Genomic DNA, 121616 nt, shown 5'->3' on the forward strand with positions numbered 1-121616 from the left:
TCCCGCCTCGTAAATAAAAATACTGTAAGATGAGGGCGTATCAATTTGATCTCTGATGCGCGTGCGTACAACTGAGGACTAGTGCTGTTCCGCCGGCGTACCACGCCGAGAATGTTAAAGAGTCGCTATCCAATCGAGTTCGAACAATACCATGAAAGCCCCAGTGGTCTAATGGTTAGGACATCTGCATATCAAGCAGGCAGTCCGAGTTCGAGCCTCGGTTGGGGCGACTTTTTCTCATTCTCACAGATTTCCTCATCTTTATCGTTTCAAATTAATTTATTAAATTTCAGTATATCACCGGGCGGTTTAGAATTAATGTTCTGTGCCTGATTTGTTTATATATATATATATATATATATATATATATATATATATATATATATATATATATATATATATATATATATAATCAATGATGTTGCGTAGCACTGTGTAAATTATATATAAATCATACTGTAAATTATAGAAACAGTGCTCATATTCGGAACATGATCTCATAATCGCGTCGAGCATAGCTCATTGGCGAAAGTTCCATATTTTTTAGTTGTATGAAAAAATGTCTCTGGCTGGATTCGAACCTGCAACCTCTCGCTTACAGGGCGAGTATCATACCACTAGACTATGATACTCGCCCTGTAAGCGAGAGGTTGCAGGTTCGAATCCAGCCAGAGACATTTTTTCATACAACTAAAAAATATGGAACTTTCGCCAATGAGCTATGCTCGACGCGATTATGAGATCATGTTCCGAATATGAGCACTGTTTCTATAATTTACAGTATGATTTATATATATATATATATATATATGTATATATATATATATATATATATATATATATATATATATATATCTGTATATATATATATATATGTATATATATGTATATATATATATATATGTATATATATATATATATATATAAAAAAATCAAGATCAAATAAGTTAAAACTGCCTCAATATAGATTTATTTTAACGACATGTTTCGGGCATAGCCCATCATCAGGTGAAAAGAATTGTAACAAAGGATAACATATATAAGTCACAAAATTACATAATAAAACAAATCAACCAATCAAAAATGTTAACAAACAAAAGGCATAGTTATAAAGGCACGCCTCCAAAAGCTATGGTGTACAAAGCAGGAATGGTTGCTTATAAAGCAGGAAATTTAAAACAAAGACAAAAGCTTCAAGTGTAAATAATAGTTAATATGTGAATGTCTCTGGCAAAATTAATGTTTAAAGGATCTAAATTGTACATTTATGCCGGTAGGGGCAAGAGTGCCAAGCTTTACAATTATTCTATATATATATATATATAGGTTGCAGGTTCGAATCCAGCCAGAGACATTTTTTCATATAACTAAAAAATACGGAACTTTCGCCAATGAGCTATGCTCGACGCGATTATGAGATCATGTTCCGAATATGAGCACTGTTTCTATAATTTACAGTATGATTTATATATATATATATATATATATATATATATATATATATATATATATATATATATATATATATATATATATATATATATATATATATATATATATATATATATATATATACACGTTGAGTCTGGAAAAGAAGTAAAAACTACAGTTTGGTCTCTACAGGCTTGTTTCGTGAGTCGTGCAACTCACTCATCAGGAGACTATAATGAGAAGAATCAATTACAACGCTGCTTATAAGCACATTTACTTGTAGAATTAGCATTTACAGGTGATATGTTTTGGAATATATATATATATAAATCCAAAGGCAAATTACTGAAAAAAATGACAATGCTGTGGGTATCAGTGGCTGGATCTCAATGGAGATACAAAAATAAAAAGCGAAAAGCTAAATCAAAACGATAAAGTAAACAGCCAGAAAAGTTAGCAGAGTTTTCGGGCAACACTAGCCTTTCATCAGTGCAAGTGACTGATATATATATATATATATATATATAGGTGCTGATCAATTAGACGATTATGGATTGTTAAATGTAAAATATCGATTTAATATAAAGTTTTGCAAATTATCCAAGTTCATAAGATATTTATGGGCAGAAGTGCTTCATACCTAAACGAAAACTTTCGTAGAGTTAATAACTTACATGGTCACTTCACTCGTGGTAGTAAACTCAATTTGGTTGTACCTAAAGTCCAAGGCATAGAATGTAATACATTCTATTTTAATGCAATCAGAGAATGGAATAACCTTCCTGACTATATTAAACAAATTTCCAACACATCTAAATTTAAAACTGAATTGAAACAATATTACAAAATTAAACATAGATAAATTATTATTGTGCCATTATATCCGATGTTTTGCTTATATGCTTATATATTTATGAACCCCGTCTTATAATGTTTTTTTTGTTAAAATTATAATTACTATCTTTTTAGGGACCACATTGGAATTAAGTTGTTTTACTTTAAACGACTTTATGTGTTTTCCCGTGCATCGTCAGACTTCATTAATCCCGCCATTTTTATTTGCTTTTTTGATGTATTTTAATATTTGAGGTGATTATATATATTATTGATGTATTTTGAATGTTATGTATTGAGATGCCAAATAAATGAAAGAAAAAGAAAAACAACGACAATGTTAAAGTAAAATCACGGAACTACAGAGTATTTGACGAAATTGTGTTCTGTTGGGAAAAGGGTAGATTGAAGACCTTTGATTAGGTATTCATAACTATATAAATTAAGTTTGTCAATTATCATTATATAATTATAATCTTAATATGATTCCTAGTACTCTAATCTAATGGAATTACGACTTATAAAACGTCTACCTACATAAAGACCATATGAAATATGAAGTTGTAGTATTAGTAGTAGCAGCAGCAGTAGCAGTAGTAGCAGCAGCAGCAGTAGCAGTAGTAGCAGTTGCAGTAGTAGTAGCAGTAGCAGCACAGCAGTAGCAGTAGTAGCAGTTGCAGTAGTAACAGCAGTAGCAGTAGTAGCAGTTGCAGTAGTAGTAGCAGTAGCAGCAGCAGTAGCAGTAGTAGCAGTTGCAGTAGTAGCACAGCAGTAGCAGCACAGCAGTAGCAGTAGCAGCAGCAGCAGCACAGCTGCAGCAGCAGTAGTACGTTTTTCATCTTAAGAATGATGTTAAAGATAATGGAATGTGTGTGTACTTACAGTCTAGTTTGAGTGAAGCAGTGTTTCTAAGTTTCCCTTGCATTCCACTATAAGCAGCATTCTCTGCTCTACACTGGTAATCTCCTTCATCTGATACATTTACTTTATTAATAATTAATGCTGAATCAGAATATGAATATTTGTCTGTATCAGCCGTATTAAGTATGACGTCACCTTTACACCATATGACGGTAATGGGGGTTGGTACACCATCAAGTGAAGAACACGTAAACATTGCTGTTTCATTTACCATCACAGACAGTTCTTGAGGCTCCAAAACTGTAGAACTATTTTCTGTTTCATGTATAAAAAAGTTATGCAAGATGGAATATCCTATCTAATTTGTAGTTGTAAGTGTGTATACTCGAACTAATGTGACAGTGAGTCCTGCTACATTCAATGTTGGTGAAGATGCAACAATGACGTGTACATATACACTTGAACCAGGAGATGTGTTAGCTGGGTTAGCATGGTTCAAAGCAAATGGAATTGGAAATCAAGATGGGTCAGTACTTGTATCTACGGGAAGTACAGTCAGTGGTCGATACAGTTTATCCAGTAATAACCGTGATCTTATCATTACTAATGTTGAAGTCAGTGATGCTGGGAACTACTTGTGTAGAATTACATTGGATGTTACCTTTGCTAATGTTGAAGATTTTGAAATGATGTCAGTTGATTGTAAATAAACATTCCAACCAAATTACTTAATTATCTCAATATTTATTTTTTAAATAATTTTGATATTGAAAATGTGTGTAGTTGGTCGCTTTCTTGTAGACGCTTTTATTGTAGAACGTAATTTATTTATTTTTTCTCTGTTCTGGGTTGACCAACTAGCATAGGTGTTTAGCACCTGTTTGGTCTTTCCGTGCCTCCTTTTCTAATTGATTTGTCTTCTTTGTTTATGTATATGGCAAATTGAATAAATAAATTCATTAAATATTATTTACTACATACTCTTACTTAATGAATGTATTAATAAATGTTACCCTATTAATTTAATTTATTATTTATTATAACATTTATTTTATTTTTATGTTTTTTTATATCAAAGGTTAAATTATATGATTTCTATTTATTCAAACAATAACCAGCTTGTGCTACTCAACAAAGTTTCTGATGTACATATACTTCAATACTTCAATATATAATTCAATAATTTCCCTCATCAAGTTGTTTTTACCAAAAAAAAGAAGAAAAGGTAGATGAAAAAGACCGAATAAATTGGAAGATCAGTAAAACATTTTATAGTATGATACAGTACGGTACATTATATCTTATTACAGATATTAATGGTAGTCTTGCAATTGCTGTAAACTCTAATACCACAGCAGAGGATGTTATCATCACATGTACTGGTATTGTAGATGGAGACCCAGTTCCTGAACTAAACCTGTATAGAGATAACAATATAATTAAAACACAGAGTACATTACCTCTAACATACACAATAGCTACTGTGGCAGAGAATGATGGAGGAATCTATAGATGTGAAGCAAACAATACTGCTGGAACTGTGACAAGTAATACAATACAGTTTCATTACTGTAAGTGTGTTCAGTTTTGGTAAAGTTAGTTTCCTTTCATGTTGCGTTATTATCTATAAGAATGAGTTATCATGATTTAATTTGAAAAAAAAAACCCTGTCTTAATGTCATTTAAACAAAATTGTTCTGCAAATGACAACTTCCCCCGGGGAAGACATGACGTGTCTTTGCCCATATTTTCTCATCTTTTTCTAGTTAAATAGATTCAATTATTTTATTTTGAACTAATAGCGTTTCACTTCATAGCAGTATAATCAACATATGTTGTTTTAAGGTGTTGATTATACATTGTTTAATGGTCGCTCCCGAGTATCAATGTTCTTCAGAACGTTAATTCCAAGAGTGCTAGACTAGTACAGTACTAGTATATTAAATATGTCTGTTGCATATTTTATTTGAACAAAAATGCAACAATGTTTACATAATTCCTCGTATACGTATGATCATGAATTTATGTCAATTTTTATCTCTTATTCATCTTTGTTAGCAAACTAATTGTATTGGTAGGATGTTTAATTACATGAATTAATTCATTTAAAGTGGCTTAGGTTCTATCCTGGCCTAACTTATTTTTATTATTTTATGTTTTTCTGTACGTAGCTGTTGTGAAAACCACAGTGTTGTTTTTAGTAATTAGTAAAGGATAATTATATCCTTTATTTATTTTGTAGATTTAAACGATATTGTTACAATTAGTTATACTTCTAACAATACTACTATCGTAGTCACGTGTTCATGTTCAATTTATGGTAATCCATCTCCTGGTATAAACCTTCACAAAGATGATGATATCATTCTGCAACAATCTACATTACCTTTAATATACCCAATAAGCAGTCCAACAGAGAATGATGGAGGATATTACACATGTGAAGCTCATAACACAGCTTTCTCTACAAGAGTATTAGAATTGTGTAAGTATAAAATACAAACTTTACTTGATAAAGAACGTATCTAAACAGCAAATTCACAATTGATTTAAAATCTCTATCTTTAAAGAGTCTTGAAAAATTGAAATTCTGAAATAGGCCGATGAAAAAATGGATTTAAAGTTTCACAAATACAAAATTAGTTGACAGAATGAATTAAACAACTGTTTCAAAGTAAATTTTTGATATAAATGATATATTTTCAGATAAACCAAGATATGAGACAACAGAACCAGGTACTCTTAAACCTGGAGAACAGGGTACGATTACAATGGAAATTGTTGAAGCCAACCCTCAAGAGGTGAATTATGTTTGGAGCATCGACGGTGTTGTGGATCCAGATGCAAATTCTGCACCATTCCAGGGGCGCAGCCAGCAAAGGATTAAAGAGGGGGTCAACCAATATGTGAGTATTTTGCGAGCGAAGCGAGCAACCATGGGCTGGGGGCCAGGGGGCCGCCAAGGGCCCTTGGTTGGGGTCCAGGGGGCGAAGCCCCCTGGAAGCTTTGGCGGTCTAGGGCAATCTAGATCATTTGAATCGGTTTACGCACACACAAATATGACAATGTTAACACTAAAAAACTGTAACAAAGAAAACAAAAAACAACTCTCATTTTCATTACAGAACATTTTTATATTCCAGGCTGCCACAGACAAACACTTTTTTTCTTGCTTGTTTGTTGATTTGTGTAGAGAGGCTGTAAACTCAGAGGAGGAATTATTTGAATTCCTCCCTTTTCACCAATACAAAAGTTGCATGAAATGAACGTAGAGATGCAAAAGTTTGAAAAAAGAAATTAGAATGATAGCATGGAGGGAGTGATATTATTAAATGAGAACCGTAAGGTTAGAGTTCATACACTGTGCAAGTCCAAGAAGCTATCTTAGCTCCGTGTTTATGTGAGACGCTTATCATACCCAGTACATACAATATTTTGTTTAAAAATATACCTATTTTGTTCGAATGTATAGTATAGGTGATAGCTTATACATAATTGTAATAACTAACTTCTAAATTATTATCATACATTTTACGTTAGTTACTATAACGGCGCTCTTGACATCGCGTGATGCATCTTTAAACATAAGTTTGGAACATACATTCTTCTTGGCTTGGAGACAGAATTCGCGAATGACATTCTCTGTATTAATGTTCATGTTAAAGTGTATGTTCATGAGGCACAATCCCAAAAGCTGCTCATAAGACATGTGATTTCCCAAACAGGTTTTTTTCTCCATAAAGTCGAAAAACTCAGACGTTACGGGCATAGGCCTACGCGATTAGAAGAAGTGCACGCACATTCGGGAACACATCTGGATCCGCTAATTTTACACAGTCGCTTCCATCACTGAAGCTCGGAATGAAGATGTTCGTGTCTTGGCAGATCATCGTACCAAATTCAAGTTCCTTGAAGACTTCTTCAACATTACACTTCACTATAGACTCGGGTGCTACGCCAAATATTTTAAAGCATGGCCTGTTATCGGCAGAAAAACGGGTTTTTAACTCGGTTTGTAATCAAGAAGTTGATTTGGTAATACTGCTCGGTAGTAATCTTCCACAGTATCTCCAGGATGATTTGATCTGTATTGTTGTCTCATGTTTTTATTTATTTTTTCTAAAAAAAAGGGGGGGTCAGGACCCCCGTGACCCCCCCACTGGCTGCGCCCCTGCATTCACATTCACTGCATCAATGGAAGTTGGCACAGTTCATGAAATAACACTAATTGCTACTAATCTCATTGGATCAACTGCAGAGACAATACGGATCACTGTCTCAGGTGTTGATTCATTTGTTTTTTTATTTTAAGAGCATATTATCATGCACCGAACAAAAACAAAAAGTCATTTAATATATCTATTTTACTCTAATTTATCAAATCTCTGTGTGTCTGTCCGACTTTATTCAGAGACTAGAGGTCGCTAGGTCAATGTAAAATCTCAACATTCTCAAATTAGGAGCGGTATAAAGTCAAATTCTTTATTCATCCCACCTGGGGCAATTTCAAAAACAGGACTGAACAATATATAAAAAAGTACTGTATATAGTAAATCATTATAACACAATCATCAATCATTTAAACACAACACCTTAAATCTATAACATCTCTTATTCAAAAGGCCCTAGATCAAATAATTTTATTTTTTCGTGACACATAGGACTCCGGTACCGATATGCATACAGAGATAACAACCAATTCCATCTATCATGCATTGCTCAATTAAAAATATGTATTATAACTTTGACATTTTAGTTGTATTAAAGATGTATTGTTCCCTTGAAAAATTAATTGAAAAAAAACATGTTTTGGTTGAAAATGCCATTTAAATGTCACATAATAGTTATTCACTTTCATAAAAAATTGGATCGAAAACAATATTTACCTGAAAAAACTGTAAAGAAATAGTCAAATTGGATGTCAGTCAATTGGTTTTTGGTTGAATTTAACCATTTATTTTGTCATTTTATAAGCGACAACATAATTTTGTTCGTTTTTTTCTATGAAAGTGATTAACTATAATAAATGGCCTATACTTTATTAATCTTCATTTTGCATGTTTTCTGGAGGACAATATAAATATATATAAATCGTCATTCACATTAAAATTCGGTATAATTTTAGTTTCGTACATTGTAAATAAAGTGTACATTAATTTCCAGTAGAAAGAAAACGTAGGGCTTAGAAATATCGTAGGTTTGGTCATTGGAATGCTCTTTCTTGGTACCATCATTGGCTCCTTTGGACTTTATATTGGACAAATTATTTACAACAAGATAAGGAAAGTTTGTTAGATTATTTATTAATACTTTACTTTATTGTTTTTATAATGCTAAAACATGCATGTTATACAAAGTAATAATAAGGGCCATATTGATTTTTAACTACCAGCAGTATATCAAAAGATTTTGAATTACTTTACAACATGTTAGGATGTTGGTTATTTTAGTTTTCATGAACGCAATCCGTTTTCGAGAAAAGATGAGGTTATTGGAAAAGGGTATTTTATAAATAGTCTACATTGAATAAAACGAATTCACCTCATTTTCCATTGAAATATTATTGAAATACATACAATATTGAAAGTCTTATGGGATGACAATAGAGTAATGAAATATTAATTAATCTATTTAGAAGTCACTGTCAGAGAAACAAGACAAAGACAAAGGGAAACAAGATGTAAGTATTGAATACAATCTATAAAGACGATCAACAAAACGGTTTAATTGGTAGAACCATTGAAGAGAAAATATTTCTTTTTTCATTAACGGCAAAATGGACAATTAAAACTTAAATAGACTTAATGTCTAATTTGATTCTGATTAAACGTAAGTCTACGTTTACAATTCCAAATTATTGTATTAAGAGTTTAGTACAATTCCTTTATTTACCACAAGAAATAATGGTTTCTGATTTAAGTTAACAATTATTTTCTTTTTTTAACAGACTTAGGCCTACATGGATTATGTAGTAGACACTAGCCAGCAAAATCAAACCTATCAAGATTTACAATGCAGGCCTAACGAACAAGAATCAGCTTATGTTAATGTTAAGGCTGGAAATAAGAAGAACAAAGGGAAAATATGAACAAGAAACAGCTTATACTTGCTTGATACTTGCTTGATGTTATGGGTCGGTTAGAAAGCATAACATTATGTTAATGTTATGGCTGGAAATAAGAAAAAGAAAGCGAAAATATGAACAACGCTAAGAGGATCGTTCTACTGTACATCTATATAAGTACATTATGCGCACACACACGTTTATAGAAATTAAATTATTTAATTAATATTATTTAACTACCATTGGTGGAAGTCAAAATAATTTGTTTTCAATTAATATATGCAGACTAACGTTCATTGTGATATTATGTTATATCAGCTAATGATAGACCTTTGAACTCTTTATTGAGTCAATTATATTCTGTAATAACACATCGGTAATTATATTAACTAGATGGCACGCTCGCTTCGCTCGCGTACCATCTAGGTCGTGCCCACAGATGGTTCTCGAATACACAGTATTTCCAGCGAGAAAAAAATGGAGATTTCAAATGTACGTACCGCAGGACTATGAATACATTGTCGTTTACAGAAACGAATAAATATACACAATGATTTATGTAGTCAACCAAAATTAGCACCCTGGGGATTACTTCCGAGAGAGAAACAAATTGAGTCAAATTTTTTTATTTGGACTCATTTAAACAAACCCAATTTGTGTTTTGTATGTAACATTAAGGGTTGAGGGATGGGGGAAGAAGATGGGTACAAAGAGGAAACATTTTAAAATATATTCTTATCCACTCAGTAACGAAATATTGTTTTTAATGTTTTATAGGCCTATAAATAATATACCACTAAATACAGTAAAACATTTACGATTTAATACGGTACTTTGTTAAAACTCTCACTGTCATAGTCGATTGAAATAGTAAAGTACATGTAACGATACACCACTACGACGTTTATATATTTTTAAATTATTAATTAATACAAACGTTGAGAAGCAACTGTCAGTAATAACGTTTATTTATTTGTATATTATATGTTTATAATCTAACAGTAGGGCCTACCCACACTCACAGTAATAAAGTTTATTTGTATATATTTTTGTGGTTAATACCTTAACAGTATTGTACAGCATTGCAATACTATTTATGTTTATTCTCCAAGGGGGCCCATAAATCTAAATCTAAATCTATACCTCTATGGTTAAACCAAATAATTTGGAATGTTTATTTGTATATTATATGTTTATAATCTAACAGTAGGGCCTACCTATACTCACAGTAATAAAGTTTATTTGTATATATTTTTATATTACATCTAACAGTACCAACACTCACAGTAAGAAATTTGCGATTCAAATTGCGATCAAAAGTGGTTAATACCTCAACAGTATTGTACAGTATTGCAATACTATTTATGTTTATTCTCCAAGGGGGCCCATAAATCTAAATCTATACCTGTATGGTTAAACCAAATAATTTGGAATGTTCCATTCATCACAAATCAATACATTTGTAAAAACGTATATTAAATGTATCAAAATAGTATTTTTTAAAGAAAATCGGCCTGTCTTCAACATTATGATGCTGTACTCGAACTGTTCAACCGGTTTTCAGCTATTAAAAACAATTATCGTAGGAGGAGATAGGAAAATGCGAAGCCTCCTCGCATTTTTGTGGCGGGTATTTTTCAAGATGGACATCCATTAGACAGTGTATACCACGATCGGAAAACACCCCTATTTGGGGCAAATCGTTGAACCTAAATTCGCTTTAATCGTCAATAACTAATTATCTAACTTAATTTAATTAGTAAACAGGGTTACATCAGGTGGTTAAAATCAGTACCGAAAGTACGAACCAACTTTATATACCATCGAGTAAAAATTCTAGAAGTAAGGCGCGATTTACCGAATTTTGCCCTTACGTAAATTTATATAGATTGTCTTGTTTCATACTATTACAATTCTACATCGAAGCAAGTGTGTCACTCACGTTTTGTAAATACTACAAAGGATCATTCATGCAGTAGGTTTTATATATAATATATTTGGTAAGCTGAAAACCTCTATTATACCAATATTGTTAGGCCTATTTATATAGAAAACTAAACGGAAACGTATCGACTTAGGTATACTAAGGACGATACTGTCCCTGTAAGGGACAATTATCTACATATTCTGTTTATGTGAATAATAATCTATGTTAGTTTTTAGTCAACTTGAGTAAATTCTGTAGTACTTCTGAAATGTTTGTTAATTTTGGTGTTTCTAGTTTTCGTAAATTTATGCGTAAGTCTATTTATAGTTTTTTGTTACGTATTAATATATCTAATAATAATAATAATATGATTGTGAAAGTTGTGAGTGATAAACTGCTTGCGGAAACTCATTTATATATTTAAATATGCCATAAAAAGCAGAATGGTTTATACATCGAGAAAATAGTGTTAATGTTAATATAAAGATTTATAATAAATAAATATTTATATATAGTTATAATATAAATAAATGTAATCTGGTATTACATATAGGCCTGCATACAAATAGCCTACTGTATTTGTTTATGCACCCAGGACAACGTATCTGACTACGAGTTTGACGACTAATGTCAAATTACCATGACTAAAGATTGGTTTGCCATTCTAAACAAAGATGTGACGGGTAGTAACACATTCTGTGCTCATAAACTGTTCTATAAAGCCACATAATAGAAAGTTAACAAGGCCAATATACATGGCTCAATTTAGTGTTTACCTACCGGCCGACCAACCGACCGACATAGTGAGCTGTAGAGTCGCGTTGCACGCGACTAAAAACGAAACAGAAATGGGAAATAATTATGCGAACAGTAGAAGCGGTTTAACCTTATCATAAATCAATGAAGATCTACGTTCCACCATAAACGAAATGATCATCAGTAAATGACCATATCCTGTATAATACATTAATATAATAAATGATTATTTACCTCAACCATCAATGTTAGTACTGCATGTCACTTTTCTATTGAGTAAAGGCCTATACGTGTGCCTTAAGTAAACGATTGCATGTGATTAGAACCACAGATAGCAACAAACACAATACCACCAATAGTCCGTGCTCACCTGTATGCAAATTACAACATAAAATGAAAAAGATAATACTACTCATGGATTAATGAATTGCCTATTTATTAATCCCTGCACTACTGCAACCATGGGGATTGTTTCAACTTTCTGAAAAGTTATCATCTTTTAATAATAAAAAAAATGAACAGACGGTTAAACAATATAAAAAAAAATATACGGAATGAACGTATGACGGACACAGGATTAAAAAAAAACGGAGACATAATACCCAACAAAGAAAAACAAGGCCAACAGCCAATAAGTCGCGTGCTACAATGCATAGTGATACCGGACCGACAGACAGACCGATATACCGACAGACAGACCGATGACAGACCGACAGACAGACCGACCGACCGACCAACATAGTGAACTATAGAGTCGCGTCCACGCGACTAAAAATGATGGTACAGGCATTGATGAACAAAGGCAGAAAAATTACAGAAAACGAAAAAAAAAATACACAAAATGAACAAACGAACACAAAAATGAACCAGTGAGAGAACGAAAATATTAATCATTATTTAAATAATACTATTTTCGCATTTAATATCCGTTTTGGTTAAAACGCAGGGTTTCTCTGAATTTATCCATCATTCAGAGCAAAGCTAAACAAAAAATATAAGGCCTATCCAAAGTTCATATTATAACAGTTATAATGATCTTTTTTTTGTAAATTTGCACTTACAGAAAAGGTGTAATAGGAACGTGTCGAAGTGGACAAGTGACGATTTTATTAAAGGCGAAAAAGACTTAAAAAATGTACATTGTCTTCGTGTTGTCCTGTATAATCTCAGCTGTTGGTAAGTACCACAGTAATAACAACAACTAACGTATTCCATTATTCTTAGTATTCTTAAATTTTAAAGCAATGTGTTTATTATGATTAAGAATTTCAGTCTAGAATTTATACTGACATTAAATAAACAAATAAGGATAAATTTAACCTAATCAATTAAACAAATAATATCATCAGGATATCCAATCATTATCGTTTGCTAGTTGCCGTACAACAGCTTACTTTTAAGCTTGGTTCCCATCAGAAAACGCAAGGACGTGGCACAATGTATCGACAGAATTTTTAGTGGGAACCAAGCTTCATGACCAAGTGCATGATTCCGATGTCATCCTTAAGCTTGGTTCCTAATAGAAGCGCAACGCAAGGACGTAAGCACAACGTAAGTAATTTGACCAATCATACTTTTGCTATAATATAATATAAAGAAAGAATTCATAAAGTAATAAACTGAATATCTTCTTTTTAAGAAAAATAAATGTATAAATAATCATATTAGAAAAACACTATCGCTTTTTGATGATGAACAACTCTAAAATGTATATAGGAAATGTTTTTTTTATTTTGTATCTATTATGCTTATTGTATTATGTTTTTTATGTAAAAGGGTCCTGCGAAAACAGAAGTGTAAATTTCTCTATGCAGGATCCTTGCCATCATTTATGCTATGAAACTATATTTATAAAGGATGAGTAAATAAATGAATTGAATTGAATGGATTATGTGAACTTTCGCTTGTGATTGGTCAACTTGCTTGCGTTGCGTCTACGTCCTTGCGTTGCGTCTCTAGTGGGAACCAAGCTTTATGGTTCACCATTTACACTGCCTTCGCTGTTGTTGTCACAATCATTATTTTCATTTTAAAATTGATATTGTTATGAATACCAATATTTTACCTTGTCATTGACCATAGTACCCTTGACTGTTGCGCTAGAGGTTACAATAAGTGATGTGCAAGAATTTACCGAGAATTTAGACGCGTTACTGGCTTGCGACTACACACCAACCAGTGCAACGGGCGTTGATATATCGTGGACACGAGTTAATGCACAGAGCGACATTATTAATTTAGTAGTACGAAGTGAAGTGGTTGATGAATTCAAACCACGTATGGAACTCCAGGCTTCTGATAATTTCCAGGGTAACGGTGGTTTAACAATTCATAATGTCACTAGAGAGGATGCTATGTATTATGTGTGTGCAGTATTCTCCACTAGTGATGGTCAAGAACAAGGAATAACTAGTTTACAGGTACAATGTAAGTATTATCAATGACCAATGAATACTAAACTGGTATTTTACAAACCGTGAAAACACAGTAGTACTGTAAAGAATCTTTAACCTAATATTTGATAATACTTGGATTATAACATTTATAAGTGTGTAAACGGAAGAAACGGAACCATTTTATTATATCATGCGTCACGACTTATCAGACCACTATAATCCTCTATTATTATAACATGCGTCACGACTTATCAGACCACTATAATCATCTATTATATCATGCGTCACGACTTATCAGACCACTATAATCATCTATTATATCATGCGTCACGACTTATCAGACCACTATAATCATCTATTTTTATTATCAGGAATGCTGATTCTATCTTTTTTGTCTACATCATTGAAACTATTTTTGATAACTGATAATGTAGTTTAATTGTTTTGAAAATACTTAATAACTTTTATTTGTTGCCTTAACGCAATTGTGCTTGTTTAAAAGTTGCATATTCACACAGTCGTCAATTGTTTTTTTTTTTCAGGGAATTACAAGCCACAAATTACAAGTGATCCAGCTCCATATTCTTTGCAAGTTGGTGACAACGTAACATTTACGTGTTTATCTGAAGCCAATCCTACATCAAAAATAGCATGGTTGAAGAACAACGTTACCATCGACATGGATGACAGATTCACAAAGAACGAGAATGCATCTACTCTGCACATAGATGGTTTAACTCGAGATGATCACGCCCTCTTTAGTTGTAGTTCAAGAAACATTCGAAAGGAAATCTTGAGTGATCAGATTGAACTAAATATAGAATGTAAGTGCAGTATACAAAGTAAAACATAATTTATTGTAACCATGTAAATCCTGCAGACACTGAAGACATTTACATGGCACTAAAAAATCTTTAAAAAAACAAACCAATCATTGTCATTGAAGAACAAGATATTGCATGTTCTATTAATCTATGAGATTAAGCTCTAATCCATTCTATTTGGTATTCAATCTATAAATCAAAAACTAAATAAAGAAATTAGTAAATACGATAAAAACTACTCATTCTAAACATTAAAATATCACTATCCGTCCCATAGCTATAAATGAATAGTTTGTATTTTTGTTATCTCCGGAAGATCAATAATATTGGCTGTTTAACTATGCTAATGCATGCTTGCTTTATACCAGATGATCCGCCGTTGAATAATTCCAGATATAATAAAGCGAAGGTAATTTCCAAAAAGACAGATGCTTCAATTACAATTATTATTTCATTTGATTTCATTTATTGTTTTCGACAAAACGTTCGGGACTTTGAAAGGGAAGTTCCAGCATACAAATTACAAATATTTATTAACATGATGAAGATACATGTTTTAATAGATGAGCCAGAGATGTATTTGAACCAGACAGGCAACACAGTTGAATGCACCAGTGACGCGAATCCAGCAGTGTATCAGTACGAGTTTGAAGTAGACGGTAAAGTAGTGAGGACAGCCGACGCAGTGTACGAATTGAAGGGAACTGAATGTGTTAATATCACGTGCTTTGGTACTAACAAAATAGGAACAGGCAACGCATCGGATATCGTGTGTCCTCTGTGTAAGTTTATACTGCCTTGGTTCTAAGTATCATTTAGTATCTACATTCTATTGGCCTAGATTCCAATTCTAATCGACGGCTACTCGATATTGATTAATTAAATTTAATCTTCTTATTTATAAGCAAATACTAAATACATAGATAAAACATTATTCAGAGTGTAAACGGAACAATGTTATTATTGCACTTGCACCACCTGATTGATCAGACTGTTATAATCATTTATTATTGTACTGAATGCCAATTCTATCCTTTTTATCTTCATTATTTTAAGTAGCTGTTAATGCTTTTGTTTGTTTGTTGCTTGTCAGTTGCTTCAAAACACAATTATGCTAGTTTAAAAGTTGCGTTCACACAGTCTTCAATTGCATTTTTAGGGAATTACAAGCCACAAATTACAAGTGATCCAGCTCCAGATTCTTTGCAAGTTGGTGACAACGTAACATTTACGTGTTTATCTGATGCCAATCCTACATCAGAAATAGCATGGTTGAGGAACAACGTTACCATCATAGAGATGGATGACAGATTCACAAGGAACGACAATACATCTATTCTTCACATAGATGGTTTGACTCGAGATGATCACGCCCTCTATGGTTGTAGTTCAAGAAACATTCTAAAGGAAATCTTGAGTGATCAGATTGAACTAAATATAGAATGTAAGTGCAGTGTAGTAAAACATATTGTAACCAAGATAAGGTATATGAATTGAAAGGAGCTCATGAATGCGTTAATATCACGTGTTTTGGTACTAACAAAATAGGAACGAATAACGCATCGGGTATCCGTGTCCTAAATGTAAGTTGATAGGCCTCTATTGGTTCACATTTAGAATTTAAAGATTCTATAGATTCCAAATCCAATCAACGGTTAATATTAATTAACTAGCCTTAAAGCCCTTTTGGCTTATTTATGTTTCTCCGGCATAAGTGCATTCTACATAAAAAATTAACTGTCATGTTATTTCACAATGATGTATCTTATGAAAATAAAATTGAATTGATTTGAATTATTTCGTTATTATTATATAATAAATAATTTATTATGTTTTATTATTTATTATTATTATATTATATTTATTAAATTTTTATTTACTTTTTGGAAGAAGTGGGAGAGGGGTTAGTTAGAAAGTATATCGAAATCAAAAATTCTGAAAATATAAATATTGTTATTATTATTAACTGGCAATTTGTTTTTATACTTCCATGTAGGAAATATTTTTACCGTTTGTCAGATAAATTAAAAAAAAGGTGTATATGTATGTATGTTAGCTTAGGTCTACTTATAAAAAAAGTAGTATAGTATAAACACTGGCCTAACAATATTTTTTTTTCGGCAGGTGAATGTCTAACTGTTGAATGGCCGACAGTTTATCCAGAGCAAACAGTAGAAACATTGAGTTGGAAGACAAGACTGGTCATCGTGAATGTTTGTGTTGGAATGCTAATTGGTGCCATTGTAATGTGTATTGGAATGTTTGTCTATAACAGATGTTATATAAGAGGTTTGTCGCTTTATATTTAGACGTATTTTGGTAACACGTCAATGTTTATTTTAAAACATTCATGTCTCATGTGAAAGGTAGATACATAATTCACTCCCATGTTTACACAAATGTTTACTAAATAATTGTGTTTGTTACTATTCTGTTGGTATTTGATATATTTTATTACCTAGATACATTTTGTCTTTATTTTTAGAAAACACGAAAACGAAAAAACAAGACGTAAGTGTTAAAATATTGACTATTGATTTTTTTTATAAATAATTGCCAACAAAGAAAAAAAATAATCATGTTGATTTTAATTGGAGAAGGTTAGAAACGTATACCTTTGAATATTGACAAAACAAAACAACAAGGAAGTTTCCGTGAATATTATTTATGGCTCAGCCTGCTAGCCTATTATTATTTATAATAATGACATTTGAACTTTCGTATTTATCTTGCAGATGTATATGAATTCCATAGTAAACGACTCCGACAAAGACCATTATGACGACTTACAAAACAAATTAGAAATGCCGGCTTATCACAGTGTTTATTAGTATGATACAAAGTTCTGTCTACAAAAATGTGTGATGTGCCCAAATATGGTAGTAATATACTTAAATAATATGGTAGTGATATGACATCATCATGTCCATATGGGCACATCACATACAGTTTTATATGTAGACAGAGCATTAGAAAATACGGTAATACAATACAAAGCTTTAAAAAATAAAAATAAAATGAAGGAAGGTATCACTACATAATCTAGATATCCTCAAGTTGATACACTTAAATTGTATATATTACTATAAGTGGCATGTTTAAGTATATCTGTACCAGTAAGAATGAGTCACGTCGTCGGTATTCAGTTGAAGAATACGACTTTTAAAAGCCCATTGTTGGTTTTATAATTATATTACAAAGTTTGTTACAGATTGCACAATACTTTGCAAAATATTTAACTTCCTTGTAGGGATGTACTAAACATTTTGTACACACCAGCGAAATTGAATGAACAAGGAGTGAAATATTTCAGTTTTATTTCTTCTTTGATGAAGAAGTTTCATATTTTGCATATTCAATCAACTTTTTCTTAAATGATTTTTCTGATATGTTCACATCTGCTTACAAAATAATTATGAATAACGACTATATTGAAGCAAGAACGAACGTAAACCATGGAGGTATAAAAATATGCGTAAACCGAACCCAGTACCATTTTGATTTAATTCATGAAACTACCTCGTGCCATTATTCAGATATATTGACAGTTTTGATTGATATTCACATGAAAATAATATTGAATTAGCAAAAAAAAACATAACATAAACATGTGGAGGTAGTCATGTTTACTGCAGTAAAATAGGCCTTTTTGCAGTAAGTATGTATCATCATTTGTTGCTGCTACTTAGGGATGTATACCGCAACATGATTGATCATATTTCAATATTGATTTAATGTACACAGCAACACGGTAGACATTGTAACGATTGTTAATCTCATTTATTTATACAAGTAAAAAAAAACACATACATGGTTTAGATTTGAGGGGTTAGTTAAAACACAATCAGATCACGACAAGAAAACCAAACTTCTAGGTTTCAGTTAGTAAAATTAGTTTACATTAATTAAAGTTTGGTTTAAAAAAAATACAAGTAAACACTGAAAATTGTTAGTAACCTTATTACATAATTCAATTATGTAAAAAAATAATGATGAGTTAAAAATTGAAGCTTAATATTCTTCTAATATTTCATTATACTTACTTACATGTCAGACCATGAAGATAACAGCATTTATGTCTTATGTGAGTTTTAAACAAAATTATAAGCATGCACTAGATAAAAAAACAAAGCAAAGGAGATATAGTTATAAAACAAAGAACATTATGTTATTGATACAAAACATAGGCTAAGATATAAAATGTAACATTGTAAATTCTAATCATTAATTCGTATTGTATAATTTTTAATTTCTATATAATATATTTTGTTGATAATATCTACCAAATGTATTAACTATAATGTCAGTCATTATACCATAGTGTAAAAATTAAATTTGTATGTACAAATTTAATCGAAATACCGAAAACTAACCTACTAAAATTACGCTAACATTAATGTTACATTGTCATTATTGTTTAATGACCGTATATTTATATATGACTTTACTAATTATGATCATTTGTACATCAAAACATTATACTTTGTGACAACTCTATTACAATAATTATGAATTCCTGTCCATTTTGTATACTCATAAAATGTCATGTGTTGGAATTTACTTTAATTTTACATTTTAATTTCAAACTGAGTAAATGAAATTGAAATCCAATCTAAAAAATAGAAATAATAAATTCCATCTAGAGAAGGGAGCCCTCATTCAGAATGATAAATTCTTGTGATCTTTCAGGGGTCTGCTAAATATTCTACGAACCCTAGAATCAAATGTCACTCTGGACGCTTGAATACTGTGTCTCTGGTTTTGTGCGAATATTTTCATCCTGTTTACCAGGATTGTTAAGATCCAGCTCAGCATATGCCAGTTGCTCTACGTTCTACATCAAGCAAATAGTACAATTTAAATATTATTATGATCCTAATTATAAATATTTTCAGTATTGTTTAGGTCGAATGTTTGATGGGCGGCGTTATTGGAAAAACCGTTGTTGATGCCAAGAATTTGTTAAAATTACACGTCTTTACTTACAGCCCCAGATTTCTTTGAATCACTTGGTTTCGGCTTTTGGACGTATGCAGTACCATAACCACCAGTTAAACCTATTAATTCAGAGGTGTCTTTTGTGGTTATTACATTTCCAGCGGAGGTCCTAACCAAGTAAATGAAATTACATGAAATGGAATTATGTGATAATAATGTATGTGCAATTACTAGTAAATTATAGAATGAGTGCATAATAATTAATAAAAATACAGTACAGTATTTACATTTTGTTACCTGTGTTTTTTTTTTATAATAATACTTACACCCTCTCACTGAAACAATATTTTTTTCCTGTAAGAAGAAATAGCAAAAAAAAAAAAAAAGTTTTGGCGAGAGGAAAAACTATATTTGACAATTCTGCTTTTATTTTCTATGGAATGGAGAGATTGTTTTCTTATATTCAGTAATTCATTAATTATAATTTCCTGTTATTCGTTTCACGGGAACGTCTCTTCTCAGTTAGGGGTGTACACTGAATAGGGGTGTCCTACATAGTTTAATGGTACTGAGGTATAAGAAGCCCACTCATAATTATTTAGAATACATTTTACGAAAGGAACTACTTCACTACTACTAGGTTAGGTTCACACCCAAAACATTACTTATCATTTTTATTAAAGGTGTTTGTGGAAAGCCGATTTATGATTGGTTTTTTGAATGGGATACATTTTAACTGAATTACTTTTTCTTATTATATTCTATGAGATAATTATTCTAAAAAAAATATTGAAAAGGATAGTTTTCAATTGGGTAAATCTTCAATTACAGTATCTCATGTATGTAGATAAAATTGCCAGAATATTTTTAAAGGGAATGTTTAAAGTTTTACGTTAATAGCCTACCAAAATTAGATATCCTGTAACACAGGCCTAAAAGGCTACAATAAAAGAATGCTACAGTATTCTTCATTTGAATTTTTGAACCTCCTAAATGCTTTTAAACCTAATAGAAAACGTCATATTCAATTTAGTAATTTTTTGTTATTAATATTCACACATTCTTATCAATAACTTTATTCACAAACATGATTTTTTTAAATATAAAAACTATATATATATCAAATATTTTTTTTATTAATAATGTATGTTTTTGTTGTTTAGTAATGTATTTTTGTTGTTTAATAATGTATTTTTGTTACATTAAAATTGTTTCACTACTGATATAACTTATAACTCTTGTTAGAGGACGTTTTTCTCGTTATAATTACCGGTACGATTTTGTAGACAATATTCTTTGTAATTTGCAGATACACACTATTTAAAGGGAAATGTTATTATTGCTTTATGTTAATTGAACTTAACATTTTCGCAGTATGTAATACGTGAATAATTGATTATTATCCTATTTATATTATTGTTTCTTAGATTAGTAGTAGGCCTACTTTATTGGTATACATGACACCTGTTTTAAGGTCAACTATTCATTTTTCCAATTGTATAAGTTAAAACTATTAACTTACTACCAAAGATAAAGCCAAAATATAGGCCTATAGCAAGCACTATCAATACAATCGTTACTGGTATAACAATTCCAACTGTAAAAAATAATATAAATTATTAAGTAAAAACAACACGACATTATGTGTATAAAATTAACTCTCTTAACTTTTGCTTAACATAACATATATATTTTATGGAAAGGCAAAAAATGTGATGAAACAACCGACCATACTCTGTGCATTGTATCTTTAATATTTTACACATTACGTCTTATGTATATAATTCATCAATTCTTACGATACATATTTATGTTCAATGTTTATTCTCCATAACCAGTATTGCTAAACTAGTTGTTTGAAATAGATGCTCAGCTGAGTAGTTGGTAAACGTTTTATCATAAATTAGTTTTTAACCAATTTATATTTTCTGAATAAGACTCACCTATAAGATCAGCACTTTGCCCATCACTGGGATTATAGACATCACTAGCTGTAATATAAAGTTAAAATATTCTTGTGAAAACTTTATGCGGTACTAATCAAACGGAAAAAAAACCCCACAAAAGTTGTTTTATAATAATTATTTTACATTCTGTGTTATAAATGATGATAACGATGACAATGTTGAAGTGAATGGAAACTTCAGACATATGGCCATCGTGCATTTTCTTGTGCAGCACCCATTTTGTGGAATAAACTGCCAATCGACATAAAGACATCTGAAAACATCTTTCAAAACACGACTAAAACCCATTTTTACACAGAGGCATTTCCTGCTTAACTTTGTCAAGCGCCTTTGAACATTATTTCTATGGATACTGGCGCTATATAAATCTGATTGATTGATTGATATTTGACAAAATTGTGCAGCATTAGCAGCAGCATTAGAATTAGCAGTAGCATTAGCATTAGAAGCAGCAATAGCATTAGCATTAGCAGTAGCATTAGCAACAGCATTAGCATTAGCAGCAGCATTATCAGTAGCAGCATTAGCAGCAGCATTAGCATTAGCAGCAGCATTATCAGTAGCATTAGCATTAGCAGCAGCATTATCAGTAGCATTAGCAGCAGCATTAGCAGCAGCATTAGCAGCAGCATTAGCATTAGCAGTAGCATTAGCAACAGCATTAGCATTAGCAGCAGCATTATCAGTAGCAGCATTAGCAGCAGCATTAGCATTAGCAGCAGCATTATCAGTAGCATTAGCATTAGCAGCAGCATTATCAGTAGCATTAGCAGCAGCATTAGCATTAGCAGCAGCATTATCAGTAGCATTAGCATTAGCAGCAGCAGCATTAGCAGCAGCATTAGCATTAGCAGCAGCATTATCAGTAGCATTAGCATTAGCAGCAGCATTAGCAGCAGCATTAGCAGCAGCATTAGCATTAGCAGTAGCATTAGCAACAGCATTAGCATTAGAAGCAGCATTATCAGTAGCATTAGCAGCAGAATTAGTATTAGCAGCAGCAGCATTAGCAGCAGCAGCATTAGCATTAGCAGCAGCATTAGCAGCAGCATTAGCATTAGCAGTAGCATTAGCAACATCATTAGCAGCAGCATTAGCAGCATTATCATTAGCAGCAGCATTAGAGCATTAGCAGAAGCATTAGCAGTAGCATTAGCAGCAGCATTATCATTAGCAGCAGCATTAGAGCATTAGCAGCAGCATTAGCATTAGCAGCAGCATTATCATTAGCAGCAGTAGCAGTAGCATTAGCAGTTTCATTAGCATTAGCAGCAGCATTAGCAGCAGCATTAGCATTAGCATTAGCAGCAGTAGCACAGCAGCAGCAGCAGCGGTGGCAGCAGTAGCACAGCAGCAGCAGCAGTAGTAGTACGTTTTTCATCTAAGAATGATGTTAAAGATAATGGAATGTGTGTGTACTTACAGTCTAGTTTGAGTGAAGCAGTGTTGCTAAGTTTCCCTTGCATTCCACGATAAGCAGCATTCTCTGCTCTACACTGGTAATCTCCTTCATCTGATACATTTACTTTATTAATAATTAATGCTGAATCAGAATATGAATATTTGTCTGTATCAGCCGTATTAAGTATGACGTCACCTTTACACCATGTGACGGTAATGGGGGTTGGTACACCATCAAGTGAAGAACACGTAAACATTGCTGTTTCATTTACCATCACAGACAGTTCTTGAGGCTCCAAAACAGGGTTGTTTAGATCTGCAATGCACAGAACACATTACATAGCATGTTTTAATATTAATGTTCTTACTGTAGACCTACATTTGTTTCATCCACGAGTGAGATGATTACTAAAATTTAGCAAGCCAATCAATGTTTTTCTTTAGAGACATTCATTCATTCAGGCGCGCTTTACCTGACTACAGGTATAGTCCAAACTGTTCATGGTTTTTTAATAACTTGTACTTTCAACAATTTTATAAAATTAAGCAATAATGGTCAACAAAAAAATGTAATAATCTGAAAGTAGAGTAAATCTGAAATTTTAAGCATGATAAATAAATTTAAAAATTATTATATAGACGATCCGATAGAATTTAAAAGTGTTAGGATTTTCTATGAATAATTGTGATATAAACTTATTTCTAACTCACATTGTACCGTAAGTGAGGCATGGTCATTAGCGGAATTCTCTTTAGTCGTAGTGATTTTACAGAGATAGTTGCTAGTATCATTTACTTTAACATTGGTAATGATAAGATCGTTATCATTAGATAACCTATAACGACCATTAGTTGTCTGTCCTGTAGCCAATAGAGTGTCCCCTACTTGTTGACCATCTTGGTCAGCTTTTGTCCAAACCAGTTGTAACAATGAATCTGCTGTAACAAGTGTATAAATACACGATATTATTGCATCTTCAGCAACCTTTACTGTATCAGGAACCATGACCGTCACCGATGTAGGTTGTGCATTAACTAAAACATAAAAACGCCTTGAATGTTTACTTTTATGATTATGTAAAGTCAGACGTTGAATCTGTACATCAAATAAACAAAAGTTGTACGCTAAATGGAAATATAAGTTATATAAATATATAAAAAATAAAATCCTTGTAATTCAAATAATTCGAATTAACGGTAAACATTTTTGAAGATTTTGAAAACCAAACTAAAAAAAGTACCGACCGAGTTATTTATTTGAAACACAGCCCTCATAAATTATATGTATGTATGTATTACTCATCTGACTCATCAGATAGAAGTTTAGGCATTTTTCTTCACCTCAAATCTTTCGGAAAACCTATCTGTCAGATAAAGCTTTCGAGATATTTAAAGTAATAAATACTTTCTTACACAGTACTTTATTGTAAATACTTACGATTGACATCAAGTTTTCCATAATCTTCACCAGTTTCGCCAGATGAATCCACAATTCTACACTGATAATACCCGTCATCAGGTAGGTCTATGTTTATAATGGTGAGAGTAGCCACACCAGTTTGAGGAGTTTCTATTGTGATATCAACTTGATATCTACTATTTGGATTAGATATCAGAGTATTAACGAGGATATTCAACTCATCTCCTGCTGAAGTGCTATTCAACCATTGAACACTATAAAGTGTTCTTGTTGTATCACTGAGTGTGTAGTAACACTTGATATTAGCATCTTCACCTAATGTTACATTGCTATTCTGTACACTGACTTTTGGAAGGGTATTTATTTGACTGTTTGTAACTGAAAAATAGAAACAAGTGGTCATGGTAAGAGAGTAAGTTAACAGATGGGGTGGGACCCTTTTCCCTAAATTCGTCACTTCCCATTATGTAGAATCCACTGATTATTTTTCAAACCACAATATCAGAACACATAGATACAATTATATGAAATAATTACACCAAAGCCTATCGTTTATTTCATGTTTCTTTGTTTTTTTTACAGAATTTCGTAATTGGGTGGGAGCTATTTCACTAGGACCAGAACAATTGCAATTTATATATTGATATCTATAAAATGTTGAAAATCAAAAACACCCCAGATTTACCGTGCACTGCTGTAGCAACCAAAGCGATGAACATGAGATGTTGTGTGGTCATCTTGAATCAACCTAAAATAACAAGTATATTTACTAGTTACATGAAAACAAATCACAAATAGAGGAAATACAAGTTTACTTCTTTACATGACGCTGGATGCAAGGAGGCAGGATTATATTTTTATTGTTTCTCCTTAAACACCAACCAACAAAACCCTTGAAAGTGATTATGCTCCTCGGTGGCTTAAATCTCATTATTCATCACTTTGACAACCACCACCCAGGATATCATGTGTCGCCTATCACATTAATGCCTGTATATTGGAAGGTTCTACGATACAGGCGTCACACTCACATGTGAAAGACATACTGTGTACTATATCAAAGAATTCGCTATGAAACTGGACAAGTTTAGATACAGTACCGGGATAATCGGCTAAAATATGATGCAATAGAAAAGGTTTATAGTGCCGACGTATATGTTGAAGCAAGTCACTCAGAAAAAAAAGTATAATTGGCAGATGTGTTCATAAAAGTGTGTTTACTTTATGTATTTTGTGATGAAAGTGGGCTTAATCATTTCATAAGTAAAACTAATAATTACAACCATGATTTGACCAATCGCTAGCATTAACATCGGTTCAGTTTCTGTTGGCAAGTCTCGTCCACGAATTTTTGTCGCCCTCTGCGTTCATTTTAACACACACACACAAAGTAATGTACTAGAACTGGAGTTCACTACGTGATATTTTCCCGACACTTAACAAAGTAAGTTGCTTCTTTTCGTAATATTAACATAAGTATTACATAATAATATTATATATAATATAGCCAATGTAATAAAGGAGTGTATAGTAGGTTTCGATACTTCAGCTTTACTTAATGCAATATGAGTCCTACTTTCAAAATTCGATTATTAAGGAATGTTCTGCTTAAAATGCACACATACTACTGCTTGCATATGTACACTATTCAACGATCATTACCAATAGCAACGAACATTCTTTATTATTTAGGTATTGTATATATAATCATTTACGACCACCAATAAGCTATTTTTTCTAGCCAGAATAGATTTGCTATACGAGGTGGCTCTCATGCTGACTTTAAAGAAGATAATCCAACATGAAGTGCTGTCGTCTCTTGAGAAAAGGTTTACCATTAGGCCTATAATAAAATGTACAATGTAAACTTACCATCCCCCAAATGTCACCACATTTATTTAATTCTAATTAACTAAAGCATGTTACTTCACTTTTTTTTTGCAGAGATTAAAAATGACGATATATAAATGGGAGTTAATTATCCTAATGTTTCAGATATGTGATGGTAAGTATAACATTTATATTGATAGAAATATAGATATATAAGCTGCAATACCAATTCTTAATTCTTGGTTCTCACTAGGACGTAACGCAAGGACGTGCAACGCAAGCGATTTAACCAATGACTAGCAATGGATTATTCTGTTGCTTGTCATTGATCAACTCACTTGCGTTGTGCTTAGGTCATTGTGATGAATCAAAGTGGGAACTGATGTGACAAATTCGGTTAAAATTTGATATATTTTTTTTTCAGTTATAAATAGCCAAACTCTTCCAATAGTGAATGTACAAGACGTTGATGTTACATTAGGTGAAAATGCTCTTATCATCTGTAATTATACATTCATTGACGCAAGAACACTTCTCGGTGTTCAATGGTACAATAGCACATCAACAGGAGATGAGTTAAACCAACTCCTCAACTCCCAGATATCTTATTCAAATGGCAGATATACAGTTGTCGCCTCCAGACAATCTGCTCAAACTGGAACAGCTACTCTCACCATTGCAAACACAGTGTTGTCTGATGATGGATACTATCAATGTAGAGTTGTTGATTCATTTGCCGAGACTGGTGAACATTTTGGAAAACTGAATGTTCAATGTAAGTATCAGTAATGCTATTGTGAATGCTTTTTCTTTGGTATAACATAGGCCTACACTATGCGACGGTTGTGGTTTATGTAAAGTAGTTACCTAGCCTAACATACCGATCGATAGTGTAGCTTGCGAGATTCACCATGGTAACCTAATATTTATTGAAGCACATAATTGTGGTACGTTTATTACAATTTAAAAAAACTTAATTCCTAAACAACATTATAATAAAAATGTTTCCCATTTTTCTTAGATGTTTTATATTCTATAACATTCGTACGTGAAGTCGTCACCACCACAGGCGGTTGATCATTCACACAATATAACACATGTTAATTGTTTCAATTCAATTCAATTCAAATTCAAAATTCATCCCACACGGAGCAATTCAAATAAAAAGGTCTGGATTAAAATGATCTTACAAAATATACAAAATATCACAATACACTAGTAGGTTACAATATAACAAGAGTCAAAGTTCAAGAATTTAGAAGTCGGATGGCCACTGGCAAAAACGAATTTCTTTTCCGGTTTGTTTTACATGCCGGGCATCGAAAGCGACGCCCATGAGGCATAAGCTCGAAATCACTGAACAAGGCATGGTTAACATTGTTAGAATAGTTCTACTTTTTTATAGTTTTTCATTGGCATAATATGTAGAAACAATAATTATAATAATCCATCCATCATCCGGAAACCGTATAATCGGACTAACTAGTAACATTATAAACACTCCCATATCCGGTAAATTTTTAAAATAAAACAAAGCAATCTCTATTATGTCAATGGTGATGATTAATTAAAAAATAATAATATAAAACAGTATAAAAAGAGGCCTATATAATAATAGGCGTACATTCGAGTTTTAAAAACACATTTCTAATCTGTACAAGATTGGAAAGCCCTCATCGCGATCAAGCAAAGAGCGGGTTGACTCTCAAAGCAGCGCGTACGTTAAAAAATGTTATAATATTTGTTTTTCTATTATCTGAAAAATGTCTACGTGCGTCCATGCTTTTTGATTGAAGATACATATACATCAGTATTTCATATTAAATAAAAATATACCAATAACAATAACATAAAAACAATAACATCGAACAAATAACGCGTTGATATCACAGTAAAAACAAATAATATGTTACTATCTTTATGCCTCAATATCCATCAATCAATAATTGTATTTAATCCATGAAAGAGTGCGATAAGTTCTACAAACTATGTTCACATGCAAATGGAAATGTCTTATAATACATCTTACAGATATCGATGACGTCATAATTGATATCAGTTCATCTACTGATAGATATTTTGATTTGACGTGTTCTGGAAATGGTAACCCGGTTCCTCAAATGGAACTCTACCATAACGGGGTCATCATAGAAAAGGATACTTCAACAATGATAAGACACTCAAGAATGCAAGTAACAACAGATGACAGTGGAAACTATAGATGTATTGCTAGTAATAGTGTTGGACAAAAGGAAAGTGACGTCATAGAACTAAATTACTGTAAGTATAAACATGAGAATGGTCAGTCTCTTCCCAAGTTAGTCTCATTTACTATTTTTATGTTATTCATTTATTTCACCACCAACAAACAAACACCAACAACACCACTACCACTACAACAGCTTAATATCCAGATGCAGTATGCAGATGACATTTCATTTATTAGCGACTCAAAAGAACACATAACTAAAATAAAGAAAAAAGTAACAGAGAAATTAGCAGAATTCAATCTAAAGATAAACGAAAGTAAAACAGAAGAATACCTAATAGGAAGAAACACCGATAGTAAATGGGAAGAATGCAAATACCTCGGTAGTAACTTGGACACAGAAAAAGACATTAAAAGAAGAAAATCACTAGCAGCTATGGCATATAACAAGCTGAAGCCGTCGCTAGAACACAAAACGATGTCTATAGACGTGAAATCCCGTTTGTTTGACGCATACATAGCAAGTATTTTCTTATATAACAGTGAACTCTGGGTACTAAACAAAAAATTACAAGAGAGTATAGATATATATCACAGGAAAATGTTGCGAAAGATGATAGATATTAAATTAACTGATAGAGTGTGTAACACGAAAATATACGAGATAACAAAACAAGAAGAATGGAGTAAAAGAATTAAACGAAGGAGACTAAAATGGTATGGACACATAATTAGATTACCGGATGATACCTCAATCAAACAAACAATGAAGGAAACTAACAGGAAAGTAAAACGACCCGTAGAAAGACCAAGAAATAACTGGATGAATCAAATAAAGAAAGACTTACAAGGACTAGTAGACACTAACACAATAACAAACCATCCTGCCATAAACAGAAACAAATGGAAACAAATTGTGGAAAGCGTAATGTCGGAAGACGGAAAACGTTAGCAACAAACAACAAGCAACAACAAACAAAAAAGTAACAACAATACAATTATAACATTCATTTAGTTTGCACCATTATATAAATGACGATAGATGATAATTAAAAAAAAAATGATTTATATATAAATTTCAAAATGTATTGTTCCCCAAAAACATGAAAAAGTAAAGATTTTATCCCACTTTGTAGTTTAAACACAGTAAACACGAACCGTAAAAACCCAAATGGAAACTAATTCATTTTTTAGGATTTATTGAGTTGTCCTGAATTCATCATCAAATGTTTCTCCTGATGTTTTATCATTTGACTGTTTTTGTGTATGATATATATGTATGTATTCGAAATAAAAACAAATAAAAACAATGATTTCACATAACAAAATAAACCCAAAACCCCATTGTCTAAGAGACAATTGGATTCCTATATTTTTCTTTAAAATACAGTTTTTCAGGTAAATAAATTTAATTCAATATTAGTTCAATATTGTTTTTGTCTTGTGTTGGTTCGTCCCACTTTTATTATTTCAATATTATTTGATTAAAATGGCATATTCGACATTCAACGACGTCATAAAATAATATAAAAAAAACAAATAATCTTTAAGTAACAATACAAACTTATTAAAGTGAAATAAAAAGTGTTAAAGAACTTATGCTTGGAATCTCTGGTTTTATAGAAATTAAAATTACATTAAAATCTTAATTTTTGTCCTATACTCTCTCCCTCGCATGCTTACAAATAACATCTTTTGGTTCTTCAGATAAACCCAGATTGTGTTCACTAAATTATTATAAACGTGCTGTTACTGGTGAAACTGTTACAATAGACATCATCAAGTTATCGTATAATCCTACTGACGTCACTTATAAATGGACTATTAATGATCTTAATATTGATTACGATGATGATAAACCGACATTAACATTCATCGCCGCACCACAATCGACAGAATATAATATCACAGTGAATATTACCAATAGCATTGGATCTACAACTGATTATGCAACCGTAAACGTCTCCGGTAAGACTTTCATTTTATTGAGTCACGTGCATCGTATGGTAATAATATCTACACAAAAAATTATGTATTTCCCTTTACAGATGATAGGTTCATATTTCCCTTTACAAATAGCTTCATGTATTCCCCTTAGTGAACTACGGTTTTCTATGAAACATGTTTTGTAATAGTCTGGGCTCCAGACGGAGTTTTTTCTTAATATTAGTAAAAATATAAACATTTTTGCACATATGACGTTTCATACGTGTATTACTTGAGTTTGGATATTTTCAGACAAAAATCGCGGTCGAAATAAAAACAAATAAATTATAAAAAAAACAATACAGACTTGGGGCAAGTCTAGTTTTGTAATAGCATTGCGGGAACACGGAAATGTTGAATTTTATTAACGTTCATTAACCGTGTTCAATTAACGTCTTTGAGACGTAATTTCTAACGTTCACAATAGCCCTTCACAACGTACAGTATTTATAAATTCTGTTTCCTGTATTTTTCTGTTAGAGATACCATGGAGTTCCTCCATGGAGATACCAGAAGTATGCAACAACAGCACAGGTATAATCATAGGAATGTTCTTTGTTGGCTTGACAATTGGTATCTTTGGCTTAAGTACTGGGATTGTCATTTACAAAAAGACTACGCAGGTTAGTTAGGTATCATATCAAGTTCTAAATCAAATCAAAATACTTAAATTAATTCCTCATTTAAATTTAAATCACATGAATTCATTACACTAATCATCTTTATTGGAAAAACGACACCTCGATGGCACACGTGTCAACCAAGAAGAACAAAACAAACCTTAAAAACAACTTTCGCTAACAATGAAACTTCTTACGAGAATGAATCACTAATTTTTTTTAAAAATCGATAAATTTGTTTATGACAGAGATCATCAAAAGGCAAGCCAAACAAGGACAAGCTAAATCATGAGGTAAGCATGGTCTATCTATGGCAAATAAATAGTTGGCGCAACGTTGTTTTACTTCATCGTTTTGGTTTAGCCTTTTGCTTATTTTATTTAAAAAAAAAATGTCTATTGCGATCCAGCCACTGATACCCACAACATTGTTATTTTATCAGTGCTTATTTTATTTATGTATCTCCACTGATACCCACATCATTGTCATTTTTTCAGTGCTTATTTTATTTGTATCTCCATTGATATCCAACCACTGATACCCACATCATTGTCATTTTTTCAGTGATTATTTTATTTGTATCTCCATTGATATCCAGCCACTGATACCCACATCATTGTCATTTTGTCAGTGATTATTTTATTTGTATCTCCATTGATATCCAGCCACTGATACCCTCATCATTGTCATTTTGTCAGTGCTTATTTTATTTTGTATCTCCATTGATATCCAGCCACTGATACCCTCATCATTGTCATTTTGTCAGTGCTTATTTTATTTTGTATCTCCATTGATATCCAGCCACTGATACCCACATCATTGTCATTTTGTCAGTGATTATTTTATTTGTATCTCCATTGATATCCAGCCACTGATACCCACATCATTGTCATTTTGTCAGTGCTTATTTTATTTTGTATCTCCATTGATATCCAGCCACTGATACCCTCATCATTGTCATTTTGTCAGTGCTTATTTTATTTTGTATCTCCATTGATATCCAGCCACTGATACCCACATCATTGTCATTTTGTCAGTGATTATTTTATTTGTATCTCCATTGATATCCAGCCACTGATACCCACATCATTGTCATTTTGTCAGTGCTTATTTTATTTTGTATCTCCATTGATATCCAGCCACTGATACCCTCATCATTGTCATTTTGTCAGTGCTTATTTTATTTTGTATCTCCATTGATATCCAGCCACTGATACCCACATCATTGTCATTTTGTCAGTGATTATTTTATTTGTATCTCCATTGAGATCCAGCCACTGATACCCACATCATTGTCATTTTTTCAGTGCTTATTTTATTTGTATCTCCATTGAGATCCAGCCACTGATACCCACAACATTGTCATTTTTTCAGTGCTTATTTTATTTTGTATCTCCATTGATATCCAGCCACTGATACCCACAACATTGTCATTTTTTCAGTGCTTATTTTATTCTATATCTCCATTGATATCCAGCCACTGATACCCACAACATTGTCATTTTTTCAGTGCTTATTTTATTCTATATCTCCATTGATATCCAGCCACTGATACCCACAACATTGTCATTTTTCAGTGCTTATTTTATTCTATATCTCCATTGATATCCAGCCACTGATACCCACAACATGGTTATTTTTTCAGTGCTTATTCTATATGTATCTCCACTGATGATATCACATCATTTTAATTCTTTCATACATTTTACTTTTGTTGATTAATATTATATTATTATTTTTTCCTTTACAGCCATACATGGAATATAGGCCTAATGATAATACTGAAGGGGACAATAAAACCTACCAAGAACTACAACATAAAGCAGAGGAACCAGCTTATGTTAATGTTAAGGCTGGTGGTAAGAGAAGGAAGTGAATATTACAACAGACAAATTAAATAACACAGCCGAATACAGAATACATGCTTGTTCATTTACACAACAACAATTTAAAGATGCTAAAGATGAAATGGATCAAATACATGCCATGACTGTGCGATGTTGTTTCAGAAATTCGTTTTTGTTAAATTCTATTCATACTAACTCAATTTTAATGCAAATGTAATTTGTAACATTTTCCGATTTCAAATCTCTTTTTTTCAAAGATCTTTTTTAAATGTTATTGTATATTACATTAAAACACCTATAATTGTTTTGCAATTAATTAAGTACGCAGTGTAGTTAACATCAGCATTTACGGATTTTTTCGAGAGGTTTTCCAACTTTCGTAAGTCCTTGATTGACACCGAAGTGTTTAAAGTGATGTCATGAATAAAGTCACCGAACTTTCGACAGCAAATTGAAGATAAACTGGAGTTTTATGACACAATTTTATTGTATATACGTTTACACTTTTTTCGCGCCGCGGCTCTAGCCAGCTATGTCCAAGAAGTACATATTCATTAATAAGCTGTTTCATAGCGGTAGCTTTAGTATCTAACACTGACAGATTTGCGAATTTGTAAATTCGACTATAATTTATAGGTCCCAGCTGCTGGACCCAAAACAAGTCTGGGAAAAGAGAGTCTATGAGGGCTCACGGTTGCACGATTTTGGATTCTCGCCCTTCGATTGGTTGACGTGAATCAACAGACTGCCGTGAAGTCACCTTGTCTCTAGAGGGTATTCAGTTATTGCATGCCTACAGTACAGGTTGAGGTCACACACAAACAGGCTACAGCACATTGAAGTTCAAAATTGACCATTTTTTGATTGTTGGAAAGGTACACATGTCTTCTTTCAAATGCTGTGTATACAATTAACTAGTGAAAAAATGGGCATGTGATTTATAATTAAAGAACTATTTGTGATTTGTATGTATTTTTGCGATTAAAGGACATCTTTTTAATAATTAATCATAAGTTGCAAAAGAACAATGATTAATGTTAAAATGTCGAGCGGCGTTTTTTGTAAGAAATATTTCTTGTTCACTTTTGTTTTTAATCTGAAACTACATAAACTTTCCTGTATCTTGCATTCTTATTGACATAAATAAAATAATAATAATAATAATAATAATAAATAGAATAAATAGACTTTATAATAACACTAGGACTGAAATAATTCTAAAAAATAAAAAAAATAAAAACGAAAGGTTCCTAGGTTTATCCTATTGTTTGGTTTCTATTGAACTACCGGTAACAATCATTCTTAGATGGTATCAATATTGTTTCCCCTGTTTCTTTTTACTACACTATGTTGTACTTCCCGGTAGGGATGAACTGAACATTGTCTGCCTGCTGCAAGTGTATTATACAACAAAATAATTTGGTATAATTTGGTGGCGCTGTTTCAAAATTAAATGTACAGTATTAGAAAGATAGATAGATCATTAGTGATTACCTCCCTAATAATGATGACGTTCAGCGAGTGACTCATTTTTGTACAATATTTTATTTATTATAAATGTATTTATTGAAGACCAGTTCATGTAGAAATTAAAATGTTTTATAAATTCATATTTGAATTTGTAAGAAAGAAAAGGAAGATAAAGAAAAACCAAAACCAAACTCTATTACAACAAGGCCAACAGCCATTAAGTCGCGTGCTACAATGCATAGTGATACCGGACCGACAGACAGACCGACAGATCGACAGACAGACCGACCGACCGACATAGTGAACTATACTGACCAAAATTACTGAACATGTTTAAAAATGTTGAAATGTTTAAAAACATTTATATTTTTTTAATTTACACGTATGTAGCCTGTCACTTTTGACGTGCTCGTATAACGTAATTTCGAGTTGAAAAGTAAGTAAAGAAAACAGAAATCGGGCAAAAAGAGTGCGCAATAACATTTAACGCGCAGTGCGCGCGCAAAAATATGCGCACTCATGGCAATTTTGTAAACGCTTAAAATTGCCTGAAACGTACTCTTATTTCATCGAAAATAAATTTTGAAAATTTTAAGCGCGCGTACGCATGCGTTACATGCGCTACGCACGTAATTGTATTGCCATATGATGATTTATGCCCTGAAATTTATGAGTACCAAATTTTATTTAATTGTGATTCATGGTTGTGAAGATATGATTACAAACGTGATTTCGTTAAATCGTGCGTAGACCACGTAATTTTTTATTGCGCACCGTGAAAACTTAACCACATTGATTCCTGGCCATAAGTAATATACTGTGAAAAATTGACCTAGCTAGATTAAACTGATATCAAGATAAGGTCAGAAAGCGATAAAACGCATAGCGATACCGGACCGACAGACAGACAGACCGACAGACAGACAGACCAACCAACAGACCGACATAGTGAACTATATAGTCGCTTCCACGCGACTAAAAACAAAATATTAACCTCAAAATTACTCTTCCATGTCGACAAATCATCATTAATGAGAGGACAGATGATATAATTTGTATTTTTTACAATTTCAATTGCATAATGTTTGGAATATGATCTCAAGATAATGAATTATTGTTCTCCTACCTTCTTCTTTTTGTAGGCCGCCGACTATGCTTTATGTTTTTACTGAAATGAAATACAACATAACAATGTTTGTCATAATAAAAAAAACATAAAACAAACTAAGGGAGAGAGGAGAGGAAAAGGAAAGTGAGAGGAAATTAAGAGAATAGAAAACAAGTGAAAGAGAAAGAAGAAAAAAAAAGGAGAAATAAGGAGAAAAAGAAAATAAAATAGAAATAACGAAATGGAAAATAACCGAAACAAATGGTAGAGAAAAGAAAAATGAAAGCAAGAAAAAATAGGCTAAACATTTTTTTTAACAAAACTGGGGAACCAACCAATTTTTAAAATAAATTCTCAACATAATATGTTTCATCACCTGAGAGAGTTTCTTTTTTCGTATGAACAATTAATTCGGAAATTAATCAAATTATAGGCCATATGGCCGAAATCTTGCACGCAAAAAAAAAAATATATATATAAAAAGCGTACGGAACTTGCCATATTCTGTCAAACACACTAAATCCTAGCCGTTTCTATTCATACATTCATTATCATTTGGGGTTTAAAAAAAACGTGCATATCATTATGTTTCGATTTCAGACAGGAGACGAATCATCGTGCGGATAAATTAACATACCATTTGTTTTTAATTTTAAGATGCGCGCCGCTGGATAATTAAAAACCAAATAATTATGCATACAATACTCACCTGTTTTCTTTACTTTATTAGATGAGCAATAGGCTGATTTCAAATTTCATAACCGATTTAAAAGCAACGACCGCCGTATTTCAGAAGACAGCCACTCCCAAGTCGCTGTCTTGGAAAATTGTACGAATGAAATATTGGAGTTCCGCCCTCACATGGCACACGACGACACTCGATGTCAAAATCATCATAATTATTTAAAATAATACGCCCTAAACTTGCCATACATTCTCGATAGTTAAAATAACATTATTAAAATGCGCCGATCGACTAGTAACTATTATTCTATCTATTTGTATTTATTGAGAGTGGCCTATCCAGCTGCTTCAAGATAGAAACTGATAATGTAGAACATATAAAAAAATATTCAATATTCAATAAAAAAAAAGGGTATAAATTAAAAATTATTTATTAGGCTTAATTGTTAAAAGTAAATTAAAAAAATAATTTTAATTTATTTAATATCTAAAACTTTTTTTTCGATACACTGCAGTATTTCTCAAATTTCAATATTATACTGCAGTACTGTATTCGCATTCGCAGTTTTAACAATACAATTCAGGACTAACTGTTGATTTTTGCATAAAATGCATTCCATAGCTGCTTTTACCGGAACTTTTGTAATTCTATTTTTATACGCATTACGTCATCCGGTATTCAATGGGGTTTTCCATACTGGTATGGTTGTTATGTACACAACACTACTGTTGATAACGCTTCTATAAATGAATATAAACAGTATTCCGTGTCGTCATAGTGTACAGAGTTCTACAATAGGGTTCAATATTCCAATATATTATTCATGTATTTCATTATCTGCTTGCATACACTACTACAAAATTGTATACTTCCGTGTTAGGGATCGACTCAACAATAAAATTGTATGCAAACATTTCCAAATAATAACCCTTTTAGGTAAAAAGGACACTCAAGTGGTATTAGTGGCTTCAATATATCATAACAAAATTAATCATAAATATATATAAGCTGTTATTTATTTCATATTAATATTATTTAATATAGAATTATGTTTGGATATCAATTTTATTCTGCCCATCACCATGGAGAAAATTCCATCAATTACTTGCTACTTTACTAATTAGTAAAAAAATATTTATAGGCCCACTAATCAAATTAATTAATGCAAATGTTACTGGTAACTGTGGATGGGATTTCAAAATATAAAATTAAAAACTCATCTTGAAGGAAATGTTATTAAAGCAGATAGTAAGGAGGTGCACTGAATGGACAGCACTGACTAAACACTTGATGAACATTTCAAGTTGTATACAATTGTGATATCACAAGGAAAAATCTCAACAAACTCAAGTACAATTTTATTTATTACAAAAAACACTCAAATAGCTTAATTGCTCTAGCAGCATTGACTAATGTCCATAATAGCAGTAAACATAACTAGTATAATAATCATATTCATTTTTTGCAATTAGTATGGCCCTAACCAATTTTCTAATCAGTTTTTTTTCTCGATTTTCCATGTTTATTAGAGAATTAAATAGATAGAATTGTTTGACAATGCATTTACAGTACTGCAGAAACTATGTTTGCTGCAGTAAAATGTTCTTATTGTAGCCTCATTCTGTATTTCTATTTAGGCAATATAGCCTTCGTTGTTTTCATCCAGATTGCAATATTTGTTCAGACATTTATATCTATGTACGGTACACATCAATTGAGTATACAGCACAAAGGTATCAACGTCATTTTACTGCAGTATTTTACTTGCTGCAGTAAATTTACTAAATCATGTACCAATGTAAAGTAACTCCTGTACTTTATTATTACTTTGGCACAACATAAAGAGCTGCATATTTTTTGGCACATTGTGGACATTAAAGCAAAATATTACTACTGTATAAGACATAGCAAGCTAGCTATATTTCACAATGTAAAACATGATATTGCACAGCCTCAGTGAAGTTGATCTGGGCCTAGCATAACGTTGAACATGTCTGTATTGATTTACGAAAATGTGCTAATAAAATGTTTGATTTCGAAAATAAATTGTACAAACTGTTTTTTTCCATTAACTTACTAGATAATACAATTTAGTTTTTTTATAATTTAAACTGTAACATAACAATTTTCCCTATAATTTATATTGATTATATATATCAATTAACAATTGCTAATTAACTAATTAAAGGTTAGGAATATATCAAAATAAATATTTTTTTCTTGTCTTGTTTTAGTCTAAACATAAGAACTTTTACATACTTTTTTATTTGACTGTCAGTAAATAAAATATAGCAAACTTGCATACTAAAAATGTTTAATGTCATTGATGACAGCTTAAATAAAACAACACATACTACTATTATACCACCAAATACCTATAACCATTATTTAACGGTATATTAATGTTCAATTACCATATTTAAAATTAGTGACAGATTTAGTTTAAAAATATAAAAACAAAGAGGATAATATGTAAATAATATAAACTTTTTAACGCTGAATAACAACATTGCTATAGTACGAAAAAGAAACCGATATAAACTTGTGTACCATACGTTTTTAAAAGGGAAAATCTGGTTACAAATACAAAGAGTAGGTCATGTGTCAATCGATCGTCAAACCCATCAATGAGACAAATCATCACATAAATTGGTTCCTACTTAAAAAAAACATTTTCTGAAACAGCGAGAGCTACAATTTTAAATGATTAAAATTTGATGATTCTTGAACTAAGCCCTTATATTTTAACAATTATTTCATTTAAGAATTACCACATTATTTAAAATCCACTAACGGTTCATTATACTTTTTATATTCCTCTCAAATTAAAACATCTAGCCTAATTGAGCAGTTGGTATGACTTAAATCGTATCAGCAACTTTACTTCCAATTGTTTGTTAAATTATATATTTTTGGATTGGTGGTTATGGAATCAGTTTATTTACAAAAATAACAAGAATCATATTTACATACATTAACAATTCTAACATTCAACAATTTCAATATTTCATTGATTGCTATACGTTACTTTCTAAAATAATGCTACATTCTGTCATGAAGTATATAAACATCTTGGCATCAAAACACCTAATTGGCAATGCATACTACAAGAAATTTACAATTATACATGTCAAATTTCATAATACATGATATTGATGAAATCTGGTGCAGCATGGCAATCTAAGGCAGATAGAAAAAAGGGAAAACCCTATTCTTGATTAGGGAGACAACATTTTAAAATTTTGTTTAATCAGAGAAATTGTTACTCTTTATAAATCCAAAGGCAAATTACTGAAAAAATAACAATGCTGTGTGTATCAGTGGCTGGATCTCTATGCAGATACATAGAATAAGCACTGAAAAAATAGCAACGCTGTGTGTATCAGTGGCTGGATCTCTATGCAGATACATAATGACAACGCTGTGTGTATCAGTGGCTGGATCTCTATGCAGATACATAGAATAATCTTTAACAAAATGATAAAAAAATGGCCAGGAAGAATATACTGTAACAAGCTTTCAGATAACATGATCATTACAATTGCTTGCTTTCAATTTTTGATTAGACTTTTTTTTAAAGTTTTTCAAATCAATAATGTTTACGAAAATGGAAAAAGAATAAATTCAAACTTGTATCAAGCTAACAGACTCATCAGAAGACTAGCTAATATTTCAGAAGTCTGTACAAAAATCTGTGTATTTGTTTCAATACAAGTGTTGAGTATTAACGTTTAATGCTGGGCTGAACGCTTGAATATGTTGTCTCTGGTTCTGTGCGAATAATTTTATTCCCTTTACCAGAATGACGATGATCCACTTCAACATAAGTCAGTTCTGCGTTCTACATCAAAAAATAGTTCAAATATTATTACTTCAATTATAAATATGTTTAGGGTTGTCTATGTTTTGCCTATTTGGGTTGGTTAATTTGAGGTGGGACATTTTTATAAATGGCCTATTTATTATTTGTTTATTATAGGGTATCTTTTAGGGATAGCCTATTTAATGTTTGCGTAGGTATATAAATATGGTGGGCCAACAGTATAGACACATCGCAAGTAATTTGTGACAGTTGAAATGAATTGTGTTGCGTTATGTCTACGTGTTACTTCCTAGGGGGATCCAAGCAAGTCTATGTCTACGTGTTACTTCCTAGGGGGATCCAAGCAAGTCTATGTCTATGGGTGACTTCCTAGGGGGATCCAAGCAAGTCTATGTCTACGTGTTACTTCCTAGGGGGATCCAAGCAAGTCTATGTCTATGGGTGACTTCCTAGAGGGATCCAAGCAAGTCTATGTCTACGTGTTACTTCCTAGAGGGATCCAAGCAAGTCGATGTCTACGTGTTACTTCCTAGAGGGATCCAAGCAGGTCTATGTCTATGTGTTACTTCCTAGAGGGATCCAAGCAAGTGTATGTCTACGTGTGACTTCCTAGAGGGATCCAAGCAAGTCGATGTCTACGTGTTACTTCCTAGAGGGATCCAAGCAGGTCTATGTCTATGTGTTACTTCCTAGAGGGAACCAAGCAAGTCTATGTCTATGGGTGACTTCCTAGAGGGATCCAAGCAAGTCTATGTCTACGTGTTACTTCCTAGAGGGATCCAAGCAAGTCGATGTCTACGTGTTACTTCCTAGAGGGATCCAAGCAGGTCTATGTCTATGTGTTACTTCCTAGAGGGAACCAAGCAAGTCTATGTCTATGTGTTACTTCCTAGAGGGATCCAAGCAAGTCTATGTCTACGTGTTACTTCCTAGAGGGATCCAAGCAAGTCAATGTCTACGTGTTACTTCCTAGAGGGATCCAAGCAAGTCTATGTCTATGTGTTACTTCTTAGAGGGATCCAAGCAAGTCTATGTCTACGTGTGACTTCCTAGAGGGATCCAAGCAAGTCTATGTCTACGTGTTACTTCCTAGAGGGATCCAAGCAAGTCTATGTCTATGTGTTACTTCCTAGAAGGATCCAAGCAAGTCTATCGCCCGTATTCTTAAACCGGACTTTAGTCGTAGTTCGAGCTAAAACTAAAAAAATGACGTCATTTTAATTCATAAACCGAACTTCAACTAAATCACCGACTAAATCAGGCAAACCTCGACTAAATCGAGACGGATTTTGATCGATTTTTTTAGTCCTGGAGGGGGCAGACTAAATGGTCGACTAAATGGTTTTTAAACGATGTTTATAAAAAACGTAACAGTCATTGAGTTGTTATATTGGCCAGATATTGAAGAATGAAATATCTATATTTATATTAGCTTAATTAAATATACATTGGTATAAATTATAATAATGAAAATCATCTTTATTTACAACTGTATACAAATTACATTATTTTCTTCGCGCAAGTCCGACTTGAGCTACGTCACGCCATAGCGACAATGGGAGATGCGGCAATTCACCACGCGATGGAATGTTTAGTCGAGGTTGGCCTGATTTAGTCGGTGATTTAGTTGAAGTTCGGTTTATGAATTAAAATGTTTCATGGTCTAATCATCTTTAGAATGCATGATCATGCAAAATAAAATTTTAAAAATACATGGGTTGAATGATGAACTAAGGGGATGAGATGAAAACCATTAATTGTATACAGAATACATAGTATGAAATCAACCTAAAAGGATTGTGAGAAGAAGGATTTGTGCTTCTTTTTAATAGTCTTAGAAACTCTCATTCTTTCTTTGTCATTCACTTCCTTCGTCAAATCACTTATTATTTCTTTCATTCATCCATCCATCAATTGAGTACACACATTCCTTCATCAATCAATTCATTTCATTCTATTAAACAAAAGAAATGTACTTTTTGTCAATAAAGCCAAACATAATGTTTTAATGTCCTTCATTGAGTTTCAAAGAAAATAAAATTCTTAAAAAAATATCAGACAAGGTTATTCAAATTAAATAATGTTTGTGATATGATATTAATTTATCAAGACTTGGATAGAGTTGTTCTAAACTAAACATGACGAAATGTTTCTAATATAAGATTTGATTGCTCTGTGCAATAAGGAAGTATAATAAATATATTGTGTTTGTTTACTTCTAATATGAATAAAATGCTAATTTGATTTGAATTCATTGTTGGCTATCATCTTGACTGAGTGATAAAATACATATAAATCCAATAATACTAATATTTTTTTAATCAATTAGAGAACAGTAAATGGTCTTATCTAAGTAATAAATATTAAGTTAAAGCTTAAATTTTTTTTAAAACAAAAACCGCAAATTTGGTGTTTTCTATGTTGCATTTAGCAAAACATTTATAAGTTTAAACATTTGGCGTCGTTACTTACGGCATCTGGTTTCTTTGTGTCATTTGTTTCTGCACGCTTTGGTTTTGCCGGCGCATTATTGGTTTTTTCTGGTTCCTTTGATTTAGCTGTCTTTTGTACTTGGGCATATGTGACATCATCATCATTAGTTAAACCTATTACTTCAGAGGGGCCTTCTTTGGTTACATTACAAGCGGGAGTCCTTTAAATTAGGCATTTAAATGTATCATTTTTAGCGATGCTATTTTTAAAAAGATATGCTATAAAACTTTTGTTTTACAAAATTATAATACAAAATAAAAAATAAATGTTATTATAAAGATATAAAGATATATAGTGATTTTTAAAACTATTTGCAACATCTATGCTTTAGTGAAAAATATATATTTTAATTATTGAGAAGACTTCATAGCATTGACATTTTCTTTACTAAGGCTTATTTCTTTTTTAGTTAGTTTGAGTGAATAAGGTTGTCTTGGCTTAGTGAACAAATTAGGTACCAACAACAGTCAGCAATTATAACTATATATAAGTGAATGTTAATGTGTATCAGTACATGCATGTATGGCCTCTATATATGAGGAAATAAATGTCCTAGGTCATGTGCCTAAGAAAGAAGAAGTATGTATTGTTATTATTATTACTACTACAAATATAATAAAGTATTGCAATCGAAATGATAAGTGCAATTAATGCACATATTAAAGATGATATATTGCTTTATGCTCGCTAATGTTTACTTTTCTACTCTATGCTAATTTAAGCATGATGGGATTAACAATGATGATGAAGATGATAGTGATGTCAGTGATAATCATGCAAAGGCTGATGAACTAATTATGATAAATATAACATGGTATGACAATTCATCATCAGCAGCATGGAACAAGTGACAGTCAAGAGAGGGATAAAATTGATGATGATGATAAGATGATGATGATGAGATGATGATGAGATGATGATATGATAATGATGATGACGATAAAATCAATGTCTGCTATCACAGTACATTCTCTCTATTACTACAGTACCACCCACCATTTACCATCATCAAAACCTTTACAATAAAGCAACTCTACAACCAACACCTACTACAGCATCCCAACACTCTACCCTACCATCACCACCACCACCACCACCACCAACACATACTTTACTATCAACCACCAATACCACCATCAGCACTTACTATATCATAACCAACTAAATACAGCTACCACAGTTCTAGCATTGTCAGTAAGAATGAGAGTGCATACAAGCAAATCCACAAGCAATTTTTTTTATAATTGCAGAATTAATAAATTATATTAATTAAGTACACAGTATAGAATATGAATACAATACATTTGCATGATCAAAAGGTTAAGTAAGTTTTACAGGCCTGTAACCAGGAGGTTTACTTTATAAATACTTGGGGTATCTACATCCTGTGCCAAAGTCTACCCAGTTTTTATTTAATGATTATCATAATACAAATTGTTTTTATCTAAACTGACACAGTAATGTTACCTAATTCTTAGTGCTGTATCTCCACATGATCAGTATAATAGGAAAGGTAGGCAGGCAATAGTAATACAGCATCTCATGTGGTGCTTTTGTAGAGTTAGGTTATGGTCTATACTACTGTAGGCAATACATGTGATGATGTTTTATTACTAAATTTCCCTTTGATCGGGCGGTACTATGATACAATTATTTCTATAAATAATGTATCATAGTTTAATTACAGTACAAAACAGAGACAGTTGAATAGAAAGTTGATTCATAGCAATTAACATGAACTAAGGAGTTATATTATATTGCTGGATTCTTGATAAGAGCTTAGTTCAGAAAACATCTTCCCATTTTAAAGTACATTCTATACACCCTGGGTTACCACGGGCAGTTGGGTTGAAACCCTACGATCAATCCTGCTTACAAGCCTGATTTAACTGAAGCAATATACGTTAGTAATCTATTCTATAATCTAATCTAAGAAAACCAGCAAAGAAATTATAATAATATTCACATGAATTAGTTCATATAATAATTATATATCAATGTAATTTAATTTTAAAGAACAAAATAAATTTAATAACATAATAATTTAAAACCGAGCTTCAAAACCCACTATACATTTATATTATTATTTGCACATACTCTTTCGAAACTATTTCAATCATTAATTTGTTTGTTTAATTAAAAAAAAAGATCTTTTAAAAAAAATCTTAAAAAAGGTAAATTTTGCAAATCTCTATGGCTTTCAAATTATTTATAAAAGTTTTTGACAATACAAATGTTTCTTACACATCTCTTGTTGTATTTAATCTTTAAAAGCTAACGATTACTGTATAAAAATAAATTTCATATTTAAAAAAATCATCAGTTGTTATCCAGAAGATTTAAATATAACACAAATAAAAATGAAAATAGAAATGGATAGTATAATACTCACTTGAAACAAGCTATTCCCTTTTCTGTACATAATGAAAAAAAAAACACATTAGAATAGATAAAATATAATCCTATGGTATAACACAACCTAACATGAAAACCACAATATTCCCTGCAACAAACTTTTAAACAATTGTTTTATATTATGAAATTGTTGCTGTCCTTTGTTTTATTTTTGTTTTTATACTATTTTTAGCAATAATAAGAAATAATTATAAATAAGTATAATTACAAAAGTTTCAACTTTGTATACCTATATTGTAACAAAAATGTAAAACTATTATATATTAGGTAAAATATCTTGGACGCCATAAAATAAAATAGATCACTAGCTGGCAAAAAAAAAATGCTAGATGCTCTAATCTAATATTGTTTGATTTTAAGATAATTCAGGGCTACAGTATCTGTATTGGAGTTTTAACAATGATCTAAACTACCATATGCATTTGTATACTGTAGGTTCTTAAACATGCACAACAATTCTATTAACTTTATTTAATTAAATAGAAATACAGTTCTCCATCCAAATCTAGAATAATCTATGATTTATTTTATTAAATTAAGTTAGTAATGTTGTAAGATACTATTTCTGTCATATAAAAGTTTTATTTTGGAGATTTTATATTCATTAATTCAAGTATTGTAGTGATCTACTAGTATCTACTTACGATAACAAACAAAAATTCCGATAAAAACCAACACCACTGATACTGCAGACACAACCCCACCTATAAAAAGGTATCATTGCATAAAAAATACAATATATTTTCTAAAATAAGTCACTCAGCAATGATGTTGAAAATTTTTTTTTAAAGTAACAGCTTTCTAAATCAATATCAAAGAAAATATATAACAATGTCAATAATGGATAAAAGTACTACAGCTTGACTTAGCTGGCCCTCTCACCTTTCTCCTAACGTCCAAACAATTTGATAATTATTAAAACTTTTGCAGCACTGGATAATCTTCTAACATAGCACCTCGGTTAAGTTTACTTACCAATACCGAAGTTTTTGTTAATTATTATTTTTCCACACATAAACAAAATTAAAAAGATAATTATATCTATCAAAAATTAGTAATAACAAATGTGAAAGGAGATCAAAATAAATAAGTAAAGATTAGCCTTGACCACTTGAGCAATTGTGGACATGACAAGTAAAGTAAATTTAAAGAAGAAACCAAACAATATGAATAGTAGCGGGTCAATTTTAAAGTTCATAGTAATTGTGGCTAAGATTTAACTGCTTCTGGATTTGTCAAAGGATCTCATACAATTTCAACTAAGAAAATTTAAAATAAATAATAATAAATAATTCATTAATAAATTCATAGGTGTGATTTACTTGGTTTTAAAAATATTTTGGGCAAATGAGTAAAAGACATTCATGGTTTTGGATCATAAGCATTTTTAAATATCTTTCAATTGAAATATTTATGTTTTGGAGTTTTCCTAAAAAGACTCACCTATTAGACCACCATTTACACTTTCAGGAGGATCAGTAGGAACAAAAGCTGTAAGTAATACAAAAAAATATTTTAAATAATAAACAAACTTAGCAGCAATTATAAACATGAAAATTAAATTCTACAGTACATTAAAACCAGGTAACAAACTGTTTAAGTTTGACATTACTGTACAGTACGTACATTCACAAGTTTGTTTACACATTATACTTATTTCCAAGATGGACTGAGCAAAATGAGGCCAATTGCTATTTTTTTGCAACCTAGAAGGGTTTTAAACTTTTAAAAATTTTGCAGCTAATATTAAACATTACAAGCATACAATATAAAAAATATAATGTGTTTGAAGCATTTATATATGTATTATAGTGTTACATAATATAGAATATGTTTATTAGGTAAAAATAAACAGTATATTATAATTATTGAATATAGAATTGTATGACTTTATTTTTCAAACCTTTTTATTTAGTACATTACTTTCAAGTTTTGTCATTGAATGACAAAAGCTATAATAAAAATGGTGATAGTAGCATTGTTTGTTGTTAGCATAGCTTCTGTATCTATGTACAATGTATTACAGTATTATTTATAATAGTGACTTATGTTTTTTATTTGAAATTGTTGTTAATGTTAATAACTATGGAAAAAAAGTTAGTTTAGCAGTTGATTAAGAATTATTTGATTGAATTTTCTTGAGTAAGTACTCAAATTAACCGATTAGATGACTTATAATTTTCATAATTTTGTGAATATGAACTTTTAAGATAATCCCTAGACTGCAATCAATCCCTAGACTGCAATGATTATCAACATTTTAAAATGGAATTCCCCTTTTCTAAAAACTATACAGGAAGGAATGTGCTGTGTTAACACTAGCCTGAACCAATATGATAGGTAATTTAATAATTAATATAATAATTTCTACAAATCAACATAACAAATGTATAAAACAATAAATTGATCACACAATTTCCAAAACATATGAATAAACTACAAAATAAATTCTACAAAGAAGACAAAGTGGCAACATTTTAAAATACAGTATGTTTAATTAGAGATTATTAATTATTATTTATTGTTAAGCCAGCTAACAATAGCTGTGTATGGTAACTGACTGATTGGCATCCTCTGTAGTCTTTAATATACAGTATATATATCTATATAAATAAATGGTAACATGTATAATGATGACAACAATTGAATGTCAAAATATAAAATGGTAATCATAACTTAATTCAATTTTACTGTACTGTGTAAGCACAGTATACAGTCAACTATCACAAAACCACGGATATCCTTAGGATTTCCCAAAACATCTAGAAATGTTGGAATCATAAGAAAATTCTGGTTTTGGAAGATTTTCCAGTTTCAGAGTCCCTTTTGAGAGACAAGTTGACTGTATAATTTTATGACAAGATAGGAAGTGAGCCCTAATTTTTACACCATAGAAATCATATTGAAATTTACTAACACCAGTATTTTGAATAAAAAGCAAGCAGCAAAATGTTATGAATAAAATGAAATATTATAGTTTACAAAACACTGTCACTGAAGTTGTGACTAAAATTCTGCTGTGTGACGTAATTTTATTTTTTTGTCTGAGTCTGAAAACTACCACAAATGTTTACAAAATAATATAATAAAGTGGATAATTGATTACAGTACATCTAATTTAGTGAAAACTACATCAAGATTGAAAGTGAATTTGAGCAAATAAACAACCATCATGTTTAAGAAATGTCGTTTGAAATGAAAATTTACAATACAGAACACCGAATACTAATACTATATAGCATAAAATGTTTGATTTGCAAAGCCATATATTAGAATAGCTCTCTTAATAATGAAATAAAAAATTATATGGATGTTGCATTATGAAATATTTAATGCAAATATACAAACTGTCTTCAAAAATATGGCACTGCCCCTGCTAATTAAACTAAAACATACCCAAAATGGTAGACAATGTCATCGCAGATATACTCTCGGTTAGTGTTATATCCTCTGTGATTATAATATAATATTAAATAGTAATTTATTTAATCCAATATTTAAAGGCACAAATAATTCTATAAAAAGATTGTTATAATTATTAAGATACAGTATGGGAAGATTCAGACACCTTCAGACAGATAAAAATAAATACATTCATTTTTTTACATTAAAGATGTATTGTCCCTTGAAACACAAAAAATGAAAAAAAAAATATTCTAAATTTAAATTAGCCATATCAAAGTAATATTAAATTTATTCACTTTAAGTCGAAAATTCGAGCCAAAAACAACAAGTTTACGTAATTAACAGGTAAATTAATTAGATTACATTTCGTCTGGGAAATCGTCGCAAGCGAAAGTAAACAAAGATTTCAAACCATGAGTATGCATTATGCATGATGCTAATTAGGATTGTTTACAACTCGTCACGGTTGAGAAGGTGTTTTCACACAGATCGCGAAGAAGTTTTATGATCATGCATACAGAGTAGCCAAACAAGCGCGTTGCATTATGAGATATGTTTTGATTGAAAACTTTGACTGGAAGTCAAAGTTATTTTTTGAACAAAAAAACATCTGTATTTCGGTTAAATTGTTTTTTTTCCCGACTAATTTTTGGTGAAAGTTAAAAACTATTATGATACTTCAAAATGACCACATTTTATTCAAAATAAAAAAAAAAAATTTTTTTTTAATTAGTCAAAGGGACAATACATCTTTAATAGATAATATCTGGTTTATGGTTTGCTTATATTAAAATGCAGTTTTGGAATGAACACTATGAAATTAGCACAGCTTCTTCTAAAGAAAGTGTACAACAATCTATACAAGATAAGTGCTATATTAAGATTAAAAATAGAAATTCAGACAGTGTAAGGACCATTGTACAAACTCCTACCATAAATGACTCAACATTAATCAAAATAGTACTAGGATTAGGATACAATAGAATCTATTGAAACAAAATTTAAAGCTTTATATTATGGTTATAGTGGAAGGACATAATAGTAATTATATTCATCACTTAAGTTATTTGAAGCATATTTGGATGGAAGTTAACGGACTTGATTAATAATACTGTACTGCTAGATAGTTCTTAATTTTGCTATAAAAACAAACCAATACTTTAAGCTAAACAGTTGTGCATGCACCAATATTTAATTAGCTTTTAAACACATTGCAGTAGTTTAAAGCACTATTAATACTTATAAGAAATATTTACAGTACCATTTTGCATAGGTACAGTATATCGTTTATCATTCAAATCACACTACAGTCAAAAAAATATATACTATACAATGTGTTTAACTTGAGACAACAATTGTTTTTGAACACCAGTAACTAATGCCTGAAATAAAACTGGAGGTCCCAAATTATACAAAAACACTAACTTTTTATTTTGTAGAACCAGACAATGTTATACTTTAAAACATTTATTGCTTTGAATAATACTGTACAACCAAATGGTATGTATACAATCTAGTATAATAATTAATAGGAAAGTTGTAGTGACTATTAGTAAACTTAATAATTAGTTTTCAATAATTCTAAATTCCATTTATTGGACAAGCTTCCCAAATGTATACTAATAAGAGTAAGAACTTGTACTGGAAGTGTGTAATGATAGCATATAAAATAAAGCATATTATTAAAATACAGGAGCAGGTCCAGGGGTAGGAGCTACTATAGGCACCAATGTGTGATCCAACAGTTTTCAGAACACAAATAATTCAACAATACAGTACAATCATCAACATAAACATGATTATGAAACTGTTATGCCTCTCCTTTGTAGGCACCTCGGTCATACTGTCACAAAGTCCAAATCTGCTCCTGTATTCAACTATGTGTGCTACTAACTACATGTATTTATACATGAAATCTATTACACATACTACTTACGTGGTGGTTCTGTTGTTTTAGGAGTAGTAGTCAACACTGAAAATCAAATTTTATTTGATATAACTAAAACTAACATCTACAGTGGTGGATCCATAATTCACTATTCAAATTTGGCAGTGACATGTTTAAAGAACAATTTGTCTACTGATTGCAAAACTCTTAACTGGGTTCCATGACCTTTACATCATCATCATTTATATACATTTTCATATCCAAATCAAGAAAGTGCTTTTGTTTGCCATGAAGAAATCTTTCATCAAAATAAAGAAAGTTGTTTTTTTTTAAATTTTATACAAATTTGTTCTGAGAAAAGAATACAAGAATTACTGTCGGCCTAAAATAATTTTTTAAACTTTATTTACTAAAACAATTTTGTTTCTCTCTCTAATTGTAATTTCATAATTATTCACCAAAAAAATACATGAAGAATAAATCTGTTCAGTGAAGCTTAACAATGAATCAGGACATTGAGCAATAAGAAATTCAAATTACAAAACTAATACTGTAATTAGCATTTATTTTTACACAAAAAATAAAATGCAATGATACTGTATAGTGTCAAATCACAATATGATTTCAATGGTTTCAAAATAATACTTGTACCAATGTACAGTATAGTTTAACCTGGTATACTGTATACAATACATAAATAGACAATGAATAAAAACACACCAAAACAACAAAAGCTTTGATTAGTGATGAAATACTTTCTGTATGATTTCAAATGAATAATTTGAAATGTTATTTAATATTAGTAATTTGTACTTACGTTCCAATGTGAGTTTAGCAGTATTACTAAGTTTTCCGTTTGTTCCACTGTAAGCAGCATTCTCTGCTCTACACTGATACATTCCTTCATCTTCTTCAACAATGTTATTAATCGTTAATGTTGCATCAGAAGACGGATACTTGTCTGTATTAGAAACACCAAGTGGATTGCCATCTTTGATCCATGTTGTGACAGTAATTGGTGTTGGTAAACCTTCAAGTTTAGTACATGTAAATGTCGCTGTTTTATTTAATGTGGCATAGAATTCTACTGGTTGCAAATCTGGTACTTCAAGATCTGAAATGGCAAAAATTATACTGTACAGTTCTTGGATAATCATTTGTTTAGAATTACACAATTGACATTTCTACCAATTAGTTTACTACTACTAATACAGTAATTGTTAATGTTTAGTACTCTTTGACAATATAACACATACATAGGATATTGAATATTCATTTGGTTCTGATGTAAATAACATCCCTGCATTATAATTTAATAATTTAAATATCATACATTGTTTTAAAGATTAAATTTGTAAATTATATACCGTACATTATACTCTAAAAAGCAAACACATCAATTGGGAAGTAAATTACCATCATACCACTGAAATAGATGATGATACTTTTTTATTTTTATCCAAATTATTGGTTTCATTTTTTTTTCTGATTGTGAAACTTATGATTCAAAGATGAAATTAAAATTACTGTACTAACTGACATGTATTGTACAGTACCTGAAATAAACATATTTAAATAAATTTAAAAAAATCCTTTTTACTATTAAAAATACTCACAATAGACTGTGAGATTAGCAAAGTTTTCAGCACTATTTCCACCAACGGTGCTAACGCTACAACGATAGTTGTCTGCGTCACCTCTCACAACATCAGTTATTATAAGATTATCATTGGACAAACTGTATCGATCATTGTTTGGTTGTCCTGTAGTGACAAGAGCACTTCCTACTGCTTGTCCACTGTCGTCAGCTTTTGCCCAAGCCAGTTGTAGCAATGAATCATTTGGTTCAAGTGTATAAGTACACGTCATTGTTGCAGCTTCATCAACTTTTGCTGTACCAGCATCCACTGTCACTTGTGTTTGTGCACATGTATCTGAAACTAAATTAAGAAATTAAATTAATAATTACAACTTATTTTATTAGTTTATTGAAAATAATGTTCCTTTTAATACTAAAGCTTGGTTCCCACAAAGCAAAGTAATGTAAAGTAGGCAAGTGAGTTGACCAATCACAAGTGACAGTTCGGATGACGCTTTTCGTCATGATTGGTTAAATTACTAATGGTGGGCATATATCGTTGTTGCGTTGTGTACAAGAGGACCAAAAACTTCAGTAGTAAACAAACTAACATAATATTTAATATGATAAAAGAGGGATTTGAGATAAAGAAATTCAAAGAATTCAAAATTTGCAACAGCACTGGTCTCTTTTGTTTTCAATTTTAACAATGTATTGAATGATTTAATGTACTTACCAAACATCAAAAGCAACATGATTAAACACTGATGATACATTACATTTATAGTCATATTGCAGTAATTCTTCTGTTGAAATATCCTGGAATAAAAAATGTTAAATACAGTTCTATACTGTATTATATAAACAGAAATATTCAAGTTGTAGCTGTATACAGTTATACAGCAGAAGTGAGCACCTGGCAGGAGAAAGGGGCTGCCTATCTATGTTTTTATGGCCCTGAACGGAGGGACTAGCTAGGCCTAGCTAGGCTAGGCCTACTATTTAGGGCCTAAATTGAAAAAAAAATTAGTTTTGACCCCTTAGAATTGTAGGCCTAACTACCTACCGGTACTAGAGGCCGAGGCCTAGTAGCTAGCCTAGGCGGATGCTAGGCCTAGCCTAGGCTAGACGGGAATCACTTTTGTTGTACTTAGCTAGGCTAGTAGGCTAGGCTAGGCCTAGGCCTACATAAAAATAAAATAGTTGGATATCCCTATATTTTATTAACTTAAGTAATATGTGTCCGGAAAAAAAGAAAACTACCTATCCAAATAAAAATCAGCTTTCAGTTTGAGTGTTTAGCCTAGCTAGCTAGGCCCGATCGACGACCGATGCGATGATGATAAAGCAGGCAACCAGGAGAGGCCAGTTAGGGAGCATGCAGCAGCAGCAATCTCGACTATCGAGTGACCAAACCCATTTTATGGAACGCCCACAGAGACAAACTAATTTGTGTATCAATCTCAAAAACCTCAAAAGGATGTCATTGACGTAGTCTAGCTTCCAGACTGAGTTTTGACCTAATATTAGCAAAAAGATTGGCACATATGGCGTTTCATTCGTATACTACTAAGCTTGTAAACTATCAGATACTATTCGAAATAAAAAATATAAATAAAAAAGACAATAAATATAGACTTGGGTTGGGGCAAGTCTATCGTCGACGATGAAATTCTTCTTATATTGTCAATGCAATATAAAATACATAAAAGATACGATAAATTCGTTTTGGTTAGTTAGTTATGGATCCCTGCTGCATCATGTCATACCACCAACCTGGGAATATTTCAATCTCATTAAATTAATTCCCAATAATAATGATTCGAAGTTGTTGATAAGTTGAGGCATAGAGGTATTTATACCTGCATGGTTGGAGGGATGTATATGTTCGATGAATGTTTTAATCATGTTATATGGTAAATAGGCCTACATTTTCTTTTGAGAGAGCTTCATACACACGGCCCGCAATTTTTTAGGGCTGATGCTCAGTTTGTTGATGCTCTGTTTTCATGGTAGCCTAACAAAATCAAGAATGAAACATTTAAATACAAAGTTATAAGAAACACATATAAACATAAAATGCATAAATAATTCAAAATTATTGTAATTACGTACGATAGCTGGTTTACGTTAAAAAAAAACATGATCATTTGTTCCTCCGTCATCATCACGATTAGTATCACCGATCATCAACAAAATATATAGGCCTATCTACCTATTCATCTTTTATTCTTTACCAAAACAATGTGGTTGTTAAGGCATTAAGACACAACCAATACGGAGTTCAATCAATTTATTTTGCACTTAAATAATTAATAAATTATAAATACATGAATAAAAACTGTATAGGCCTATTAATAATAAATAATAATATTTTAATAAAAATGGAGAGGTAAACACGCATACCAAATACGCTGTCGAGTAAATTCTTATGTTTAAGTTAATCTAAGATAAATAAAAAAATGCCGTAAATGAGATGCAAAAGAGAAAGATGTATATATTGTAGATCAATTTTGAAATCAGTATCTTTATAAAACAGTTAATCATCGTAATTAGGAATACGTTTTGTTGAGGAGTGCGGTAAAAACAAAAATTAGACGGGAGAGAGCGTAACAACAGTAAACGATGAGGGCGCATGTAATTCAATTTTATTCAATCAATTGAGGCCTACTTTCAAAATCTCACAGAGTGACAAGGAAGGGCAACTTCGATTTATATTCCATATTCGCTATACTAGTAATTCTGTCTGTGTGATGATGACTTTTTGTTTGCTGCTATTTTTTCTTGTATTTGGTAAGTACCAGGCTGTAACTAAGAAAACATTTGATTTTCAATTTTTGGTATATACACATTTAAAATCCTCATATAGTTTATACGTAGGTAGGCCTTATAGTACGTACCTTTCCGTCATTGTTTGAGATACAAATAATCATCATGCATGTTATTTCCGGATTTATAGAGGTGGTTCTAACTTAGGTTAACAATTATAAAAGTAAACTATTAATTACAAAATCTTGGAATTTGCCGGACCACTGGTTTGGTTTGTGTGAGAGCCCAGAACAGAAAACACAATAATAATAATGTTAAATTTACTAAAGCGCAAAATGCAGGACACCTAAGCGCTGAACAATCAACGGAAGAAAGAAGAGCAAAAACTAAAGAAAATGCAATTTAAAAAGGTGGGATTTCAGGAGTTGTTTGAATGCTGTGAGTGATTCAGCATTCCTGATATTGGAAGGGCGTTCCACAGAACAGCCGCTGACCATGAAAAGGCACGTTGTCCATAAAATTTTGTTAAAGGCTGTGTAGGTATAGGCCTGAGTAAAATCTCAGATGATGAAAGTAATGAGAAGAATTTTAAACATTTTCTCTTCTCAACTGGCAACCAATGTAGATGTTGCAATACTGGTGTTATGTTTTGACATATTGGGATGCGAAGAACCAGACGGGCAGCAATGTTCTGTCTCTGAAGCCATTTCTAAGTTAATAAACGTACATAAATCTCCTGGACCTTACAATATTTCTCCTTCACTTCTTAAATTAGCTGGTCCTGTTATCTCTTCATATCTTACTAACATCTATATCACTTTCTCTTGGCCAAGTTCCACATGATTGGAAAAGGGCTAATGTTGTACCAGTTTTCAAATCAGGTAATCGTGCAACACTTAAAAACTATCGACCTATTTCTCTTTGCTCTATTCCTTGTAAACTCTTAGAAGGACTTCTTTCTACCCATATTAACACTCACTTAACTAATATATGTTATATATATATATATTGCTCAAGTCTCCCAACTTTACCATCACCTTGCTTCTAATCTTGATAAACGTAATTCTCATAAAACCGATGATATATTTCTGGATTGGTCCAAGGCCTTTGATAAGATTTCTCATACTCTTCTTCTTCAAAAAATTCACAACTATGGTTTCTCTGTGGCTCTACACTTAATTGGATTTCCTCTTACCTAATTGGTCGGTCACAGAGAGTGCTTTTTAATGGTTCCTCCTCCAATTGGGCCCATGTAACATCTGGGGTTCCACAGGGATCTCTACTAGGCCCTTTGTTATTTAATATTTTTGTTTCGGATCTTTCCTCTACTCCTCAATCTAATATTCTCCAATATGCTGATGACACTGTTGTCTTCAAGAATATTCAATCTAACTCTGATTCCCTTATCCTACAATCTGATCTTGACAATATTCTTTCTTGGTCCAACGTAAATAAAATGTCACTTAACATCAATAAATGTAAAGTTATGCACGTTTCTCGCTCTCGAAATCCCACTCTCTACCCTTAGGCCTATACTCTTAATGATATCTCTCTATCTCTAACTAACAGCCATAAATACCTTGGCATTCCCCTTAATAGTACCCTTTCCTGGCACGACCACATTTTAGCTGTTCACTCTTCTGCCTCCAGGACTTTAGGATTTATCCGTCGTACTGTTGGTACCAATGACTCTCATTCTCTTCTTCTGCTTTACAAATCCTTATGTAGTCCGATTCTGGAATATGGTGCTCCTGTGTGGTTTCCACATTTGGCTTCCCATCTTAATCTCCTTGAAAAACCTCAACGCATTCTTACAAGATACTTTTTTCCAGGTAAACACTTCGAACGTCCTACTTACGCCAAAAGATTAGCTCTCCTTCATCTTCCTTCTTTGGCTTCTCGGATTGATTTCCAAACTATTATCTTTGTTGTCAAATGTGTATACACTATTATTGATCTCGATGTTTCTTCTTTTTTTTCTCCTATTTCTCGTCACAAATTATTAATTTATTTTTTCTCGTCATTTATTTTATATTTTTATTATATTTTATTTATGTTAAAGGAAAGTCTTTAAACAGCGATTTGGGTTCGCTTGTGACAATCCTGGCTTTTTGTTTCATTATATATTTTTATGTTTTCTGTTGTAATTGTAATGAGCCGATATTGAATAAATCAAATCAAAAACACGTTGAACCACGCGATAGCTTTAGCTGAAAGCCCACAAAGAAGAGAGTTGCAAGAGTCTAGCCTGGATGAAACAAATGCATGGACCATGAGTATTTCTGTCGATTTAGGGTCTAAATACTTTCGAACATGTCAAATCTTGCGAATGGAATTCATTGCAGATTTGCACACTTTGTCAACATGAGCAGACAAATTGAAGATGGGGTAATCAAAGAGTTACCAATTTTAAAAGAGAGTATCCAGTCTGAAGGTCAGATAGCGAGACGTGAAATGAATCAATTCAGTCTTGGCATCGTTCAGTACAAGCATGTTATGTGTACACAATGATTTGATTTCGGCGATGCAAGTTTCAAGCTTTTTCACAGCCCTTTCACGATCTTTGGGCTGGAATGCAATATAGGGCTGGGTGTCGTCAGCATAGACCATGAACTGCACACCATGTGCGGCAATGATGTCTTGTAATGGGGCGGTGAACAGGATGAACATATGCTAATTGGACCGATGACAGAGCCTTGAGGGATGCCAAAATTAATTGGAACTGGATCAGACATTGTAGAGTTGATTTCAATGGAGTAAGTTCTGCCATTTAGGTAAGATGAAAACCAATTTATAGCAGAGTACCGTTAATACCGTAACGTGAGAAAAGGCGACGTAGGAGCTGTGAATGGTCTATAGTATCAAATGCAGCACTGAAATCGAGGAAGACAAGCAGCACATCCATGCGTTTATCCACAGCAGTCAAGATGTCATTCTGTACTCGCAGTAATGCAGATTCTACACTATAGCCTCGACGGTAAGCTGACTGTCTAGGAGCGAATAGATTATATTCCTCAAGATACGATTGCAGCTGTTTAGTGACGACCCTTTCAATGATCTTTCCCAGGAAAGGGAGGTTTGATATTGAACGATAACTTGATAGCTCTTCGGTGCTAAGGGATTGGCCCTTCAACAATGGAATAATGCTAGCATGTTTGCGAGAAGATGGAAAGACGCCAAAATTCAATGATGCGTTCACTATCTTTGTTATGGCTGGTAAGAGCGTTTGGATGCAGGAACGGTAAATGGTAAGATGTAGAGGGTCTTGAGAGCAGGAAGTGATGTTAGATGAATTAATGATTTTGTAAATGAATTTGTTAATGAAGTTGGAAGATTTGTTAATTGGTGTGAAGATATGAACTTAATACTTAATATTACTAAAACCAAAGAGATGATAATAGATTTTCGTAAAACTGCAGTTGAACATAATGTAATAACTATTAAAGGAACCGAGGTTGAAAGAGTAACCCAATACAAATACTTAGGTACTATAAATGACAACAAATTAAAATGGGAGTCAAACTCTCTCATGATTTCCAAGAAGGCATCTCAAAGGCTCTACTTTCTCAGAAAACTCAAGCAAATTAGAGTTGATAACACTATTTTAATTCTATTTTATCAAAGTATTATTCAAAGTATTTTATCTTTTAGCATTGGATGTTTTTATGGTAACTTTACTGAAAATGATAAGAAAAATATTGAGAGACCACGTAAAATTGCACAACGTATTATTAAAGCTGATCTTACGCCTTGTTCATTTATCTATGAAAAGAGTATTCTAAAAAAAGTAAACAATATTATGAAAGACCCCACTCATCCGTTACATTACTGTTATAACTTAAATAGATCAGGCATTAGGCTACGACCTCCAAGAGCAAATCTTTGTAGAACTAGAAAATCCTTCGCTGTAAATAGCATTCATATTTTTAATTCTAATGTAAGACGTTAATGCAATTTTTAATAGTTTTACATTTTTAACAGTATTTTTAACTTTTTATCTTGTATTTTTAATCTGTTATTATACTGTACGTTTTTAAATTGTTGCAATATTATTGTTTTAATCTACCAAGCAAAGTGAATTTCCATTTTTATGGACAAATAAAATTTCTTGAATCTCTTGAATCTTGAATCTTGAATCTTAAGTACTTCATCTTCATGAACCGCACTGAACATATTAAAAAAGGAAGTTCTGTATGTTTTTGATTCAGCAGCAATTGTAATTTGTTGTTAATTTGTGGCAATTAAGTTCCGGTAAAGTCTCTTAACCTTGGATGAGAAAAAGCTTGCAAATGAATCAGCAAGATCTTTAGAGTTGTCATGACTAGGAACAGGGTGAGATGATATTGATGTAAGTTTGTCTATAACACGGAATAAATTTCTCTGGTCTAAACTCGTTATTATATTACTGTGATAATCAGTCTTTGCTCCGATTAGTAGCAATCTATATTTATTGCATTGTGCTAAGTAGATTTGTTTATCTATCTCTGATTTAGATTTTTGTTCGTTCTTTTTTTGCAACGCGATGAATATCTGCATACCAAGGTGAATGTGGACGTGGGACGTTTCACAGGGAGAGCGTGTGTGTTTAATGTAGAACCTAGAACAATAGAAAGAATGCATTCACTAGAATTGTGATTGTTGTCGTCTTTCTCATTTTAATACTTTGAAGAATAATGTTATCAATTAATCAAATTTATTCACCTCCCTTAGGAGAAACATATAAAAACTGTAAAAAAACACATCAAAATGAAGATTCACACGAATCATAAAAAGATTAAAATGGTTCAACAAGTTAAATAAAGTGTCAAAATCATTGTGAAAAGGGCAGACTTGTTATATTCAAAAGCAAGTAAAGTAACTTATTAGTTTCAGATACATGTGCACAAGCGACAGTGACAGTGGATGCTGGTACAGCAAAAGTTGATGAAGCTGCAACAATGACGTGTACTTATACACTTGAACCAAATGATTCATTGCTACAACTGGCTTGGGCAAAAGCTGACGACAGTGGACAAGTAGTAGGAAGTGCTCTTGTCACTACAGGACAACCAAACAATGATCGATACAGTTTGTCCAATGATAATCTTATAATAACTGATGTTGTGAGAGGTGACGCAGACAACTATCGTTGTAGCGTTAGCACCGTTGGTGGAAATAGTGCTGAAAACTTTGCTAATCTCACAGTCTATTGTGAGTATTTTTAATAGTAAAAAGGATTTTTTTAAATTTATTTAAATATGTTTATTTCAGGTACTGTACAATACATGTCAGTTAGTACAGTAATTTTAATTTCATCTTTGAATCATAAGTTTCACAATCAGAAAAAAAAATGAAACCAATAATTTGGATAAAAAGTAAAAGATATATCATCATCTATTGTGATATTCAATTTATTTTGGTGGTATGATGGTAATTAACTTTCCAATTTATGTGTTTGCTTTTTAGAGTATAATGTACATAATTTACAAATTTAATCTAAAAAATGTATATATAATATGATATATAAAGTGAAAAGCAATTATAATGCAGGGATGTTATTTACATCAGAACCAAACGAATATTCAATATCCTATGTATGTATTATATTGTCAAAGAAGAGTACTAAACATTAACAATTACTGTATTACAATTGTAGACATGTCAATTGTGTAATTCTAAACAAATGATAATGCAAGAACTGTACAGTATAATTTTGCCATTTCAGATCTTGAAGTACCAGATTTGAAACCAGTAGAATTGCATGCCACATTAAATGAAACAGCGATATTTACATGTTCTGAACTTGAAGGTTTACCAACACCAATTACTATCACATGGATCAAAGTTGGCAATCCACTTGATGTTTCTAATACAGACAAGTATCCAACTTCTGATGCAACATTGACGATTAATAACGTTGATGAGACAGATGAAGGAATGTATCAGTGTAGAGCAGAGAATGCTGCTTACAGTGGAATAGATGGGAAACTTAGTAATACTGCCACACTGTCAATAGGTTGGTGGGAATAAACATTTTAATAAATAATGTATTTTATTAGCATCATTGTATAAGTATTTTCTGCATGTCATAATTATAAATGGAATATTCATATTACAGTATATTATGTCATGTGGTAACAAAAATAAAGCACAGCGAAAACAGCGATAACTGAAAGTTTTAGTTTATTAAAGTCATTTTTATAAAATGAACGCATGACGTGTCGGATTATTGCTTGTTTATTTTCTATTTCTTTAGCATTGGCGACAACTTCTTTTATATCCAGTAAGTCAACTACACGTAGGTTTCGTTTGTTTGCACTGCATTGTAAATTTCCGGGATTTTGAATTTGCGAAAAAAAAGGATAGCAATTAAAAGGGATATCCCTGCCCCATCCCCATGATCTGTATCATGCCTTAAAAGGGAAAATAATGTCAACAGTACATTATTGTAAACATGTTTAAAACACGGCATGGTAACACGATCCTTCTGTATTATTTGTTCAGTTTTAAGTACAGAAGTTCCAAAGAGAGAGAATGATTGTAATTCAACTGGTCTTGTTGTTGGAATGACGTTTGTTGGTGTGCTCATTGGATTCATTCTCTGTTTGCTTGTGTGTTTTATCATCAGCAAAATAAAGAAATCACATGCACAGGTAAAGTATAATTCAGAACGTAGAACCAAAAGCAAAAGTGTAGACTTAAAATGACCAAAGTTTAATGAAATACCGCACACTTAAGTAATAGAAACTATTTTAACATTAAATATGATTTTTTATTTTGAAGGTACCGACATCGAAAAACACCAACCAATCAGGGGTAAGGATGTTACTTCAACTTTAAGTATTCAATTTCACTCGTCGTCGTCATCATCATCATTATTATCACTATTGCCACCAATATATCAATAAAGGTTTACACGATTTTCATTCTTTTTTTTGCATGCACTAAACTTTTGTATTTTTTTAGCTGCAGGCGTATATGACTTATACTGGGGAGACAGATAAAGATACAAGCCACACATACCAAGATTTACAGAAGAAAGAAGATAATCAAGCTGTATATGTAAATGTTAAAGCAAAAAAGGACAAAAAATAATATACATGTTTAAAATAAAATGAAAGAAATACATCAGTATTATTATTCTTATTATTAATGGAATATCATTGGTTTGAAACTACAATGACATACCTCTTTTTTTATTATAGAAATAAAGAGAAATCATAACCTGTAGAAAGTGTTTTCTTTCTCTTGATGTAACTCTTTAACGCGTACAAATTTAATAACAAGAAATGTGAATGCTGTAATTTGTATTATCATTAACTAAACAAATATACACAAGTACCTATAGTGACATAAAATATACCAATATTATATAGAAACATGTGATATAGGCCTAAAGATGAAAACCACAAACATACTTGAAAAATGTAAAAAAAAAGATATGTAACTAACAACGATACATTTATTAAAATGTTATTTTCTATTTTTGATTTTTTTGAATTAAAACTTGCTTGTATTAGACCAACTTTGATTCGTTACTTTGATTTTAATGTTTGAATGCATTAGTACATTGACATATAATGACATACTAGAATAGACAAGACAATCAATTCTTTTAACACGCGTGTAATTGTATTATTGTTATATAGCATTCTTTAATTTAATTCGCCTCGAGATGTGCTTTGGTTGGTTGCTGCCATATTTTTTCAAAGAGTTTAGTAATGATCAAATTGATTTTTAAACGTACAAACTAAATTCTAGGGACAAATTGGACGGAGGTTTTAAAGTTATGTGCGATTCAGGTTCATTTGTTTTTTAGGGAAGACATTAAGAAATACCTATAAAAATAATAAATAGTAGTTTGAACTACTTACTGTATAAATACAATTTTTAAAAGGCTAGGTGTTTTATGATTTTATTTTAAATAATTGATACTATTAAAAAAGAATAATTGTATCATCTTGATTTGGACGGAAGTAAAGTGCACTATAATTATGAAGGAAGTAAAACTAATATATCACAAGTATGAATGGCAATCCAGAATCATAACAACGACAGGAACAATCAATACTTCAGTATACAATACAGTATAGTGTGGTAGAGTGCAAGACAATAATAGTGAAATAGTCATCACCTAATAAAGCGGAAAAGATTTCCATATTTTACAGATTTGTAATGGAGGCGAAAAGTAAAAATGCGATGATTGTAAGTACAAAAATATTTAAAATATTTTTTCACACAATGACGCAATCGTAAATCGTTAATAGCTATTTTGTTTAATTTATTTTCAGATACAAGTGGAAAGTTTGACAATGTAACAATGATGTGCACTCCTACATTTGTTACAGGAGATTCGTTGCTTCAACTGGTTTTGTCAAAAGTTAATGTCAGTGGTCAACAAGAAGCTAGCTAGCTAGGCCTTCTTGCAGTACAGAAGTACAGAGCAATGATCGTTAAAAAAAAGATGCCATGCCCTTTAAATCATGCACAGAAGAGGGCGGTGTTTCGCCTTACTACAAATAATGTACTAATAAAGTTGCATTTCCTTCTTGTAAATAGATTGCTGTGAAGATGAAGAGTGTTTTCTTCTTGTTATTGTTTCTTCTATATTTACGAAGTAAGTACAATTCACTAAACTAAACCTATACTATTAAGCATTCTCTAATAGTTCATAAACTTTGATGATTTGAACAGTTATTAACTAAATATATTTTGCTTGTAAAGTAAATATATCTCTATTTATGGTAGGTTTATGGCACGTCAGGATGGACATACATAGTCATGTCCGTCCTAGCATGCCATATATGTTCAAACGCTAGTTTATAGGTTAGCTATAAAATACTGTAAAGGCCTGTAACATCGTGACAGTACTCATGCTGCTTTAATGTCGCTGTGCTACTAATTGTGAAAATACAGTAGTTATATATACATATATGTTTTCAGTATTTTTTGTTTGTGTTGTTTGCATTTCCTATAATTTTGTTTCCAGAAATGACAACAAAAAAAAACTCTCTTGACATCAACACAATGTTTAATAAATGGTAGGCCTACTAGACATACAGCACATGTTTGTAGCAAGCTATCTTTAAATATAAGTAACAAGCTTTATCTTTTATAACACCAAATCAACGTAGCTACCCTAAACTAAAAAAAAAACATGCAATAAAAGTGCACAATATGCAGTATTTATAATAATTACTGCACAATTTTTTTTAGTTTTAGGTACACATGCACAAACTACATCTGTGACAGTGGGTGGTGATACAGTTAAAGTTGGTGAGGTTGCGACGATGACGTGTAGTTATACACTTCAAGCGGGAGATGTCTTGAATCAACTTGTTTGGTTCAGAGTAGATGATGGAAAAAACTATCTCGTATCTTTAGTTGAAACAAGCAATGGTCGTTATAACTTATCTAATGACAAAGATCTTATGATAAGTAATGTTGAAGTAAATGATGCAGGAAATTATTTTTGTACAATTTAGACACAAACGTTTCAAATTGCTGACTACTATGGTGAACTTATAGTCCAATGTGAGTTTGTCATTTCTTTGTCATAAACGTTAAATACACAAACTCTGTTCGACAATCTTCAAATTACAATAAATAATTATAATTAAAAATTATCAAAATGAAAATAAAGCTGTGTTTATGGTATTACATTTAATAGTCAAATTGTCTATTACACCGCAGATCTTGACACACCAGTTGTGACTCCAGCTCAATTGTCTGCCAATATGGATGAAACAGCATTGTTTTCTACTGTACCTGTTGGATTCCCAACATCAATTACCATCACATGGATCAAAGATGACGTCGAACTTTATGTTTCTGATATAGAAAAGTATCCGTTTTCTGATGCAACATTAACGATAAAGAATGTAAATGAGACAGATGCAGGAAGTGTATAGCAGAGAATGCTGCTTACATGGGAGAAGAAGGAAAAGGTAGTAATACTGCTACACTGTCAATGGGTTGGTTGGAAAACAAACTTGTTATAACTGCTGATACAGCAATATCATATTTTATTGATATTTTCTACAAGGACCAAATTGCCTTTCATAATAATTGGTTAATATTCCTATTATGTTACGTGGTAATGAAAATGAAGCACAGCTACACAACAAAAACTGTTGGAAGTTGGGGGAAAGGTTTGGAAAAAGAAAGGGAAATGTTTTAATACTGATTGGTGTGAAACGATATTCTTTTTTTTTAGTTATAAAAGGCTTTTTGTGATATGACGTGTTACTAATATTGCTTGTTTCTCTATTTCTTTAGCACTGACGACAACATCTTTTATATCCAGTAAGTCAACTACACGTAGGTTGTGTTTTTTTGTATTGTATTGTGTAAATTTCCGGGTTTTTGCATTTGCGAAAAGAAAAAAGGGATAGAAATGGGAAGGGATATCCCCGCTCCATCCCATGATTAGTATCACGCATTAAAAGGGAAAGTAATGATGACCTTTGTATATTTGTCAACACTAAATTATTGTAAACACGTTTAAAGCACATGGAAACACTAATCCTACTGTATTATTTGTTCAGTTTTAAATACAGAAGTTCCAAAGAGTGAGAATGATTGTAATTCAACTGGTCTTGTTGTTGGAATGACGTTTGTTGGTGTGCTCATTGGATTTATTATCTGTTTGATTGTGGTTTTTATCCTCAGCAAAATAAGGAAGTCACATGCACAGGTAAAGTATAATTCAGAAAGTAGAACCAAAAGCAAAAGTGTAGATTTAAAATGACCAAAGGTTTAATGAAATACCGCACACTTAAGTAATGGAAACTATTTTAACATTAAATATGATGGTTTATTTTAAAGGTACCTACATCGAAAAACACCAACCAATCAGGGGTAAGGATGCCATGCTTCAACTTTAAGTATTCACTTTACTCATCAACATCATCCTTATCATTTATTATTATTACTCTTGTCACCAATATATCAATAAAGGTTTGCACGATTTTCATTCTTTTGTCATGCAATAAACGTTGTATTATTTTTTGCACAGGCGTATATGACTTATATAACGCCTGCTTACGCAGTGAAGCAAGGCAAAGAATATAATATTCTTTGAGCAAGGATAAATTCGGGACATTTTCCTTGATTGAGAAAGACTGTGGCAATTACTTTAGGCCAAATTATTTGATTATATCCATTATATATATATATTTTTAGGTTAGTTTGTAAATAATACAATGGAAGAATACGGCCAATAATAATAAAAATATAACAGATGTTGGTCCAAAGATTATTTAACTTGCTGTAACGTACGTAAGCCTAGGCCCTAGTTAGCATAGTTTTTTTTTTTTTTTTTTTTTTTTTTTTCAGATTTCAGATAATATTTATTTAGATAATAATGAATGAATATATACAAAATAGAAAAAAGATATTAAAGTGAACATAGATAAAGCAGTAATAATTGGTAGTCATTATTATCATGGATCCCTTCTAGAAGTTAAAAACTTGTCTCGTAGGGACCCACAACAAAACACATTACTAAAAAAATAAAAATAACCTAGAATATATAATTATATAATTTAGGATAAAAAATTACAGTATAATAACATAACTAACATCTTCTTTATAAAAATTATTTAAATTATATTTCAATAATTTCATGATAATAGTTCTAGCAGGAACATCCTCCGGTGCGCGCTCCCGGTGCTAGCTCATACCGTAACAGCTTCTGATAATTAAATTCGCGTCTATTTGTAGGCCTAATAGATTTTGTTTCTGTAGAATGGCCATCACGATCGGGCCGTTATTAGCACGGAGTGGTGTTGGAGCGCGCACCGGAGGATGTTCCTGCTAGAACTATGCTAACTAGGGCCTAGGCTTACGTATACAACGTTACAGCAAGTTAAATAATCTTTGGACCAATGGCAATATATGTTATATTTTTTTTATTATTGGCCATATTCTTCCATTGTATTATTTACAAACTAACCTAAATATAATATATATGGATATAATCTAATAATTTGGCCTAAAGTAATTGCCACAGTCTTTCTCAATCAAGGAAAATGTCCCGAATTTATCCTTGCTTCACTGCGTAAGCAGGCGTTATATCGTGGACTCTTTCACACAGATCAGGCTTACGACCGTGACGGTAATATTACCGCAATTTTACTAGGTCCAGAGGCGGTCTAACGGAAGCCGGCATTAAGGGGTTTTTACCCTTTCACACATAAGCCGGCGTTCGCGAATTACCGCAATATTATGACTTATACAAGAGTATATGACTTACACTGGAGAGACGGATAAAGAAACAAACCATACATACCAAGATTTACAGAAGAAAGACGATAATCAAGCTGTATATGTAAATGTTAAAGCCAAAAAGGGCAAAAAATAATATACATGTTTAAAATAAAAATTAAATAAATATATTATCATTATCATTATTCTTATTATTAATGGAATATCATTATAATGGTTTGAAACTACAATCCTTCTGTATTATTTGTTCAGTTTTAAATACAGAAGTTCCAAAGAGTGAGAATGATTGTAATTCAACTGGTCTTGTTGTTGTAATGACGTTTGTTGGTGTGCTCATTGGATTCATTATCTGTTTGCTTGTGGTTGTTATCCTCAGCAAAATAAGGAAGTCACATGCAAAGGTAAAGTATAATTCATAAAGTAGAACAAAAAGCAAAAGTGTAGACTTAAAATTATCAAAGGTTTAATGAAATACCGCACACTTAAGTAATGGACACTATTTTAACATTAGATATGATGTTTTATTTTGAAGTTACCTACATCGAAAAACACCAACCAAACAGGGCCATGGGTAAGGATGTTACTTCAACTTTAAATATTCACTTTACTCATCATCATCATCATCATCATTTATTATTACTATTGTCACCAATATATCAATAAAGGTTTACACGATTTTCATTCTTTTTTCATTTTTTTTTTGCAACAGGCGTATATGACTTACACTGGAAAGACAGATAAAGATACAAGCCACACATACCAAGATTTACGGAAGAAAGAAGATAATCAAGCTGTATATGTAAATGTTAAAGCCAAAAAGGGCAAAAAATAATGAATGTTAAAATAAAAATAAATAATTTTTATTATTAATTGGTTTAAATCTTCAATCACATACCTCTTGTTGATTTTATTATAGAAATAAAGAGAAATCATAATCTGTAGAAAGTGTTTTCTTTTCTCTTGATGTAACTCTTTAACGCGCACCGTACAAATTTAATAACAAGGAAATGTGAATGCTGCAATTTGTATCATCATTAAAAAAAAAAACCTATATATATTTTTTTTTTCTTACGGGTAGGCCTACATTGACATAATAAATGACTATACCAGGAAAATAAATTAGACAATCAATGCTTTTAACACCAATACGCGTGTAATTTATATTATCATAGCGTTATTTAATTCAATTTAACTTTGAGATGTGCATTTGGTTGCTTGCTGCCATATTTTTTCAAAGAGTTGAGTAATGTTCAAATTTGAAACGGAAAAATTTAATTATAGGTACAAATTGGACGGAGGTTTTAAAATTGGATGCGATTGAGGTTCATTTCTTTTAAAGAAAGACCATCAAGAAAGTTTGCACTGTTTGAACGCATTGTATAAATAAGGCCTAAAACCATGTGTTTAAATAATGGTTACTAATTGAAAAGATTAATTTGATCAACTTGATTTGGACGGAAGTACAGTGCACTATAATTATGAAGGAAGTAAATACCTGTACAATATATCACAAGTGTGAATGGCAGTCATGACAAAGACAGGAACAATCAATATTTCAGTATACGATATTAGAGTATGGTAGAGTACAAGACAATAGTGAAATAGTCATCACCTAATAAAGTGGAAAAGATTTCCATATTCTATAGAATTGCGATAGAGGTGAAAAGTTCAAATGCGATGATTTTCCTGATTATTCAACTTTGTGGATGTAAGTACAAAATATTGAAAATATATCTTCCCTTTTTTCACAAAAAGACGCAATCTTAAATTGCAGTATTTATAATAATTACTGTACAGTTATATTTTAGTTTTAGGTACACATGCACAAACTACGTCTGTGACAGTGGGTGGTGATACAGTTAAAGTTGGTGAGGATGCGGCGATGACGTGTAATTATACACTTCAAGCGGGAGATGTCTTGAATCAACTTGTTTGGTTCAGAGCAGAGGATGATGGTACTCCAGAGTTAGGAAACCTTCTGGTATCTTTAGTTGAAACAAGCAATGGTCGTTATAGCTTATCTAATGACAAGGATCTTATGATAAGTGTCGTTGAAGTAAATGATGCAGGAAATTATCTGTGTAGAATTGTAACACAAAATGTTCAAATTGCTGACGACTATGATCAACTTATAGTCCAATGTGAGTATAGGCTAATTCATTGTCAGTGAAGCTATAATCGGTATAGTACTGTTTTTAGCAGCTTTTGTTCGTTTGTTAATAAGCAATCACTAATTAACAACTACATTTCCTAATTTATCTTTTTTGAAATCTGTTTTGTTGATTTTACAGTAAATAGAGGTAGAGGGCGCTTCATGGTGGTTGGACGTGTTTCTGAAGTTGTAAAAGTTTTGAATCTTGTTTGCTGGTTTTGTATAGTTTATTCACGATTTTTACTTACATAAAGTCTCCATTACTCTTCTTATTGCTACAAATGTAGCTTAAGCCCTTGTATTATTCGATTTATCTTTCGATTGGAGAGATTTTTTGAGATTGTCTTTGCTAGGCCTGGGTTTGTGGTTGGACGAATATCTGTTATCGGAAAGTCTTTGAATCTTGTTTGCTAGTTTACTTTCATATCATTATCATTCCTATTCTTATTGCTTCAAATTTCTGCTTGAGCTCTTACTGTATTCTAAGGACTGGTGAGATTTTTATTTTTTAGATTGTCTTTCGCTAGGCCTAGGGTTGTGTAAGCAGTTAGGGCATGGCTTCCAAAAGCAAAGATCAAGGTGCCAGGCCAAAGCCTAGATCACGTAATGCAGGAGGCACAGTTGATAAAACGGTAGTAGATATCGAGGGTGAAGACGAATGTGGTTCATGTGGTGGCCATTTTATGTCTGGTGGCAAATCGGTTTTATGCGGTCTTTGTAAGCTATGGTTCCACATAGATTGTCAGAAAATTAATGAAGCCAAATATAAGTGGCTATCCAAAGATGACTCATCCATTTTTTGGTACTGTAGGAGCTGCTCAGTCTCAGTAGGCAATTTCATGGGTCTTATTAATAATGTTAATGAGACACAAAAAACCATGATTAAAACAATTGAAGCAATTAAATCTGAGGTAGAGATCAATAAAGAGGATATTAAAAAGTTATTCCAGTCATCTAGTGTTGTTAATAATGAGGATGTTAAGACAATAATTGAAAATAGACTTAAGGATGAAAATGAGAGATTGAAAAGAAAATCTAATTTGATGCTATATAGAATAGATGAGTCCAAGAGTAATGACTCAGATAGAAGAAAAAATGATGACCTCAGTAAATTGGCAGGTATTTTCGAGGATATTGACCTAGAGGTCGAAATGAGAACATTTTTCCGGGTGGGTAAACACAGAGAAGATGGGTGCCGCCCTATAAAGGTAGTTTTCAAGGAGGAATGTATCAAAAGAGATGCCTTTGAAATTGCTATACAAAAAAAGTGCGCAGTAAGTAATGATAGAACAATAAAGGAACGTGATGAGTATAATAAACTTAGGGACATATTGAGGGATAGGCAAAGCAAAGGGGAAAAAGACTTGGTAATTAGAAGGGGGAAAATAACTCGGTTTCGTTCCCAAAGCACTACCCAATCGGAAGAGAACACTGCCTAACAATGTAAGTTCTACGCAGTCAGAAGATGTTAATGATTTTTTTAATGTGTTTTATACAAATTGTGATTCCCTTCTAAATAAGAAGAATGAGCTTCTGTTGCGTTTATCTTCAGAGAAAGTAGATATCATTGCTTTGACTGAGATTCTACCAAAGAAGTACTTTTTTGAATTGTCTATAGAGGAGTTTCATATCCCTGGTTTTCAGATGTTTTTGCCAAATGAAAAGCTTTCATCTGGTAGAGGAGTTGTTATTTATGTTCGAAATGGGATGTCTGCCACTCCGGTTTTGTTTAAAGATATTTTGTTTGAGGAATCCATGTTTGTTGAGATTAAAGTCAAGGATCGCACCTTTTTAATTGGATGTGTGTATAGAAGTGACGCCGGATCTAGTGTCAATAATTCTGCTTTGTGTTCTCTGTTTAGAAAAGTGGCATCCTTTTCTTGTTCTGATTTGATTATAGTTGGAGATTTCAATTATAGGAGTATTAATTGGGAGCTAGGATATGTGACTGGTGAAGATGGTAAAAATAGTCATAATTTTTTCGACACCATTAATGACTTATTTTTAGCTCAGCATGTACGAGACCCAACCCGTTACAGAATAGGAGAACAGGCCAATGTTCTGGACCTGGTACTTACATCTAATGAGGATTCTATTAGTGAGGTCCTTCAAGCTCCACCATTAGGTAAGAGTGATCATATGGTACTTCAATTTAAAATTCCAGTTAATTTAATCAAAGAAGAGGTGGTAGAGGTCAGAAATTATTTCCATGCTGATTATGATAAGTTTCGTGGTTTTCTTGATGGTGTCGATTGGGACACTGAGTTATTGGATAAGGACGGGTTACACTCGCACGGTTCTTTTGATGAGATCTTATCTAGAGGTATGGAACAGTTTGTTCCAAAGTGTAAGAAACACTTGTCTGGAAATGTTAAGAGACCTTTGTGGTATACTAAGGAGGTTGATAAGTCTATTAAACAGAAGAATAAATGCTGGAAACAGTATATCAAAGCAAAACGTAAAGGGCATGACTGTGCTAGTGTCAAATGGAACACGTTTATTAGAGTAAGGAATGATACTGTCAATTTGATTAAGAGTTCTAAAAGCATCTTCGAAAATAAGATTGCAAATGAGGTTAAAGTCAATGAAAAGTCTTTTTGGCGCTATGTAAATTCTCAGTTAAACACCAGATCTGGTATTCCTACTCTTAGAAATGTTGAAGGTAAACTTGTTGTAGATGACCAAGATAAAGCCGAGTCTTTTAATTCTTTTTTTAGCAGTGTCTTTTGTAAGGAGAACTTATCGAATGTTCCGAATCTTGATAAAAAGATTGAGGCTTCTTTGTCAGATATTGAGTTTAATGTAGAAGATATTCATAAGCTGTTGTCTAACTTAGTTATAGATAAGTCAGCTGGCCCTGATGGCTTTCACCCACGGGTTTTGATTGAATTAAAGGATCAAATTGCTTACCCTCTCAGTCTAATATTCACTAGATTATTCAATGATCAGAAGGTCCCTCTATCGTGGAAGGAGGCAATTGTAATACCTATATTTAAGAAAGGCAAAAAGGAGGACCCGGCTAACTACAGACCGGTTAGTTTAACGTCGGTCATAGGGAAAATGATGGAAAGGATTATTAGGGATAAACTTGTAATGTATCTTGAGAGTAATGGTCTTTTGTGCAATGAGCAATTTGGATTCAGACAAGGTAGATCATGTGCATTACAACTACTTGATGTCCTGGAGAGTTGGACTACTAACCTGGATAACCATGATAGCTTTGATTGTGTCTATTTAGACTATAAAAAGGCCTTTGATAGTGTGCCACACCAAAGGCTTCTAGTCAAATTGAAAGGTTTTGGTATTACGGGAAATCTACTAGGATGGTTCTCTAATTATTTGTCAAATAGAACACAACGAGTTAGTGTCAATGGTCAATTGTCATCACAGGCTCCAGTATTAAGTGGAATTCCACAGGGTAGCGTTGTGGGCCCAATCTTATTTTCAATCTTCATTAACGATTTACCTGATGTTGTCGAATCTAGTATACGTTTATTTGCAGACGACACCAAGTTGTATAGAGTGGTCAATAACATTGATGATGCAGATTTATTTCAAAGAGACATTGACAGTGCTTCCCATTGGTCTAATGTTTGGCAATTGCCTTTTTATGACACTAAGTGTAAGGTATTTCATTATGGTCGTGATAATCCCAATTTCTTGTATTCAATGGCTGGTAATTTACTACATGAGGTAAAGCAGGAGAAAGATCTAGGTGTTACCTTTGATCATAGTTTAATCTTTAATTTGCATGTAGCGGATATTTGTAAAAGAGCTAATAAGAAACTAGGAATGATTTATAGATCTTTTAAATTCTTGAATAAAGATGGATTTTTGAAGCTGTATAAGTCTATTGTCAGGCCAACGCTTGAATATTGTAACACTGTTTATAATCCTATTAGAAAACGAGATCAGGATGAAATAGAGAAGGTCCAGCAAAGAGCAACAAGATTGATTCCTAGGTACCGTAATATTCCTTATAAACAACGTTTGAGAATTCTTGGTCTTCCTACCATGAGATATCGAAGGCAGAGAGCAGATATTATCCAAGTTTTTAGGATTGTTAAAGGTTTCGATCGTATTTCGATTTTTGAATTTGATCTAGAATCTCGGACCCGTGGACACCCATATAAACTCAAGTTTAAAAGCTCTCGTCTTAATATTAGGAGGGACACGTTCTCCAGGAGAGTTATTCTCTTATGGAATACTCTGCCTATGGATGTAGTTTCATGTGCTACGGTGAACTTGTTCAAAGCAAAACTTAACGTCGCATGGTCTAACCACCCGCTGAAGTTTTCACCCTATATAGAATATGATTTTATTTCTAAGAGGGGCTTTTAAGCACTGAGTGCTTCGCCTCGATCCCGTAGACGAAAGTGTACGGGAAACAAGTAAACAAGTAAACAAGTAAATGATCTTGTATTAGTTAGTTTTTACTGTTATGGAATAATTATTTAATAACATTCAACGTTTTTTACATATTTGTTTTCCTTTTTTTTTTTTCAATATTTTAGATTTATTAGTTTTCTTGTCATGTCGACAACTGTTCAGGTGGTCAATGCTTAAAGTAATTTTTACTTATTTTGATCTCCTTTCACACATCTTTTTTCTTTTCTTATAGTTCATATATCTGTTCATTTAGTTCAATGTGTGGAAAATAAATAAATGAAACAAACAAACAAACAGTTATACACATAACTTGTTAGACAATTCATTTTTAGACTTTCAGACCTTATCTTGATATCAGTTTAATCTAAGTCAATTTTTCACAGTATATTCCTTATGGCCAGGAATCGATGTGGTTATGTTTTCACGGTGCGCAATAAAAAATTACGCGGTCTACGCACGATTTAACGAAATCACGTTTGTAATCATATCTTCAATACCATGAATCACAATTAAAAAAAATTTGGTACTCATAAATTTCAGGGCATAAATCATCATATGGCAATACAATTACGTACGTAGCGCATGTAACGCATGCGTACGCGCGCTTAAAATTTTCAAAATTTATTTGCGATGAAATAAGAGTACGTTTCAGGCAATTTTAAGCGTTTACAAAATTGCCATGAGTCCGCAGATTTTTGCGCGCGCACTGCGCGTTAAATGTTGTTACGCACTCTTTTTGCCCGATTTCTGTTTTCTTGACTTACTTTTCAACTCGAAATTACGTTATACGAGCACGTCAAAAGTGACAGGCTACGCACTTGTAAATTAAAAAAATATAAATGTTTTTAAACATTTCAACATTTTTAAACATGTTCAGTAATTTCGGTCAATTGGTCGGTCGGTCGGTAAACACTAATGAGCACGCGACTGCATCCATCTATATGGCCTTGTTTTTCTAACAATTACTTTTAAACACTAGGCCTAATGTAAACATGATAAAAATCCTGTGTTGTGCTTGTATAGTAAGATTATTCTTTTGTTTTTCTAGATGTTTCAGAACCTTTTTTTAAGCCAGAAGAAGGATTATCCATCTTGATAAATGACACAGCAACATTTATATGTACTTCACTTGATGGTATTCCAACACCGATTACCATAACATGGATCAAAGATGGCAATGAACTTGATGTTTCTGATACAGACAAGTATCCGTCTTGTGATGTAGCATTAACGATTAATAAAGTTGCTGAAACAGACGAGGGAGTTTATCAGTGTAGAGCAGAGAATGCTGCTTACAGTGGAACAGATGGGAAACTTAGTAATACTGCCACACTATCAATAGGTTGGTGAAAATAAACATTTTGATAAATAATATATTTTATTGGCATCATATTATAAGTAGTTTCTACAAGTCATAATTATTAATGGAATATTCATATTACAGTATATTATGTCATGCGGTAACAAAAATAGAGCACAGCTACAGCAAAATCTGAAAGTTTCAGTTTATTTTAGTAATTAAAGGCCTTTTGTAATGTGAACGCATGGCGTGTTTTATTAATATTGCAATTTTGTATTTTCTATTTCTTTAGCATTAACGACAACTTCTTTTATATCCAGTAGGTTTTGCTTGCATGCATTGTATTGTAAAGTTTCAGGTTTTTGCATTTGAGAAAAGAAAACAAGGATAGAAATTGGAGGGATATCCCCGCCCCATCTCTAGGATCTGCATGAGTGCTTAAAAGGGAAAATAATGATGACCGTTGTATATTTGTCAACATTTCATTATTGTAAACATGTTTAAAACATGGTAACACTTAGCCTTCTGTATTATTTGTTTAGTTTCAAGTACAGACGTTTCAAATAGTGAGCGTGTGTGTAATTCAACTGGTTTTGTTGTTGGAATGACGTTTGTTGGTGTGCTCATGGGATTCATTCTATGTTTTCTTATGTGTTTTATCATCAGCAAAATAAAGAAGTCACATCCAAAGGTAAAGTATAATTCAGAAAGTAGAACAAAAAGGGCAAAATAGCCAAGGTTTAGAGAAATACTGTACACTGCAAATAGTATATAGAAATATACATTAAATGTACTTGTTGATGTTTTATTTTAAAGGCACCGACATCGAAAAACGACAACCAATCAGGGGTAAGGATGCCATACAGCTTTCACTGCTAATTTTCACTTTGTTTCACTAATTATCATCAAAATTGTCACCAATAAGGTTTACACGATTCTAATTCTTTTTCTATCCAATAAACTCTATTTTTAGCAGCAGGCGTATATGACATACACTGGAGAGACAGATAAAGAAACAACCCACACATACCAAGATTTACAGAAGAAAGACGATAATCAAGCTGTATATGTAAATGTTAAAGCAAAGAGAGACAACAAATAATGCATCTTAAATTGTTAATGAAATATCACAGTTTGTAAATTGTTGATTTTAATAATATAACTCAATCATTTATGGGTAAAACTGACAAATTAATTAATTAAGTAATTTAAAATAACAAGAAAAAATTGAATTCTGCAATTTGTTATAAAAAACCCATACACTTTATACCTAGTGCCATTGCCTATGGCGTATAGCAAGATGTGATGTAAAGATGAAAGCCATAAGACATATCTAAAAAACAAGATACATTTATATGAATTCTATTTCTTGGTCATTATTTCGTACTGAAATTAAAGATGTATTGTCCATTGAAACACACAAAATGAAAAAAAAAAATATTCTAAATTTAAATTGGCCATATCAAAGTAATATTAAAGTTATTCACTTTAAGTCAAAAACTCGAACCCAAAACAACAGTTTACGTAATTAACAGGTAAATTAATTAGATTACATTTCGTCTGAGAAATCGTCGCAAGCGAAAGTAAACAAAGATTTCAAACCATGAGTATGCATTATGCATGATGCTAATTAGGATTGTTTACAACTCATCACGGTTGAGAAGGTGTTTTCACACAGATCGCGAGGAAGTTTGATTATGCATACAGAGTAGCCAAACAAGCGCATTGCATTATGGGATATGTTTTGATTGAAAAGTTTGACTGGAAGTCAAATTTATTTTTTGAACAAAAAAACATCTGTATTTCGGTTAAATTATTTTTTTTTTGACTAACTTTTGGTGAAAGTTAATAACTATTATGATACTTCAAAATGACCCACTTTTTTTCGAAATTAAAAAAAATAATTTTTTTTTGTAATTAGTCAAATGGACAATACATCTTTAAAATTTGCTTGTAGTTGAATCGTTGTATATTTGAAAACAACATACAAAGGAAAAATAAGGATTTCTTACACCAACACGCGTTTAAGTTCATATTATTAAAGTGTTCTTTAATTGTGTGCATAAGTTCAACATTATTTTGAAACGAATTTCATCATCTTTCGTTCAAATGTAGCTTAATGACGGTTGACGCCCTCTACCTCTCCCGGTAGCAATCATTTTCTTACAAAATTGCTACACACTCTTTAAGCCTGGTTTCCATAAAATCGCTACACCGTTTCCATTGAAATCGCTACACGCGCAAATGTCGCCGACGCGCATCGGGGAGGTCTCCCCGATTCATCGCAGACAAATCGGCAAAGTTCAACCATGTTCAACTTTGCCGATTTTGTCGGCGATGAGTCGTATACGCGTGTACCAAAGAATATTTAGCTCTCGCGACAGCAGTCGGCGACACGGTGTAGCGATTTTATGGAAACCAGGCTTTAGTCTTCACGCTTATTAGACATTACAAGCAAGTAACGTTACAGGTTGGTTCTATTTTTTGTTAATATACGTAATACATAAAACTACTTTCTATTATTTAGCAAATTAATTGTCACTATTAAAAATCAGGTATATTGATTCAATCGATATTGGACATGAACGATACTGTATGGTTGAAGCAGACATAATAATATATCAAAGTATGAATGGAAATCCACACTCATAACAATAATAACAATCAGTATTTCAATATACATTATATACAATCACAATAGTGGAATAGTTTTGCTTTATAGGCCCACTGGTCGTATTTAAGATTTCCTGCTTTATAGATTTGTAATGAAGACGGAAATGTAAACAAGATATGTGATATCTTGTTTTTTTTTTCAACTTTGTGATTGTAAAAAGACAATTCTTTTATAGATATATAGGAAATATGTTTGTTCACAAACAAATAATCTAAACATTAGGCCACCATACAGTATCATGGAGTAAGTAAACAAAAATGTAGATGAATCCTCATTCAGACAATACAAGAACCATCAGTGTCCTGTATACACATTGAGAGACAAGAGTGATATTTTATTTTCAGATTATTAGCCATGCTCAGAATGTCATTCTTAACAGAAGTAATGGCGATATGTGAATGTGCACTAATTTTCCTGATTTTCCTAAGCGACTGTAAGTAGAAACTTAAATGTCATGCATGTTATTAGTAGGGTCCTACTATTATTTCAACATAGACTATAAGACTGAAATGGCTATGGACGGTGACAGCGTAACCAATTTTTATTTATCTACGAATGACGTACTGTAGATTTAAGTCATTAAAAAAATAGGCAATCATCATTTTAATATAAAGACAATTGATTTTGTGAATACAGATCTGGAAACCCCCGTTTTGAAGTCGGACACATTATCTGTGATGATAAATGACACCGCAACATTTACATGTACTCAACTTATCGGTGAACCAAAATCAATTAATGTCAGATGGACAAAAAATGATGCTACGCTAGATATTTCTGATACAGACAAATATCCGTTTTCTGATGCTTTATTAATTATTAATAAAGTAGATGAAATGGACGACGGAAGTTATCAGTGTGTAGCAGAGAATGCTGCTTACAGTTGAGATGAAGGAAAACCTAGTAATCCTCTTATACTCTCAGTAGGTTGGTTGCAATAAAGTTGTTATAACTAATGATACAATAATATCATATTTTATTGAGATCATAGGTATAATATAGTCTATCATAATTAGACGGAATATTCCAACAATTATGTATTATGCGGTAATGGAAATAAAGCACAGCTACACAGTTTAATTATAAAAGGCCTTTTTATAATAATATTAATAGAACAAGAAAATATATAAAACCAATAGATGAACTGACTATGTTTAAATAACATAATCATATGTACTTTCTATTTCTTTAGCATTTACGACAACTTTTTCTACATCCAGTAGGTCAACTACACGTACGTTTTGTTCGTTTGCATTGCACTAATAGTTTCCTATTTTTAGGTTTGCAAATAAAAAATATGACTATTGTATATTTGTTATGTCACAATCACATGGTAACTCTGATCCTCTTGATTTGTATATCGTTCGTACACAGAAGTTCCAAATAGTGAGGATGTATGTACTTCAACTGGTCTTGTTGTTGGAATGACGTTTGTTGGTGTGCTCATTGGATTCATTCTCTGTTTGATTGTGGTTTTCATCATCAGCAAAAAAAGGACGACAAAATCACAGGTAAAGTATAATTCAGAAGGTAGAAAAAAAAAACAGTAAAATAGTCGAAAGTTAAGTGAAATACCGTCACACGTAATGGCAAACGTATTATCATTCAATTTACTTTTTGATGTTTTATTTCAAAGGCACCGACATCAATAAATGACAACCAATCAGGGGTAAGAATGCTATACTTCAACCTTAATTATTCGCTTTCACTTTAATCATTACCATCATTGTCACCAATACACAATAAAGGTTTGCATGATTGTAATTCATCTTACTTTACTGTTGTATTTTTTTTAGCAGCAAGAGTATAATGACTTATATTGGAGAGACAGATAAAGAAACAAACCACACATACCAAGATTTACAGAAGAAAGACGATAATCAAGCTGTATATGTAAATGTTAAAGCAAAAAAGGACAAAAAATAATATACATGTTTAAAATAAAAATGAAAGAAATACATTATTATTGTTATTCTTATTATTAATGAAACACCATTGGTTTAAAACTACATGAATGACATACCTCTTGTTGATTTTATTATAGAAATAAAGAGAAATCATAATCTGTAGAAAGTGATTTCTTTCTCTTGATTTAACTCTTTAACGCGTACAAATTTAATAACAAGGAAATGTGAATGCTGCAATTTGTATCATCATTAACAATAAAAAAAAAAACTCTATGTACCTATAGTGGCATAATCTACCAGTGGTATAGAGCAACATATGATGTAACGATGAAAACAATTAAAATAACCCTGTATGGATCGTATGGTACAACTTTTTTTTTCTATCCGTGGGCCTAGGCAAAGGTCTAAATCACTTGGATCTAACAATGGGTTCTGTAATAAAAAGTGTTACTTTGCTTTTATATGAGTTCTTGTTTATCATTATGAGTCCAACTCCAAATAAATGTCCAAATATTGTCAAATAATAACAATTAAGAGATATGTTTCAAATACAATCTATAATCAAAGAGTAAATTCATTCGTTAAACAACAAAATGCCGTGACATGAGATGCAAAAGAGAAATCAATTTTGAAATCAGTAGCCTATAATAACAGTTGACGGCCGTTTAATTAGTATATTAGTACCGTAGCCTATAGGCCTAGTAATGGACCCCATCGTCACCAACAACGGCACCAAAATGCCATTTTCTTGTTCAAAGAATCATCGTTACTTTTGATGCAGGACACATCAAGTTTGTGGCGATTTCACAATAGCAATTGTTTGAGAAATTAAAGTTTAGACCAAAGATACTTTAGCGTCTTGAAGTGGCGCCACTCTACGTGGCGCGTTATACGATCTTTGGTTTTAGACTGGGTGTGGCCGGGGATAGAGCGAGATAGCTTAGTGAACGATGAGGGCGTGTGTAATTAATTCAATCCAGAGCCATCAGATTCAATAAACTCGTACTGTATTAGGTCTACTTTCAAAATCTCACAAAACAAGGAAGGACAATTCGATTTATATTCCGTATTCACTATACTAATAATTCTGTCTTTGTGATGATGACTACTTGTTGTTTGCTGCTATTTGTTCTTGTATTTGGTAAGTACCAAGCTTTAATGTTTTGTTGTCAAACTAAGAAAACATTTAATTTTGTTTGTATTTAAATTACACATTTCCGTCATTTATTGAAATACAAATAGTTATACAGTTATGTTATTTTCGGATTATAGATGGTGGTTCAAATTTTCAACAATCATAAAAATAAACTATCAAGTGAAAGTTGTTCCGGTTGTCTGTGTTTCTATGAAAAAATGCATTTACTAGAACTAGAGGGTGAGCTCGCTTCGCTCGCCCCCCCTCTAGGAAGTGTAGACGATGGTTCTCGGAATGATAATTTTTTTTTTTTTTTTTTATTCAATTTTCAGGCACACATACATGACCCTGAGGATTGCCATGAGTGCAAAGCACTATCGAGATGGCTCTCTATATACTGCACTAGAACATATAAGACAAACATATACACAAGATGCTCTACATAGACAAAGACTTATTATTAAGTCTTTGGGAGTGGAGTTGTAAATTGTCATGAGAAAAAAACCCTGACATATGACAGGACTTGAACCCAGGACCCTTAGATTGGTAGCCAAGCATCATAACTACCAAGCCACAACTCCACTCTAATGTTCTCCTTATACATTTTCTGTCGGTTACCATTATTGAAAATGCTTGACATTCGTAAAACTAAACTACTTTGTTTCACAGTGTTTTAGATGATTAATAACATTTTAAAGTATAGTTTTTATTGTTTGGTAGGGCCCTTTGGGGAGGCGGAGGTCATTTGAGGGAGGTGCTTATTCGAGGGATATATGTTAAATTTTTTAGTTCTAATAATATGGTAACATTTATAATCAAATTAAATCCTCTAATAGATATGAAAAGTGGTAAAAAAGAATAACAAATGCTTGGTAAATTGCAGATAACAGTGCGGTGAATTCTACTACAAATAGTATAATTGTGTTATTATAAATATGTGGATGGACGTTTATTAGATATTAGATAGTTGGGTTGGGGGTGGGGGGGGGGGGATTAGGTGGGGGGGGGGGGTTATTATTCAAAGTGATGTTTTATTGGAGAGGCGTTTATTCAAATGAATACCATCCTAATAATTATTAATACATTATTTAATTTAATCATCTTTTGAAACTAACTGCCGTCACAGAGTGGGCCCAAGAAAAAAGACATTACGGCTTGCAACATGGGCAGACATCTCGGTCCTAACGGGACACAGGAAGATAGCCTACAGTTATTCCTGCAAGCTTACTCAATAAAACTCAGCTATCGGGATTTCACTCGAAAAATGTCTTATCATCAAATCTCCCTATGTAATTTTAGAATACTATTCCCCACAATATATTCTGATTCTTTATGGCGTATATTTAATTAATTAATTAATTTTTTTTTTCGTCTTCCAAAGGGACACTGTATTGATTGATGGAAAGTGCCTGTTTCCATTCACCTTTAGGGTCAAATCTATTATTTTAACTGCTCCCTTGTGTATAAAAGAGAGAAAATATTTGAAACCAGGTTGTTGCAAGGTGAACTTATCTTAAACCCGGAAATTACTTTGACCGGGAAGAATTGAAATTGAGATGAAAATCTAATGTTGAAATCATAAATTGTGTTAGAAAACTCTTTATAATATCTTCCTAAGATAGAAATATGGAACAATAGCGTCGCTGTGAACACTAATGTTATCAAATCTCCGTTTCGCGGTAAATCTCAGATAGATAAGGTAGGTATCCAAGGCGGAGATTTGTACCGAAGTTTTTGCATTGTGCTCGCCTATGTCAGAATTAACCATAATTTATATATAGATTTATTATTTTGTTATTATCATAATTCTGATTTAAACACTTTTCAGTATAGGCCTAATATGTCATATTTCACAGACAATCTTAGTTTCAGATACAAGTGCCCAAACACTAGTGACAGTGAATGCTGGTACAGCAAAAGTTGATGAAGCTGCAACAATGACGTGTACTTATACACTTGAACCAAATGATTCACTGCTGCAACTGTCTTGGACAAAAGCTGATGAGAATGGTGAAGTAGTAGGAAATGCTCTTGTGACTTCTACGGGTCAAGCAACCAATGGTCGATACAGTTTGTCCAACGATAATCTTATAATAACTGATGTTGAAAGAGGTGACGCAGGCAACTATCGTTGTGCTGTTAGCACCAATAATGGAAATACTGCTGACAACTTTGCTAATCTCACGGTCTATTGTGAGTATTTTTAATAGTAAAATGATTTTTTTTTTAAATTTATTTAAATATGTTTATTTCAGGTACTGTACAGTACATGTCAGTTAATACAGTAATTTTAATTTCATCTTTGAATCATAAGTTTCACAATCAGAAAAAAAAAATGAAACCAATAATTTGGATAAAAAGTAAAAAAGTATCATCATCTATTGTGATATTCAATCTTTTTTTTTAAATTTTTCTATTTTGGTGGTATTATGGTAATTAACTTTCCAATTTATGTGTTTGCTTTTTAGAGTATAATGTAACCATAATGGTATCATTTACAAATTTAATCTAAAAAATGTATATATAATATGATATTAAAAAGTGAAAAGCAATTATAATGCAGGGATGTTATTTACATCAGAACCAAATGAATATTCAATATCCTATGTATTCTGTTATATTGTCAACGAGTACTACTAAACATTAGCAATTACTGTATTACAATTGTAGACATGTCAATTGTGTAATTCTAAACAAATGATAATCCAAGAACTGTACAGTATAATTTTGCCATTTCAGATCTTGAAGTACCAGATTTGAAACCAGTAGAATTGCATGCCACATTAAATGAAACAGCGATATTTACATGTACTGAACTTGAAGGTTTACCAACACCAATTACTATCACATGGATCAAAGATGGCAATCCACTTGGTGTTTCTAATACAGACAAGTATCCAACTTCTGATGCAACATTGACGATTAATAACGTTGATGAGACAGATGAAGGAATGTATCAGTGTAGAGCAGAGAATGCTGCTTACAGTGGAATAGATGGGAAACTTAGTAATACTGCCACACTGTCAATAGGTTGGTGGGAATAAACATTTTAATAAATAATATATTTTATTAGCATGTCATAATAATAAATGGAATATTCATATTACAGTATATTATGTCATGTGGTAACAAAAATAAAGCACAGGTAAACAGCGATAACTGAAAGTTTTAGTTTATTAGTCATTTTTATAAAATGAACGCATGACGTGTCGGATTATTGCTTGTTTATTTTCTCTTTTTTTAGCATTGGCGACAACTTCTTTTATATCCAGTAAGTCAACTACACGTAGGTTTCGTTTGTTTGCATTGCATTGTAAATTTCCGGGATTTTGCATTTGCGAAAAAAAAAGGATAGCAATGGAAAGGGATATCCCTGCCCCATCCCCATGATCTGTATCACGCCTTAAAACGGAAAATAAGTATGACTTTGTATATTTGTCAACAATACATTATTGTAAACATGTTTAAAACACGGCATGGTAACCCGAATCCTTCTGTGTTATTTGTTCAGTTTTAAGTACAGAAGTTCCAAAGAGAGAGAATGATTGTACTTCAACTGGTCTTGTTGTTGGAATGGCGTTTGTTGGTGTGCTTATTGGTTTCATTCTCTGTTTGCTGGTGGTTGTTATCATCAGCAAAATAAGGAAGTCACATGCACAGGTAAAGTATAATTTATAAAGTAGAACCAAAAGAAAAAGTGTAGACTTAAAATTATCAAAGGTTTAATGAAATACCGCACACTTAAGTAATGGAAACTATTTTAACATTAAATATGATTTTTATTTTGAAGTTACCTACATCGAAAAACACCAACCAAACAGGGCCAGGGGTAAGGATGTTACTTCAACTTTAAATATTCACTTTACTCATCATCATCATCATCATTTATTATTACTATTTTCACCAATATATCAATAAAGATTTACACGATTTTCATTCTTTTTTCATTTTTTTTAGCAGCAGGCGTATATGACTTACACTGGAGAGACAGATAAAGATACAAACCACACATACCAAGATTTACAGAAGAAAGACGATAATCAAGCTGTATATGTAAATATTAAAGCCAAAAAGGGCAAAAAATAATGAATGTTAAAATAAAAATAAATAATTTTTATTATTATTAATGGAATATCATTGGTTTGAATCTTCAATCACATACATCTTGTTGATTTTATTATAGAAATAAAGAGAAATCATAACCTGTAGAAAGTGTTTTCTTTCTCTCTTGATTTAACTCTTTAACTCGTACCGTACAAATTTAATAACAAGGAAATGTGAATGCTGCAATTTGTATCATCATTAAAAAAAAAAAAACCTATATATATATTTTTTTTTCTTACGGGTAGGCTTTTGGCAATGCTTTTAACACCAATACGCGTGTAATTTTTATTATCATAGCGTTATTTAATTCAATTTGACTTTGAGATGTGCATTTGGTTGCTTGCTGCCATATTTTTTCAAAGAGTTGAGTAATGTTCAAATTTGAAACGGAAAAATTTAATTATAGGTACAAATTGGACGGAGGTTTTAAAATTGGATGCGATTGAGGTTCATTTCTTTTAAAGAAAGACCATCAAGAAAGTTTGCACTGTTTGAACGCATTGTATAAATAAGGCCTAAAACCATGTGTTTAAATAATGGTTACTAATTGAAAAGATTAATTTGATCAACTTGATTTGGACGGAAGTACAGTGCACTCTAATTTTGAAGGAAGTAAATACCTGTACAATATATCACAAGTGTGAATGGCAATCATGACAAAGACAGGAACAATCAATATTTCAGTATACGATGTTAGATTATGGTAGAGTACAAGACAATAGTGAAATAGTCATCACCTAATAAAGTGGAAAAGATTTCCATATTCTATAGAATTGCGATAGAGGTGAAAAGTTCAAATGCGATGATTTTCCTGATTATTCAACTTTGTGGATGTAAGTACAAAATATTGAAAATATATCTTCCTTTTTTTCACAAAAAGAAGCAATCGTAAATTGCAGTGTTTATAATAATTACTGTACAGTTATTTTTTAGTTTTAGGTACACATGCACAAATTACGTCTGTGACAGTGGGTGGTGATACAGTTAAAGTTGGTAAGGATGCGACGATGACGTGTGGTTATACACTTTAAGCGGGAGATGTTTTGAATCAACTTGTTTGGTTCAGAGCAGAGGATGATGGTACTTTAGAGTTAGGAAACCCTCTGGTATCTTTAGTTGAAACAAGCAATGGTCGTTATAACTTATCTAATGACAAGGATCTTATGATAAGTGTCGTTGAAGTAAATGATGCAGGAAATTATCTGTGTAGAATTGTAACACAAAATGTTCTAATTGCTGACGAATATTATCAACTTATAGTTCAATGTGAGTATAGGCTAATTCATTGTCAGTGAAGCAATAATCGGTATGGTATAGTACTTTCTTTAGCAGCTTTCGTTCGTTTTTTAATATCATAGTTATACACATAACTTGTTAGACAATTCATTTTAGAGTCTCTAACAATTACTTTTAAACACTAGGCCTAATGTAAACATGATAAAAATCCTGTGTTGTGCTTGTATAGTAAGATTATTCTTTTGTTTTTCTAAATGTTTCAGAACCTTTTTTTTAAGCCAGAAGAAGGATTATCCATCATGATAAATGACACAGCAACATTTACATGTACTTCACGTGATGGTATTCCAACACCGATTACCATAACATGTATCAAAGATGACGTCATACTTGATGTGTCTAATACAGACAAGTATCCGTCTTCTGATGCAGTATTAACGATTAATAAAGTTGCTAAAACAGACGAGGGAGTTTATCAGTGTAGAGAATGCTGCTTACAGTGGAATAGACAGGAAACTTAGTAATACTGCCACACTGTCAATAGGTTGGTGAGAATAAACATTTTGATAAATAATATATTTTATTTGCATCATAGTATAAATATTTTCTGCATGTCATAATTATAAATGGAATAATCATATTACAGTATATTATGTCTTGCGGTAACAAAAATAAAGCACATCTACAGCAAAATCTGAAGGTTTCAGTTTATTTTAGTAATAAAAGGCCTTTTGTAATATGAACGCATGACGTGTTTTATTAATATTGCAATTTTCTATTTCTTTAGCATTAACGACAACTTCTTTTATATCCAGTAAGTCAACTACACGTAGATTTTGCTTGCTTGCATGCATTGTATTGTAAATTTCCGGGATTTTGCTTTTGCGAAAAGAAAAAAGGGATAGAAACGGGAAGGGATATCCCCCGCCCCATCCCCATGCTCTGCATGGGTGCTTAAAAGGGAAAACAATGATGACCTTTGTATATTTGTCAACACTACATTATTGTAAACATGTTTAAAACACATGGTAACACTGATCCTTCTGTATTATTTTGTTTGATTGTGGTTTTTATCCTCAGCAAAATAAGGAAGTCACATGCACAGGTAAAGTATAATTCAGAAAGTAGAACCAAAAGCAAAAGTGCTGACTTTAAATGACCAAAGGTTTAATGAAATACCGCACACTTAAGTAATGGAAACTATTTAAACATGAAATTTGATTTTAAAGGTACCTACATCGAAAAATACCAACCAATCAGGGGTAAAGATGTTACTTCAACTCTAATTATTCAATTTCACTCATCATAATTATTATTATTACTATTGTCACCAATATATCAATAAAGGTTTACACGATTTTCATTCTTTTTTTTGCATGCACTAAACTTTTGTATTTTTTTTAGCTGCAGGCGTATATGACTTATACTGGGGAGACAGATAAAGATACAAGCCACACATACCAAGATTTACAGAAGAAAGAAGATAATCAAGCTGTATATGTAAATGTTAAAGCAAAAAAGGACAAAAAATAATATACATGTTTAAAATAAAAATAAAATAAATATATTATAATTATTAATGGAATATCATTACTATGGTTTGAAACTACAATCACATACCTCTTGATGATTATATTATAGAAATAAAGAGAAATCATAACCTTGAGAAAGTGTTTTCTTTCTCTTGATTTAACTCTTAACGCGTACAAATTTAATAACAAGGAAATGTGATGCTGCAATTTGTTTTGCATTAACTAAACAAAATATACAGAAGTACCTAGCCCCAGAATTTATCATACGGTAAATAGGAATATGTGATGTAAAGATGAAAACCATACACATATACTTGAAACATGAAAAAAAAGATAACTAACACGACTTTATTCAAAATGTTATTTCTTGTCTGTTGGCAATAAAACGTCCTTGTATTAGACCAATTTATTCGTTACTTTGAATGTAATGTTTGACTGCATTATTGTATTGATAATGACCATTATACCAGCATAAGAAAGAAAATAAACTAGAAAAACTAGACAATTATTCTTTATTAAGAATAAGTCTTTTTGAGGAGTAGTGATAACAAAAAAGTTTTGACGGGAGAGCTTAACAACAGTGAACGTTGAGGGCGTATGTAATTGAATCAACTCGTATTAGGACTACTTTCATAATCTAACAGAACAAGGAAGGACATCGATTTATATTCGATATTCGCTATACTAGTAATTCTGTCTTTGTGATGATGACTTTTTGTTTGCTGCTATTTGTTCTTGTGTTTGGTAAGTACCAGGCTTTAATGTTGTGTGGGTGCTACTAAGTTGACATTTGATTTTCAATTTTTTTTTATAAAACCATATACGTGTAGGCCTATAGTACTTTTCCGTCATTGTTTGAGATACAAATAATCATCATGCATGTTATTTTCGAATTGATAGAGGTCGTTCTAGCTTAGGTTAACAATTATAAAAGTAAACTATTAATTACAAAATCTTGAAATTTGCCGGACCATTGGTTTGGTTTGTGTGAGAACCCAGAACAGAAAACACAATAGAAAGAATGCATTCACTAGAATGTTGATTGTTGTCGTATCTTTCTGATTTTAATACTTTGCAGCATAATGTTATCAATTAATTAAATTTATTCACCTCCCTTAGGAGGAACATATAAAAACTGTACAGCAAAATAAAACACATTAAAATAAAGATTCCCACGAATCAATAGATTAAAATGGTTTTAACAAGTTAAATAAAGTGTCAAAATCATTGTGAAATAGGGCAGACTTGTTATATTTCAAAATCAAGTTAAGTAACTTATTTAGTTTCAGATACATGTGCACAAACACAAGTGACAGTGGATGCTGGTACAGCAAAATTTGATGAATCTGCAACAATGACGTGTACTTATACACTTCTACAAGGAGATTCATTGCTACAACTGGTTTGGGTAAAAGCTGATGATAGTGGTCAAGCAGTAGGAAGTGCTCTTGTCACTACAGGACAACCAACCAATGGTCGATACAGTTTATCTAATAATAATCTTATAATAACTGATGTTGAACGAGGTGATACAGACAACTATCGTTGTGCTGTTAGCACCAATGGTGGAAATAGTGGCGACGACTTTGCTAATCTCACAGTCTATTGTGAGTATTTTTAATAGTAAAAATGATTTTTTTTAAATAAATATTTTTATTCCAGGTACTGTACATTACATGTCAGTTAGTACAGTAATTTTAATTTCATCCTTTGAATCATAAGTTTCACAATCAGAAAGAAAAAAAATAAAACCAATAATTTGGATAAAAAGTAAAAAAGTATCATCATCTATTGTGATATACAATCTATTTTTGTGGTATGATGGTAATTTACTTCCCAATTGATGTGTTTGCTTTTTAGAATATAATGTAACCATAATGGTATCATTTACAAATTTAATCTAAAAAATGTATATATAATATGATATTAAAAATTGAAAAGCAATTATAATGCAGGGATGTTATTTACATCAGAACCAAATGAATATTCAATATCCTATGTATTCTGTTATATTGTCAAAGAGTACTACTAAACATTAGCAATTACTGTATTACAATTGTAGACATGTCAATTGTGTAATTCTAAACAAATGATAATCCAAGAACTGTACAGTATAATTTTGCCATTTCAGATCTTGAAGTACCAGATTTGAAACCAGTAGAATTGCATGCCACATTAAATGAAACAGCGATATTTACATGTACTGAACTTGAAGGTTTACCAACACCAATTACTATCACATGGATCAAAGATGGCAATCCACTTGGTGTTTCTAATACAGACAAGTATCCAACTTCTGATGCAACATTGACGATTAATAACGTTGATGAGACAGATGAAGGAATGTATCAGTGTAGAGCAGAGAATGCTGCTTATATGGGAGAAGAAGGAAAACTTAGTAATACTGCCACACTGTCAATAGGTTTGTGGGAATAAATATTTTAATAAATAATGTATTTTATTAGCATCATTGTATACGTATTTTCTGCACGTCATAATTATAAATAGAATATTCATATTACAGTATATTATGTCATGTGGTAACAAAAATAAAGCACAGCGAAAACAGCGATAACTGAAAGTTTTAGTTTATTAAAGTCATTTTTATAAAATGAACGCATGACGTGTCGGATTATTGCTTGTTTATTTTCTATTTCTTTAGCATTGGCGACAACTTCTTTTATATCCAGTAAGTCAACTACACGTAGGTTTCGTTTGTTTGCATTGCATTGTAAATTTCCGGGATTTTGCATTTGCGAAAAAAAAAGGATAGCAATGGAAAGGGATATCCCTGCCCCATCCCCATAATCTGTATCACGCCTTAAAAGGGAAAATAAGTATGACTTTGTATATTTGTCAACACTACATTATTGTAAACATGTTTAAAACACGGCATGGTAACCCGAATCCTTCTGTGTTATTTGTTCAGTTTTAAGTACAGAAGTTCCAAAGAGAGAAAATGATTGTACTTCAACTGGTCTTGTTGTTGGAATGGCGTTTGTTGGTGTGCTCATTGGATTCATTATATGTTTGATTGTGGTTTTTATCATCAGCAAAATAAGGAAGTCACATGCACAGGTAAAGTACAATTCATAAAGTAGAACCAAAAGCAAAAGTGTAGACTTAAAATGACGAAAGGTTTAATGAAATACCGCACACTTAAGTAATGGACACTATTTTAACATTAGATATGATGTTTTATTTTGAAGTTACCTACATCGAAAAACACCAACCAAACAGGGCCAGGGGTAAGGATGTTACTTCAACTTTAAATATTCACTTTACTCATCATCATCATCATCATTTATTATTACTATTGTCACCAATATATCAATAAAGATTTACACGATTTTCATTCTGTTTTCATTTTTTTTAGCAGCAGGCGTATATGACTTACACTGGAGAGACAGATAATAAAGATACAAACCACACATACCAAGATTTACAGAAGAAAGACGATAATCAAGCTGTATATGTGAATATTAAAGCCAAAAAGGGCAAAAAATTATGAATGTTAAAATAAAAATAAATAATTTTTATTATTATTAATGGAATATCATTGGTTTGAATCTTCAATCACATACCTCTTGTTGATTTTATTATAGAATAAAGAGAAATCATAACCTGTAGAAAGTGTTTTCTTTCTTTTGATTTAACTCTTTAACGCGTACAAATTTAATAACAAGGAAATGTGAATGCTGCAATTTGTATCATCATTAAAAAAAAAACCTATATATATATTTTTTTTTTCTTACGGGTAGGCCTACATTGACATAATAAATGACTATACCAGGAAAATAAATTAGACAATAAATGCTTTTAACACCAATACGCGTGTAATTTATATTTTCATAGCGTCAAATTCAATTTGACTTTGAGATGTGCATTTGGTTGCTTGCTGCCATATTTTTTCAAAGAGTTGAGTAATGTTCAAATTTGAAACGGAAAAATTTAATTATAGGTACAAATTGGACGGAGGTTTTAAAATTGGATGCGATTGAGGTTCATTTCTTTTAAAGAAAGACCATCAAGAAAGTTTGCACTGTTTGAACGCATTGTATAAATAAGGCCTAAAACCATGTGTTTAAATAATGGTTACTAATTGAAAAGATTAATTTGATCAACTTGATTTGGACGGAAGTACAGTGCACTATAATTATGAAGGAAGTAAATACCTGTACAATATATCACAAGCGTGAATGGCAATCATGACAAAGACAGGAACAATCAATATTTCAGTATACGATGTTAGAGTATGGTAGAGTACAAGACAATAGTGAAATAGTCATCACCTAATAAAGTGGAAAAGATTTCCATAGTCTATAGAATTGCGATAGAGGTGAAAAGTTCAAATGCGATGATTTTCCTGATTATTCAACTTTGTGGATGTAAGTACAAAATATTGAAAATATATCTTCCCTTTTTTCACAAAAAGACGTAATCGTAAATTGCAGTATTTATAATAACTAGATGGTACGCTCGCTTCGCTCGCGTACCATCTAGGTCGTGCCCACAGATAGTTCTCGAATACATTATAATTTCAGCGTTAAAAAACTGGTGATTTCAAATGTACAATAATGCAGGACAATAATACATGTCGTTTACAGGAACGAATAAATAAATAGACACTGTGATTTATGTGCTCAACTAAAATTAGCACCCTGGGAATTACTTCCGAAAGAGAAACTTGTCACAAAATGAAACCAATTGTTTAAGTCAAATTTAAACAAACTTAATTTGTGTTTTGTATGTAACATTATGGTTGAGGGATGGGGAAGAGGATGGGTGCAAAGAGGAACAATTTTTAAATATATTCTTTATCCATTTAGTAACGATATATTAATTGTTTTCATGTTTTACAAATAATATACCACTAAACACAGTAAAACATTGCGATGTAATTACCTTGTTGAAACTATCACCGTCCTAGTCGATTGAAATAGTACAGTACATGTAACGATACACTACGACGTATATATGTTTATATAATGTTAAACAATTTGTGAAAACCACCTCTATTCGGGGCAAATCATAAATTTGATTTAATCGTTAATAAATATTAAATTATCTAACTCAACTTAATTAGTAGGCCTAATGGTTTTCAATTGTTTCTAGAGCCAATTCATACTTAAGTTGGTTCCTACCCTACCCACCAAATTTGTTGTTGATCCTTCGTACCACCGTAGGCCTATCCTCTACTGGCTTTACAACAACGCTACTCATGCCAGTGAGGGAAGGGTGATGATGTGGGTGGTTTCCGGGGTGGTTTAACTGCAATAATAAAGATCTGTACATAATATACGTCGACTGAAAACGCTAGCTCATTATCCGTTAAAAAAATCTATATCCAACCTCTGCAGCACAGATTGAAAAAAAAAATTGATCGAATTTCTGTTATGAGTATACAGTACTTGCCGTTACGACGCCTGAGGGAATAGACACTTGTGGAACAGAGATTGAAATGTTCCATTCATCGCAAATCAATACATTTGTATAAACCTATATTAAATCTATCAAAATAGCATTTTTTTAAAGATGTATTGTCCCCCTGAAAAAATTTTTTTTTTCAATATTTTTGTTGAATAGGCCATTTTAATTGCACATAAAAGTTATTCACTTTGACCTCAATTTGGATTGAAAAAAATATTTTTTTACACGGGAAAATCGCAATTTAATGCAAAAATTAACCAACCGGAAGCTATTTGTCTGGAAGACAAATGTGTTCCGGTTTAATTTAACCCTTGACCTGAGTTAGCTCATAAATATTCATATTGTATGGATACATCGTGTGGATGATGATGCTTTCCAAATCAACAGCCAACATTATAATTAACAACAACGATAGCAATGCATGCGTGCGAGAGAGTCGAGTAGTGATGCGAGACGAATCTTGAAGAAAACACGAAAACTATAGCTAGCAGAATGCTAAGTTAGAATTACAGTTGGTAACTTTGATGTTGAATCTTATTCATTTAGGTGAGTTTTTGTTTCGCTAACAGGAGAGGCCTAGCTAGGCCTAGGCCCGAATTTGCTGCTACTGTACTACTAGTCTACTACTACTACTAGCACTGACAGTCTCGAGTAGCCTAACTGCTGCCTACTTCTGTCTCTAGAAGTAGAGTGTAGTAGGCCTAGGCAGTACACTGCTAGCTAGGGCTACAGTAGACCACCACCAGAAGGGATGTATTTTTGTTTTAATCATGATGAATTGGTTTAATTTTTAAAGATTTCAACTATCTATTCGGCAGTGAAAATAAAAAAAATAAAAAATATCTAAATAATTTTGTTTTGGATGTTTTACTGATGCAATATTTTAAACATATTTTCTGTATCAAATGCAATAGGTTCAAATTAACATTCCGCAAATAAACATTTTATGCAGATATTTTGACACAAATTTCTTTTTTTTTTAGGTTGATTGATTGAACAATAAGAGCAAGTAGTGAGAAACATAAAATGTATCGTACAGTGGCAACATTCACAATTTATTGAAACGTTTCTTACTATTAAAATGACACTTTGTAATGGATGTGAGCGATCTTAGAAGATTATAGCTGTCGTAATTACTGCCACAATCAACACATTGATAATTAGTAGACAAATTGACACAAAAAACAATACAGGCATTCAATAAGATATACTGTATATATGTATTTTATTAACTCCTTTTGCACTGTAATATTTACAGTAAAATTATGTGTAAGTAAATTTGGAGAATTTATCCTGTGTACTGTTGTAGTAGTTTTTTTTTATTTATTGAATGTTATGTTTACAAAATAATATACTGTACATATAATACAAAAAAAATTATACAATATTTTACAAGCTGGACAAGAACATATTGGCCGAATGCAGCAGGAGAGTCAGAAATATTTTTCCTGCAATATCCAATCATATTCCAATACCGAGTCTATCATTGTTGTCTTTGGGTGACCTCTGTTCCAGTCTTCATCAGCTCAACGTCTTTAAAAAAATTAAAAGCAAAGTATGAAAATCTGGAAAAAATAGATCATGCATATTTAGTGCAAAATTGGGCTAGTGAAATTGCTTACTTTGACATAGTCAAATAAGTATACTACCTTTCTATCGTAATTAAAACACATTACTTATAATGTTATAACTTATAAAAAGAGAAAATAAATATTTGACTTACTAATACTACAGTACAGAGAACATTTGTTTGTGTTGTAAAATGGCTAAGCTGGCTTTTCCCCTCTGTCTACTTGTACAGTGCTGCTGGAAGGTTCTCAATTTCAGGCTTGTATTGCAACCATTTTCCCTGAAAAATGTTTGTTTTATTTTTATCATAAAAATTAGTTAAACAAGCTTCAACTAGTAAATATATATGGTACAGCAAGCTGGCTGTATTTTCGGAATGTAGCTAAGATTGATGGCATATAGCCTAGGCCAGTCTATGAAGAGTACAATGTATAGGGCCTAGCTGGGCATCTTCTGCATGGACCCGATTGTCACAGTCTGCTTGCTACTAGCCTAGTAATATGCAGCAGCATGTATTAATTATTCTAGGCCTAGCCCTGAACTGAAAAAATCCCACGCCAAGTTAATTAATTTACCTTCCTGTTATTATTGCGTTATATATATTATTATATTTAAAATAACCGTCTAGGCCTACTTACCGACAAATTAACAGCTCAGCTTTACATATTTATACGATCAGGCCAGGGAAAAACCCACAGTCGAGTCGCGTCGATCTCTGGTGGTGGTGTGTTGTTGTACATACAACGTGCATCGTCCATTGTTAGATCAGATCTCTGCTGTGTGGATGCTCATTAACATATCATGCATATGTATGAGTTAGCTCTACCGGCCTAATTTCTGAGCCGATGAGTTCGAAAAAATGGTAAACTTATTTTGATTTTTTTATAAGCGAAATCAATATTTTTTTCGGATTTTTTTTCGGTGGAAGTGAATAACTTTATGTTAACTACAAAACGGTCTATTCAAAATTTGATTTTTTTCATCTTTATTTTTTATTTTTTGGGGGACAATACATCTTTAAGGAAAATCGGCCTGTCTTCAACATTATGATACTGTACTCGAACTGTTCAACCGGTTTTCAGCTATTAAAAACAATTATCGTAGGAGGAGATAGGAAAATGCGAAGTGTCCTCGTATTATCGTATGCGGGTATTCTTCAAATTGACATCCATTAGACAGTGTATACCGCGATCAGAAAGCACCCCTATTTGGGGCAAATCGTTGAACCTAAATTCGTTTTAATCGTCAATAACTAATTATCGAACTCAATTTAATTAGTAAACAGGGTTACATCAGGTGGTTAAAATCAGTACCAAAAGTATGAACCAACTGTACATACCATCGAGTAAACATTCTAGAAATAACGCGCGATTTACCGATTTTTACCCTTACGTAAATTTATATATAGACTAGATGGTACGCTCGCTTCGCTCGCATACCATCTAGGTCATGCCCACAGATGGTTCTCGAATACATAGTAATTTCGGGGTAAAAAATCTGGCGATTTTAAATGCACGTACCGCAGGACTATAATACATTGCCGTTTACAGAAACGAATAAGTAGACACAGGGCCTGTTTCTGCTGCAACTGCTCAAAATACGGTATAAAAATACGGTATAAAATACGGTATTTTTTATACCGTATTTTTTAGTACCCCGTTTCTGCTAACAATACTTCTTGGGTGGTCGTGTTAAATTTCATCTTTTTTACCCAAATTGCCATTCATTTATTTGATCGATAATTAAAAGTCGAAATAAAGGAAGTTTTACGTCTCACTTTCAACAGCCTAGCCCTAGTGAGAGCACAGAAAACATCGTAATGGGGACAATTAATTCGTTCCCTCCCCGAGTTATTGTATTTTGCAATGTTGTACTGCTTTCGCAGGCTCTTCAGCTTTGAGTTTACTTGCTTTGGAGATAAGTTTATTCCATACTCCTGCTTTATATACGGTGGCCCACAACTGTCACGCACACTATAACACAGAATCACACAATTAAAGAAGGAATTACACAATTAAAGAAGGAATCACACAATTAAAGAAGAAATCGCACAATTAAAAAAGAAATCGCATATAAACAAAAGAAAGCATGAAAATACAAAACGAAATGCACAAATAAAGAAGAAACGCACAATTAAAGAAGAGCTAAGCACAATTAAAGAAGTCCGCAACAAATTCGAAAGCTCCTCGCACAATTAAAGACTGCAACAAATTTGAAAGCCCCTCGCACAATTAAAAAAGTCCGCAACAAATTCGAAAGCTCCTCACACAATTAAAGAAGTCCGCAACAAATTCGAAAGTACCTCACACACAATTAAAGTACAGTAGTCCGTATGGAACGCCATTGCTGCCTCCGGCAGGAAACATTAATTCTATTCGGCTCTTTTACCATTACATTCGGCTCTTTTAGCATTCGGCGCATTTCTATTCGGCCCATTTACCATTACGTTCGGCTCTTTCAGCATTTCGGCTCTTTTTTATTCTGCCCATTTACCATTACGTTCGGCTCTTTCAGCATTCGGCTCTTTTTAATTCGGCCCTTTTTTATTCGGCTCTTTCTGCATTACGTTCGGCTCTTTTTGATTTGGCCCTTTTTTATGCGGCGCAATTAAATTCTAACCTTTTACATGTGGTCAAATGGAAGAAAATCAACGGCTGGAAATGAGTCTATGAAAAGTTTACAAAACATATAGATGCAGCATGTAGAGTGTTTGGTTGGTTGAATTAAATGAATTTGAAGGCTATTTCAATATAACTAAATCATTTTATTGACATGATTAATGTGTTAGTTAGAGAACTTGCAGCGCAATTGTCCCACCTTATTGACCATTTTGAGAGAGAAAAGGTTTGATTTATGGCCTAGGCTAGCTAGGCCTCGCCTAGTGTCAGCCAAACATTTAATAATAATAATTTACCCTTTCTCTCTCAAAATTTGTTAAAAGATGAATTAATTTAGGTTATTCAACACATCTTTAATCGGTTGGCTAGTCATGGTTGGCGCCATGATGATGAAATGTTTGTAAACTTTTCATAGACTCATTTCCAGTCGTTGATTTTCTTCCATTTGACCCCATGTCAAAGGTTAGATTTTAATTGCGCCATATAAAAAATGCCGATTTAAAAAGAGCCCAACGTAATGCAGAAAGAGCCGAATCAAAAAGGGCCGAATCAAAAAGAGCCGAACGTAATGTTAAATGGGCCGAATAAAAAAGAGCCGAATGCTGAAAGAGCCGAACGTAATGGTAAATTGGCCGAATAAAAAAGAGCCGAAAGCTGAAAGAGCCGAACGTAATGGTAAAAAATGGGCCAAATAGAAATGAGCTGAATGCTGAAAGAGCCGTACGTAATGGTAAAAAGGCCGAATAGAAATGCGCCGAATGGTAAAAGAGCCGAACGTAATGGTAAAAGAGCCGAATAGAATTAAAGTTTGCTGCTGCCGGAGGCAGCGATGGCGTTCCATATGGACTACTGTACTCTAATTGTGCGAGGTACTTTCGAATTTGTTGCGGACTTCTTTAATTGTGCGAGGAACTTTCGAATTTGTTGCGGACTTCTTTAATTGTGCGAGGAGCTTTTGATTTTGTTGCGAACTTCTTTAATTGTGCGAGGAGCTTTCGAATTTGTGCGGACTTCTTTAATTGTGCTTAGCTCTTCTTTATTTGCGCATTTCTTTTTATATTTTCATGCTTTCTTTTGTTTATATGCGATTCCTTCTTTAATTGTGTGATTTCTTCTTTAATTGTGTGATTCCTTCTTTAGGCCTAATTGTGTGATTTCTTCTTTAATTGTGTGATTCCTTCTTTAATTGTGTGAATATGATTTATATAGTGTGCGTGACAGTTGTGGGCCACCGTATTTATAAATGTGGTTGTCCCTTTTATTACCTTTTAGTTGGTCAGACATTTTAGCTTCCCCACACACATTTATTTAGTAAAACTGTGACGTATTCGCTCCACATTTTCGCCGAATATATCTATACATGTGTGTAAAGCAGCTAACAGCGACAGAAAATAAAAACACGAATGGTGACCTTTTGTCATGTAAAAAAAAAATATGGTATTTTTTATTGGCAGCAGAAACGGGTACAAAAAATACGGTATAAATTTGTAAATACCGTATTTTATCCACAAATTTTGTGGGGAAAATACGGTATACAAAATACGGTATATTTTTTATGAGCGCAGTTTCTGCTGCCAAAAATATACCGTATATATACGGTATTCAAAAAATACCGTATAATATACGGTATTTAGTTGGCAGCAGAAACAGGGCCACAATGATTTATGTAGTCAACCAAAATTAGCACCCTGGGAATTACTTCCGAAAGAGAAACTTACCACAAAATGAGTCCAAATTGTTTATTCATTTAAAGAAACCCAATTAGGGTTGAGGGATGGGAAAGAGGATAGGTACAAAGAGGAACAATTTTTAAATATATTCTTTATCCACGTCAGTAACGAAATATTGTTTTCATTTTTTATAGGCCTATAAATAATATACCACTAACGGTGACTAAATATAGTAAAACATTTGCGATTTAATACTTTGTTAAAACTGTCACTGTCATAGTCGATTGAAATAGTAAAGTACATGTAACGATACACCACTACGACGTTTATATTTTTTGTAATTATTAATTAATGCAAACGTTGAGAAGCAACTGTCAGTAATAAAGTTTATTTGTATATTACGTGTTTATATATCTAACAGTAAAGCCTACCCATAATCACAGTAATAAAGTTTATTTGTATATATTTTTTTACATCTAACAGTATTCACAGTAAGAAATGTTTGTAGGCCTATATATTTTTTTACATCTAACAGTATTCACAGTAAGAAATGTTCGATTCAAATGACGACCAAAAATGGTTAATAGGTATTTGCAGTACTGTATTGTCAAAGTATTGCAAGTTTATTCTCCAAGGGCTCATAAATTTACCTACTTGTGTTAAACCAAACTGGCAGACTGAGAGATTGGAATGTTCCATTCATCGCAAATCAATACATTTGAAAAACGTAAATTAAATCTATCAAAATAGTATTTTTTAAAGAAAATCGGCCTGTCTTCAACATTATGATGCTGTACTCGGGCAGTTCAACCGGTTTTCAGCTATTAAAAACAATTATCGTAGGAGGAGATAGGAAAATGCGAAGCGTCCTAGTATTATTGTGTGCGGGTATTTTTCAAGTTGGACATCCATTAGACAGTGTATACCACGATCGGAAAACACCCCTATTTGGGGCAAATCGTTGAACCTAAATTCGTTTTAATCGTCAATAACTAATTATCTAACTCAATTTAATTAGTAAACAGGGTTACATCAGGTGGTTAAAATCAGTACCGAAAGTACGAACCAACTTTATATACCATCGAGTAAAAATTCTAGAAATAAACCGCGATTTATCGAATTTTGCCCTTACGTAAATTTATATATAGACTAGATGGCACGCTCGCTTCGCTCGCGTACCATCAAGGGGTGCTCACAGATGGTTCTCGAATACAGTAGAATCCACGGACGGGGACTTTTTTGGGACACTAAACAAAAACGGAAGTGTCCCCCTAATTGGGGTATTCAGAAATAGAGACAACAAAACCAATACTGGATTCCATAAAGGACAATTAATTTATGTGGATTAAAGAAATTAGGGAGAAATGGAAATGTATGTACGGGAATTGGGCGACACGTGGTGGTGGTGATGGAACCGCAGTAATAAAGTTGATTGTATTTATATATTATAAGAACCAAACTAAATAAATAGACCTAGACATTCTGCGAAATGGAAATCGGAAATGCAAGCTCCTATTCAGTGAAAAATTTAACTGTAGTCTACCTAAATATTTAGGGCAAATCATCGGTTGTGGTGTTGAAATTCCTGTAAACATTTGTGTGAACCAAACTGGGTCGAATTTCTGTCATGAGTACTGATTTGTTGGCCTGTGATTTATGACGCCTAAGGGATCTATCTAGACTTATTTTTTAGAATAATGTACAATTGTCTTGTGTCGTATAATAAATAAGTACTGTAATAGTTACTGAAGTTACTATTACAATCTCGTCAATGAAAACACGAAAATGTATATGCACTTACTTATGAAAACGTATACAGTATTATACTCAGTTATTGAAAAAGTAGGTTTAAAAAAGTTTCGTTTGTCTGTAAAATGATGTAATCAAGCTGTTTACATGAGTCTTAATTTATAAGCACATCAATAATAAAATAGTTTATCTATCCTGTAATTGGCGAGATTATGGTCGCTGTTGAATGAAATAAAGCCAATCGGTATCATATTTGTACAGAAACGTTTTCGCGGCCGAAGGGTGTAACCTAAATTCGTTGTATTATCGTCAAGAACTAACTGTAACTAAACTTACATAGAAAGTAGGGTATCATAAATTTGGCCTTAGCACTCGGGGGAGTGGCTAAGATGAAGTCCGTGGGACTACTAAATATAAATTGTAATGAACCTCGAGGGACATAAATAGGAATATTTCATGTTTCATTATCAATGTATAATAAATGGAAACTGTTTACCGATTCAAATAATAGAAATTGGTTTTTAACATTTTCCGAACCTATTGCAAGTTTATTCTCAAAGGGCCCATATATTTACCTACCGTATGTGTTAAACCAAGGGCTCATACATTTACCTACAGTACTTGTGTTAAACCAAACTCTGGCAGACTGAGAGATTGGGATGTTCCATTCATTGCAAATCAATACATTTGTATAATCGTATATTAAATCTATCAAAATAGTATTTTTTAAAGAAAATCGGCCTGTCTTCAACATTATGATGGTGTACTCTAGCAATCTATCAAAATAGTATTTTTTTTAAAGAAAATCGGCCTGTCTTCAACATTATGATGGTGTACTCTAGCTGTTCAACCGGTTTTCAGCTATTAAAAACAATTAGCGTAGGAGGAGATAGGAAAATGCGAAGCCTCCTCGCTATGTAACATTAGGGTTGAGGGATGGGAAAGCGGATAGGTACAAAGAGGAACAATTTTTAAATATATTCTTTATCCACTGAGTAACGAAATATTTTGTTCATGTTTTATAGGCCTATAAATAATATACCTCTAAATACAGTAGGCCTAAAACATTTGCGATTTAATACTTTGTTAAAACTGTCACTGTCATAATCGATTGAAATATTAAAGTACATGTCACGATACACCACTACGACGTTTATATTTTTGGTAATTATTAATTAATACAAACGTTGAGAAGGAACTGTCAGTATAAAATTTATTTGTATATCTAACAGTAGAGCCTATCCACAGTCTCAGTAATAAAGTTTATTTGTATATATTTTTATATTACATCTAACAGTACGAACATTCACAGTAAGAAATGTTCGATTCAACTGAAAAATAGTTAATAGGTATTTACAGTATTGTCAAAGTATTGCAAGTTTATTCTCAAAGGGCTCATAAATTTACCTACAGTACTTGTGTTAAACCAAACTCTGGCAGACTGAGAGATTGGGATGTTCCATTCATCGCAAATCAATACATTTGTATAATCGTATATTAAATCTATCAAAATAGTATTTTTTAAAGAAAATCGGCCTGTCTTCAACATTATGATGGTGTACTCTAGCTGTTCAACCGGTTTTCAGCTATTAAAAACCATTATCGTAGGAGGAGATAGAAAAATGCGAAGCCTCCTCGCATTTTTTTGGCGGGTATTTTTCAAGATGGACATCCATTAGACAGTGTATACCACGATCGGAAAACACCCCTATTTGGGGCAAATCGTTGAACCTAAATTCGTTTTAATCGTCAATAACTAATTATTTAACTCAATTTAATTAGTAAACAGGGTTACATCAGGCGGTTAAAATCAGTACCGAAAGTACGAACCAACTTTACATACCATCGAGTGAAAATTCTAGAAGTAAGGCGCGATTTACCGAATTTTGCCCTTACGTAAATTTATATATAGACTAGATGGTACGCTCGCTTCGCTCGCGTACCATCTAGGTCGTGCCCACAGATGGTTCTCGAATACACAGTAATTTCAGCGTAACAAAACTGGCGATTTCAAATGTACGTACCGCAGGACTATATACATTGTCGTTTACAGAAACGAATAAATAGACACGATGATTTATGTAGTCAACTAAAATTAGCAACCTGGGAATTACTTCCGAAGGAGAAACTTATCACAAAATGAGTCCAAGTTTTTGATTTGGACTCATTTAAAGAAACCCAATTTGTGTTTTGTATGTAACATTAGGGTTGAGGGATGGGAAAGCGAGGTACAAAGAGGAACAATTTTTAAATATATTCTTTATCCACTCAGTAACGAAATATTTTTTTCATGTTTTATAGGCCTATAAATAATATACCTCTAAATACAGTAAAACATTTGCGATTTAATACTTTTTTTATTTTATTTATTTATTTATTTCTTTTAAATATTCATTGTACACTAATTTTCCCCGTGTATGGCAAGAGATTCCTAATTATATTAGAGAACATTCTTTATTTAGTTAGTTAAAACTGTCACTGTCATAATCGATTGAAATATTAAAGTACCATGTCACGATACACCACTACGACGTTTATATTTGGTAATTATTAATTAATACAAACGTTGAGAAAGAACTGTCAGTATAAAGTTTATTTGTATATAATAATGTGTTTATATATCTAACAGTAGAGCCTATCCACAATATCGCAAGTTTATTCTCAAAGGGCCCATATATTTACCTACCGTATGTGTTAAACCAAGGGCTCATAAATTTACCTACAGTACTTGTGTTAAACCAAACTCTGGCAGACTGAGAGATTGGGATGTTTCATTCATCGCAAATCAATAGATTTGTATAATCGTATATTAAATCTATCAAAATAGTATTTTTTAAAGAAAATCGGCCTGTCTTCAACATTATGATGGTGTACTCTAGCTGTTCAACCGGTTTTCAGCTATTAAAAACAATTATCGTAGGAGGAGATAGGAAAATGCGAAGCCTCCTCGCATTTTTGTGGCGGGTATTTTTCAAGATGGACCATCCATTAGACAGTGTATACCACGGTCGGAAAACACCCCTATTTGGGGCAAATCATTGAACCTAAATTCGTTTTAATCGTCAATAACTAATTATCTAACTTAATTTAATTAGTAAATAGGGTTACATCAGGTGGTTAAAATCAGTACCGAAAGTACGAACCAACTTTATATACCATCGAGTAAAAATTATAGAAGTAAGGCGCGATTTACCGAATTTTGCCCTTACGTAAATTTATATATAGATTACCGTACAGATATTTTTTAGTTTTAGGTACACATGCACAAGCAACGTCTGTGACAGTGGGTGGTGATACAGTTAAAGTTGGTGAGGATGCGACGATGACGTGTAATTGTACACTTCAAGCGGGAGATGTTTTGAATCAACTTGTTTGGTTCAGAGCAGAGGATGATGGTACTTCAGACTTAGGAAACCCTCTGGTATCTTTAGTTGAAACAAGCAATGGTCGTTATAGCTTATCTAATGACAAGGATCTTATGATAAGTGTCGTTGAAGTAAATGATGCAGGAAATTATCTGTGTAGAATTGTAACACAAACTGTTCAAATTGCTGACGACTATGATCAACTTATAGTCCAATGTGAGTATAGGCTAATTCATTGTGAGTATAGGCTAATTCATTGTGAGTATAGGCTAATTCATTGTGAGTATAGGCTAATTCATTGTCAGTGAAGCTATAATCGGTATAGTACTCTTTTTAGCAGCTTTTGTTCGTTTGTTAATAAGCAATCACTAATTAACAACTACATTTCCTAATTTATCTTTTTTGAAATTTGTTTTGTTGATTTTACAGTAAATGATCATGTATTAGTTAGTTTTTACTTTTATGGCATAATTATTTGATAACAATCAACGTTTTTTACATATTTGTTTTCCTCATAATATTTTTTTCAATATTTTAGATTTATTAGTTTTCTTTTCATGTCGAAAACTGTTCAGGTGGTCAATGCTTAAAGTAATTTTTACTTATTTTGATCTCCTTTCACACATCTTTTTTTCTTTTCTTATAGTTCATATATCTGTTCATTTAGTTCAATGTGTGGAAAATAAATAAATGAAACAAATAAACAAACAGTTATACACATAACTTGTTAGACAATTCATTTTTTTCTAACAATCACTTTTAAACACTAGTTACTAATGTAAACATGATAAAACTCCTGTGTTGTGCTTGTATAGTAAGATCATTCTTTTGTTTTTTTACATGTTTCAGAACCTTTTTTTAAGCCAGAAGAAGGATTATACATCATGTTAAATGGCACAGCAACATCTATATGTACTTCACTTGATGGTATTCCAACACCGATTACCATAACATGTATCAAAGATGGCAATGAACTTGATGTTTCTGATACAGACAAGTATCCAACTTTTGATACAAAATAAACGATTAATGACGTTGTTGAAGAAGATGAAGGAGTTTATCAGTGTAGAGCAGAGAATGCTGCGTACAGTGGAACAGAGGTTAAACTTAGTAATACTGCCACACTGTCAATAGGTTGGTTGGAATAAACATTTTGATAAATAATGTATTTTATTGGCATCATATTATATAAGTAGTTTCTACAAGTCATAATTATTAATGGAATATTCATATTATAGTATATTATGTCATGTGGTAACAAAAATAAAGCACAGCTACAGCGAAATCTGAAAGTTTCAGTTTATTTGAGTTAAGAAAGTAATTTTTATAATATGAACGCATGGCGTGTTTTACTAAATATTGCTTGTTTGTTTTATATTTCTTTAGCATTGACAACAACTTCTTTTATATCCGGTAAGTCAACTACACGGTTTTTATTTGCTTGCATTTTTATTTATTGTAAATTTCCGGGTTTTTGTTTTGCATTGCCAAAAGCAAATAAAGGATAGAAATTGAACATAATGATGACCTTTTTATAATATATTTGTCAACACTACATTATTATTATTATTATTATTATTACTTGTATAGCGCACATTTATACAACATTTAATTATAATCAGCGGCGCTTCACATCAATTAGTATCGTAACATTGTTTGAAATATAGTGCTTTTAAATGTTTTTTTTAAACTGATTATAGTCGTCTAAGTGTTTAATGTGACTTGGTAATCTGTTCCAAATTTTAGGTCCTGCTACGGCGAACGAACGGTCAGCAAATGTCTTTCGTTTAGTTCGTGGGATTGTCAGGTTATAATTGCTGGTGCTTGAACGAGTACTGCGAGAAACATTCCGCACAGTAAGAATATCTCTTAGGTAACTTGGAGCGGAACCTTTAAGCGAACGCCATACAAGACACGCTATTTTGAATTGACATCTATGAGACATCGGAAGCCGGTGCAAGGATCGCATGGCGTTAGTTGCACTGTCATACCGACCTTTCCTGACAATTATTTTCGCAGCTTGGTGCAGTAACCTCTTCATTGGAGCAAGGGTAATAGCAGGTAGACCATAATACAATGCATTGGCGTAATCAATATGTGACAGCACGAGCGATTGAACTAGTTGTTGGCAAAGGTCCTTGGAGAGAAATTTGCGGATTTGACGAATATAGTATAAATTAACAGCTATCGTTCTGCATTTATCACGTATGTGGTTCTCGAAAGATAGCTGTTCGTCGATATTAACACCAAAGTATTTTACAGATGAACCACGTGGTATTCTGTCCTGACATACGATGATATGATCTTTCTCGTATTTCAGGAGTTGAGCTCTGCTTCCCAATGGTATGAACTCTGTTTTTTCACTGTTCATATTTAGTCTGTTGGACTTCATCCAGTCGTTGATGGATATGAGGCACTCTTGTAATTTGGTGATTGTATTTTCCATACTAGAACTAGAATTTGGATTAAATGAATCATACACTGAGTGATCATAGGCATATCCCATCACAGAAATATCAAACTTACTGATATGATCTTGTAAAGTGCTGGCATATATGGTGTATAGAACTGGACCGCATATACTACCCTGAGGTACAGAGAAGGACAAATTGGCTGTCTCCAAGTTAGTTTCGCCGATTGTTACGTTGGCAAATCGAGGACGAAAGTAAGTATCAAACCAGTTCAATGCCGCATTGGCCACTCCGAATTTGTTCTGCAAAACGTCGAGGAGTACTTTGTGGTTCACTGTGTCGAAGGCGGCTGACAAGTCTATACATACCAGCGCAGACACCCTTTGCAGCTCCATATTCCAGAGTTCATTGGTTAACTTAACAAAAGCCGTCTCTGTGCTAAAACCTTTCCGATAGGCAGATTGGTACGCCGGTAATAAGGTATTGTTCTCAACATAAGCTATGAATTGGTTCAAGCATGCGCGTTCAACCAGCTTGGATACGAAGGACAGATTGCTTACTGGCCTATAATTCCTGAGGATACATTCAACACCCTTCTTTTTTATAAGCGGTTTTATAACTGATATTTTCCATCTATGAGCTAATACGCCGTTACACAACGAGTTGTTGATCATCATTGTAATAAGTGGTATAAGTGTATCCAGATGTTGTTTCACCAGTGTCGACGGTAGGGGGTCAGTGGAGCAGGTTGTTGGTTTTGCGCATATGATCAACTTCCTAACATCATCTTCGCTAACTTCCTAAAATGCAATAAATTCATTTGCCATTAGCCGTTCTTGTTCATACAAAGGGAAGTGTTCCAATTCCTCTCGTAGTTTCTCTATTTTGCCCATAAAGAAAGATATGAAGTCGTCTGCTAACTGTTTATCAGTTTCATGTGGTGGAAGTGGGTTATTTTTACGTCTACCAATGAGCTCAAACACGATCTTGTAAAGCTTTTTTGAGTTGTTGCCAGCTTCTTTGATAGCACCATTAATGAATTTGTACTTGGCTAAACGAAGATAACGTTTGTATGAATTGCGTAGAGCATTGTAAGCTGACCTATTTTCGTCGGTGGCAGACTTCCGTAAGGTCTTCTCAGCACGACGAAGTTGCTTCTTCAACACCTAAGCCTCGTCATCAAACCAAGGTAACGATCTTCTGACAGTGGTAGTTTTCTCAACAATAGTAGCATGCTTATCCAGAGCAGCAAGTAGTTGAGTGTTGTAGTGATTTGCCAAATCGTCGATATCATCGATATTCGTTGATGATATAACTACTTGAGACAAAGCTTCATCAAAGTTCGTGTGATCTATTTTATTTATCTTTCGAAACTTTTTCTTTTGACGGTAACATGTCGGTTTTGGTCTCGATAAAATAGTCTCTACAAAACAATGGTCACTGATGTAATAATTTGAAGCGGGCTCGGTAACACAAAGAGTGTCCTTACCCCTCGTTATTAGCAAATCAAGAGTATTTCCCGAACGATGTGTTGGTAAAGACACGTGTTGATCAAGATTTAAACACTCAAGTACATCGTCGAATTTTATTTTATCCGGGTCATTGCTGCTGTTCATATGAATGTTGAAGTCACCCGAAAATATTACAGAACTATGTAACGATAGAATATCCGAAGCATATTCTGCGAATTCATCATAGAAGGTGGCAGTACTAATGGGTCTGACGGTGGAGTAAGGCGGGCGATAGATGACAACGAATGTGGTGTGTAGGGTTGTGTCCACGAAATTCCATTCGGAAAATTCGAAAGACGATTTTGCGCCTGAATTAAGTTGATTGACATTTAGACAATCCTTGAATATAATTCCTGTTCCTCCTCCGCGTCTGTCTGTGCGATGTTTATCAAGGAATGTATAGCCACATGTGTTGAGGTCTGCCCTGTGTGCATCATCATTCTCCAATAACCACGTCTCAGTGACCGTACAGATATCGTAATCGTTTATTGTGATGTGATGTATAAATTCACCAATCTTGTTGCGGATGGACTGCGTATTCACTGTAGCGAAAGACAGATGTGGATCTCGGGTGTAATCCGTAATAGAACGCGAAAGATACCTTAAATGTTCAAAGTGAATACCGGTATTTGTGTAGTCCGAATTGATCATTTGAATTCGGCTTGTTTGTTTGAACGGTCTATTTCCAATAATAACGGGGCATGAGTTTTGAAGATTATATGTGTAAACATCACAACTGGGTGGCCTCCTACTGTTCTTCCCTCCTCGTTTTCCTTGGCGACGGCGAAACCATTTCTTCTTTAATAGAACTGAATTGTTGAATGCTATAATCTTGTTTATAATAATATGCGAGTATTGATTTTGGTTTGTAGTTTGATAACGTAGCGATAGTAGTTCAGCTTTAGAATAGCTAAGCTTGTTTTCGCGAACAATGGAACGATACACATGCGCCATATTCAAATGACCGTAACCGCTGTGTTGTTGGTTAGCTCGTTCCTGTGGTGCAGCTAAAACACTGGCCTTACTTAGGCCTACAAAAATTATCACTTGAAAAACCACGATATTAAACAAACTGCATAACATAACGGATCTCTGTCACTTCGAATGTTGTATTCTTGTAAATTAGTTAAACAGATCTTAGAAATGAAAATTATCGGTAAAAAGTCGAAAAGTATCAGAGCTCCGAAAGAAAGTCATGCTACACATTAGCGACCCTTGACCTTTGACATTATTGTAAACATGTTTAAAATGATATGGTAACGCTGTACTAATTGTTTAGTTTTAAGTACAGAGTTTCCAAAGAGTGAGGGCGTATGCAATTCAACGAGTCTTGTTGTTGGAATGACGTTTGTTGGTGTGCTCATTGGATTCATTCTCTGTTTGCTTGTTGGTTTTATCATCAGCAACATAAGGAAGTCAAATTCACAGGTAAAGTATAATTCAGAAAGTAGAACCAAAATCAAAAGAGATAGGCATAAAATGACCAAAGGTTTAATGAAATACCACACACTTAAGTAATGTTTGATTTTGAAGGTACCTACATCGAAAAACACCAACCAATCAGGGGTAAGGATGCCATACTTCAACTTTAAGTATTCACTTTACTCATCAACATCATCATTATCATTTATTATTATTACTATTGTCACCAATATATCAATAAAGGTTTACACGATTTTCATTCTTCTTTTTTCATGCAATAAACGTTGTATTATTTTTAGCAGCAAGAGTATATGACTTATACTGGAGAGACAGATAAAGCAACAACCCATACATACCAAGATTTACAGAAGAAAGACGATAATCAAGCTGTATATGTAAATGTTAAAGCCAAAAAGGACAAAAAATAATACATTATTCAAGATAAATTAATACAGGAATAATTATTGTTAATGGAATATCATACTTATAAGTTTTACCTATAGTGAAACTGACAGAACCACGGTATATCGCAACATGTGATATAAAGAAGAAAACCATCAAACAAATGTAACCAACAGTTTATTCAAATGAATAAGTTGTTCGTTATTTTGTAACGGAAATCTAATCTGGTGGCAGGGATAGCATTCAATTATACATGTGCGCGAGTTTGGTTGCAATAATATATACTTTTTTTGTGGTACGAGTTTAGAAGAATAATGCGATCTTGATTCTATCAATTTGACATGAACGGTAAGTATACAGAACACTACAAGGAAGTAAAAACAAGAAATATTTCTTATAAAAAACGCCGCTCGACTTTTTGACGTAACAGTTTTAATCATTGTTCTTTCTTCAGATATAATGATAATATTTAACAATCAGTAGTAAACATTTTGTGTAAATATAATTTGGCCTACTGTACAGAAAAAAAATATAATCATAAACTAAACTACAGTATATGTACATATTGCAGGCTATGGGCATTACTCCCTAATGACCCGGCCCACATACTAGTCTAGGCCAACTACCTAGGAGTAACAATGTAACATTAAAAGTTAATATCATACACTGCCTGTTAATATCTTGTATCAAAATTATAATAAAGAAAGAATTATGAAAATCTGACTTATAGTTTTCGAAATATATAGGGTTCAGAACATCGCCAAAAATAAATCGTTTTTAGCCACGAACGAAGTAAATAAATTGCACCCTCAGTAGGCAATGATATGCATTTCAATCAAATATGATATTACATGTTTATTAAATAAAAACGAGTGTTTATTTAACCTAATATTCAAAGAATTTCAATACATTATTTTTCCGTGTCAGAGTGACTTCACGGGTGAGAAATTCTTCTGCAGTGTGTTGAATCGCGTCAACCAACCAAAGGGCGAGAATCCGAAATCGTTCAACCGTGAGGCCTCGTAGACCGTTTTTTCCAAGACGTTTTTGGGTCGAGCAGCATGGACCTATAAATTAGTCGAGTTTACAAAATTCCAAAACTGTCAGCGGCCGTAGATATATAGCTCTCGCGTTGTTAAAGCTTCTTATTGACTACCGGTATGTCTCCTGTGAATATAGCTGCCTAAAGGCGCGGCGCGATTACACATATCAGGAAGTAGCAAAATCATTCTGTATTCAGTATTCAGTATTTATTGGTACTCACTTTAGAAAAAGTGGCACACACCTTTCGGTGGTGCGTCCATACAAATATAAACAACAACATATAAAAGGTAAATGATGATAAAACTTACATAATTAACTTACATTGAAAAAAAAAACAACAACAAAAAAATGTACAGTTGTAATTGCACACTTGAATAGATACTTAAGAACAATAATTGTATAACGAGCAAATCAATATATCGATGCAATAGGTCAGTAGTAAATACACATTAGGGCCTACTTACAAAATGTCTGACAGAAAAAAAAAAAAAACTTATACATAGTAAATAAAAAAAAACTTAACTAAAAAAAAAACAAAAACAAAAAAACAAAACAAAACAGAATAAAGGTACAATAGGTGAACAGTATAAATAATACATAATCATGATAAAATTACTACATCAATCGAAATAAGCATAAATATATATTTATATGTACTTGAAATTATAGATATAGCAAAAAGCTAATACATGATTTTATTTGTTTAATATGATCAGTTATTGGTATATCTAACTGGTCTATCAATGTATAAACCAAATAAGCTAAAATGACAGAAAAAAAAAATACATAGAAAATATCACTAAAAAACAATTGAATAACAGTATAAAGATACAAAAGGTCAACAGTATAAATAATACATAATCATGATTATTTTTACAAAAATCGAGATAAACACAAATATATGTTTATATGTATTTGAAGTTAGATAAGCAAATAAATGATTTTCTTTGCTTAATTAGTTATTGATACAACTAACTATTCTATCAATGTAAAAGCCAAATAGGCTAATTATTGGGGTAATGTTGGTAATTTCTTATATATATCTAACCTGGTATCCCAGGCACTTTGTAAGTATTTTTTACAAGCCATGTCGAAAATCTCCCCAAGAACAACGTTTTCATTATATAAATTGTCTAATAACAAATGTAATTTCATTTCAGAGGTTCTTTTGTAGAAAGATTTCCAATAATGTTCAAACCCGTTATTCATTAATTGTAATTTCATTGGGTAGAAGATTTCTTCTCTTAATTTACTAAATATATTACATTCTAACATAAAGTGTGCGATAGTTTCAGTGTCATTATTGCAGAGTACACACATATCCGTATTCGTGGGTGAACATGACCTTTTCCTACCTTCAAGGTTTAGAGAGTTTGATCTCGCCTTAAATTTCAAACAACTTCTTTTAAAGTCATTTCTGTAAAGAAGGTATGGTTCTAGTATCGGTTTATTCTTGTACAATATATACTGTGTCAGAGATGATTTTGATTGTGCTCTCTTCTGCCATTCGTTATTATCGATATCTTTGTTCTTGCATTTAAATTAAGTTAACCAATTACCGGGTGATTCGTTGGTGAACATGTTACATTTAAGTAAGGCTTCTTTAACTTGATTTAACCATCCCCATTTTAATTTATCTTCAAAAATGTTTATGGCGTTAAAAATCAAAATGTCCTTTGTCATTGTCCATGTTTTTTAGGCGGTTAAAATATTTAATACGAGAGTAGTTTTGGAGTGATTCTATTGATTGCCAGCCCAAGTCACCGTATAAAGTCTCTTTTGCAACGCCTTAAGAATGGTTCTCGCCATTAAAAACTGCAGGTTTTCAACTTTTGCCATTGTTGTTTTTCCGTTACAGTACTGTAGTGTATCCATCTCCCATGATAATATAACCTACTTGACATAACTTAAATCGTGTATGCTGCCACCTACGTGTGGGATCAATAAATTAATACTCAAACAAAAATGGCGATTATGAGTCCGTGTCTCGTATAAAGTATACCACAGTATAGATAGACCCATATCTTACACAGTCCACACTCATAACAATAACAATTTATAATAGTCCAGTCAATCTAATGATATACCCACCACAAATTGCAATAGTAACAAAGCTAGTATTTTTTAATTCTATATAATGTGTAGAACGACATACTAAAAGTCACCGAAAATCCAAGCATTGGGTCAAGGGGTCAGAGATCAATAAAGGTCATTTTAAGTCAAAATTAATATGCCCCATTAATTACATATATTTAACCATTTAAAATACATTATATACAAGTGGGATTTATGTCATCCGAAAGCTTATTAAATTTCCTATTCAGTGAAATCAAACTTAAAGTCATAACATTTTATTTAGAATGTCATTTTTGCGGAAAAACACAACATAATGTGTCAATTTTGGCTAAAAATGTTGTTTTCGCTGTAAACAACAACAACACACAGGGATACCCTGGGGTGAACATTTCAGTCCAAAGCGATACACATGACCAGCTCAAGATGCAGATGAGTTCCTGGTCCTGTTGCTTCTGGATGATCTACATTCCATTTTTTCCAGATGGCATTTTTGTGGCCATGGTTACAGTATTTATATTGGGATGTTTTTAACCAGTAGAAATACAAAGATGTTCAACAGCAGTTTGACAATGACCTCCATGTTGTATGACGTTCGGACCATCTGGGCTGGATTGTCAACAGACCTGGTTTCTATGAGAAGCCTCAAAGAAAACCAGAGGTTTGACAAGATATTTAGGAGTGAGTACATCCAGACCAAATCTGCGCTGAATGTAATGCCTCGCAATAGTATCAGGGCGTTACTCCAGCAGCGGCCAACATAAGAACTTATGGCCACACGTCAGGAACACAATAGTCAATAGCAATTGAAAAATCCATTTGGTTACGACTCAGAGACTTCATACCATTGACACGGGAGTTACTGCAGGTGACTCGGAATATTGGTAATGTGGTATTAAGCATTGAATATTTTGGACGGATGTTAGGCCAGCGCCAACTTGGTAATAATATAGACAATACTCACACAGATAATACAACTGAATAACCGATACTTGAGGTATAACAATAATGTAACTTTATTAACAAAGCAAACAGTAAACATTCGTATGTAAAACAACAACAACGAGGGGGCTCATATGGAGCGCCGTACGTGACATAACAGCCAAACTGGCGTGACTACCTTTTTTTTTTTTTTTTCCTTTTCTCAAAAAAAACAAAGTCAACAAAAACGGCAAATCGGGACAAACTGTGAATCATATATAAAAAATTGAAAAACGAGCTTTCATCGGGTAGACTGCCCTCCAGCTTGGGGATTATTCTGCCCCACAATACTTATCAGGAATCACTTGTCTAGTACAAAATCGTTAAGATGAGTGGGTAAGCGATGACTGCGAGTAGATCGTCTGGGTTCTATCACTGGTGGTGGAATAACGACTTTATGAAGGTCGGTGAGAGGGCGGACATCATCAGAAGCAGCAGGAGTTAAGAACTCTGAGTCGGTACCAGCAGGCAATGGATCAACCTGGTAAGCGTGATCGGCTGGGGTTGACAGCTCAATAGGTATTTCTGTACGCGGTGGCTCAGGAATTTGATAATCATCATCGCTGTTCGAGTCCTCTTGGTAATAATGTTGCGATCGAGGAGATGGTGACGAGGGAACCTTGTAGCATTCCGTACGCTTGACTTTGTACGCCGTACTACGTAACTGAGAACCGATAAATTTGCGGATATTGCACCAAGTGTTATCAACCGACGTTACGAGATAGCGATGACGGGCCTTTGACTTGTTGCGATCGGCTAAGACGTACACAAGATCACCAACATCAATATCGGAGCTTGCTGGAAAACGGCCCGTTGGAGCCTTTGATCTTTCACTATGTGCATGATTGGCTAAACGACGTTTGTGCTGTGAGATAATTAATTGACTGTCAGACAGAGGAATTTGGTCGTTAGTAAACTGGTCGCGTTGTGTCCACATCTCCCTAGAAGAGAGACCACATGAGCGTAGTCGAGAGTTTAAGCAAGCCATAGTAATTTTGAGCATAGTTGGGGTGACTAATCCACCAGTGGGTTCTTGTGTAAGAAGTTCGTCTTCTACTTCACGTACGGCCTTTTCGGCGATTGGATTCTTATTTGGGTTTTTGGTTCTTCCTAGCTCAATCATTATTCTGTGGTGCGCTAACAACTTATCGCTGACCAACGAAGCAAATCCAGGAGCAGGGTCGGTGCGAATTACAGCGTGTGGGCCGTCAAGAGGCCTGAGCTCAATACAAAGGCGGATTAAACCGTCTCGTAGACTGTCGTGACGTTCGCTGTCGATAATGCACGCGACTGTAAATGATGTTACACACTCTCGCATCACTAGAATAAGTTGTCGTTCACGCTTAATTACATCAGCAGCGAAGGTGGTACCAACTGCATCGGGTGGGTCTCCGGTGGACTGCGGGATAACGGTATGTGGAATAGAGCGAAGGGCAGCGCAGTGGTGACATCTTGCTGAGATACGCTCCACAGAGGCATCCATGTCGAAAGCGAAGAAATATCTACGAACGATCGTTTTAAGCTGATGGCACGAAGGGTGGTCAAAACGCAGATGAAGTGCTGTGAGAAGGCCCTCGAGGACATCACGAGGAACAACAATACATTCGCGTACGGGTGCGAGTGGCTCATCCCTACGAACGACCAAAAGACCATCCTTGGCTATGGTAGAAAATCGTAGAAGGCGCTTGACATCTTTAATGTTTGTGATTTTTTTGTGGGGGCGAGTACCCTGAGAAAGGTGAGCGTGAGTGCGTCGTAGGACCGGACATTCAGACTGGATGGCCAGCCAGGCAGGACGACTAGTGAAAGGTAGCTTTGTGGAGCCAGATATAACGTCTTTAATGTTCACTTGGAAAACAACAGAGTCTTCGGTTTGTTGGACAAAAGAGCAGATTTGGCAAGAAGGAGCGTCACAAGGTTGTGCGTTCCTGCTCCCGAAGTCGGACGGCATATTTGCGGAACCTGCGAGGTGGTGAACAGATGCGTGATAGCGGCTAACAGTGGATAAGAAGGTTGAAACCCGAGGACTCACAGAGAATTCACCTCTGCACAACTTTTCGTAGGCTTGGACACATGGCTTACTGTCTGTCAAAATGTGTGCCTGATGTGCGGATTGTATGATAAATGGACTAAAGTGTTTTGTGGATGCGGCAATTGAAAGAGCTTCGACTTCACATGGTAACCAGGTCATTTGTCGTCCGCGTAGTTTAGCGCTATAAAAACCAGCGAGTAATGGTTTGCTGTCACGGGAGACATACAAGGTGGAAGCTATGCCATATTTCTTGACGGCGCCATCAGTTACAATCCACAATTGGTCACTTGCTCGTGGGATGGCAATCGTGTGTGGTGAGTTGAGGATAGATTGCGCACTTGCGAAACTAGCGAGCAATTCGTCAGACCAGTCTATCTTCTCTTGGGATTGTCGTCCAGCGACAGCAGCTTCAAGAGGTGACAAAATAGGTGCACATCGCGGGAGAACGCGAGATAGCATCTTAAATGCGCCAATGAACGATCGTAATCCGGTCACGGTGACTGGTCTCGGGCAGCTAGATAATGTTGAGATGCGATGAGAGCTAGCTCGGAGTGTCCCTTGGCTCCATATCCACCCAAGAATGTTAGTAGTCTTAGGACAGATAACGGTTTTGGTAGCGGATAAATGTAGTCCTGAGTTGGATAGTGCATGAAGGATTCTTCTCCATACGTTCAAGACCTCTTCAACTGTATTACCGCCGCAGTAAAGATCATCAGCGAGTTTTGTAGCTGAACCTTCTTCTAAAAAATCACCCACTACTCTGCTTAGAAGTTCTTCCAATGCGGTTTCTGACCCCGGCATGCCCATTGCGCAACGGGTATATACCCTGACACCGTGAAATGGAGTGACGATTCCGCAATATTTCATAGACGGTTTTGAAAGTGGAATTTGGTAGAAAGCGTTGGTAAGATCCGTTGTTATAATGTATTTCCACTGTCCGATTTTAAGAAGAGTGGAGTCGACGTCAGGCATGAGTGACGGTTGTGGTTTGCTGTACCTGCCGACATCGGCAAAGGATGTCACTAATCTGGAACCGCCGTTGGGTTTCTTCACGAGGAATGACGGATTGAGATATTCTACAGCAACTCCAACATCTTCTGGACGGGCAAAAACTCCAAGTGTTTCGAGTTCGTCGAACTTGTGTTGTAGTTCGAGGAGCTTGTCTCTTGCATACTGAGGAAGGCGACCTTTGCGTTGTGGGGGTTGGACTGGTCCCATATTTACGGTGGCAACAAACGGGCCTACAGCACCATTATAACCTTTAAAGGAAGGGTTGAAAATGTCATCATACTCCTTGTGGAGGCTAGTAAATTGTTCGAGTATGTTGCGAGGTAGAATGCTATCCGGATCCAGCTTAATGCTATCAGAGAAGCAAGTGTGAACTGTTGTAGTGCTAAGCTTTGGTGGTTTAATCGGGGATGATGAAGTGTCAGGTAGGTTAGGTGTAAACACAGGGCTAGCTTGGCAAAACTGTTCATTGCGTGAAAGCACTTTGGGTTCGTCTGACAGGTTAGGAATGCGAATTCGTCCGGCAACGCACGATATGATACGTGGTTCAGGCCAAACATGAGATGGCAAAGATGTTTTCGAGATTGGTGCATCAACGCGAGGTTCAATAGCAACAGTGTCTATGTCGGTGAGGTCATTTGGGAGTGAAAGTTCAATGTAACTACCTGGCCATATCACAGTGCGTGTTGAGGGAGCACGGAGAACATGAGCGCGTCTGATCGAGTGGCATTCGGACAAAATGGTAGGCAAGGAGCCATAGATGATGTATGTTGTGCCATCGGCCATAACTACTTGACGCTTAGCGGGGCGGATAGAAATATCATTCTGTTCCATAAACGGTGTACCAGCGAGTAGCTCAACGTCGAGGTCCTTAACGACGAGGCCATTGAAAGTCAAGTCTTTATTGTCACGTGTAAAGGTGACGTTTGTCTCGCCCATAACCTGTAACTGCGAAGATCCATCGGCTTGGTGTGCTGATTGACTACTGGGCTTAATCTGAACGCCAAGTAAACGTGCAGTTGATTCACGGATCATGTTGCCAGTAGCACCGCTGTCTATAGTAATATGTACGGTATTATAGCCGTGAAAGGCTTCGAGATATGGCGACTGACGTACCTGTATTCGAAGAGCTGAGGATGAACCAGATGGTGGGTCGTTGGGATCCTCGACACGGGTGGAATCCTGTTCATAGCAGTAACTGTCGTCATCGTCGAAGATGTTTGCGGCCCGGGCACGTGCCATGTAGCGGCGGTCGCGTTCCGGAAGGAACTTGCACTCACTGAGAAAGTGGCGGTCTGGTCGTCCACCTTGTTTACAAAATGGGCAGCATTTATTTGGTTTGTTATTGTATGTCTGAGTATTGAATGTCTTAGGTGGGTAGCGGGAACGCGGTGGTTGAGAAGGAAGAGAAGCTGGTCTTTGAAACGGTAAAATCGCTGAACGCATGACTCTTGTGTCATCGGAAGTTTTGATTTCTTCTAATAGGGAAGTCATAGCTTGTGAAATTTCAGGCTTGATGGACGCCAGTGTACGTGAGCGAAGCTCTGTGCCATACCTCTGTTTGACGAGTTGGGGAAGTGAAGGGTGAACTAAGCGTAGCCATGTCAGTGTGAGTAGGTTTTCAAGTGAAGGGGTGAGTTCTTCGTCTTCCGTAATAGGTTGATTGTGGTGAGTTATAACACTGTCTGCTTGAAGAAGATTGTCATCAATGAAAGCTAGCAAACGTTGGTATAGATCCTCTGGGCGTTCATCTGGGCCCAGACTAATGTTAGCAAACTCTAAGAAATGAGCCCCACTAGATTGGAACCCGTAATGTAATCGTATGCATTGCCAGATGCAAGGTAGTGATGTGGATGATTTTACGATAGTGTTTCTTGAGATTACAGGGCAATAGTTAGCAATTTGACCTAACATTAGTTCCAACATGGTTACTTTCTGTTGTGCAGATAAAGCATTAGCTACGTTGTCTTCAAAACCATTGTCATCAGTGAACCCTCGGAGTGGGGAAGCTCTGGTTTTCTTGCCCCACGAGAAACCTTCCACCAGGAAATTGGCGAATTTAGTGTCTAATGTTAACGTGTACATGAGGTTTTGACGCCAATTCTCAAATGTGTTTATTGTTTCGTTTTTACCTAAGCACCATTGCTTGGGGGCACGATTGGATGCAGCCATTGTTGTGGTGTTTATACAAAGTGTACTGAATGAAACGTTATTCCTCTATTGACGAACGGAGAATTACAGCGACTGCAGTATGCGCCGGTCAGTTGCTCGCCTGTGGATGTGCGATAACGGCAGTATAAGTACTATAGTTATAGGGCTAGGCCTAGGTCTGCCTCCTGTGTAGACGGTAAGTCGATATTCTTGTGGGCAGTAAAATGTGTTGCGTAGGATTTTCGTCTCCCGACGCTGCCACCACGCCAACTTGGTAATAATATAGACAATACTCACACAGATAATACAACTGAATAACCGATACTTGAGGTATAACAATAATGTAACTTTATTAACAAAGCAAACAGTAAACATTCGTATGTAAAACAACAACAACGAGGGGGCTCATATGGAGCGCCGTACGTGACATAACAGCCAAACTGGCGCAGAAAGTCTTGCAATGTATTCAAGATCCTGGCAATAAAGTACATACAGGCAAGTATGTGTGCATCGATCCTACAGTTCCAGAGGAGACTCGAGGTGACAACAAGGAAGTTTTTGAACATGAACTTTGTTATCCACCAGCACTTTTTGAAACAACCAACTTACAATACTTTCAGCTAATAAACCAACATGATGCCATGTGGAAACAATGAATAGTCTAACACATCCAACTCACTGAATGATGTCCAGTAGGCCTACATTCTAGATGGTAGTGCTCTACTGCACAGCATTCCATGGAATAGTGTAGAGACTTATGATGCGATCTGTAAAAAATATTGCTCTGCCATCATAGTCTTTGATGATTATGAAAGCGGCTCATCCACCAAAGACGGCGCACATGGTAAGGCGGGTCAGGTGGTAGTGTCCCTGTACATTTTATCAGTGACATGTTCCACAAAATAGGATCACTTTCTGTAACAAACAACAATTTATAAATCTTCGTAACTAGTATTTGAACAACATGGCAATGAGTGAATGCAGCTGCTGATGCAGATGTTCTTTCGGATAGTACAAAAAACCATTGAATCAGCAAACAGGAAACATCTGTCATTATCCGATGACACGGATCTACTAGTGCTCCTCTGCAGTCAAGCATTTAAAAAATCTTGTGATATTCTTTAGACTGGAGCTGAGATGCTGGACTATCAAACTGGTTCAAAAAGTACATTTGAGAGACATCTGTGATAACCTTCTGTTTGCTCATGCGATACTGGTGACACAACAACATCCAGAGTTTTCGGAATTGGAAAACAAGTGGCTCTAAAAAAAGCTTGTCATTGCACTTATTTCTGACATTATGCTGTAGTCTTCAGATGCAAACAAGCTACAAAGGATGACATTGTGGTTGCTAGAGAAAATGGTTTAGTGCGTCTGTACAATGGACTACCTGGACAACGTGGAATGCCTTTGACTCCATCCCATCTACAAGTAAAACCTCGCATATCGCCAACTTCATAATCGCACCACAACCAAGGTACTTAACATCATGTTCAAGTTATCTTTTAGCAATGGAGTGGGGTTGATATGTGTACCGAGGATTGGGGATGGCAGATCAGATGATGGAAACATGGTTCCTCTACACAGACTTAAAGCCAGAACCTGAGTATCTCCTTGAAGCATTCAGGGGTAACTAGAACTACATGTGGTGAATGTAATGGCATTGCACTGTACTAATACCCAAACAAGAAAGTGATACCGATGACATATAAGTTGTGAGTCCTTTTCTATTTGAAGGATTAAACAATATCATCCCACACGGAGCAATTCAAATAAAAAGGTCTGGATTAAAATGATCTTACAAAATATACAAAAATATCACAATATACAGTACAATATAACAAGAGTCAAAGTTCAAGAATTTAAGAGTCGGATGGCAACTGGCAAAAACGAATTTCTTTTCCAGTTTGTTCTACATGCCGGGCATTGAAAGCGACGCCCATGAGGTATGAGCTCGAAATCACTGAACAAGGCATGGTTAACATTTTTTTAGAATAGCTCTATTTTTTTCTAGAGTTTTGCAAAAACCAGCATATAAAGGAAAAAAAGTTAAAACGTTCTCAATAAAGGAATTATAAAAAACCATGAGAATTACTTTATCGACATTTATGGTTCAGCTTCCTTAACAGATAAAGTCTCTGGTGTCCTTTCTTTACTATTGCCTCTGTATTTAATTCCCAGCTGAGATTGTTCTCAAATATAGTACCTAGGTATTTAAAGGAATGGACAATATCGCTGGTTCGTCATTTGTGGGGGATACCAGAAAGCTGCGTCCTTTCTCCTTCCTAAAATCTACAATTATCTCCTTGGTTTTGGTCACATTGAGTTCCAAGTAGGAGTTTCCACAAAATGCCATGACCGTCCTGTGAATTTTGAAGGAGAGACAGCAAGACAGTGTCGTCAGCAAATTTGAAAAGATGACTATTGTCCTGTTTGCTCCGACAGTCATCCGTGTATATAATATACAGGAGAGGAGAGAAGACGCAACCCTGCGAAGATCAAATACTTGTCATTACGTACATTCATTGATACTAAAATTATCAAAAATCTATCTATAGTAAATCATGAGTTGATTCCAAATTATCAAGACTCATTAAT

The 121616-nt window shown here is 33.1% G+C and overlaps 5 protein-coding genes and 5 long non-coding RNA genes across 14 annotated transcripts; 7 read left to right on the forward strand and 3 right to left on the reverse strand.

Annotated features, from left to right (window-relative positions):
• The first annotated feature begins 15586 nt into the window (after window positions 1-15586).
• Window positions 15587-18136, forward strand: LOC140056327 (kin of IRRE-like protein 3). Of its 2 annotated transcripts, XM_072101668.1 has the most exons (5): window positions 15587-15875; window positions 16253-16537; window positions 17218-17382; window positions 17579-17604; window positions 17829-18136. In XM_072101668.1, the coding sequence occupies exons 1-5, from the start codon at window positions 15632-15634 to the stop codon at window positions 17922-17924; spliced, it is 816 nt and encodes a 271-aa protein (XP_071957769.1). In that variant the 5' UTR covers window positions 15587-15631; the 3' UTR covers window positions 17925-18136. The 2 variants fall into 2 exon arrangements, 1 of the variants encoding a protein (XP_071957769.1); XR_011846747.1 differs by lacking the exons at window positions 15587-15875; window positions 16253-16537; window positions 17579-17604; window positions 17829-18136 and adding an exon at window positions 16553-16676.
• Window positions 18137-23299: 5163 nt separating this feature from the next.
• On the reverse strand, window positions 23300-36697 carry LOC140057027 (protein amalgam-like). The gene is made up of 6 exons (XM_072102563.1): window positions 36599-36697; window positions 35908-35949; window positions 25505-25567; window positions 24838-25197; window positions 24111-24434; window positions 23300-23715 (listed from the first exon to the last, which is right to left on the reverse strand). The coding sequence occupies exons 3-6, from the start codon at window positions 25554-25556 to the stop codon at window positions 23300-23302; spliced, it is 1152 nt and encodes a 383-aa protein (XP_071958664.1). The 5' UTR covers window positions 25557-25567; window positions 35908-35949; window positions 36599-36697.
• On the forward strand, window positions 25593-34500 carry LOC140056266 (uncharacterized). Its single transcript, XM_072101579.1, has 8 exons — window positions 25593-26263; window positions 26766-26824; window positions 27074-27424; window positions 28681-28929; window positions 30566-30826; window positions 31325-31467; window positions 31713-31757; window positions 33215-34500. Exons 2-8 carry the CDS (start codon window positions 26773-26775, stop codon window positions 33338-33340), a joined length of 1227 nt encoding a protein of 408 aa, XP_071957680.1. The 5' UTR covers window positions 25593-26263; window positions 26766-26772; the 3' UTR covers window positions 33341-34500.
• A 1223-nt stretch (window positions 36698-37920) lies between the features above and the next one.
• LOC140056686 (immunoglobulin superfamily DCC subclass member 3-like) lies at window positions 37921-53557 on the reverse strand. Of its 3 annotated transcripts, XM_072102141.1 has the most exons (10): window positions 53441-53557; window positions 52914-52996; window positions 52215-52538; window positions 51416-51712; window positions 50647-50682; window positions 46749-46796; window positions 45950-46009; window positions 45283-45304; window positions 42870-43050; window positions 37921-40415 (listed from the first exon to the last, which is right to left on the reverse strand). In XM_072102141.1, the coding sequence occupies exons 2-10, from the start codon at window positions 52966-52968 to the stop codon at window positions 40299-40301; spliced, it is 1140 nt and encodes a 379-aa protein (XP_071958242.1). In that variant the 5' UTR covers window positions 52969-52996; window positions 53441-53557; the 3' UTR covers window positions 37921-40298. The 3 variants fall into 3 exon arrangements, with proteins under 3 accessions (XP_071958242.1, XP_071958243.1, XP_071958244.1); XM_072102142.1 differs by lacking the exon at window positions 50647-50682; XM_072102143.1 differs by lacking the exon at window positions 42870-43050.
• A 1314-nt stretch (window positions 53558-54871) lies between these two features.
• Window positions 54872-62442, forward strand: LOC140057351 (uncharacterized). 2 transcript variants are annotated; one of them, XM_072102983.1, is made up of 7 exons: window positions 54872-54970; window positions 59813-60136; window positions 60651-60941; window positions 61182-61208; window positions 61430-61578; window positions 61709-61741; window positions 61892-62442. In XM_072102983.1, exons 1-7 carry the CDS (start codon window positions 54931-54933, stop codon window positions 62018-62020), a joined length of 993 nt encoding a protein of 330 aa, XP_071959084.1. In that variant the 5' UTR covers window positions 54872-54930; the 3' UTR covers window positions 62021-62442. The 2 variants fall into 2 exon arrangements, with proteins under 2 accessions (XP_071959084.1, XP_071959085.1); XM_072102984.1 differs by having other exon boundaries at window positions 54879-54970; window positions 59819-60136.
• A 2282-nt stretch (window positions 62443-64724) lies between these two features.
• On the forward strand, window positions 64725-65496 carry LOC140057370 (uncharacterized). Its single transcript, XR_011846928.1, has 3 exons — window positions 64725-64872; window positions 65204-65245; window positions 65473-65496. It is a non-coding gene; the product is annotated as an uncharacterized lncRNA (long non-coding RNA).
• A 1921-nt stretch (window positions 65497-67417) lies between these two features.
• On the forward strand, window positions 67418-67944 carry LOC140057365 (uncharacterized). The gene is made up of 3 exons (XR_011846923.1): window positions 67418-67554; window positions 67686-67724; window positions 67863-67944. It is a non-coding gene; the product is annotated as an uncharacterized lncRNA (long non-coding RNA).
• A 7595-nt stretch (window positions 67945-75539) lies between these two features.
• On the forward strand, window positions 75540-76014 carry LOC140057369 (uncharacterized). The gene is made up of 3 exons (XR_011846927.1): window positions 75540-75685; window positions 75811-75843; window positions 75968-76014. It is a non-coding gene; the product is annotated as an uncharacterized lncRNA (long non-coding RNA).
• Window positions 76015-77383: 1369 nt separating this feature from the next.
• LOC140056493 (uncharacterized) lies at window positions 77384-78518 on the forward strand. Its single transcript, XR_011846767.1, has 3 exons — window positions 77384-77464; window positions 78013-78101; window positions 78305-78518. It is a non-coding gene; the product is annotated as an uncharacterized lncRNA (long non-coding RNA).
• Window positions 78519-94309: 15791 nt separating this feature from the next.
• On the reverse strand, window positions 94310-95292 carry LOC140057228 (uncharacterized). Its single transcript, XR_011846890.1, has 3 exons — window positions 95220-95292; window positions 94742-94861; window positions 94310-94545 (listed from the first exon to the last, which is right to left on the reverse strand). It is a non-coding gene; the product is annotated as an uncharacterized lncRNA (long non-coding RNA).
• Window positions 95293-121616: the final 26324 nt, after the last annotated feature.

This window comes from Antedon mediterranea, chromosome 8 (assembly GCF_964355755.1).
Source record: "Antedon mediterranea chromosome 8, ecAntMedi1.1, whole genome shotgun sequence".
In the NCBI taxonomy this organism is placed as follows: Eukaryota; Metazoa; Echinodermata; class Crinoidea; order Comatulida; family Antedonidae; genus Antedon; species Antedon mediterranea.

Coding starts and splice junctions, on each gene's coding strand:
- LOC140056327 (XM_072101668.1), top strand. CDS start 15,632: ATGATGAAGATACATGTTTTAATAGATGAGCCAGAGATGTATTTGAAC. Junction 16,538..17,217: donor GATTGAACTAAATATAGAAT/GTAAGTGCAGTG, acceptor TTTTTTCGGCAG/GTGAATGTCTAACTGTTGAA. Junction 17,605..17,828: donor CGAAAACGAAAAAACAAGAC/GTAAGTGTTAAA, acceptor TTTATCTTGCAG/ATGTATATGAATTCCATAGT.
- LOC140057027 (XM_072102563.1), bottom strand. CDS start 25,556: ATGACCACACAACATCTCATGTTCATCGCTTTGGTTGCTACAGCAGTG. Junction 25,198..25,504: donor GGTTGCTACAGCAGTGCACG/GTAAATCTGGGG, acceptor TCTATTTTTCAG/TTACAAACAGTCAAATAAAT. Junction 23,716..24,110: donor TGCCTCACTTACGGTACAAT/GTGAGTTAGAAA, acceptor TGTGCATTGCAG/ATCTAAACAACCCTGTTTTG.
- LOC140056266 (XM_072101579.1), top strand. CDS start 26,773: ATGACGATATATAAATGGGAGTTAATTATCCTAATGTTTCAGATATGT. Junction 26,825..27,073: donor AATGTTTCAGATATGTGATG/GTAAGTATAACA, acceptor TTTTTTTTTCAG/TTATAAATAGCCAAACTCTT. Junction 28,930..30,565: donor CGTCATAGAACTAAATTACT/GTAAGTATAAAC, acceptor TTGGTTCTTCAG/ATAAACCCAGATTGTGTTCA.
- LOC140056686 (XM_072102141.1), bottom strand. CDS start 52,968: ATGACTATAAATGTAATGTATCATCAGTGTTTAATCATGTTGCTTTTG. Junction 52,539..52,913: donor CATGTTGCTTTTGATGTTTG/GTAAGTACATTA, acceptor TTCTTAATTTAG/TTTCAGATACATGTGCACAA. Junction 51,713..52,214: donor TGCTAATCTCACAGTCTATT/GTGAGTATTTTT, acceptor TTGCCATTTCAG/ATCTTGAAGTACCAGATTTG.
- LOC140057351 (XM_072102983.1), top strand. CDS start 54,931: ATGATGACTTTTTGTTTGCTGCTATTTTTTCTTGTATTTG. Junction 54,971..59,812: donor GCTATTTTTTCTTGTATTTG/GTAAGTACCAGG, acceptor GTAACTTATTAG/TTTCAGATACATGTGCACAA. Junction 61,209..61,429: donor GACAACTTCTTTTATATCCA/GTAAGTCAACTA, acceptor TTATTTGTTCAG/TTTTAAGTACAGAAGTTCCA.